This window comes from Theropithecus gelada, chromosome 12 (genome assembly GCF_003255815.1).
Source record: "Theropithecus gelada isolate Dixy chromosome 12, Tgel_1.0, whole genome shotgun sequence".
Classification (NCBI taxonomy): Eukaryota; Metazoa; Chordata; class Mammalia; order Primates; family Cercopithecidae; genus Theropithecus; species Theropithecus gelada.
This window is the reverse complement of record NC_037680.1, coordinates 63,209,687-63,353,865: the sequence shown is the minus strand read 5'-3', so window position 1 is coordinate 63,353,865 and position 144,179 is coordinate 63,209,687. Positions and strand designations below refer to the sequence as shown.

Sequence of the window (144,179 nt, the reverse complement as noted above, 5' to 3'; positions counted from 1 at the left end):
GGCAGTTGCCATCCATTTTCAGATTGCACCCACATACCCAGATGACCCATCCAGAAACCAAGCCCAAGTCTTTTCCTTCTGTGTAAGCTTGTTGTAGATATGAGCCAAAGAAGGGGCAGTGTCCAACACTGGTGGATTACATGGGAGTCTGGGCTCTCTGCTCAAGCATCTGAACTTCTGATATTGTTCATGCTCACATCTGGACTTACCAATTCTGTGTTATGATGGATTGCTGCCAGCTCTGTGAGGCAATGGATCTATGACAGACCCCAGTTGCTGACGGGCATTTGTAGAACATCAATCAATTGATATCCCACGGTCAGGTGCCCCATCTCCACCAGGGCATGCCATGAGTTGTTTTTCAAAGGTATATTGCATGGCCTTGTTCCAAAACTTCAGGTACATACATGTGATTCCCCATATTGGGCTTTCCAGAAGCTCCAAAGGTCATCTTTACCTACCACCAATGCCTCTAATACCATAGAGTCTACCAGGTTGCATGGCCCAGACAGTAGAACTGCTTATACCACTGTCTAGACTTGCAGCCCAGCCAAGGTTTTCCTGTTCTGGGTCCCCCCAAATCTGACAGCCATTGGTATTATCCAGCATATGGGCCACAGCAGTAATCCCATGTGTAGAATAATGCAATATGCCACCCATATAACTCGGAGATGTTGAACTTTTTTTTTTTTTTTTTGTGGTGAGAAGTAAAAGATATGATCAGTTGTCTTTTATTTGAGAATGAATATCTTGGCATGTCCCCGTTCATAGGAACCCTATAATTTTAATAATGTGAAGGCCCCTGAATCTTTGTAGGGTTTATCTTCCATTCTGTAGAGCACTTGTGTCTTAAGGAGGATTATGATAACAACTTCTTGCCCATCTGGCCCAATTAACATAACAGCATTGATGCAGTAAATCAATGTACTCTTCTGCAAGATGTTCAAATAATTTGGAGGACAGGAGAGTTGACATAGTCCTAGGTCAAAACTGCAAATATATAATATCGCCTATTCTATGTGAACAGGAGCCCTTTCTGACCTTAGCAGAATAGAATACATTCACCATATTAATGGATTTACATCATGTACCTGAGAACATAATGATCTCCTGTAGCAAAATACCACATCCAGCATGGCTGCTGCAATTGGGATTACAATTTCATTGAGTTTGCAGTAGTCTGCTTTCACCTTCCAGAATCCTTCCAGTTTTTGCAAGGGCCATATGGGTGAATTGATGGAGATTTAATACGGACCAACAACTCTGCATCTTCTAGATTCTTAAGAGAGTGGCACTAATTTTCACCATCCACTTAGGGATGTGATATTGGTTTTGATTTATTATATTTGCTGAATTTGTGTAACAATTTTAAAGACTTATACTTCCCCCTCTTCTATGATTATCTTTATGCCGCAGGCCAGGAACCCAATGTGAGGCTTGTAGCAATTATTTAGTATGTTATTCTCAATTATACTTTCAGGCACCAGGGAAATAACCACTTAAGAGATCTGAAGAAACAGTGGGCCCAAAAAAGCCAGATGTTTCCCAGGATTCCATTTACTATCTGGTCTCTATATGGCCCCACTCTAGAGGGGGCATAATGATGCTTCAAGTCTTGAGTATGACTGTCATTTCTGACTGTGTCCAACAAACCTTAAATGTTTGGCTGTCCCCCTTTTAATGCATGGCAGTAGGGTGACTAACTCAACTCAGTTTGCTTGGGAGATTTCTAATTTTAAAACAAGAGTCTCATGTTCCGAGATACCCCTCAGTTCTAGGCAAATCTGGATGGCCAATTATTAAAAAAATTATCCAAGTAAATGACTTTTGTGGAAGAAGTGGGAAATGCATTTTTAAGTATATTGCTATAGTATTTCAATTTCCTTCCTGCTGGAGTCTTAGCCTCCTCAGTCAGTGGGTTCTGGGTCTGAAAATTACCTCAGGTCCAACAACTTGGCAGTAGATTATGACTCTTAACCAGTGCAGCTGCCTTTGGTCTCATGGTCATTCATCCTTGATTTCTTCTGACAGCACAAGCTAGAGTACCTTTGTTGTAGTCCCATCTGTTTTGCCCCTAGTGACAATTTGTTTAATAAACTATTTCCATCTCTGTGGGTCAGGCCTCCTGGCTGCTACTCTGACCCTGCCACTTATTACAATACTTGCATTCACTTAGATTTGCAGTTAAGTGGTACCACCTGGCCTTTATTAGGTGTTCAACCCACTGCTATCAGTGAACTTAGTAGTAAGAGCCTCTCCTACCATCAAACCTGGGTTATAGGAGAGAGCCACCGCCGAACTTTTACTGATGTCAAAGCCCCATACCAGCACATTGTTTATGACCTTGGTAATTGGTGTCTTTTATAGGCCTTCCCATAGAACATTACCATCAGATGGGGCTCCTGGCTTTATAAAGTGTGTTTACTCCGGCATGCCCACTTCCATGTGCTTTTTAATCCTTTTATCTACTGTCTGCAAATATTGTCTATATTTCAACTTCACATAGCATTGGTCGTTACTTTTTCGTGCTTCCAGAAGCCATCTTGTATGTACCATCACCTGAAGTCCTTACCAAACCATTAAATCCTGCTTCACAAGAATGCTCCCATATCAATAAACTCTTCCCTGCCCAATTTTATTTTCGGTTCTGCTTGATTAAGTACTCTCAGGAGTCAAACCCACAGGTTCTCCTCCAGTACCTGGCAATACACAATGGCTAGGTCTTGCAGCTTCTTTAAGGTACTAAGCCCTATTAGAACTAGCACATTTTTTGGCTGGGTTATGCTATGAGTTAACCCTAGTGTTAATGCCTAGTGGCCATAACAGGAGGCACCTGTTGTTTTGTGAGGGCGAGGGCTCTTCATTACCTTCAAGGTGGGTGAGCAGCCCTTATGAAGAAGGGATGGCCCACTTCTGCATTTTTGAAGCTCAGAAGACTCTGGGGTTCAAAATTTCTAGGGACATTCACAACTAGATGTTCTCTTCTCAAGTGTCAGGATCCCATTTTTCCCAGCCATGCCTTGATATTGTCATAACTGACCTGCCTCAGTGGGGCATTTAACCTTATCTGGAGCTCTACTACACCATTCACTCCTGGTCCTCAGCTTCTCTGCCTTCTTGCAGCACAAGAGGTTTTTGTAAGCTATCATAAAGGTGCATTGGATTTCATGCTTGCTGTTCAATTGCTCATCATTTTTCATTATTTTTTTCTTAGGTTGTAATGAGCTTAGCAATAGCCATCTGTTCTTGTTATCATTTTGGTAACTATTTCCCCGTTGCTTCTTGAAGATCTGATACTTCACACCAGCTAGTGTGTACCCTCCCCACCCCCAATAGCATACCTTCATGACTCAGTAATCTAGAGAGTTTTAATAACAGAGCATCCACCCACCTTATGCCCAGAGATGTCTATATTCCACTTACCAGAGACGGGGTCCCCATCTCAGTGTGCTGAAAGTGGTCTGGCTCCTAAACCCTATCTTATCAGCCACTTTCTCAGACCCTTCTTGTTATCAACTTGCATAGGTTGTTTCTTCCAAAAACAGATGCTTAAATAGAATTTGTTATGCAGGCTCTGTATTAAACATTAACACATGTGCAAAGAAGGGGCCTGATCTTATCTGTATTTAAAATGTGGGGTTTTTTTTCATTTCTCTTCACCCTAATGCCTTCCCTGAAGAAAGAAAACAAGATTTGACAGAGGGGGGAGAGTTGGAAAGCACCAGTCATACTCTGCCACAAATAAATCGTGGGGTGTAGGCCATCTCAAGAAGGGTGTGCACTTCAGCTAGCTAGTGCCCAAGCTGAGGCCATGCAGCTGAGGCAGACCCTCAAAAAGCAGACAGCTGCAGGCTGTCTGCTGAAAGCATTCTCAGCAGCTGAGGCAAAAAGCCCTTTCTTGAAGGCTTTCTGAAGATCTGGGCAGTGCATCTCTCATCTGCCACAGGTAGAGACAGAGAAAATTAGACATACTAAAGAAACATTTAGGAAGTGATGGTTACAGGAAAAGGGAGAGAAAGAAGTCATATGCAATAATTTTTGTGGTAGATACTACTTGTGCTCACCAATACTATCTGGTTCCTTTCTGGGTGTCTGGGAAACTATACTTCCCAGCACTATTGGAGTTACGCAGAGCCCTGGGACTCGCTCTGACCACGTTACTTCCCGTCAGAGATGGTGAGAAGCTGCTGCACAATCCAGCCACTCTTCCCCAGCCACCGTAACTGGGGAGCTACATATCACAGATGGAACATCAAAAAAATAATGGAGCCTGTATCCTTGAGGTAAGCAATTATAAGTTGGGACTCCAAAAGAGAGATTTAGGTGCAAATATAAATTTATGGGTCACGAGCATGTAGACGAAAGCTATGTTAATTGCTGATACCTACCAAGGAGTGCATACTGAGTAAATACAGGACATTAGACAGAGCTCTGAAGACTCCAACATTTAAAACTTAGGAGAAGACGCTAGCAAAGGAGAAAGAGAAATGTTCTAATTTGGGAGTGAAGAATGCAGCTTCACTTTAGTAATAGGAAGGCATTAGTGATTGTAACAAGGAGAGTTTAAGTGGCAAAGGCCAGATTGGATTGGGTTGAAGAGAGAATGGCAGGTGAGGCAGGGTGTATACAGGTACCTAGAAGGGGATTATGAATGACAGGAGAGAGAAAACAATAGCTGGAAGTGGGAATGTCTCTTTTAGAGACTTTTTAAATGTCATTAAGACACAGCTGATGTGTGTGATGACTGATATGGTAACATTCCTGACAGGGGAAGAATCTAGGCAGGGGTACTAAGATACGTTTCTGGTGTTCCCTGAATTTCTCTTAGCCCTTCTTCAGAATCACGGGGTTTAACAGCTGAAAGCAATTTTGGAAATCTGTTATCTTTATGATGAAAATGAGGTTTAAAGTGTTTTAGTGTCTCATCTATGGTCACACAAAAAGTGAGGAGTCAAAACTATAGAAAAATTCATATTTCATTGCTCCTAATCTGAATTTCAGCTTTTTAATTGACGGAATATTGTACTACCCCATTTTAAACTAATCTTTTTTGATAATTTTGCTAGAGAATGTTTTCTGAAGTTCATAAAGGCAAAACGCTGTCCTTAGTATAAGGTATAGTCAACTTATAATTAATAATATACTTAGCAAATACTCCATGACTAATGCGATTAATTACAACATAATGTTTGTTGCATACACATATGATAAATTTTATTCAAAGAAACTATTAAATGAAATATTTGGAGGTACATATTTGCAGGAACATTTTCAAAAGCAATCAGAGGATTTAAAGCTGATGCAATTCCTTTTTTTTTTTTTAAAAAAAGTGACTACTGTGAAACAAGTTCTACTTTTATGTGTTCTTTGAAGAAGTTGACCAATTTCTCTAAAATTAAAATGTCATTATTGGTGTCTTTCTTAAATGGAGAGAGCATTTTTCAAGCTAAAAATAGGAAACATTGATTCATATAAAAGACAATTTGGCATGACACGGGTTTAAATCACTAAAGAGGCTCAATGTTTTGAAGTTTAATCTCAGTTTGTAAATAAACTTTTCTGTTTTATGGTCATCTATTTTATAATTAAAACACGTTTCCAAGATGTATGGTTCAAACCCTTAAAATACTGAGAAAGCATAGTAAGATATAACACTAAAGATCAACTTGAGCCTTGGATGCTCCAATAGTAGCTTTATGCTAGTGCATTCTTCTTATAGTATAAAGGAGCAAAAGGACAAAGAAAATTTAAATGTTTTGAATAGTTCCTTTTATTTGAAAATTGTCAGTAATAGACTAGAGTTATGTTTCAATGATAATTTAATATCTGGGCCTGACACTGTGGCTCATGCCTGTAATCCCAACATTTTGGGAGGCTGGGATGGGAGGATTGCTTACCACCAGGAGTTTAAGACCAGCCTGGGCAACATAGCAAGACCCTGTCTCTACAAATAAATACTAATATTATCTGGGCATGGTGGCACATGCCTGTAGTCCTAGGGGCTGGGGTAGCTGAGGTGAGAGGATCCTTGAGCCCAGGAATTCAAGGCTGCAGTGAACTCTGATCACACCACTGGACTCCAGCTTGGGTAACAGGGCAAGATCCTGTCTCTAAAATATATATGACCAAGATAATCAAGGTACAATGACAAAAATTCCTTCCTTACAATGAGTTATAACTTTAGGAGAAACAGGTGCAAGGGAGGAATAATAGGTTCCTTTTACACATTAAAAAGCCACTAAAATATAATGTCCCCAAAATTTTACATACCCATAACAATAATTCTTTAAAATAATGACTGGATTCTTTATTATTACAATTATTATTATTGTACTTTAAGTTCTGGGGTACATGTGCAGAGCATACAGGTTTGTTACATAGATATACGCATGCATGGTGGTTTGCTGCACCCATCAACTCATCATCTACATTAGGTATTTCTCCTAATGCTATCCCTCCCCTAGCCCCTCACCCCCTGACAGGCCCCAGCATGTGATGTTCCCCTCCCTGTGTCCATGTGTTCTCATTGTTCAACTCCCACTTATGAGTGAGAACAGGCAGTTCTTTCTGTTCTTGTGTTAGTTTGCTGAGAATGATGGTTCCCAGCTTCGTCCATGTCCCTGCAAAGGACATGAACTCATCCTTTTTTATGGCTGCATAGTATTCCATGATGTATATGTGCCATATTTTCTTTATCCAGTCTATCATTAATGGACATTTGGATTGGTTCCAAGTCTTTGCTATTGTGAATACTGCTGCAATAAACATACATATGCATGTGTCTTTATAGTAGAATGATTTATAATCCTTTGGCTATATACCCAGTAATGGGATTGCTGGGTCAAATGATATTTCTAATTCTAGATCCCTGAGGAATCACCACACTGTCTTCCACAATGGTTGAACTAGTTTACAGTCCCACCAACAATGTAAAAGCATTCCTATTTCTCCACATCCTCTCCAGCATCTGTTGTTTCCTGACTTTTTAATGATCACCATTCTAACTGGTGTGAGATGGTATCTCGTTGTGGTTTTGATTTGCATTTTTCTTTTTTTTTTTTGAGACGGAGTCTTGCTGTGTGGCCCAGGCTGGAGTGCAGTGGCACGATCTCGGCTCACTGCAAGCTCCGCCTCCCGAGTTCACGCTATTCTCGCCTCAGCCTCCGAGTAGCTGAGACTTCAGGTGCCCGCCACCACGCCCGGCTAGTTTTTTATATTTTTAGTAGAGACGGGGTTTCACCATGTTAGCCAGGATGGTCTCGATCTCCTGACCTTGTGATCCACCCGCCTGGGCCTCCCAAAGTGCTGGGATTACAGGCTTTAGCCACCACGCCCGGCCTGATTTGCATTTTTCTTTTTTTTTTTTTTTTTTTTTTTTTTTTTTTTTTTTTTTTTTTTTTTTGAGACGGAGTCTCGCTCTGCCGCCCAGGCTGGAGTGCAATGGCCGGATCTCAGCTCACTGCAAGCTCCGCCTCCCGGGTTCACGCCATTCTCCTGCCTCAGCCTCCCGAGTAGCTGGGACTACAGGCGCCCGCCACCGCACCCGGCTAGTTTTTTGTATTTTTTAGTAGAGACGGGGTTTCACCGGGTTAGCCGGGATGGTTTCGATCTCCTGACCTCGTGATCCGCCCGCCTCGGCCTCCCAAAGTGCTGGGATTACAGGCTTGAGCCACCGCGCCCGGCCCCTGATTTGCATTTTTCTAATGACCATTGATGATGACCTTTTTTTCACATGTTTGTTGGCTGCATAAATATATATATATATGTATGTGTATATATATGTATATATATGTATGTGTGTGTGTGTATATATGTGTGTGTGTGTGTGTGTGTGTGTGTGTATATATATATATATTTTTTTTTTTTTTTCCTGGAGACTGAGTCTTGCTCTGTAACCCAGGCTGGAGCGCAGTGGTGTGATCTCAGCTCACTGCAGCCTCTGCCTCCTGAGTTCAAACAATTCTCCTGCCTCAGCCTCCAGAGCAGCTGGGACTACAGGCATGCACCACCACGCCCAGCTAATTTTGGTATTTTTAGTAGAAATGGGATTTCATCATATTGGCCACGCTGGTCTCGAACTCCTGACCTCATGATCCACCTGCCTCAGCCTCCCAAAGTGCTGGGATTACAGGTGTTGGCCACCATGCCTGGCCCATAAATGTATTCTTTTGAGAAGTGCCTGGTCATATCCTTTGCCCAGTTTTTGATGGGGTTGTTTTTCTCTTGTCAATTTGTTTAAGTTCTTTGTAGATTCTGCATATTAGCCCCTTGTCACATGGATAGATTGCAAAAATTTTCTCCCATTCTGTTCACTCTGATGATAGTATCTTTTGCTGTGCAGAAGTTCTTTAGTTTAGTTAGATCCCATTAGTCAATTTTGGCTTTTGTTGCCAGTGGTTTTCGTGTTTTAGTCATGAAGTCTTTGCCCATCCCTATGTCCTGAATGGTATTGCCTAGGATTTCTTCTAGGGTTGTTATGGTTTTATGTCTTATGTTTAAGTCTTTAATCCATATCGAGTTAATTTTTGTGTAAGATGTAAGGAAGGGTCCAGTTTCAGTTTTCTGCATATGGCTAGCCAGTTTTCCCAACACCATTTATTAAATAGGGAATCCTTTCCCCATTGCTTGTTTTTGTCAGGTTTGTCAAAGATCAGATGGCTGTAGATGTGTGGTGTTATTTCTGAGGCCTCTGTTCTGTTACATTGGTCTATACATCTGTTTTGGTACCAGTACCATGCTGTTTTGGTTACTGTAGCCTTGTAGTATAGTTTGAAGTCAGTGTGATGCCACCTAGATTTGTTCTTTTTTCTTAGGATTGTCTTGGCTATGTGAGCTCTTTTTTGTTTCCATATGAAATTTAAAGTAGTGTTTTCCAATTCTGTGAAGAAAGTCAATGGTAGCTTGATGGGGATAGCATTGATTCTTCCTGTCCATGAGCATGGAATGTTTTTCCATTTATTTCTGTCTTCTCTTATTTCCTTGAACAGTGGTTTGTAGTTCTCCTTGAAGAGGTCCTTCACATCCCTTGTAAGCTGTCTTCCTAGGTATTTTATTCTTTGTAGCAATTGTGAATGGGAGTTCACTCATGATGTGGAGCTCTGTTTATCTGTTATTGGTGTATAGGAATGCTTGTGATTTTTGTACATTGATTTTGTGTCTTGAGACTTTGTTGAAGTTGCTTATCAGCTTAAGGAGATTTTGGGCTGAGATGATGGGGTTTTCTAAATAAACAATCATATCATCTGCAAAAAGAGACAATTTGACTTCCTCTCTTCCTATTTGAATAGTTTTATTTCTTTTTCTTGCCTGATTGCCCTGGCCAGAACTTCCAATACTAAGCATAATAGGAGTGGTGAGAGAGGGCATCCTTGTCTTGTGCGTGTTTTCAAAGGGAATGCTTCCAGTTTTTGCCCATTCAGTATGATATTGGCTGTGGGTTTGTCATAAATAGCTCTTATTATTTTGAGATACATTCCATCAGTACCTAGTTTATTGAGAGTTTTTAGCATGAAAGGCTGTTTAATTTTGTTGGAGGCCTTTTCTGCATCTATTGAGATAAGCATATGGTTTTTGTCATTGGTTCTGTTTATGAGATGGATTATGTTTACTGATTTGCGTATATTGCACCAGCCTTGCATCCCAGGGATGAAGCCATCTTGATCGTGGTAGATAAGCTTTTTGAAGTGCTGCTAGATTCAATTTGCCAGTATTTTATTGAGCATTTTTGCATCAGTGTTCATCAGGGATATTGACCTGAAATTTTCTTTTTTTGTTGTGCCTCTGCCAGGTTTTGTTATCCAGATGATGTTGGCCTCAAAAAATGATTTAGGGGGGATTCCCTTTTTTTCTATTGTTTGGAATAGTTTCAGGAGGAATGGTACCAGCTCCTCTTTGTACCTCTAGTAGAATTCAGCTGTGAATGCGCCTGATCCTGGACTTTTTTTTGGTTGGTAGGCTATTACTGCCTCAATTTCAGAACTTGTTATTGGTCTTTTCAGGGATTCAAATTCTTCCTAGTTTAGACTTGGGAGGGTGTATGTGTTCCAGAATTTATCCATTTCTTCTAGATTTTCTAGTTTATTTGCATAGAGGTGTTTATAGTATTCTCTGATGGTAATCTTTATTTCTGTGGGGTCAGTGGTAATATCCCCTTTATCATTTTTTATTGCGTCTATTTGGTTCTTTTCTCTTTTCTTCTTTATTAGTCTGGCTAGTGGCCTATGTATTTTTGTTGATCTTTTCAAAAAAAAAAAAAACAGTTCCTGGATTCACTGATTTTTATAAGCATTTTTCATGTCTCTGTCTCCTTCAGTTCAGCTCTGATCTTAGTTATTTCTTGTCTCTCTGCTAGCTTTTGAATTTGTTTGCTCTTGCTTCTCTAGTTCTTCTAATTGTGATGTTAGGGTGCTAATTTTAGATCTTTTCTACTTTTACCTGTGGGCATTTAGTGATATAAATTTCCTTCTAAACACGGCTTTAGCTGTGCCCCAGAGATTCTAGTATGTTGTGTCTTTGTTCTCATTGGTTTCAAAGAACTTATTTATTTCTGCCTTATTTTCATTATTTACCTAGTAAATAATGGAGCAGATACAGGTTATTCAGTTTTCATGTAGTTGTGTGGTTTTGGGTGAGTTTCTTAATTCTGAGTTCTAATTTGATTGCACTGTGGTCTGAGAGGCTGTTATGATTTCCGTTCTTTTGCATTTGCTCAGGAGTGTTTTACTTCCAATAATGTCAATTTTAGAATGAATGAGGTGTGGTTCTGAGAAGAATGTACATTCTGTTGATTTGGGGTGGAGTGTTCTGTAGACGTCTGTTAGGACTGCTTGGTCCAGAGCTGAGTTCAATTCTTGAATATCCTTGTTAATTTTCTGTCTCATTAATTTAATATTGACAGTTGGATGTTAAAGTCTCCCACTATTATTGTGTGGGAGTCTAAGTCTCTTTATAGGTCTCTAATAACTTGCATTATGAATTTCAGTGCTCCTGTATTGGGTGCATATATATTTAGGATAGTTAGCCCCTCTTGTTGCATTGATCCCTTTACCATTAGGTAATGTCATTCTTTGTCTCTTTTTTTTAATCTTTATTGGTTTAAATTCTGTTTTAGCAGAGACTAGGATTGCAACCCCTGCTGCTTTTTTTTTTTTTTTTCTCTCCATTTGCTTGGTAAATATTTCTGCATCCCTTTATTTTGAGCCTATGTGTGTCTTTGCATGGGAGATGGGTCTTTTTAATACAATACACCAATGGGTCTTGGCTCTTTATCCAATTTGCCCATCCGTGTCTTTTAATTGGGGCATTTAGCCCATTTACATTTAAGGTTAATATTGTTATGTGTGAATTTCATCCTGACATTATGATGCTGGCTGATTATTTTGTCTGTTAACTGATGCAGTTTCTTCATAGTGTCAATGATCTTCACAATTTGCTATGTTCCTGCAGTGGCTGTTACCAGTTCCTTTCCATGTTTAGTGCTTCCTTCAGGAGCTCTTGTAGGGCAGGCCTGGTGGTAACAAAATCTCTTAACATTTTCTTGTCTCTAAAGGATTTTATTTCTCCTTAACTTATGAAGCTTAGTTTGGCTGGATATAAAACTCTGGGTTGAAAATTCTTTAAGAATGTTGAATATTGGCCCCATTCTCTTCTGGCTTGTAGGGTTTCTACAGAGGGTTCTGCTGTTAGTCTGATGGGCTTCCCTTTGTGTGTAACCCAACCTTTCTCTTTGGCTGCCCTTAACATTTTTTCCTTCATTTCAACCTTGGTGAATCTTACAATGATGTGTCTTGGGGTTGCTCTTCTCGAGGAGTATCTTTGTTGTGTTTTCTGTATTTCCTGAATTTGAATGTTCCCTGTCTTACTAGGTTGGGGAAGTTCTCCTGGATAATATCCTGAAGAGTGCTTTCCAACTTGGTTCCATTCTCCCCATCACTTTCAGGTACACCAATAAAATGTAGGTTTGGTCTTTCCACATGGTCCTATATTTCTTGGAGTCTTTGTTCATTCCTTTTCATTCTTTTTTCTCTTATCTTGTCTTCACACCTTATTTCTTTAAGTTGATCTTTAATCTCTGATATCCTTTCTTCCGCTTGATCGATTCAGCTATTGATACTCGTGTATGCTTCATGAAGTTCTCATGCTTCACGAAGTTTTTCAGCTCCATCAGGTCATATATGTTTTCCTCTAAACTTGTTATTCTAGTTAGCAATTTGTTTAATCTTTTTTCAAGGTTCTTAGCTTCCTTCCCTTGGGTTAGAACACGCTCCCTAGCTCAGAGGAGTTTGTTATTACCCATCTGAAGCCTACTTCTGTGAATTCGTCTAACTCATTCTCTGTCTAGTTTTGTTCCCTTGCTGGTGAGGAGTTGTGGTACTTTGGAGGAGAAGAGGCATTCTGGTTTTTGGAATTTTCAGTCTTTTTGCGCTGGTTTCTCCCCATATTTGTGGATTTATCTACCTTTGGTCTTTGATGCTGGTGACCTTCAGATGGGGTTCTGTGTGGATGTCCTTTTTGTTGATGTTCATGCTATGGCTTTCTGTTTGTTTGAGTTCTCCTTCTAATAGCCAGGTCCCTCTGCTGCAGGTCTGCTGGAGTTTGCTGTGGGTCCACTCCAGGCCCTGTTTGCCTAGGTATCACCTAGGCAACAGCAAAGACAGAACAGCAAAGATTGCTGCCTCTCCTTTCCTCTGGATGTTTCATCCCATCCAGGGGCACCCACCAGATGCCACCCAGAGCTCTCCTGTATGAGGTGTCTGTCAGCCCCTGCTGGGAGGTGTCTCCCAGACAGGAGACACAGGTGTCAGGGACCCACTTGAGGAAGCAGACTGTCCCTTAGTGGAGCTCAAATGCTGTGCTGGGAGATCCACCACACAGAGCCGGCAGGCAAGGACGTTTAAGTCTGCTGAAGCTACGCCCACATCTGCCCCTTCTTGCAGGTGCTCTGTCCCAAGGAGATGGGAGTTTTATCTATAAGCCCCTGACTGGTGCTGGTGCCTTTTCTTTTCAGAGATTCCCTGCCCAGAGAGGAGGAATCTAGAGAGGCAATCTGGCTACAGTGGCTTTGCTGAGTTGTGGAGGGCTCTGCCCAGTTGAATGACTTCGTTTTCACTGTGAGGGTAAAACTGCTTACTCAAGCCTCAGTAATGGCAGATGCCCCTCCCCCAACCAAGCTCCAGCATCCCAGGTCAACTTCAGACTGCTGTGCTGGTAGCAAGAATTTCAAGCCAGTGGATATTAACTTGCTGGGCTCTGTGGGTGTGGGATCTGCTGAGCTAGACCACTTGGCTCCCTGGCTTGGTAGCCCCCTTTCCAGCGGAGTGAATGGTTCTGTCTGGCGTTCCAGACACCACTGGGATATGAAAAAAAACTCCTGCAGCTAGCTCAGTGTTTGCCCAAATGGCTGCCCAGTTTTGTGCTTGAAACCCAGGGCCCTGGTGGTGTAGGCACCCTAGGGAATCTCCTAGTCTGTGGATGGTAAAGACCTTGGGAAAAGCATAGTATCTGGGCTTGGATGCACCATTCCTCACAGCACAGTCCCTCACAGCTTCCCTTGCCTAGGGGAGGGAGTTTCCTGACCCCTTGTGCTTCCCAGGTGAGGCGATGCCCCACCCTGCTTCAGCTTGCCCTCTGTGGGTTGCACCCACTGTCTAACCAGTCCCAATGAGATGAATCAGGTACCTCAGTTGGAAATGCAGAAATCACCTGCCTCCTGAGTTGATCTTGCTGGGAGCTGCAGACTGGAGCTGTTCCTATTCGGCCATCTTCACAGCTTGATTTTTATGAGTTTTTTCTCATTATATGGATAACAAAACTAATGATTTAGAAGATGCTAAAATTTTGAAGGTCCATTACAGAAGAAATAGAATAAGAATCTAACGGTCATGGTTCTGAAATGCGAAATTTCATAAAGCATGTTTTTTTTAAAATGTAAATTAAAATAGTACTCAAAATTTATTGAAATAATCTGGATCAAAGTAATTATGTAGTTACTTTCAAATAAAATAATAAAACCATTGTAAATGTGGCATCAATTTTGAAAATATGATACCAACATTGATTTATAATTTTTTGCAAGAAAACTCCTTTCAAAATCATAATTTAAAAAATTATACTTCCTGATTTTACTGTAGAGTGCTAAGGAATTGTGAGCAAAATATATAAGGTGAATATGATAGTGATAATTCTCAACTGTAATATTTTTTACCTTCAATTGATTATTTTGACAATAGGAAAATTTAAATTATATTTATGTTATAAACAGTGTAAAAATTCACCCAAATTTCTTCTGGATAAGTGGTCTTTTATCTGATGTTTAACATGATGTTTAACATGTTTTAATTTAAAATTAAATCTGGGCCAGGTATGGTAACTCATGCCTGTAATCCCAACACTTTGGGAAGCTGAAGCAGGTAGATCCTTTGAGGCCATGAGTTTGAGACCATCCTAGGAAATGCAGCAAGATCACATCTCTACAGATTAAAATGTGTGTGTGTGTGTGTGTGTGTGTATACATAGGTGTATATATGAATATGTGTGTATATATGTATGTGTGTACATAAAATCTGAAATTCATCATATCTACATTTATTCTCTAGCTATCCAAATGTCTTCATCATTTTATAGGATAACATAAAACTGACAGTACCTGATTAACTACGAGTTGTGGATGGAGGCCTATTATAAATTTCCAGAAAGTTGACATAGTAGTTCATTTATATGAATATTATTCCATTGAAGACATGTCCTCTTTTTCTTCTTGGAAAGGTATCTCATATAATAAGAACTATTTCTTGGCCGGGCGCGGTGGCTCAAGCCTGTAATCCCAGCACTTTGGGAGGCCGAAACGGGTGGATCACGAGGTCAGGAGATCGAGACCATCCTGGCTAACACGGTGAAACCCCCTCTCTACTAAAAAATACAAAAAACTAGCCGGGCGAGGTGGCGAGCGCCTGTAGTCCCAGCTACTCGGGAGGCTGAGGCAGGAGAATGGCGTGAACCCGGGAGGCGGAGCTTGCAGTGAGCTGAGATCCGGCCACTGCACTCCAGCCTGGGCGACAGAGCGAGACTCCGTCTCAAAAAAAAAAAAAAAAAAAAAAAAAAAAAAAAAAAAAAAAAAAACTATTTCTTTTCTGAAATAATTTTCATTGAGTATATTACATTGAGGTTCCATGCTTCTGACACTTTTAACTCAAGAGACTGTGTGAGTATACACATATATTTTGAAATTTTTCCTTGGGCTCTCAGAAAAGTATTAAAGAAGTAAATAAGTAACTACAGGAATAATAAGATACAAATGTTCATGAAACAAATTTGCTATCCACCATAGGACTGAACCTGTATTCCAAGGGACAGAAAGTATCCTTTTCCTCAAGGACCTTACCACTGAGGGAAGGTGATAAATAGACAAGCTAATTTCAGATAGTGAAAGAAAACCGAAAAAAAATAAGGACATAAGATGTTAGGAAGTACCTAAGGATCGAGGATCAGAAGCCAATTTAGATGGGATGAGAGAAAGTCTCAGGAACTCAACAAAGATCTAAATAACAAAGACCAGAAACAGGAGCAAGGCAAGAAAGGGAAGTACAAAAAAAAGCAACATCTCAAGGCTAGAAAAGTCTTCGAAGTTTCAAGGAACAGAAAAAAACAGTGAGCCTAGAATAATGTTCCAGTGAAGGAAACAGTGGTAGAAAGAAAGGTTTTCTTATGGGCCAAGGAGAGAAAGGACCATGGAGCTCACGTGGAAAGGCAATCCCTTTTCTAGATAATTAATCGAGTTCCCATAGCATGTAGTGGAGATCCTACAAGATATTACTTAGCAGAGATGGACTTTAGAGTTGTTCTTCGCAAACAGTACTGTGCTTACAAATCACCTAGGGGAGCTTGTTAAAATGCAAACATGAATTAAATATGTCTGGCTCAGCAGTTAAGAGTCTATAATTGTAACAAGTTCCTAGGTGATACCAATAAAGCACTTTCTTCACTTACCACCTGGGAAGTGAGGGGAGGTGATAGCTTTCCTCCATCAACACCCCCTCTCCAGAGGGCACATCATCTGTTTCCCAGTCCTGCTCTTACATTAATGGGGTTGGGGTGCTGTGAGTGATTAGCACCAATTCTGCTGAAAAGGCACCTCTCCGCAAACTTTTTGAGAAAGTGGCTGTCCTAATAATTGAAGGTTCTGTAGACCTCTCTTCAATGGACTTGAGTCTCCAAGATAACAGGAAAGCTCCTACTCATGTTTTGGTCCATTCTCTTACAAGTTTTTGATTACATCCAAAGTATCAGTGAAGAAATTAAGAAAAGTTTTCTGGACACATATTTTTTCCTGAATAAAATTGTATAATTTTAAAACTTTAGATTTTAAAAATTTAGAGCAAAACTGCTACGGGGCATGATTTAAGGACAACTCTGGTTCCTTTGATTTATGAACCACTGATAATAGGGTGTAAGAACCCTCTTCTTTATGCCTCTTATACAGTTGCTACTAAATCATTAGAAAACCATGCAGTTGTTATATGACACGTAATGTGAGGGTGGGAGACAAACTATGCATGAGTGCAGCTAAGCAACACATCTCAATCCTAATAAATCCTCTAAATATTTTTAATAGTTCTCATTTCTGATTAAAAAGCATAACATAAGAGGCTGTGATGAGTGATCTGGCATCTGAAGCCTACACTCTGATAACTATCACTGATATAGATATTTGATAGCAATAACGATAATTAGATCTTCATTGAAGATTTACCCATTGGGTAATAATGTTGAATCATATAAGTGACTCCTTGTAATTTAATAAAGTTTAGTATTATAGAACAATCACTAATATTTATGTAGCCTATGCTTTTTTTTTTTGGTGCCATCTTATATATGACATCAGCCATGTAAGGGAGGCGTTACTATCATGACCAATGTCAAACCCATATAGCAGAGGAGGAAACTGAGGTTTACTAGAGAGATGAACTACCACAACTTAGACTCAGATCTCCTAACTTACTCCCCTGTTTGTCAAATATTTATTGAAGCTCTACACTGTGCTAAAGCTGTGAAAATGCAATACAGAAAAAAAAATCAAAATTGAGTAATGAATAATGAGGGGAGACATTAACATAAAAATTATTTACCACTTATTTTTAGATAAGATTCTACTTACAGAAATTGAACTTAAGATCTAAAGTGAAATGGTCATATTTATGAAATTTAAAAGGAGACAGTGAAGTCACTGGTTTTTTTCTTCAGCTCTAATACATACCAGTTTGTAAAAATTAAATAGAATTGCTATTTTAGTGATATTTTAAGTTATTAACAAATAATGACATCAACAGAAATATTGTATCACTTTACATACTCTTTACCTGTAACTTCAAGAACTGCCTGGAATTTCCCAAATTTCTATTGCCTGCATCACAATAACATCTAAACCCAAGATTGATTCAGAGAAAATTTCCTAGGATCCTCACCACTACTTGTGGTGACTTGACTTGAAATATCCAAAAGAAGGCCGGGCGCGGTGGCTCAAGCCTGTAATCCCAGCACTTTGGGAGGCCAAGACGGGCGGATCACGAGGTCAGGAGATCGAGACCATCCTGGCTAACACGGTGAAACCCCGTCTCTATTAAGAAATACAAAAAACTAGCCGGGCGAGGTGGCGGGCGCCTGTAGTCCCAGCTACTCGGGAGGCTGAGGCCGGAGAATGGCGTGAACCCGGGAGGCGGAGCTTGCAGTGAGCTGAGATCCGGCCACTGCAGTCCAGCCTGGGTGACAGAGCGAGACTCCGTCTCAAAAAAAAAAAAAAAAAGAAATATCCAAAAGAAAGTGAAAGCTCTCCCCCACAGTCAATCAACTCCTTCCCCATTCACCCAGTTACCCCAAAGACAAAATGGAAGTCATCTGTTACTCCTGTCTCTACTAACTTCATAAAATACATCCAGTCCTGAAAGTTGGAGCTCCCTGAGGAGATTTTAATTGATATACCTTTGCCATTGTCACTGCCATTCCTTTAGGAACCTAGCATCACTTCTTAGGTTATTTCAGGAGATTCCTAAATGGTCTTGACTTGCCTCCCTGATCCCTTCCCTCCTCAGGGGTGTTTGCTGTGAAGCAAATGATGTATAGGTTCAGGGCCCTCCATTTGCAGAAACCCCTTCCAAGGTTGTGGAGGGCACTGTTCTGTTCACATAGTAATAGATTTTAGAAAATTTGCAAAAATATTTTGAGTGTGATAAGACTACTATATCCACTCTGACTTTCACTCATAATAATTAACTTATCAAAGGCACTGAAGTGGCTGGAGGTACTTTCGGGATCCAGGTAAGTGGAGATTGAGTTGTATTGCCAGCCACCCCAGCACTGACTCACCTAAATTTGTGACATCAAATTTCATAGCCAGAGGTGATAGCATGGTCTGAATCTGTTGTTCTATGCCTCATCTCAGAAGGGCGTGTTTAGAGGAAGAAACAAAAGAATTTAAACATACTAAGCCAAGAAGTTATTCTGCAGAAAATTCCCCCAATTTTGAGCCATATATAATTGTAAGCAGAGGATTCTGTCCTAAACAATGGCTAGTCAGAAGGTGTTCTCTCAGGAATATATTCACAAATACGTCACATACATTTATAAACACATTACTTTTGGGGGAGAGTGGATTAGCAGGCAGCAATAATGTTTAATAGAATGCACGTGTTGATAGAATATAAACCAGTATCAGTACTACAAAGTGTGAGAACATGTGTTTGAAATCATGCTTTATGAATCAAAATTACCACTAATAAACTTTGAGCAGTCATACTAGAAGAAACACTGGATTATCTTCCTATGCTATCTGTAGAATGTATTACAAAATTTTCATATGAAAAGAACAGCTAAACGTTGAGGGAAAAAAATATAGAGTAGATTTCCTGGCCAAGATGGCTCCCTAGAAGCAGTTAGTGTGTGCTGCTCTCATGGAGAGGAGAAGGAGGGATGAGTAAACACTAGCCCTTGAACTAGATTGTCCAGGTGAACACGTTGGAATTCATCAAGAAAGCAATACAATCCACAGAGATCAGAGACAAGCAAGACAGGACAGCTGCCCACCTGGGACTGGCGTGGAGCCAGTGGAGGTTCCCCAGCATGGAGAAATGATGAATGAGAGCCCCCAGGGCCCTACAGTTCTACCGTGGACCTTTGCAACCCTGAGCTCAGGAGATCTTGTGTGAACTCCCCTCCAACCAGGACCTCCAGACTGACGTGGAGAGCTATGCGGAGTCTGGGCATAACCACCACTCAGGTACACATGAAATCCCAGGGGCCTTTGACCCCTAGGCACCAGCAACTGCAGCTCCAGCAACAGGGGAGGCCAGACTCCCTCACACATCCCCAGGATAAGGGCTGAAATGACAGGACTGAGGAGTGGACGGACTGCAGTCTTCACCTCCATTGCACTTCAGTGTATGAGGCCAGCTGGCCTGGGACCCTAGCATGGCCACCCCAGTCTCATTTGAGCTCTCTAGCTGGTAGCAGTTCTGCACTTCCCTGAGATGGAGCTCCCAGTGGTAGCAGACAGGTCCACCATTTTGCTGCCCTGCAGCTCCTGCCCCTGCTGCCCTCAGACTCAGAAGGGAGAAAAGTGGTTAAGGACTAATACAGGCCCCCAGCACAGTGCAGCTAGCTGCCTTACAGAAAAGCAGCCAGACTTTTCCACACAGTTACCTGCCCCTGTTAGTCCTCACAGGGCAGGGCCTCTTGACTTGGGCCCCCAGCACAACCATTCTGCCCTTGCCTGAACACTTGGGTCCAGAGGCAGCTCTGCATTTCCCTAGGGAGGATATCTCAGAGATAACCCACAATACTTCTCCCAGTGCAGCTGCAGTGGTAGCACTGTTACTGCCTTTCAACTAGGGAAGGAAAAAAGGGCCTGGTTGCATTTCTGGCACCTCTAGCACACTGCAACCACCATACAGAGAGGAGTCCAGTCTCGTTTTCCTGTGAGCACCCACCCCCTACTCTTCACCAGGTAGGGCCCCTGGCTGGAGACTGCATGGCAGTTGTCCCACCTCCCACTGACCATAGCCACTGGTAGTGGCTTTGTGTTCCCCTAGGGTGGAGCTCCCAGAGGTAACTGACAGCCCCTCTTCCATTGTAGTGGTTCTCTCCTTGCTGCCCTTAGACTGACGAAGGAACAAAGACCCTGAGTGCTTTATTCAAACCTCTAGCATACTGCAGCTACCCCAAGGAGAAGAGACCAGTCTGTCTTCCCTCAAACCCCCTACAGCCCCCCTGCTCATCACCAGGCAGGGCCCTCCAGCCTGGGTCCACAACACAACCCCACCCTAGGCGGGTCACTCCAATTGGTAGCAGCTCAGTATTTCTCTAGGGTGGAGCCCCAAGAGACAGGTGAAAGGCCTTCTGCCATCACCACTGCTAAGGTCCCTGCCTCTGCTGCCTCCAAGCAGGAAGTAACAACCCTGAGCTCACCCCAGGGATGCAGTGTGCAGTCCAAGAGTGCAACCAGCACTGAAGTGGGAGAGGAGCCCACAGTCTCAGAGCACTGAGAAGGAGCACAATTGCAAATTCTAGGAAATAGAATCGTATCTGAGCAAGAGTCTACCTACCAGTGATTACACTTCAGTGCCACATAGTGGATCACAGCCCAAACTTCAATACCAAAAATACTTTGCTAATACACAACCCCTTGAAACCAATGACAAGAATTCAGCTACAAATAAAGACCTGGCACAAAGCCTTGGCTCTCTGAAAACATCCAGAAATGAGCCCAACTGACTTTACTCAAATGACACGACAGTTCAAGGAACATCGGCCCATACAAATGAGAAATAAATAGTGCAAGAATTCTGGCAACTCAAAAAGCAAGAGTGTCATTTTTCCTCTGGCCCTACTAGTTCCCCAGGAATGGTTCTTAACCAGGTTTAAATGACACTGAATTCAGAATACAAACAGGAACAAAAATCATTGAGATTCAAGGAAAGTGAAAACCCAATCCAAAGAATCTAAGTATTGCAATAAACAGTACAGGTACTGAAACACAAAATGGCCATTTTAAGAAGGAACCAAACTGATAGAGCTGAAAAACATACTACAAGAATTTCATAGTACAATCGGAATAGACTCTGAGCAGAATGGATTCTGAGGAAAGAAACTCAGAGCTCAAAAACTGGTTCTCTGAACTATCTCAGACAAAAATAAACAGAAATCAGTAAAACGGAATGAACAAAATCTCTGAGAAACATGGGATTATGTAAAGAGACCGTATCTATGACTCATTAGCATCCCTGAAAGAGGAGAGAAAACAAGCAATTTGGAAAACATATTTGAGGATATCATTCACAAAAATTTTCCCAACCTCTCTAGAAGGGTCAACATTCAAATTTAGGAAATACGGAGAACCCCAGTGAGACACTATACAAGATGACCATGCCCAAGACACATATTCCTCAGATTCTCCAAGGTCAATATGAAAGAAAAAAATATTAAAGGCAGTTGTAGAGAAGGGACAGATCACCTACAAAGGGAACCCCATTAGGCTAACACTGAAACTTTCAGCAGAAATCCTACAAACCAGAAGAGATTGGAGGTCTATATTCAGTATTCTTAAAGAAAAGAAACTCCAAGAATCTCATATCAGGCCAAACTAAGTTTCAAAAGCAAAAGAGAAATAAGATTCTTTTCAGATAAGCAAATGCTAAGGGAATTCATTACCAACAGACCTGCCTTACAAGAGGTCCTTAAGGGAGTGCTAATTATGGAAAGGAAAAACCTTACCAGTCACTACAAAAACACACTTAAATATATAGACCATTGACACCGTAAAGCAACTACACAACCAAGTCTTCACACTAACCAGCTAGCAACATGATGATAGGATCAAATCTGCACATATCAATATTAACCTTGAATGCAAACAGACTAGATGCCCCAATTAAAAGGCACAGAGTTCCAGGTTGGATAAAGAAGCAAGACCCAACTGTATGCTGTCCTCAAGAGACCCATCTCACATGCAGTGATACCAAAGAAAAATCTACTAAGCAAACAGAAGGAGAGGGGGAAAAAAAAAAGACATGGGAACAGGGATTGCTATTCTAATTTCAGACAAGACAGACTTTAAACCAAAAAGCTCAAATAAGAGTATTACATAACGGTAAAGGGTTCAATTCAGCAAGATAACCTAACTATGCTAAATATATATGCACCGAACACAGAAGCACCCACGTGCATAAAACAAGTTCTTAGATACCTATGAAGAGACTTAGATAACCATATGATAATAGTGGGAGATTTCCAATACCCCACTGACAATATTAGATCATTGAGGCAGAAAACAAAGATATTTGACATCTGAACTCCACATTTGCCCAAATAGACCTAACAGACATCTAAAGAACTCTCTACCTGTAAACAATAGAATATACACTCTTCTCATCTGCACATGGCACATACTCAGAAATTGACTATACAATCAGGCATAAAATGATTCTCAACAAATTGAAAAACATCATACCAATCACACTCTTGGACCACAGTATTGGGGGAACCAGCCCCCAATATTTCAATGTAAGTTCTTTTCTAGTTTCCCTAAGTGTCGGCCAGTCCAAGAAATAAAGGGGAAGAGTACAAAAGAGAGAAATTTTAAAGCTGGATGTCCAGGGGAGACATCACATGTCAGCAGGTTCCGTGATGCTCCCTGAGCTGTAAAACCATCAAGTTTTTATTAGCAATTTTCAAAGGGGCAGGAGTGTAAAAATAGGTTGTGGGTCACAGAGATCACATGCTTCAGGGGCAATAAAATATCACAAGGCAAATGGGTAGGGCAAGGTCACAAGGCCAGGGCGAAACTAGAATTGCTGATGAAGTTTCATGTCCCTCTGTGTACACATTGTCATTGATAAATATCTTAACAGGGTTCAAGAGCAGAGAACCTGTCTGATTAGAATTTGCCAGGCTGGAATTTCCTAATCCTAGCAAGCCTGGGGGCGCTGTAGGAGACCAGGGCGTGTTTCATCCCTATCTACAACTGCATAAGGCAGACATTCCCAGAACAGCCATTTTAGAGGCCCCCTGAGAATGCATTCTTTTCCCAGGGCTGTTAATTATTAATATTCCTTACTGGGGAAAGAATTCAGCGATATTTCTCTTACCCATTTTCGGCAGTAAGAGAAATATAGCTTTGTCCTGCCCAGCTCCCAGGCAGTCAGAGCTAATGGTTATCTCCCTTGTTCCCTGAACATCACTGTTATCCTGTTCTTTTTTCAAGGTGCCCAGATTTCATATTGTTCAAATACACATGCTTTACGAACAATTTGTGCAGTTAATCATCACAGGGTCCTGAGGCAACATACATCCTCAGCTTACGAAGATGATGGGATTAAGAGATTAAAGACAGGCATAGGAAATTATAAGAGTATTGACTGGGGAAGTGATAAATGTCCATGAAATCTTCACAGTTTATGTTCAGAGATTGCAGTAAAGACAAGCGTAAGAAATTATAAAAGTATTAATTTAGAGAACTAACAAATGTCCATGAAATCTTCACATTTATGTTCTTCTGTCATGGCTTCAGCAGTTCCCTCCGTTTGGGGTCCCTGACTTCCTGCAACACCTCAGTGCAATAAAATTAGAAATCAATGACAAGAAGATCACTCAAAACCATACAACTACAAGGAAATTAAACAACCTGCTCCTGAATGGCTTTTGGGTAAATAATGAAATTAAGGTAGAAATTAAAAAAAAAAAATAGAACTAATATGAACAAAGATACAACATACTAGAATTTCTGGGACACAGCTAAAACAATGTTGAGAGAAAAGTTTATAGTCCTAAGTGTTCATATAAAAAATTTAGATCTCAAATTAACAGCCTACCATCACACCTTGAGGAACTAGAACAAAACAAGAGAAAACCCCAAAGCTAGTAGAAGACAAGAAATAACTGGCTGGGTGTGGTGGCTCACACCTGTAATCCTAGCACTTTGGGAGGCCAAGGCAGACAGATCATGAGGTCAGGAGATTGAGACCATCCTGGCTAACACAGTGAAACCCTGTCTCTACTAAAAATACAAAAAAATTTAGCTGGGCGTGGTGGTGGGTACCTGTAGTCCCAGCTACTCAGGAGGCTGAGGCAGGAGAATGGCATGAACCTGGGAGGCGGAGCTTGCAGTGAGCCAAGATTGCACCACTGCACTCCAGCCTGGGCAATAGAGTGAGACTCCATCTAAAAAATAATACTAATAACCAAAATCAAAGCCAAAATGAAAAAACTAAGACATGAAAACCATAAAAAGATGAATAAAACCAGAAATTGTTTTTTAAAAAGAATAAGATACCACTAGCTAGAATAATAAAAAACAAGAGAAGATCCAAGTAAACATCAGAAATAAAAAAGGCTACATTACTACCAATGCACATAAATACAAAAAAACCCTCAGAGACTATGATCAACACCTCTTTGCACACAAACTAGAAAACCTACAAGAAATGGATAAATTTCTGGAAACATACAACTTCCCAAGACTGAACCAGGAAGAAACTTATACCCCAAACATACCAGTAATGAGTTCTGAAATTGAATCAGTAATAAAAAACCTGCCAACCAGAAAAAAAGCCCAGGAGCAGACAGATTCACAAATTTTTCCAGGCATATAAAGAAGAGCTGGTACAATTCCTACTGAAACTATTCCAAAACATGAAGAAGGAGGGATTCCTTGTTGTTTCATTTTATGAGGCCAGCATCATTCTGATACCAAAACTGGGCAAAGACACACACAGCAAAAACAAAAAAAAAGAAAACTTTAAGCCAATATCCTTGAGAAATATAGATACAACAATCCTCAAAAAAATACAAGCAAACTGAATGCAATAGCACATCAAAAAGCTAATCCACCACAATCAAGCAGGCTTTATTTCTGGAATGCAATGTTGGTTCAACATATGTAAATAAATAAATGTGATTCATCTTATAAACAAAACTAAAAACAAAAAACACATGATTATCTCAATAGATGCAGAAAAAGCTTTCAATAAAATTCAGCATCCCTTCATGCTAAAAACCCTTAACAAACTGGAAATTGAAGGAACATACCTCGAAATAATAGCCATCTGTGACAAACCCATAACCAATATCATACTTAATGGATGAAAGCTGGAAGCATTCCTCTTGAAAACTGGAACAAAACAAGAAAGCCCACTCTCACCATTCCTGTTTAACATAGTACTGGAAGTCCTAGTCAAGGCAATCAGGAAAGAGAAAGAAACAAAAGGAATCCAAATAAGAAGAGAGGAAGTCAAATTATGTGTTTGCAGATGATGTGATTTCATACTTAGAAAAACCCATAATCTGACCCCAAATGCTCCTAGATCTGATAACTTCAGCAAAGTTTCTGAATACAACATCAGTGTATGAAAATCAATAGCATTTCTATATACCAATGACACCCAAGCAGAGTGCCAAATAAAGAATACAAAAAAATCCAAAATAGCCAAACACAAAAAATAAAAAACCTCGAAATACAACCAGAGAAGTGAAAGATCTCCACAACAGGAATTACAAAACACTGATGAAAGAAATCAGATACGATACAAATGGAAAAACATTTCATGTTCATGGATAGGAATAATTGACATCATTAAAACAGCCATGCTGCCCAAAGCAACATACAGACCCAATGCTATTTCTATCAAACTGCCAACAACATTCTTTACAGAATTAGGAAAACACTATTCTAAAATTTCATATGAAACCAATAAAAGAGCCCAAACAGCCAAAGTAATCCTGAGCAAAAAGAACGAAGCTGGAGGCCTTACAGTACCTGACTTAACACTATACTATAAGGATACAGTAACCAAACGGCATGGTACTGGCACAAAAATAGTCACATAGACAAATGGAACAGAATGGAGAGCCCAGAAACAAATCTACACATCTACAACTATGTGATCTTTGACAAAGTAGACAGAAACAGGCAATTGGGAAAGGACTCCCTATTTAACAAATGGTGCTGGGATAACTGACTAGCCATATGCACAAGATTAAAACTGGACCCATTCCTTATATCATATCCAAAAATCAACTTAAGATGAATTAAAGACTTAAATGTAAAACCTAAAACTATAAAAATCCTTGAAGAAAGCCTAGGAAATATTATTCCAGACATAGGCCTTGGCAAAGGTTTTGTCATAAAAACTCCAAAAGCAATTGCTACCAAAAAAAAAAAAAGTTGGCAAATGGAAACTAATTAAGCTAAGGAGCTTCAGCACAGCAAAAGAAACTATCAACAGACTAATTAGACAATCCACAGAATTAGAGAAAATATTTGCAAATCATGCATCTGACAAAAGTCAAATATCCAGAATCTATAAGGAACTGAAGCAAAAAAAAAAATTATTAAAAAGGGGGCAAAGTGTATGAACAGACACTTTTCAAAGAAGATATACATGTGACCTAAAAGCATATGAAAAAAATATTTATCATCACTAATCATTAGAGAAATGCAAATCAAAACCACAATGAGATATCGTCTCACACCAATCAAAATGGCCATTATTAAAAGTCATAAACAACAGATACTGGCAAGTCTACAGATAAAAGGGAATCCTTATACATTGTTGGTGGAAATGTAAATTCGTTCAGCCACTATAGAACACAGTTTGGTGATTTATCAAAAAACTTAAAACAGGCCTAACATTAGACTCAGCAGTCCCGTCATTGGGTATATACTCAAAGGAACCTTAATTGTTCCACTATGAAGACACACGCATACATATGTTTATTGCACACTACTGACATAATAAAGACATGGAATCAACCTAAATGCCCATCAACAGTAGAATGGAGAAAGAAAATGTGGTACATATACACTGTGAAATACTATGCATCCATAAAAAGAAATGAGATCATGTTTTTCGCAGCAACATGGATGGCGCTAGAGACCACTATCCTAAGAAAACTAAGGCAGTAACAGAAGAACAAACACCACATGTTCACTTATAAGTGAGAGGTAAACGTTCAGTACACATACACACAAAGAAGGAACCAATGGACACCAGGGCCTACTTGAGGGTGGAGGATGGGAGAAGGGTGAAGATTGAAAAACTACCTATTGAATACTATGTTATTACCTGAGTGATGAAGTAATATGTACACCAAACCCCTATGACATGCAATTTATTGTAGAACAAACTTGTGCATGGACCCTGAAACTTAAAGTTAATTTAATAAATAAAATAAATTTAATTAGCTCTTCCTCCACTTGTCTGTCCCAGTGCGAGGGATCTATGTGGCTGCTGGTATATGAAAATACTAACTGGCTTGTCCTTCCTCACTTACCAGAACTTCTAACCAGCAGTAAATTAATACATTGCTCTTGTTAACCTGGAGCATACACAGAGAGTTGAACTGGTTAGTAGGTTAGTCATAAAATCCTTACTAAAGCATTTGTGAAGACTGCCATTATCATCAAGGCCCACCTCTGCCCCACTGTACTGAATTCAAGTTTGGTGAGAATCAAGCTAACTCTATTTATTTGTTTTTGTCTGTCTGTTTGCTTGTCTTTTGTTTTTTGTTTTTGTTTTTTCCTGCCCAGCTCAGGGCCCAGGTTCTCACTGGCGGTGGTACTTGCTCCCAGACTGTCCTACCTCATTTTGTGTGTGTGTGTGTGTGTGTGTGTATGTGTATATATATATACATAATATATATTATAAAAAAAATGTTTATCATCTGGGCAGAATGTGCAGGTTTGTTACATGGGTATACATGTGGCTTGCTGCAACTATCAACCCATCATTTACATTACGTATTTCTCCTAATGCTATCCTTCCCCTAGCCCCCCGCCCCCTGAAAGTTCCCAGTGTGTGATGTTCCCCTCCCTGTGTCCACGTGTTCTCACTGTCCAATTCCCATCCATGAGTGAGAACATGCAGTGTTTGGTTTTCTGTTCTTGTGTTAGTTTGCTGAGAATGATGGTTTCCAGCCCCATCCACATCCCTGAAAAGGAGATGAACTCATCTTTTTTATGGCTGCGTAGTATTCCATGGTTTTCTCCCCATTTTGTGGATTTTTCTTGGATCTACCTTGGGTGTTTGATGTTGGTGAACTTCAGATAAGATCTCTGAGTGGATATCCTTTTTATTGATGTTGATGCTATTCCTTTCTGTTTGTTGATTTTCCTTCTAACAGTCAGGCCCCTCTGCTGCAGATCTGCTGGGGTTTGCTGGAGGTCAACACCAGACCCTGTTTCCCTGGGTATTACCAGCAGAGGCTGTAGAACAGCAAAAATTGTTGCCTGTTGCTTCCTCTGGAAGCTTCATCCCAGAGGGCCGCCTGCCAGATGTCAGCCAAAGCTCTCCTGTATGAGGTGTCTGTCAGCCCCTACTGGGAGGTGTCTCCCAGTTAGGAGACATGGGGGTCAGGGACCCACTTGAGGTAGTCTGACCCTTAGCAGAGCTCAAATGCTATCCTGAGAGATCTGCTGCTCTCTTCATAGCTGTTAGACAGGGACATTTAAGTCTGGTGAAGCTGTGCCCACAGCCACCCGTTCCCCCAGATGTTCTTTCTCAGGGAGATGGGGGTTTTAGCTATAAGCTCCTGACTGGGGCTGCTGCCTTTTTTTCAGAGATGCCCTGCCCAGAGAGGAGGAATCTAGAGAGGCAATCTGGCCACAGTGGCCTTGCTGAGCTGTGGTGGGCTTCACCCAGTTCAAACTCCCAGAGGCTTTGTGTACACCATGAGGGTAAAACTGCCTACTCAAGCCTCAGCAATGGTGGATGCCCCTCCCCCCACCAAGTCCGAGCATCCCAGGTCGACTTCAGACTGCTGTGCTGGCAGCAAGAATTTCAAACCAGTGGATCTTAGCTTGTTGGGCTCCACGGGGGTGAGACCTACCAAGCCAGACCACTTGGTTTCCTGGCTTCAGCCCCCTTTCCAGGGGAGTGAACAGTTCTGTCTCACTGGTGTTCTAGGTGCCACTGAGGTATGAAAAACTCCTGCAGCTATCTCGGTGTCTACCCAAATGGCTGCCCAGTTTTGTAGTTGAAACCCAGGACTCTGGTGGCATAGGCATCGTAGGGAGTCTTATAGTCTGCAGGTTGTGAAGACCATGGGGACAGTGCACTAAATGGGCTGGAGTGCACCATTCACAGTCCCTCACAGTTTCCTTTGGCTAGGGCAGGGAATTCCCTGACCCCTTGCACTTCCCAAGAGAGGTGACATCCCACCCTGCTTTGGCTCGCCCTCCATGGGCTGTACCCACTGTCCAGCTAGTCCCAGTGAGATGAACTGGGTTCCTGAGTTGGAAATGCAGAAATCATCTGCCTTGTGTGTTGATCTCGCTGAGAGCTGCAGGCCAGAGCTGTTCCTATTTGGCCATCTTGCCAGCAATGCATCTTTATTTGTTTCTTATTTGGTTGTCTGCTTTTTTCTTTCAGTGAGGGCAGTAGAGTTGTTTTTGTGGTTATTGTTGTTCAGCAGTACAGCTTTTAAAACATAAAACACTTGACTATATTTATAGGGAGACCAGCTGGCCCAGTAGGCCATGCTCTGGAGCAGCAATGTGCACTATAGAAGTCACTTGCCACCAATGGTTGTTGATCATTTGAAATGTGACCAGGTCAAATTGAGACGAGCTGTAAATGTAAAATTCACATCAAGTGTTGAAAACATAGTACACAAGAAAAAAGAATATAAAATAACTTGTAATTGTTATATTGATTTTATGCTGAAATGGTAATATTTTGAGTTTGTTGGCATAAATAAAACATTACTAAATTTTCTTTTTTTTTTTTAGATGGAGTCTCACTCTGTCACCCAGGCTGGAGTGCAGTGGTGGAATCTCAGCTCACTCTAACTTCCGCCTCCTGGGTTCAAGCAGTTCTCCTGCCTCAGCCTTCCGAGTAGCTGGGATTGCAGGCAGACACTACCATGCCTAATTTTTGTATTTTTAGTAGAGATAGGATTTCACCATGTTGGTCAGGCTGGTCTCGAACTCCTGACCTCATGATCTGCCTGACTCAGCCTCCCAAAGTGCTGGGGTTACAGGCATGAGCCACCGCGTGTGGCTTCAATATTTTTTCTTTTCTTTTCTTATTTTTCTTTTCTTTTTTTCTTTTTTTTTTTTTTTTTTTTTTTTTTGAGATGGAGTCTTGCTCTGTCACCAGGCTGAAGTGCAGTGGTGCGATCTCGGCTCACTGTAATCTCTGCCTCCTGAGTTCAAGTGATCCTCCTGCCTCAGCCTCCCAAGTAGCTGGGATTACAAGCACGTGACAGCATACCCAGCTAATTTTTGTATTTTTAGTAGAGACGGGGTTTCACCGTGTTAGCCAGGATGGTCTCAATCTCCTGACCTTGTGATCCGCCCACCTCGGCCTCCCAAAGTTTTATAGACATGAAAAAGATGCTTGAAAAATAAAACAAAACAAACACAAAAACCCAACACTTGTGTGGTGTGGCCAAGGGAAAAAATATGGAGGGAGAGGCAGTGTATGTGACCAGGAATTTAATATTGTTCCTCTGGAACTTGTGATGTTTGTGTTTTGTGTTAGATTTTAAATTTTATAATATATTGTGATTTCCTTTCTCTTTCTTTTTTTTTTTTCTTCAACATTTGTGTTCCAGGATGCACGTGCAGGATGTGCAGGTTTGTTACACAGGTAAAATTGTGCCATGGTGATTTGCTGCACAGATCAACCCATCACTTTGATAGTAAGCCCAGCATCCATTAGTTATTCTGGAGGCTCTCCATCCCCACATCCCACCCGCTGACAGGTCCCAGCATGTGTTGTTCCCCAACAGGCATTCATGTGTTATCATTAAGCTCCCACTTATAAGTGAGAACATGCAGTGTTTGGTTTTCTGTTCCTGCGTTAGTTTGCTGAGGATAATGCCTTCCAGCTCCATCCATATCCCTGCAAAGGAACATAATTTTGTTCCTTTTTATGCCTGCATAATATTCCATGGCCATTGTGAACAGGGCAATAATGAAAATTTGCATGCATGAATATTTATAATATAATTTATTTTTTCATTGGATCTGTGAGTGTGTTTCTTTTTTGATTTTTTATTATACTTTAAGTTTTAGGGTACATGTGTACAACGTGCAGGTTTGTTATATATGTATACATGTGCCATGTTGGTGTGCTGCACCCATTAACTCATCATTTACATTAGGTATATCTCCTAATGCTATCCCTCCCCTCTTCCCATGACAGTCCCCAGTATGTGATGTTCCCCTTCTTGTGTCCAAGTGTTCTCATTGTTCAATTCCCACCTATGAGTGAGAACATGCAGTGTGTGGTTTTCTGTTCTTGCAATAGTTTGCTGAGTATGATGGTTTCCAGCTGCATCCATGTCCCTACAAAGGACATGAACTCATCCCTTTTTATGGTTGCATAGTATTCCATGGTGTGTATGTGCCACATTTTCTTTATCCAGACTATCATTGATGGGCATTTGGGTTGGTTCCAAGTCTTTGCTATTGTGAATAGTGCCGCAATAAACATATGTGTCCCTGTGTCTTTATAACGGCATGATTTATAATCCTTTGGTTATATACCCAGTAATGGGATGGCTGGGTCAAATGGTTTTTCTAGTTCTAGATCCTTGAGGAATAGCCACACTGTCTTCCACAATGGTTGAACTAATTTACAGTCCCACGAACAGTGTAAAAGTGTTCCTATTTCTCCACATCCTCTCCAGCACGCCTGTTGTTTCCCGACCTTTTAGTGATCGCCATTCTAACTGGTGTGAGATGGTATCTCATTGTGGTTTTGATTTGCATTTCTCTGATGGTTAGTGATGATGAGCATTTTTGCATGTGTCTGTTGGCTGCATAAATGTCTTCTTTTGAGAAGTATCTGTTCATATCCATTGCCTACTTTTTGATGGGATTGTGTGATTTTTTCTTGTAAATTTGTTTGAGTTCTTTGTAGGTTCTGGACATAAGCCCATTGTCAGATGAGTAGATTGCAAAAAAATTCTCCCATTCTGTATGTTGCCTGTTCACTCTGATGGTAGTTTATTTTGCTGTGCAGAACCTCTTTAGTTTAATTAGACCTCATTTGTCAATTTTGGCTTTTGTTGTCATTGCTTTTGGTGTTTTAGACATGAAGTCGTTGCCCATGCCTATGTCCTGAATGGTATTGCCTAGATTTTCTTCTAGGGTTTTTATGGTATCAGGTCTAACATTTAAGTCTCTAATCCATCTTGAATTAATTTTCGTATAAGGTGTAAGGAAAGGATCCTGTTTCAGCTTTCTACTTATGGCTAGCCAATTTTCCCAGCACCATTTATTAAATAGGGAATCCTTTCCCCATTTCTTGTTTTTGTCAGGTTTGTCAAAGATCGGATGGCTGTAGATGTGTGGTATTATTTCTGAGGGCTCTGTTCTGTTCCATTGGTCTATATCTCTGTTTTGGTACAAGTACCATGCTGTTTTGGTTACTGTAGCATTGTAGTATAGTTTGAAGTCAGGTAACGTGATGCCTCCAGCTTTGTTCTTTTGGTGTAGGATTGTCTTGGCAATGCAGGCTCTTTTTTTGTTGCATATGAACTTTAAAGCAGTTTTTTCCAATTCTGTGAAGAAAGTCATTAGTAGCTTAATGGGGATGGCATTGAATCTATAAATTACCTTGGGCAGTATGGCCATTTTCACAATATTGATTCTTCCTATCCATAAGCATGGAATAATCTTCCATTTGTTTGTGTCCTCTTTTATTTCATTGAGCAGTGGTTTGTAGTTCTCCTTGAAGAGGTCGTTCACATCCCTTGTAAGTTTGATTCCTAGGTATTTTATTCTCTTTGTAGCAATTGTGAATGGGAATTCTCTCATGATTTGGCTCTCTGTTTGTCTGTTATTGGTGTATAAGAATGCTTGTGATTTTTGTACATTGATTTTGTATTCTGAGACTTTGCTGAAGTTGCTTATCAGCTTAAGGAGATTTTGGGCTGAGATGATGGGGTTTTCGAAATATACAATCATGTCATCTGCAAACAGAGACAATTTGACTTCCTCTTTTCCTAATTGAATACCTTTATTTCTTTCTCCTGCCTGATTGCCCTGGCCAGAACTTCCAACACTATGTTGAATAGGAGTGGTGAAAGAGGGCATCCCTGTCTTGTGCCAGTTTTCAAAGGGAATGCTTCCAGTTTTTGCCCATTCAGTATGATATTGGCTTGAGTTTGTCATAAATAGCTCTTACTATTTTGAGATACGTTCTATCAATACCAAATTTATTGAGAGTTTTTAGCATGAAGGGGTGTTGAATTTTGTTAGAGGCCTTTTCTGCATCTATTGAGATAATCATGTGGTTTATGTCTTTGGTTCTGTTTATATGCTGGATTACATTTATTGATTTGCGTATGTTGAACCCACCTTGCATCCCAAGGATGAAGCCCACTTGATCATGGTGGATAAGCTTTTTGATGTGCTGCTGGATTTGGTTTACCCATATTTTATTGAGGATTTTTGCATTGATGTTCATCAGGGATATTGATCTAAACTTCTCTTTTTCTGCTGCGTCTCTGCCAGGCTTTGGTATCAGGATGATGTTGGCCTCATAAAATGAATGAGGGAGGATTCCCTCTTTTTCTATTGATTGGAATGGTTTCAGAAGGAATGGTACCAGCTGCTCCTTGTACCTCTGGTAGAATTCGGCTGTGAATCCGTCTGGTCCTGCACTTTTTTTGGTTGGCAGGCTATTAATTATTGCCTCAATTTCAGAGCCTGCTATTGGTCTATTCAGGGATTCAACTTCTTCCTGGTTTAGTCTTGGGAGAGTGTAAGTGTCCAGGAAATTATCCATTTCTTCTACGTTTTCTAGTTTATTTGTGTAGAGGTGTTTACAGTATTATCTGATGGTAGTTTGTATTTCTGTGGGGTCGGTGGTGATATCCTCTTTATCATTTTTTATTGCATCTATGTGATTCTTCTCTCCTTTCTTCTTTATTAGTCTTGCTAGCGGTCTATCAATTTTGTTGATCTTTTCAAAAAAAAAACAAGCTCCTGGATTCATTGATTTTTTGGAGGGTTTTTTGTGTCTCTGTCTCCTTCAGTTCTGCTCTGATCTTAGTTATTTCTTGCCTGCTGCTAGCTTTTGAATGTTTGCTCTTGCTTCTCTAGTTCTTCTAATTGTGATGCTAGGGTGTCAATTTTAGATCTTTCCTGCTTTCTCTCGTGGGTATTTAGTGCTATAAATTTCCCTCTACACACTGCTTTGAATGTGTCCCAGAGATTCTAGTATAGTTGTATCTTTGGTCTCATTGGTTTCAAAGAACATCTTTATTTCTGCCTTCATTTCATTATATACCCAGTAGTCATTCAGGAGCAGGTTGTTCAGGTTCCATGTGGTTGAGCGGTTTTGATTGAGATTCTTAGTCCTGAGTTCTAGTTTGATTGCAATGTGGTCTGAGAGACAGTTTGTTATAATTTCTGTTCTTTTACATTTGCTGAGGAGTGCTTTACTTCCAACTATGTGGTCAATTTTGTAATAAGTGCAATGTGGTGCTGAGAAGAATGTATATTCCATTGATTTGGGGTGGAGAGTTCTGTAGATGTCTATTAGGTCTGCTTGGTGCAGAGCTGAGTTCAATTCCTGTATATCCTTATTAACTTCTGTCTTGTTGATCTGTCTAATGTTGACAGGGGGGTGTTGAAGTCTCCCATTATTATTGTATGGGAGTCTTAGTCTCTTTGTAAGTTTCTAAGGACTTTCTTTATGAATCTGGGTGCTCCTGTATTGGGTGCATTTATATTTAGGATAGTTAACTCTTCCTGTTGAATTGATCCCTTTACCATTATGTAATAGCCTTCTTTGTCTCTTTTGATCTTTGATGGTTTAAAGTCTGTTTTATCAGAGACTAGGACTGCAACCCCTACTATTTTTTGTTCTCCATTTGCTTGGTAGATCTTCCTCCATCCCTTTATTTTGAGTCTATGTGTGTCTCTGTATGTGAGATGGGTCTCCTGAATACAGCACACTGATGGGTCTTGACTCTTTATCCAATTTGCCAGTCTGTGTCTTTTAATTGGACCATTTAGTCCATTTACATTTAAGGTTAATATTGTTATGTGTGAACTTAATCCTGTCATTATGATATTAGCTGGTTATTTTGCTCGTTAGTTGATGCAGTTTCTTCCTAGCATCGATGATCTTCATGTTTTGGCATGTTTTTTCAATGGCTAGTACCAGTTGTTCCTTTCCATGTTTAGTGCTTCCTTCAGGGTCTCTTGTAGGGCAGGCCTAGTGGTGACAAAATCTCTAAGCATTTGCTTATCTGTAAAGGATTTTATTTCTCTTTCACTTATGAAACTTAGTTTGACTGGATATGAAATTCTGGGTTGAAAGTTCTTTTCTTGAAGAATATTACTATTGGCCTCCACTCTCTTCTGGCTTATAGGGTTTCTGCTGAGAGATCCACTGTTAGTCTGATGGGCTTCCCTTTGTGGGTAACCCGACCTTTCTCTCTGGCTGCTCTTAAGATTTTTTCCTTCATTTCAACTTTGGTGAATCTGACAATTATGTGTCTTGGAGTTGCTCTTCTTGAGGAGTATCTTTGTGGAGTTCTCTGTATATCCTGATTTTGAATGTTGGCCTTCCTTCCTAGATTGGGGAAGTTCTCCTGGATGATATCCTGAAGAATGTTTTCCAACTTGTTTCCAATTTCCCCCTCACTTTCAGGCACACCAATCAGACTTAGATTTGGTCTTTTCAAATAATCCCGTATTTCTTGGAGGCTTTGTTCATTGCTTTTTCCTCTTTTTTCTCTGGACTTCTCTTATTGCTTCATTTCATTCATTTGATCTTCAATCATTGGTACTCTTTCTTCCAGTTTATCAAGTCGGTTACTGCAGCTAGTGCATTTGTCACGTAATTCTCATGTCATGGTTTTCATCTCTATCAGTTTGTGTATGGCCTTCTCTGCATTGATTATTCTAGTTATCCATTCTTCCATTCTTTTTTCAAGATTTTTAGCTTCTTTGCGCTGGGTACGTAGTTCCTCCTTTAGCTCTGAGAAGTTTGATCGACCGAAGCGGCCTTCTCTCAACTCGTCAAAGTCATTCTCCGTCCAGCTTTGATTCGTTGCTGGTAATGAGCTGCATTCCTTTGGAGAGGGAGATGCACTCTGATTTTTTTGAATTTCCAGCTTTTCTGCCCTGCTTTTTCCCCATCTTTGTGGTTTTATCTGCCTTTGGTCTTGGATGATGGTGATGTACTGATGGGGTTTTGGTGTGGGTGTCCCTTCTGTTTGTTAGTTTTCCTTCTAACAGTCAGGACCTTCAGCTGCAGGTCTGTTGGAGTTTGCTTGAGGTCCACTCCAGACCCTATTTGCCTGGGTATCAGCAGCGAAGGCTGCAGAAGATAGAATATTGCTGAATAGCGAGTGTTGCTGTCGGATTCTTGCTCTGGAAACTTCGTCTCAAGGTGTGCCCAGCCATTTGAGGTATGAGGTGTTGGTCTGCACCTAGTGGGGGATGTCTCCCAGTTAGGTTACTCAAGGGTCAGGGACCCACTTGAGCATGCAGTCTGTCCGTTCTCAGATCTCAACCTCCGTGCTGGGAGAACCACTGCTCTCTTCAAAGCTGTCAGACATGGTCATTTACATCTGCAGAGGTTTCTGCTGCTTTTTGTTTAGCTATGCCCTGTCCCCAGAGGTGGAGTCTACAGAGGCAGGCAGGTCTCCTTGAACTGTGGTGGGCTCCACCCAGTTGGAGCTTCCAGGCCGCTTTGTTTACTTTACTTAAGCCTCAGCAATGGTGGGCGCCCCTCCCCCAGCCTTTCTGCTGCCTTGCAGTTAGATCTCAGACTGCTGTGCTAGCAATGAGGGAGGCTCCATGGGCATGGGACCCTCCAGGCCAGGTGTGGGATATAATCTCCTGTTGTGCCGTTTGCTAAGACCCTTGGTAAATGCAGTATTAGGGTGGGAGTTACCCGATTTTCCAGGTGTTGTGTGTCTCAGTTTCCCTAGGAAAGAGGATTCCCTTCCCCCTTGTGCTTCCCAGGTGAGGCGATACCTCGCCCTGCTTCAGCTCTTGCTGGTTGGGCTGCACCAGCTGACCAGCACTGATTGTCCAGCACTCTCCAGTGAGATGAACCCAGTACCTCAGTTGAAAATGCAGAAATCACCCATTTTCAGTGTCATTCGCACTGGGAGCTGGAGGCTGGAGCTGTTCCTATTTGGCCATCTTGCTCCGGGAACCAGGAATATATTGAAGAGACATCTGCACCCTCAGATTTATTGCAGCACTATTTACATTAGCCAAAATATGAAATAAGCCTAGGTGCTCAATAACAGATGAATGGATGAAGAATATGTGGTTTATGTAGCCATAAAAAAGAATGAAATCGTGTCATTTATGGCAACATGGATTGAACTGGAGGATATTAAGTGAAATACACCAGGAACAGAAAGTTAAACACTGCATGTTCTCATGCACATATGGAAGCTAAAACGTTGTTCTCATAGAAGTAAAAATAGAACAAAGGATCCTAGAGGCTGGGAAGCATGGGGCGAAGGAGGGAATAGGGAGAGAATTGTTAAAAGACACAAAATTACAGCTGGATAGAAGGAATAAGTTCTAGTGTTCTATAGAACTGTAAGATGACTATAGTTAATAACATGTATATAACATATGTAGTTAACATAGTAACATATATATAACAAATAGTTTCAAATGGCTAGAAGGATATTGAATGTCCTCAACACAAAGACATAATAAATGTTTGAGATAAAAATGTTAATTACCCTAACCTGATTACTATACACTATATGTCTCAAAACATCACTATGTATCCCATAAATATGTATATTATGTGTCAATTAAAAATGTGAAAAATTAAAAAGGGTAAGAAGTTTCAGTTAACAGAAGAAATAAATTCCTGAGATGAATTGACTAGCATGGTGACTATAATATTGTATATTTTAAAATTGCTAAGAGAGTAACTTTAAATGTTCTCACCACAAAAAAACTGATAAATATATGAGATGATATGTTCAAATATTATACAATGTGGTACATACATCAAGCACTTTTTATACAATATATACAATTTTTATTTGTCAATTAAAAGAAGAAATATGCTGGACATGGTGGCTCACATTTGTAATCCCAGCACTTTGGGAGACCAAGGCAGGTGGATCACGAGGTCAGGAGATCGAGACCATCCTGATTAACACAGTGAAACCCCATCTCTACTAAAATTGCCAAAAAAAAAAAAAAAAAAAAAAATTAGCTAGCCATGGTGTCAGACACCTGTTAGTCCCAGTTACTCAGGAGGCCAAGACAGGAGAATGGTGTGAACCTGGGAGGTGGAGCTTGCAGTAAGCCCAGATTGTGCCACTGCACTCCAGCCTGGGGTGACAGAGCAAAACTCCATCTCAAAAAAAAAAAAAAAAAAAAAAAAGAAGAAGAAGAAAATAATTAAGGTGATAAAATGAATGTGCTTAGATCACTCTGAAAGTAGTCTCAAGAATGCATGGGAGGGAAGGAAAGATCCAGATTTTGTCCAGCGGAGAACCAAATTATACAATTTTAGGGGTTCTTTTTAAAAAAGCAACATTCCACATGTAGATATAAAACATAGGATGACAGAAGATGGCCAACTAGCTACAGTCTGCAGCTCTCATGAGGAAAAATGAAAACAGTGAGTGAATTCTGCACCTTAAGCTGAAATTTCCAGGTTCTCACATTGGGACTGACTAGGCAGATGACTCAACCCACGGAGACTGGCAAGAAGCAAGGTGGAGTGATGGCCCACCTGGGAGCAGCAAGGAGCCAAAGGAATCTCCATCACCAGCCAAGAAAAGTGGTGAGTAATTGTGTGACCCCACCTGGAAAACCACGCTTATCCCATGGATCTTTTCAATCCATGGATCAGGAGATTCCTTTGTGAGCCCACACCACCAGGGCCTTGGGTGTGATACACAGAGTTGTATAGAGTCTTAGCAGAACAACCTCAGGAGTTTTATACACTCAGGAGTTTTATACACTCTGGCACCAAGAATCCTGGCAAGGTGGGAGATCTACTCATATACTTCCCGAGGAAGGGGGCTTAATCCAGAAGCCAAGCAGCAATGTTCTGTGGGCCCCATTTCCATGGCACCTCATCAGTTAAGACCCACTGGCCTGGAATTCCAGACAGACAGTGCAACAGGATGGAAACTGCCTGAGATGGATGAGTTCTCAAGGGGAAGGATTGCCACCATTTCTAAGGTTAGGTCAACTCAGTCGTTCTAGCTTGCTGGGTCTTGGGAGTCCAGGCAGTCTGGATGAGAAGGAATCCCCCATAGTGCAGCACAGCTGGTGTGCCAGATTGTGGCCAGACTGCTTTTTTAAGTGGGACCCCACTTGATTTCTCTTCACTGGCCAGGGCCTCCCTGTGGAAATTTTAGCAACTCCAGTTAGGGTTATATAAACAGAACTCTGATTTCTCCCTTAGATGAAGACTGCAGGGGGAGGGCCAGCTGACATCTCTATGGTTTTGTCAACTCAGCCTTTCCAGTTTGCTGGCTCTGAAGATTCAGGTGGTACAGATGAGGAAGGGTTCTCCCAGTGCAGGACACTTGCTCTACCAAAAAGCAGCCAGACTGCTTCTTTAAGCAGGTCCTTGATCCCATCCTTCCTGACTGGGTGAGAATTCCTAACAGAGGTCTCCAGACAACTCCTACAGGAGCATCTGGGCCAGCAACAGGTCAATACTCCACCTGGGATGGAGCTCCCAGAGAAAGGAGCAGACTGCCATCTTTGCTGTTTTGCAGCCTTCTCTGGTGATACCTCCAAGCAAGGGAAAAACCAAGGCAAGTAGGGTTTGGAGTCACCACTCAGCAAATCACAGAAGCCCTACAGAAATGGGGCCTGACTGTTAAACAGAAAGCAACAACAACAGTAACATCAACAAAAAAAGAGCCCGCAAAACCCTCAAAGTTTAGCAACCTCAAAAATAGAAGGTAAATAAGCCCACAAATATGAGAAAGAATCCACGCAAAAAAGCTGAAAACTCAAAAAGCCAGAGAGCTGCTTTTCCTCCAAATGACCACAACACTTCTCCAGCAAGGGCACAGAACTGGTCTGAGGCTGAGATGGCTGAATTGACAGAAGTAGGCTTCAGAAGGTGGGTAATAATGAACTTCACTGAGCTAAAGGAGCATGTTCTAAGCCAATGCAAAGAAGCTAAGAATCATGATAAAACATTACAGGAGCTGATAACTAGAATAGCCATTTTAAAGAAGAATATAAATAACCTGATAGAGCTGTAAAACACTATACGAGAACTTCACAAAGCAATCACAAGTATCAATAGCAAAGTAGACTAACAAGAGGGAAGAATCTCAGAGCTTGAAGACTATCTTTCTGAAATAAGACCAACAAAAATAGAGAAAAAAGAATGAAAAGAAATGAACAAAGTCTCTGAGAAATATGAGACTGTGTATAAAGTCTGAACCTACAACTGATTGGGGTACCTAAAATAGACAGGGAGAATGGAACCAAGTTGGAAAATATACTTCAGGATATCATCAAGAAGAATTTCCCCAACCTAGCAAGACAGGCCAACATTCAAATTCAGGAAATCCAGAGAACCTCAGTAAGATACTCCATATGAAATTCAACCCCAAGACACATAATCATCAGATTCTCTTAAGTTTGAAATGAAAGAAAAAATGTTAAGGGCAGCTGGAGAGAAAGACCAGGTTACCTACAAAGGGAAACCCATAAGACTAACAGTGGATCTCTCAGTGGAAATCCTACAAGCTAGAAGAGACTGAGGGTCAATATTCAAGATCTTTAAAGAAAATAATTTCCAACTCAGAATTTCATAGCAGCCAAACTAAGCTTCATAAGTGAAGGAGAAAAAAGAACTTTTTCAGACAAGCAAATGCTGAGAGAATTCATCACTACCAGGCCTGCTTTGCAAGAGGTCCTGAACGAAGCACTAAATATGAAAAGAAACCTAATGAGCCACTACAAAACACACTGAAGTACACAGACCAGTGCCACCATGAAGCAAGCACATAAACAAGTCTGCAAAATAACCAGTTAGTATCATGAAGACAGGATCAAATCCACACATATCAATACTAACCTTAAATGTAAATGGGCTAAATGGCCCAATTAAAAGACAAAGAATGGCAAGCTGGATAGCGTATAGACTCATCAGTACACTGTCTTCAAGAGACCCATCTCATGTGCAAAGACACACAGGCTCAAAATTAAGGGATGCAGGAAAATTTACCAAGCAAATGGAAAACAAAAAGAAGAGGGGTTACAACCCTAGTTTCTGACAAAACAGACTTTAAACCAACAAAGATTAAAAAAGACAAAGAAAAGTATACATAATAATAGTTTAATTCAACAAGAAGACCTAACTATACTAAATATATATGCACCCAATACAGAAGCACCCAGATTTATAAAGCAAGTTCTTAGAGAACTGCAAAGAGACTTAGACTCCCACACAATAATAATGGGAGACTTTAGCAACCCACTGACAATATTAGATCATTGAGACAGAAAATTAACAAAGATATTCAGGACCTGAACTCAACTCTGGATCCAGTGGATCTGATAGGTATCTACAGAACTCCCCACACCAAAGCAACAGAATATACATTTTTATCACCACATGGCACTTAATCTAAATTGATCACATAACTGGAAGTAAAACACACCTCAGCAAATTCAAAGGAAATGAAATCATAACAGTCTGTCAGACCACAATGCAATCAAACTAAAAAGAGTATGAAATTCACTGAAAACCACACAACTACGTGGAAATTGAACAACCTTCTCCTAAATGACTTCTGGGTAAATAATGAAATTAAGGCAGAAATCCAGAGGTTCTTTGAAACTAATAAGAATAAAGGAACAATGAATCAGAATCTCTGAGATATGGCTAAAGTAGTGTTAAGAGGGAAATTTATAGCAGTAAATTCCCACATCAAAAAGCTGGAAAGATTTCAAATTAACAAGCTAACATCACCACTAAAAGAACTAGAGAACCAAGATCAAACAAACACCAAAGCTAGAAAGCAATAAATAACCAAGATCAGAGCAAAACTGAAGGAGATAGAAACACAAAAATGCTTCAAAAAATCAATGAATCCAGGAGCTGAGTTTTAAAAAAATCAATTAATAGAATACTAGCTACATTAACAAAGAAAAGAGAGAAAAATCAAATAGATACAATCAGAAATGGTAAGGGGGATTATCACCACTGACCTCAGAAATACAAGCAATCATCAAAGAATACTAAAAACACCTCTATGCACATAAACTAAAACTAAAAAATCTGAAGAAAGGGATAAATTCCTGGACACATACAGCCTTCCATGACTGAACCAGGAAAAAACTGAACTCCTGAATAGACCAATAATGAGTTCTGAAATTAAGGCAGCAACAAATAGCCTACCAACCAAAAAAAGCCCAGGAGCAGATGGATTTACAGCTGAATTCCACCACAGGTACAAAGAAGAGGTGGTACCATTTCTTTCTTTTACTTTCTTTTTTTTTTTTTAATTTTACTTTAAGTTCTGGGATACAAGGGCAGAATGTGATAGTACCATTTTTGCTGAAATTACTCTAAACAATTGGAAAGGAAGGACTCCTTCCTAACTCATTTCATGAGACTAGCATCATCCTAAGATGAAAACCTGGCACAGTTACAACAGAAAAAGATAACTTCAGGCCAATATTCCTGATGAGCATTATGCAAAAATCCTTAATAATATACTGGCAAATTAAATCCAGCAGCACATCAAAAAGTTTATCCACTATGATCAAGTTAGCTTCATCCCCAGGATGCAAGGTTGGTTCAACATATGCAAATCAATAAATGTGATTCATCACATAAACAGCATTAAAGACAAAAGCCACATGATTATCTCAATAGATGCTGAAAAGGCCTTCATGTTAAAAACTCCCAATAACTAGGTATTGAAGGAACATACCTCAAAATAATAAAAGTCATATATGGCAAAACCATAGCCAATATTACACTAAAGGCAAAATCTGGAAGTCTTTCCCTTGAAAACCAGCACAAGACAAAGATGTCCTCTCTCACCACTCCCATTTAGCATGGTATTGTAGTTTCTGGCCAGGGCAATCAGGCAAGAGAAAGAATTAAAGGGTATTTAAATAGGGAGAAAGGAATTCATATTATCTTTGTTTGCAGATGGCATGGTTCTATATCTAGAAAAAAATCCCATCATCTCAGCCCCAAAACCTGTTAAGCTGATGAGCAACTTCAGCAAAGTCTCAGGATAAAAAAATTAAATGTGCAATAATCACTAGCATTCCATACGCCAACAACAGGCAAGCAGAGAGCCAAATCATGAATGACCTCCCATTTACAATTTCTATAAAAAGAATAAAATATCTAGGAATACAGCTAATAAGGGAAGTGAAGAACCTCTTCAAAGAGAACTACAAATCACTGCTCAAGGAAATCGGAGAGGACACAAATGAAAAAACATTCTATGCTCATGGATAGAAAGAATCAATTTTGTAAAAATGGCCATATTGCCCAAAGTAATTTATGGATTCTATGCTATTCCTATTAAACTACCATTGAAATTCTTCACATAATTAGAAAAAACTATTTTAAAATTCATATGGAACAAAAAGAACCCAAATAGCTAAGGTAATCCTAAGCAAAAAGAACAAAGCTGAAGGCATTACACCACCTGACTTCAATCTATACTACAAGGCTACAGTTATCAAAACAGCATGGTACTGGTACAGAAACAGACACACAGATATTGGAACAGAATAGAAAACTCAGAAATAAGATCACACACCTACAACTACCTGATCTTCAATAATCCTGATAAAAAAACAAAAAAGCAATGGGAAAAGGATTCTCTGTTTAATAAATGGTGCTGGGAGAACTGGCTAGCCAAATGCAGCAAATTGAAACTGGACCCCTTCCTTATGCCTTATAAAGAATTAACTAACAAGGAATTAAACACTTAAATGTAAAACCCCAAACTGTAAAAACCCTAGAAAAAAATCTAGCAATACCATTCAGGACATAGGCATGGGAAAAGATTTCATGATGAAAATGCCAAAAGCAATTGCGACAAAAATCAAAATTGACAAATGAGTTATAGTTAAACTAAAGAGCTTCTGCATAGCAAAAGAAACTATCATTAGAGTGAACAAAAAAAAATCTACAGAATGGGAGAAAAATTTCTTTGTCCACTGACAAAGGTCTAATATACAGGTTGTACAAGAAATTTAAATTTATAAGAAAAAAACAACCCCATTAAAAAGTAGGCAAAGGAATGAACAGACGCTTCTCAAAGAAGACATTTGTGTGGCCAAACATATGAAAAAAAGCTAAACATCACTGATCATTAGTAAAATGCGAATCAAAACCACAATGAGATACCATCACATGGCTGTCAGAATGGTGATTATTAAAAAGTCTAGAAATGATAGATGCTGGTGAGGTTGTGGAGAAAAATTGACACTTTTACACTGTTGGTGGGAATGTAAATTACTTCAACCATTAGGGAAGACAGTGTGGTGGTTCTTCAGAGATCTAGAGGCAGAAATACCATTTGACTTAGCAATTCCATTACTGGGTATATATGCAAAGGAATATAAATTATTCTATTGTAGAAGGGGGAAGGCAAGATGGCTGAATAGGAAGAGCTCCAGGCTACAGCTCCCAGTGTGAGTGACACAGAAGACAGGTGATTTCTGCATTTCCAACTGAGATACCAGGTTCATCTCACTGGGGCGTGTCAGACAGTGGGTACAGGACAGTGGGGGCAGCCCACCAAGCTAGAGCCGAAGGAGGGAGAGGCATCGCCTCCCCTGGGAAGTGCAAGGGGTAATGGAATTCCCTTTCCTAGCCAAGGGAAACCGTGACACATGGCACCTGGAAAATGGGGTCACTCTTACCCTAATACTGCGCTTGTCCAAGGGTCTTAGCAAACAGCACACCAGAAGATTATATCCCGTGCTTGGCTTGGAGGGTCTGACGCCCACGGGGCCTCCCTCATTGCTAACACAGCAGTCTGAGATCTAATTGCAAGGTGGCAGTGAGGCTGTGAGAGGGGCGCCTGCCATTGCTGAGGCTTGAGTAGGTAAACAAAGTGGCTGGGAAGCTCGAACTGGGTGGAGCCCACCGCAGCTCAAGGAGGCCTGCCTGCGTCTGTAGACTCCACCTCTGGGGACAGGGCACAGCCAAACAAAAGGCAACAGAAACCTCTGCAGATTTAAGTGTCCCTGTCTGACAGCTTTGAAGAGAGTAGTGGTTCTCCCAGCACAGAGTTTGAGATCTGAGAACAGACAGACTGCCTCCTCAAGTGGGTCCCTGACCCCCAAGCAGCCTAACCAGGAGGCACCCCCCACTAGGGGCAGACTGACACCTCACATGGCGGGGTACCCCTCTGAGACGAAGCTTCCAGAGGAACGATCAGGCAGCAACATTTGCCGTTCAGCAATATTCACTCTTCTGCAGCCTCTGCTGCTGATACCCAGGCAAACAGCATCTGGAGTGGAACTCAAGAAAACTCCAAAAGACCAGCAGCTGAGGGTCCTGACTGTTAGAAGAAAAACTAACAAATAGAAAGGACATCCACACCAAAACCCCATCTGTACATTACCATCATCAAAGACCAAAGCTAGACAAAACCACAAAGATGGGAAAAAACAGAACAGAAAAGCTGAAAATTCTAAAAATCAGAGCGCCTCTCCCCCTCCAAAGGAATGCAGCTCCTTGCCAGCAATGGAACAAAGCTGGACAGAGAATGACTTTGATGAGTTGAGAGAAGAAGGCTTCAGATGATCAAACTTCTCTGAGCTAAAGAAGGAATTTTGAACCCATTGCAAAGAAGCTAAAAACCTTGAAAAAAGGTTAGACTAATAGCTAACTAGAATAACCAATGTAGAGAAGTCTTTAAATGACCTAATAGAGCTGAAAACCATGGCATGAGAACTACATGACAAACACACAAGCCTCAGTAATTGATTCGATCAACTGGAAGAAAGGGTATCAGTGATTGAAGATCAAATGAATGAAATGAAGTGAGAAGAGAAGTTTAAAGAAAAAAGAGTAAAAAGAAATGAACGAAGCCTCCAAGAAATACAGGACTATATGAAAAGACTAAATCTATGTCTGATTGGTGTACCTGAAAGTGATGGGGAGAATGGAACCAAGTTGGAAAACACTCTGCAGGATATTATCCAGGAGAACTTCCCCAACCTAGCAAGGTAGGCCAACATTCAAATTCAGGAAATACAGAGAAGGCCACAAAGTTAATCCTCGAGAAGAGCAACTCCAAGACACATAATTGTCAGATTCACCAAAGTTGGAATGAAGGAAAAAATCTTAAGAGCAGCCAGAGAGAAAGATCAGGTTACCCACAAAGGGAAACCCATCAGATTAACAGTGGATCTCTCAGCAGAAACTCTACAAGCCAGAAGAGAGTGGGGACCAATATTCAAATTCTTAAAGAAAAGAATTTTCAACCCAGAATTTCATATCCAGCCAAACTAAGTTTCATAAGTGAAGGAGAAATAAAATCCTTTACAGACAAGCAAATGCTTAGAGATTTTGTCACCACCAGGCCTGCCCTACAAGAGCTCCTGAAGGAAGCACTAAATATGGAAAGGAACAACCGGTTCCAGCCACTGCAAAAACATACCAAAATATAAAGTCCATCGATGCTAGGAAGAAACTGCATCAACTAATGAGCAAAATAACCAACTAACATCATAATGACAGGATCAAATTCACACATAACAATATTAACTTTAAATGTAAATGGACTAAATGCTCCAATCAAAAGACACAGACTAGCAAATAGGATAAAGAGTCAAGACCCATCAGTGTGCTGTATTCAGGCGACTCATCTCATGTGCAGAGACACACATAGGCTCAAAATAAAGGGATGGAGGAAGATCTACCAAGCAAATGGAAAACAAAAAAAGGCAGAGGTTGCAATCCTAGTCTCTGATAAAACAGACTTTAAACCATCAAAGATCAAAAGAGACAAAGAAGGCTATTACATAACGGTAAAGGGATCAATTCAACAGGAAGAGTTAACTATCCTAAATATATATGCACCCAATACAGGAGCACCCAGATTCATAAAGAAAGTCCTTAGAAACTTACAAAGAGACTAAGACTCCCATACAATAATAATGGGAGACTTCAACACCCCCCTGTCAACATTAGACAGATCAACGAGACAGAAGTTAATAAGGATATGCAGGAATTGAACTCAGCTCTGCACCAAGCAGACCTAATAGACATCTACAGAACTCTCCACCCCAAATCAACAGAATATACATTTTTCTCAGCACCACATTGCACTTATTACAAAATTGACCACATAGTTGGAAGTAAAGCACTCCTCAGCAAATGTAACAGAACAGAAATTATAACAAACTGTCTCTCAGACCACATTGCAATCAAACTAGAACTCAGGACTAAGAATCTCAATCAAAACCGCTCAACCACATGGAACCTGAACAACCTGCTCCTGAATGACTACTGGGTATATAATGAAATGAAGGCAGAAATAAAGATGTTCTTTGAAACCAATGAGACCAAAGATACAACTATACCAGAATCTCTGGGACACATTCAAAGCAGTGTGTAGAGGGAAATTTATAGCACTAAATACCCACGAGAGAAAGCAGGAAAGATCTAAAATTGACACCCTAGCATCACAATTAGAAGAACTAGAGAAGCAAGAGCAAACATTCAAAAGCTAGCAGCAGGCAAGAAATAACTAAGATCAGAGCAGAACTGAAGGAGACAGAGACACAAAAAACCCTCCAAAAAATCAATGAATCCAGGAGCTTGTTTTTTTTTTTTGAAAAGATCAACAAAATTGATAGACCGCTAGCAAGACTAATAAAGAAGAAAGGAGAGAAGAATCACATAGACGCAATAAAAAATGATAAAGGGGATATCACCACCGACCCCACAGAAGTACAAACTACCATCAGAGAATACTATAAACACCTCTACACAAATAAACTAGAAAACGTAGAAGAAATGGATAATTTCCTGGACACTTACACTCTCCCAAGACTAAACCAGGAAGAAGTTGAATCCCTGAATAGACCAATAGCAGGCTCTGAAATTGAGGCAATAATTAATAGCCTGCCAACCAAAAAAAGTGCAGGACCAGACGGATTCACAGCCGAATTCTACCAGAGGTACAAGGAGCAGCTGGTACCATTCCTTCTGAAACCATTCCAATCAATAGAAAAAGAGGGAATCCTCCCTCACTCATTTTATGAGGCCAACATCATCCTGATACCAAAGCCTGGCAGAGACACAGCAAAAAACGAATTTTAGACCAATATTCCTGATGAACGTCGATGCAAAAATCCTCAATAAAATACTGGCAAACTGAATCCAGAAGCACATCAAAAAACTTATCCACCATGATTAAGTGGACTTCATCCCTGGGGTGCAAGACTGGTTCAACATACGCAAATCAATAAACGTAATCCAGCATATAAACAGAACCAAAGACATAAACCACATGATTGTCTCAATAGATGCAGAAAAGGCCTCTGACAAAATTAAACAGCCCTTCATGCTAAAAACGCTCAATAAATTCGGTATTGATGGAACATATCTCAAAATAATAAGAGCTATTTATGACAAACCCACAGGCAATATCATACTGAATAGGCAAATCTGGAAGCATTCTCTCTGAAAACATGCACAAGACAAGGATGCCCTCTCTCACCACTCCTATTATGCTTAGTATTGGAAGTTCTGGCCAGGGCAATCAGGCAAGAGAAAGAAATAAAAGCTATTCAAATAGGAAGAGAGGAAGTCAAATTGTCTCTGTTTGCAGATGACATGATTGTATTTTTCGAAAACCCCATCATCTCAGCCCAAAATCTCCTTAAGCTGGTAAGCAACTTCAGCAAAGTCTTAGGATACAAAATCAATGTGCAAAAATCACAAGCATTCTTATACACCAATAACAGACAAACAGAGAGCCAAATCATGAATGAACTCCCATTCACAATACCTTCAAAGAGAATAAAATACCTAGGAATGCAACTTACAAGGGATGTAAAGGACCTCTTCAAAGAGAACTACAAACCACTGCTCAGTGAAATAAAAGAGGACACAAACAAATGGAAGAACATATCATGCTCATGGATAGGAAGAATCAATATCGTGAAAATGGCCATACTGCCCAAGGTAATTTATAGATTCAATGCCATCCCCATCAAGCTATCAATGACTTTCTTCACAGAATTGGAAAAAACTGCTTTAAAGTTCATATGCAACAAAAAAAGAGCCCGTATTGCCAAGATAATCCTAAGTCAAAAAGAACAAAGTCACTACCTGACTTCAAACTATACTACAAGGCTACAGTAACCAAAACAGTATGGTACTGGTACCCAAACAGAGATATAGACCAATGGAACAGAACAGAGCCCTCAGAAATAATACCACACATCTACAGCCATCCGATCTTTGACAAACCTGACAAAAACAAGAAGTGGGGAAAGGATTCCCTATTTAATAAATGGTGCTGGGAAAATTGGCTAGCCATAAGTAGAAAGCTGAAACAGGATCCTTTCCTTACACCTTATACGAAAATTAATTCAAGATGGATTAGAGACTTAAATGTTAGACCTAATACCATAAAAACCCTAGAAGAAAACCTAGGTAATATCATTCAGGACATAGGCATGGGCAAGGGCTTCATGTCTGAAACACAAAAAGCAAAGGCAACAAAAGCCAAAATTGACAAATGGGATCTCATTAAACTAAAGAGGTTCTGCACAGCAAAAGAAACTACCATCAGAGTGAACAGGCAACCTACACAATGGAAGAAAATTTTTGCAATCTACTCATCAGACAAAGGACTAGTATCCAGAACCTACAAAGAACTCAAACAAATCTACAAGAAAAAAACAATCCCATCAAAAAGTGGGCAAAGGATATGAACAGATATTCTCAAAAGAAGACATTCATACTGCCAACAGACACATGAAAAAATGCTCATCATTACTGGCCATCAGAGAAATGCAAATCAAAACCACAATGAGATACCATCTCACACCAGTTAGAAGGTCAATCATTAAAAAATCAGGAAACAACAGGTGCTGGAGATGATGTGGAGAAATAGGAACACTTTTACACTGTTGGTGGGATTGTAAACTCATTCAACCATTGTGGAAAACAGTATGGCGATTCCTCAAGGATCTAGAACTAGAAATACCATATGACCCAGCCATCCCATTACTGGTTATATATACCCAAAGGATTATAAATCATGCTGCTATAAAGACACATGCACACGTATGTTTATTGCGGCACTATTCACAATAGCAAAGACTTGGAACCAACCCAAATGTCCATCAGTGACAGACTGGATTAAGAAAATGTGGCACATATACACCATGGAATACTATGCAGCCATAAAAAAGGATGAGTTCGTGTCCTTTGTACGGACATAGATGCAGCCAGAAACCATCATTCTCAGCAAACTATTGCAAGTACAGAAAACCAAACACCGCATGTTCTCACTCATAGGTGTGAATTGAACAATGAGATCACTTGGACACGGGAAGGGGAACATCACACACCGGGGCCCATTGTGGGGAGGGGGGATCGGGGCGGGATGGCATTGGGAGTTGTACCTGATGTAAATGACGAGTTGATGGGTGCTGACAAGTTGATGGGTGCAGCACACCAACATGGCACATGTATACATATGTAGCAAATCTGCACATTGTGCACATGTACCCTAGAACTTAAAGTATAATAAAAAAATAAAATATATATATATGTGTGTGTGTGTGTGTGTGTCTATGTATGTGTGTATATATATATATATATATATTCCTTTGGATAAATGTGCAGGAATAAGATTGCTGGATTATATGGTTTTTCTTTTGGTAGTTTTTGGAGGAACTTCCATGATCTTCTCCATAATGCCTGTACTAATTTACATTCCAACAGTGTATAAGAATACCCCTTTCCCTGAATACTCACCAGCATTTGTTATTGTTTGTCTTTCTAATAGCTATCCTAACTGGGGTGAGATGATACCTCATTGTGCTTTTGATTTGCATTTTGTGATGATTAGTGATGAACATTTTTTCATATACTTGTTGGCCATATATGTCATTGTGTGAGAAATGTCTGCTCAGATTATTTGCACATTTTATTTGAAATTTTGGTTGTTGAGATGTTTGAGTTACTTCTATATTCTAAATATTCTGTTGGATGAATAGTTTGCATATATTTTCTCCCATCATATAGGTTTCATCTTCACTCTGTTGATTGTTTTTGTTGTTGTTCTATAGAAGCTATTTAGTGTGATATAGTCCCATTTGTTTATTTTTGCTTTTGTTGCCTGTGCTTTTGAAGATTTTACACAAAAAATCTTTGCCCAGACCAATGTCCTGAATCATTTCTGCTATGTTTTCTTCTAGAAGTTTTAAAATTTATAGTCTGAATTCAATCTGTTTTGAGTTGATTTTTGTATAGCATGAGAGATGGGGCTCTAATTTCATTATTTGGATTTAAATACCATGTTCGCATTATCATTTATTGAAGAGACTGTCTTTAATGGGTGTCATTAGCACTGTTGTCAAAAATCAGTTGGCTCTAAATATGTGTATTAATTTCTGGGTTCTCTGTTCTGTTACATTGGTCTGTGTGTCTGTTTTATGCCAGTGCCATGCTGTTTTGGTTACTGCAGCTTTGCAGTATATTTTGAAATCAGGTAGTGTGATGTTTCCAGCTTTGTTATTTTTGCTCTTTGGAGTCTTCTGTGGTTCCACACAAACTTTAAGATTATTTTTCTATTTCTGTGAATAACATCTTGGTATTTGATAGGGATTACATTGAATCTGTAGATTGCTTTGAGTAGTATAGTCATCTTAACAATATTCTTATCCATGAGTGTGAGATATCTTTTCATTTGCTTATGTCTTCTTCAATTACTTTTATCAGTGTTATGTAGTTTTCATTGTATAGGTCTTTCACCTATTTGGTTAAATTTATTTCTAGGTATTTTAGGTTTCTGGGTTTTTTTTTTTATTTTTTATTTTTTGTAATTATTGTAAATGGAATTACCTTTTTTCTTTGTTTTTCAACTAGTTCATTATTCGTATATTGAAACACTACCAACTTTTGTAAGTTAATTTTGTAGCCTGTAACTTCACTGTATTTATTAATTAATTTGAAGACTTTTTTGATAGAGCCTTTAGGTTTTTCTATATATAAGACCATACAATCTTCAAACAGAAACAATCTGAGTTCTGTCTTTCCAGTTTAGATATATTTAGGTTTCTTTCTCCTGCCTAGTTGCTCTGACTAGGACTTCCAGTACTATATTAAATAAGAGTGGTATGAGTGGACACCCTTGTGTTCTAGTTTCTAGAGAAAGAGCTTTCAGATTTCCCCAATTCAGTATGATGTTAGCTGTAGGGTTTTCATATATGGCCTTTATTATATATCTAATTTATTGACATTGTGTATCTAATTTCCTTGTATATCTAATTTATTTACAGTTTATATCATGAATGATATTTGGGTTTTATAAAATGCTTATTCTATTGAGATGATCATATGATTTTTATTCTTCATTCTGCTTATGTAATGAGGACGTTCATTGATTTTTGTATGTTGAACCATCCTTGCATTCCTGAGATAAATCCCATTTTATCATGGTGTATCTTTTTGATATGTTGGTGGATTTAGTTTGTTACATTGTATTAGGGTTTTTGTGTCTATGTTCATCAGGAATATCAACCTGTAGCTTTCTTTTTTGTTATGTCCTTATTTGTTTTGGTATCAGAGTTACGCTGTTCTCATAGAATGAGTTAGACTTCAATTTTTGGAATAGTTTGAGAAGAATTGGTATTAATTCTTCTTTAAAAGTTTGGTAGAATTCAGTGGTGAAGCCATCTGGTCATGAACTTTTTATTGTTGGAAGACTTTTAATTACTGATTCAACCTCATTGCTTGCTATTGATCTATTCAACTTTTCTATTTCTTCTTGGTTTAATCTTGGTAGGTTGACTGTGTCAAAGATTTATTCATTTCCTCTAGGCTTTCAAACTTATCAGCGTATAGTTTATAATAATCTCTAATGGTCCTTTGTATTTCTGTGGTACCAATTGTGAAATCTGCTTATCCAAATAAATAACTTTATTTGGATCTTCTCTCTCTCTCTCTCTCTTTTTTTTTTTTTGACGGAGTCTTGCTCTGTTGCCCAGGTTGGAGTCCAGTGGCACAATCTTGGCTCACTGTAAGCTCTGACTCCCAGGTTCATGCCATTCTCCTTCCTCAGCCTCCCAAGTAGCTGGGACTACAGGTGCCATCCACCATGCCAGGCTAATTTTTTCTATTTTTAGTAGAGACAGGATTTCACCATGTTAGCCAGGATGGTCTTGATCTCTTGATCTCGTGATCCACCCGCCTCGGCCTCCCAAAGTGCTGGGATTACAGGAGTGAGCCACTGTGCCTGGCCTAGACTTACCTCTCAATACTGCTTTTGCTGTATTCCATAGGATTTGGTATGTTGTGTCCTATTTTCATTTCTTTCAAGGAATTTTAAAATTTATTTCTTAATTTCTTCTTACCCATGGATTGTTTAGGAGCATGTTGTTTAATTTCCATGTATTTGTATGATTTGAAATGTCCCTTTTTTAAAATTGATTTCTAGTTTTATTCCATTGTGGTCAGATAAGATTTTTTATATGATTTCAGTGTTTTAAAATTTTTGAGACTTCTTTTATGTTCTCACATGTGGTCAATTCTCTCCTGCCAGGGAATTCAAGATGATGGGGAAGCTGGTTGTCTGCCTCAATCTCACTTTTCCAGTTTAGAAACCAAAAGTTGGGGATAATTTTTCTGCATACTTGGCTAGAGTGAGAATTAGGTGGATAACCAGCAAAATTGGTGAAAGGGCATGATGGATGTGGAAATCTAGTTCTCTTATGAGTTGCTCCATTTTTTTCACTTTGCTGTGGTTCCAGAAACTGTCTCATCTTCATATCAGTACATCATACATTTATCTTTGCCTTTTTTATTTTTATTTTGAGATGGAGTCTTGCTCTGTCACCAGGCTGGAGTGCAGTGGCACAATATCGGCTCACTAAAATCTCCACCTCCTGGGTTAAAGCAATTTTCCTGCCTCAGCGTCCCGAGTAGCTGGGACTATAGGTGCATGTCACCACGCGCAGCTAATTTTTGTATTTTTAGTGGAGATGGGGTTTCACCATGTTGTCCAGGATGGTCTCAATCTCTTGACCTTGTGATCTGCCCATCTCAGCCTCCCACAGTGCTGGGATTGCAGGCGTGAACTACCACCCTTGGCTTATCTTTGACTTTTGACCAGGGGTATTCAGTCTTTTGGCTTCCCTGGCCACATTGGAAGAATTGTCTTGGGCCACACATAAAATACACAAACACTAACGATAGCTGATGAACTTTAAAAACAAAAATTGCAAAAAACAAACTTACCTTGTTAGGGTCAGTTACTGGTTCCTTACTTTGTTAATTTGGAATGATCATGATTCCCTGTTTGCTGTTGTTTCTTATGTTTGTATATCTATGTCTTTGCATTGAATGATTCATTATTTATTCCAGTCATCTCTAGCTTGTTTTGGTTTTTATTCGATATATTTACTTAGACGTACTTTACCACTAGGTCCCTGACTCCATTTTGGCTCTAGATGGCATCTTAGGCTAAGGTTTGCCTCAGCTGGAGCTCTGCCCCTCCTGAATGAGGGAGGTCTGTGATATCCTAGCAGTATGGGAAGGTTGGCTAGGGGGTTTGTGCCCAGGGAACCTGTGGGATGAACTTTCACAGTGCTAGTGAACAGTCACTCTGATCTGACAGCTCCTTAGGCTGAGTTATAGGGCAGAGTTTCCAAGGCTGGGGATGATATTCCTGCCTACCCCCTTTGTTTCTGTCCTCAGGGGTATTTCTCCCTTGATGCTTCGTGTGAGTTAAGACAGGGTAGATCTCCTGCCCAGGAAACCCAAGATGATGGGGAAGCTGGTTGTCTCCCTCAATCTCACTTTTTCCAATTTAGAAACCACAGTTGGGAAAAAATTTTCTGCATACTTGGAAAAAGTGAGAATCAGGAGACAACCAGCAAAATTTGGGGAGGGGCATGATAGATGTGGAAATCCAATTCTCTTAATGAGTTGCCCAGTTTTTTCACTTTATTGTGGTTCCAGAAACTGTCTCATCTTCATATTTGAGTTCTGGGATATTTCTGGTAATAATCTTGGTGCTGTATATATGTATTTTTGGTATTCTGTTGGTTGCGAGAGACAGAGGCTAGGCAGTGCTTCAGCTAGCTTCTACACAGCAATTTGGAACTCAAATTCTCTCTCGTTTATTATTTTATTAAAAGTGTTTTCTTTACCTTTTCCCTTTTCTTCTTCTGGAATGCTCACAATGTGAATATTTGTTCGTTTAATGGTGTCCTATACATAAATTTGTAGGCTTTCATCATTCTTTTTTCTTTATCTCTTTTTCTTTGATCTGTTATTTCACAATAACTGTCTTCTAGTTCAGAGACTTCTTTCTTCTGCCTAATCTAGTCTGTTTTTGAAGCTCTCAATTACATTTTTATCTCATTAGTTGAGTTATTCAGCTGTGGAATTCATATTTGTATCTTTTTATTTTCCAGTATCTACTTTGTTGTTGAATTTCTCATTAAATTCCTTAATTGTTTTTCTGATTTTATTGAATTGTCTATCTATATTATTTTGTATCTTCACTAAATTTCCTTAAGATTATTATTCTGAATTTTTTTTGTGACATTTTGCTTATTTCCTTATGATTGGGGTCTGTTACTGGAGAATTATTGTGGTCCCTCAAAGGTGTCATGTTTCCTTACTTTTTCATGTTTGATGTGTCCTTCCATTGATTTCTATGCATCTGGCAGAAGGGTCACCCTCTCCAGTTTTATGAAGTAGATGTTGTAGAAAAGATTTATTCATTTAGATGGGTATTGGGCTGTTGGTTTGATGAGGTGTGTTGGCTTTGGTTCTAGGTGGACACAGTAGTGTAGGCTGTATATAGTTTCTTCAGCTATAATCTATATTAGTAATGTTTGTAAGTGTGTCTGTGGCTTAAGCTGAGAAACATAGTGGTGGCAGTGCAGCTTTGCCAGAAATAGGCTTGCTGGGCTGTTTCTCAGGTCAGAGCACATAATGGGTCAGCCAAGGAGTCTGGCTTATTGGAGTTGAGGGTCTGTTACTCCAGCTGGGGCACAAGCATGTAGTTGCTTAGCCAGCCTGGGGACATGCCTGTCAGGTGTAGCCTCTTTTTGTTTCTCAAGCCTGGGACATGACCACCCAACTACTTAACTGGCCTGGGTGTGTGTTTTAGTGGTGGCCCTCAGGGCTGTTTCTCAGGCCCAGGAGGTCAGTGCACAGCTACTCAACTGGCTTGAATGCATGTCTGTCAGGGGTGGCGTGTGGAGTTGTTTTTCAGTCCCAGAACACAGGTGCACAGCTCACTGGTCAACTTGAGGACATTTCTGCCAGGGGCTGTTTCTCGGGTGTGAATTGCAGGCAGAGTTTTTGGGCAATCCGGGGCAGGGGCATTTCTCTGTGGGTCAGGCATGCCACAGGGCTGTTTCTCAGGCATTGGACATGAACATGTGGCCACTCTGCCAGCCTAGGGGTATGGCACCTGCTCAGTGGGGGACCTTTAGGGGGATGGGGAGTGAGGCACACAGCAGTCTGCTGGCTCAAGAGTAAGTTCACCCTGGGTGGGTTTGCAAGACTTTTTTCCAACTGGAAGTGTAGGTAGTGGTGGCTGGTTTGTTTCCCTGCTTTGTAGGACCAGAGTCACAGCTGATCCTGGGCCCAAGCTCTACACAGCTGGGTTTGTGGTGGTCAGCCCCCCGCTCCCCACCACCCGGTGTGGGCTTGATGCAATAAAAATGGAGCCCCAGTGCTTCAGAAGTGCAGTGGCTACTTGCCCCCAGAGGAAGACACACTCCAGAGAAGGCCCTGATCTCAACATGGCACTGTGCTGCAGCAGCTTGACTGGGTGTAGGGTGGGAGTATACATCTCATGCTCCTAATCTGGAGCAGTGCACCTATGTGAAGCCCTAACAGCTCTTTCAATTGGGCACAGGGCTTTGAGAGAACTGTATGATACTCCTGTACTAAGGATTTTAGGTATTTACGGTGGCAGTGGGGGCTGATGGGATTTTTCTGCTTACCTTCCTCCCTCACCTCCTCCGCCTCTGCAAGTGGAAGTCCCTCTTGTCTGCACCAATCTGATCTGGGTGGGGAAGATAGGACTTCAGAGGCCAGGTGCCTCCACATTGCCTTCCTGAGTTTCAATCACCATAGATACATCTCCACTCCCCTGCCGCACTCCAGTGTTTTCCCTTCAACACCCGAGTCAATTCTTAGCTGTATTTTCATTGTCTTGGTCTTTTCTTGCAGGGGGAATGAGCACCAAGCATCTGCAGTCAGCCATCTTGCTGATGATGTCACTCCCATTTTGTACCTTGACCAATATGTCCCAATCCCCACTCCCACTCTCCAGCCCTTAGTAACCACCATCTACTCTCTATTTCTATGAGTTTCATTTTAGAGTCCATGTATAAGTGAGGTCTCACAGTATTTGTCTTTCTGTGCCAGACCTTTTTCACTTAGCAAAATGTCCTCCAGATTCATCTATGTTGTCACAAATGGCAAGATTTCCTTTTTTTAAAGGATGAATAGTGTTTATTTTGTAAATATACCATAGTTTTTAATCCATTCATCCACTGATGAACACTTAGGATGACTTTATAATTTGGCCACTGTGAATAATGCTGCAATGAACATGGGAGTGCAGATATCTCTTCAGTGTACTCATTTCTTTTGACTGTATACTCAGAAGAATACTTGGTGGATTATATGATAGTTCCATTATTAATTTGAGGAATCTCCATACTGGTTTACGTAATAGCTTACCAATTTACATTCCTTCCAACAATGTGCTATTGTAATTGGGATTGTTTTCTTGATTTCTTTTTCAGATAATTCATTGTTAGTGTTTACAAAGGCAACTGATTTTTGTACATTGATTTTGTATTCTGAAACTTGATTGAATTCATTTATTAGTTATAAAAGTTCTTTGAAGCCTTTAAAGCTTTTAATGCATAGGATTATGTCATCTGCAGAGACAGTTTACTTCCTTTGTGATTTTAATACTTTTTTTTTCTCTTGTTTAATTGCTCTAGCTAGGACTTTGAGTACTACTTGAATAGAAGTTGTGAGAGTGAATATTGTTCCAGATCTTAGAGGAAACGCTTTCAGCTTTTCATCATTGAGTATGATGTAAGCTGTGGGCTTGTCACATGGTTTTTATGATGTTGAGGTGCATTCCTTCTGTAACTAATTTATTGGTAGTTTTTATCATGAAAGGATGTTGAATTTCATTAGATAATTTTTCTTGATGCATTCATAATATATTTGTCCTATATTCTGTTAATGTGGTATATCAATTTATTGATTTGCATATATTGAACCATTCTTACATCCCATTAATAAATCCCACCTTACCACAGTGAATAATCATTTTAATGTGCTGTTAAGTTTGGTTCACTAGTGTTTTGATGAGGATTTTTGCATCTATGTTCATCAGAGATACTGGATTGTAATTTTCTTATAATGGTATTGTCTGGCTTTGGTATCAGGGCCTCATATAATTCACTTGAAAGTTATTTCTTTTTCTTTGATTTTTGGAAGACTTTCAGAAGGATTGGTATTAGTTCTTCTTTAAATGTTTAATAGAATTCAGCAGTGAAGCCATCAGGTCCTGGGCTTTTTTTGGTGAGTGATTTTTTAAAAAAATTATTAATTCAGTCTCCTTGCTTGTTATTGATATGCTCAGATTTTCTACTTCATAATTCAGTCTTAGATTGTATGTATCTAGAAATGTATCCATTCCTTCTAGGTTATCCAATTAGTTGGTGTATAATTGTTAATAGTCTTCTTATTAACCTCTTTATTTCTGTGTCTTTAGTTGTAATAGCTCCTTGTTTATTTCTGATTTTGAGTCTTCTGGCTTTTTCTTAGTGAAAGGTATATCAACTTATCTTTTAAAATATAACAACTCTTAGGTTTATTAATCTCATCCATTATTTTCCTAGCTTCTATTTTTTCCTGGCCTGATCTTTATTATCTTCCTTATACAAACTTTTTCTTGGTTTGTTCTTCTTTTTTCAGACCCTTTTGGCGTAATGTTAGTTTGCGTATTTGGATTTTTTCCTTTATAATGTAGGCATTTACTGTTTTTGCTGCATTCCACAAGCTTTCATATGTTTTGTTTCCATTTTCTTTTGTATTAATATAATTTTTAATTTCTATTTTAATTTCCTCTTTTTTTTTTTTTTTTTTTTTTTTTTTTTTGAGACAGAGTCTTTGCTCTTTTGCCCAGGCTGGAGTGCAGTGGCGTGATCTCGGCTCACTGCAAGCTCTGCCTTCTGGATTAACACCATTCTCCCACCTCGGCCTCCCGAGTAGCTGGGACTACAGGTGCCCGCCACCACGCCCAGTTAATTTTTTGTATTTTTAGTAGAGACGGGATTTCACCATGTTAACCAGGATGGTCTCGATCTCCTGATCTTGTGATCCACCCGCCTTGGCCTTCCAAAGTGCTGGGATTACAGGTGTAAGCCACCATGCCCGGCCTTAATTTCTTTTTTGATCCATTAGTTGATCAGAAACCTATTGCTTAATTTCCACATATTTATGAATTTTCCTATCTTCCTATCATTGCTTTTTAGTTTCATATTATTGTAGTTGAAAGAGATATTTGAGATGATTTCAATCTTCTTAAATTTGTTTTGTTTTATGACACAACATATGATAAATCCTGGAGAATGTTTCATGTGTATTTGAGAAGGATATGTATTCTGCTGCTGTGAGATGGAATGATCTTTCTATATGTCTGCTAGGTTCCTTTGGTTTATCATTCAAGTCCACTTCATCCTTATTGATATTTTTTCTTTTTGGTATGGATAATATATCCGTTGTTGAAAGTAGACTATTAAAGTCCCCCACTGTTATATTGCTGTGTATTTCTCCTTTGTGTTAATATCTGCCTATTATATTCAGATGATCTGATGGTAGGTGCCTATATATTTATAATTGTTATAACCTCTTGATAAATTGACATCTTTATTATATATGAACACTTTTGTCTAATGCAGGCATTTACTACTACATTCGAATTGTATAGTTTTACAGTTTTTGACTTAGTCTGTTTTTTTCTTTTGTAAGTATAGGCACCCCTGCTCTCTTTGGTTATAATTTGCATAGAATATCTTTTTTCATTCATTTACTTTCTATGTGTCCTCAAGCCTAAAGCGAGTATTTTGTACACAGAATGTTATTGGATCATATTTTTCAACTTATTAATTTTTTTTATTTCAATAGGTTTTTGGAGAACAGGGGGTGTTTGGTTACATGAATAACTTCTTTAGTGATGATCTCTGAGATTTTGGTACACCAAACATTCAGGCAATGTACACTGTACCAGTGTGTAGTCTTTTAATCCTCTCCCTGCTCCCATCCTTACCTTAGGTCCCAAAAGTCCATTGCATTATTTCCACACCTTTGCATCCTCATAGCTTAGTTCCCACTTATGATTGAGAACATAAAATGTTTGGTTTTCCATTCCTGAGTTACTTCATTTAGAACAATGGTCTCCAGTTCCATCTAGATTTCTGCAAATGCCACTATTTCATTCCTTTTTATGGCTGAGTAGCATTCCATGGTATATATTGATATGATTTGGCTGTGTCTCCACCCAAATCTCATCTGGAATACCCACATGTTGTGGGAAAGACCTGGTGGGAGGTAACTGAATCATGGAGTAGGTCTTTCCCATGCCATTCTTGGGATAGTGAAAACGTTTCACAAGATCTGATGATTTTAAAAAATGAGAGGTTTCCCACACAAGCTCTCTTTCTTTGCCTGCCACCATCCATGTAAGATATGACTTGCTCCTCTTTGCCTTCCACCATGATTTTGAGGCCTCACTAGTCACGTGGAACTGTAAGTCCATTAAATCTCTCTCTTTTTTTTTTTGTAAATCGTCCAGTCTCGATGTGTCTTTATCAGCAGTGTGAAAAGGAACTAATACGTATATACACCACAATTTATCCATTCATTGATGAGCATTTAGGCTGGTTTCATATATTTGCAATTGTGAATTGTGCTGCTATAAACATGCATTTGCAAGTATATGTTTTGTATAATACCTTCTTTTCCTCTGGGTAGACATCCAGGAATGGGATTGCTGGATCAAATGGTAGTTCTACTTTTAGTTCTTTAAGCAATCTCCACACTGTTTTCCATAGTAGAATGATTATTCCTTCAAATATGTTGACCAAACTTTTAGATTTCTCCTCAGGAGCAGCGATTATTCTTAGGTTTGTTCTTTTAACATAATCTCAAACTTCCTGAAGGTTTTGCTCATGTTTTAATTTTTATCTTTGTCCTTATTGGGTTGGGTTAATTCAAAAGCCTTGTCTTCAAGCTCTGATGTTCTTTTTTCTGCTTGTTCAATTCTATTGCTGAGACTTTCCAGTGGATTTTGCATTTCTCTAAGTATGTCCTTCATTTCCAGAAGTGATTGTTTTTATTTATGCTGTTTATCTATTTTTCTATTCATATCCTGTGACATTAAAGTTTCTTTAAGTTTGTATTCACCTTTCTCTGGTGCCTTCTTGAGTAGCTTAAAAATCAACCTTCTGAATTATTCTGGCAATTCAGAGATTTCTTTTCAGTTTGGATCCATTGCTGGTGAGTTATTGTAATCTTTTGGGGGTGGTAAATAACCTTGTTTTTCCATCAATTCATAAACCAGAATTGTTTTTCTGGTTTCTTCTCATTTGGGTAGACTATGTCAGAGGGAAGAGATGGTGCTCAAGAGCTGCTGTTCAGATTCTTTTGTCTTATGGGGATGTGGTGCTCTCCGCATTCCCCTAGGGATGGGGCTTTCTGAGAGCTCAACTAGAGTGATTGTTGTTCCTCTTCTGGATCCAGCCACACAGCAGAGCTACTAGGCTCTGGGCTGGTTCTGTGGAGTGTCTGCAAAGAGTCCTGTGATGTGATCCATCTTCAGGTCTCTCGGTCATGGATACCAGAACCTGTTCCAATGCGTGTAGCAGGGGCATGAAGTGGACTCTGTGAGAGTCCTTGGTTGTATTTTTGCTTAGTGTGCTGGTTTTGTGTTGGTTGGCCTCTGGCCAGGAGGTGGTGCTTTCAAGGGAGTATCAGCTGCAGTATTACAGGGAGTATATAAGCTTGCCCTAAGGTCACCTGGATAAGTATTTGGGTGTCTCAGGTGGTGGGTGGGCCACAGAGCTTCCAAGAAATTATGTCCTTTGTCTTTAGCTACCAGAGCAGGTAGAGAAAGACCATCAAGTAGGGGTGGGGTCTGGTGTGTCTGAGCTCAGACTCTCCTTGGGCAGGGCATGCTTCAGCTGTTGTGGGGGGTGGGGGCATGGTTCTCAGGCTGATGAAGTTACATTACCAGGGAGATTATGGCTGCCTCTGCCACATCATACAGGTCACCAGAGAAGTGGGGGAAAGCCAGCAGTGACAGGCCTTACCCAGCTCCCATACAGCTGGAAAAGCTGGTCTCGCTCCCACTGTGTCCCCCTAACCACACTGAGTTTATTTCCAGGCAGCCAGTGAGCAGGGCTGAGAACTTGCCCCAGGCTACAAGCCTGCCTTCTGAGAAAGTAAACAGGGCTTTCAGGTTTCAGGCCTCCCCACCTTCTGCAGCTTCTATGTTCATATCTGTACTCCAGGTCACTCCCTCCCCCAGTTTCTGTCCAGGAAACTTCACCTTCAGTTGAAATTGTTACAAAGTTCAGCTGAATGTTTCCTTTCCCCTCATCTTTCCCCATTTCCACTGCCAGCAAGGACCCCTATGAGATAAAGTCAGAAATGGCTTCCCTGGGGACTGAGAGGGCCCACAGGACCCCTCCCTGTGCTTCCTCTACCCCCATATTTTGCTCAGCTCTCTAAATTTGTCTCAGCTCCGGGTAACGTCAGATCCTTCTCCTGTGATCTGGACCTTCAGGTTTCCCAGGGAGGATGTGTGTTTGGGGATGGATGTTCCCTCTTTTACACTTTGAATACTCACATTCTTTTGGCTGTCTCACAGAACCTGCAACAGCAAGCCGCTTCCTTCAAAGGGCCTGTGGAGTCTCTGATTTTCTTGGTATGTTACTGCACTAATTCTTGGAGCGAAAGTTCACAGTGTGAGCCTCCACACGCTGCTCTGAGTGGGAACTGGAAGTTAGTCCTGTCTCCTATCTGCCATTTCTTTCCAACTGAGATCGTATTTTTTAATCCATTTAAACACTGTGTCTTTTGATTGGAAAATACATTCATTTGCATGTAAAGTAATAATCGATATGTAAGAACTTTTGCCATTTTGTTTACTGTTTCATCATTCCTTTTTTCCATTATACCATTCTTTTCTTCCTCCTTTGTAATTTGTTAAATTTTTAGAGTGCATGCTTTGACTTTTTTTTTTAATCTTTGTGTATTCACTAGAGGTTTATTTTTTCTTTGTGTTCACCACGGGACTTATATGAAACATCTTATTGTTATAACATTCTATTTTGAACTGAAAACTTAAGTTCAATAGCATACAAAACCCACACTTCTACTTCTCTCCTCACCGCCTTTTAGGCTATTGATGTTACATTGTATATCTTTCTACTTTATTTATCAGCAAATTGTAGCTATAGTTATTTTTAATACTTTGGTCTTTTAACTTTTGTATAGAGTCAAAAGTCATTTACACACCATTATTACAGTATTAGAGTATACTGGATTTGACTAAATATTTACCTTTACCAGTGAATTTTGTACAGATGGTCCCCAACTTACATTGGTTTGACCTTTAATTTTGTGACCTTATGATGGGTTTATTAGGATGTTTCCCCATTATAAGTTGAGAAACATTTGTACTTTCATACGTTTTCATGTTGCTATTTAGCATCCTTTTGTTTCAACTCTAAGAACTTCATTATTTCTGGTAAGGCAGGTCTACTGGTGATGACTTCTCTCAGGTTTTCTTTGTCAGGGAACGTCTCTCTGTCCTTCATATGTGAAGGACAGCTTTGCCATGTATAGTATTACTTGTTGATAGTTTGTTTTTTCTTTTTGCACTTTGAATATGTTCTCTCACTTCCCCCTGGCTTACAAGGGTTTCGTTGAAAACTCTGCTGATAGTCTTATGAAGGTTCCTTGTGTGTAATAAGACACTTTTCTCTTGGTGCTGTCAAGATGCTGTCTTTGATTTTTGAACATTTGATCATAATATGTCTCAGAATATTTTTCATTGGGTCTGATAGAGTTTGCATATTTGTCCCTCCCTAAATCTCATGTCGAGTTGTAATTCTTAGACTAGTGGGAGGTGTTTGGATCATGGAGGTGAATCCCTTGTGGCTTGGTGCTGTTTTCATGATAGTGAGTGAGTTCTCACAAGGTCTGGTCACTTAAAAGTATGTGGCACGCCACCCCTGCTCCATTTTCTTTCTTTCTCTCTCTCTCTCTCTCTCTCTCTTTCTCCTACTTTCATCATGTGACAGGCCTGTTCCCCCTTCACCTTCTGGCATGATTGAAAGTTCCTTGAGGAGCTTCACCAGAAGCTGAGCAGATGCCAGCCCCATGCTTCCTGTAAAACGTGCAGAACCATTAGCCAATTAAGTCTATTTTCTTTATAAGTTACACAGTCTCAAGTATTTCTTTATAGCAATGTATGAATGGCCTAATACAGGGTCAATCTTGCTTAGGGGTTTTTGAGCTCCATGAATCTGGTTGTCTATAATCCTCTCAATATTTGGGAAGTTTTCAGCTACTATTTATTTAAATAAGTGTTCTTTAACTTTCTCTCTTCTTTCAGAAACTCCCATAATTAATAATATATTTGTATTTGATGGTGTCCCATAAGTCTCTTATGCTTCCTTCATTCTTTTTCTTCCTACAATTGGGTAATTTCAACTTTTCTGTCTTCAAGTTCACTCAGACAACTAGCCCATCACCAGGTGCACAGACTGGTGTGGCTTCCTGTGGGTTTCTGGGAAGGCTCCCCCTGGGTCACTGGGTAGTTCTCTGGACAGGCAGTGTTGGCCCCAGCCCATAGATGAGAGGGACTTAAAACAGTTGCAGGGCTGCTTCAGGTTCCATAGCTGAGACTAAGTTTGACAGGTCTGCCTCCAGGAACTCAGACAAGCATGTCTCCCCCTGGGGACCTCATGGGGCAGGACTGCTTGCAGTCTGCAGCTGACAGAGCTGAAGACAAGTCTCTTAGCCATTTCAGGGTCCACAGGAAGAAACAAAGTCAGCAGGCCAGTCATTCAAGGCATAAATGGCATGACTTTACCTGGGTTCCTTGGTGGGTGATTGTGGTAGCAGGATCAAGGCCAAACATGGCTGCAACTGAGTTCTGAGGATGACAGGGCCATTTCCAGGTCTGGAACTGGGACCATAGCCTGTGAGATTTCTACATGGGCACAGTTCTACCCTCTAGAATGGCCTCACTAGGTCTTGAGCTCCAGTAGGGTTTCACAAACTCCTATCTGAATTCCAGAGCTCCCACAAAGTCACTTTTGCCTTTGTTGCTTGAGAGGATACAAGCAGGGGAGCTCCTATTTTACCATCTTGCTGATGTCACTCTCTCCCCTTCTCAAAACACTTCCAATTATTCCACTGAAAAAAAAAATCCATTATCATTCATCTAATTCATTACTCCATTAATCACTATTTTTTGAGTACATACTATAACAAAGGTACTGTTAAGAATTGGAGGAATTATAAAGCATGGTTTGTGTCCATAAGGATCTTGCGGTCTAAGAAGACAAACATAAGCAAGATATCAACATAGCAATTTAGTACACACAATCAGGCAGTATTTGCTTTAGAAATGAAATGAGCTCATCTTGGGGCAGATGGAATTTTTGAAATTTCCTGATTCAGATTAGTTTCTTACTAAGGCTAATTTTAATAGTATCAAATCTCACCCTGACTTAAAAAAAGAAAAAGGCAGGAAAGGTCCCAATTTCAAGAAGAGTAAATATAGTTCTCTTATCACTAATTCATGACAGCTTGCTCTTATGTCTCATTATGAAAAAAGAAAATGATAGAACAGTAGCAAGGATTACTTTTTGAGAAACCAGAATTTCAGAAAACAGGTATGTGTTAAAGATTGTTATCATGAAATTCACTTTCAATATTCTTTTCTTGTCATTTAAACATTAAGAAAAAAAACTTATTCAGAGAAATAATTTTTCCCTTCCTTTTATAAGTATAAGCACTCCCTAGAAATAATTGGTAAAATCCTTAATTATAGATCTCGTCTACTTATTAACATCTTCTTCAATGGTCAATATTCACATCAATAGTGTTTTGTTAAATAATCCATGGAATAATGACAAGCAACTCTTTTAAAACTAAGAAATACTAAATTTTTAAAAGTAACAATGAGAAAATATTTGCAAAAGTATGTTTTTTTGTATTTTATGGACACAAACCTTTCAGAAATTACCTAAATCAGAAATCAGGGTTTTGAAATAGTCTTTATTATAAAATTTTGGATACTGAGTAGCTAATATTTTAAGTTAATTTTTTAAAGTATTTTTCTATGAAAAAATAATCTACATTATTGGACTGAAATATGGAGATATGTAAAATAAAAATTCTGAGATATTTACTCTACATTGCTTAGTAGCCACTATTACCCTTTCAGTATAGTATTTAGAAAAGGTTTCTAACTAAGCTGTTCAAGTGTAGTAAGTCCAGAGACTCTTGGGAATGTAATTATCTTATTTGTTTTGAATCAGACTGTCTGCAGTTAGTCTAGTGTTTTAATAAGGTCTACAAGGATTAGAACTAGTCAACATATGAATTATGAAACCCCTAATCAACCTGAAGAACAGAAAAAAATCAACTCATAGGAAAAATGTGGTACTCTTGCAAGACTGTGGAATACCATTCAGAACCATAGCAGGGGTAGACTTGAAAACCAGGAAATATAGTTTCAACGAAGAAAGGTTTTGTTACCTAGGGGGATAAAATAGCATATGCTTCTAAAGATGTGAACTTTCTTTTTAAAAAATAATCTGTGAGTTTACATCATCCTGTAAACATTCCCAAAAGAAATAGGAAGCTATTCATCTACTATAGCTAACAAAGTGCAGAAATGTATTATTGCAATATTTTAACAAACATCACAGGTAGTTTTAAAACGTAATCTTTAAGCTTACCTTTTTTGGAAAGAAAATAGTTATTTTTTTCTAAGACATGTACCATTATATACTTGATGAAAATGTTTTTCCATAATTTGTCATTGAGATTATTAGCTTTTCAGCATTTAATATGGCAAATTGTGGTTAACTTCTAGCCTATTTTCTTCTAGTCAAAATCTGAAGATGTTATGTTTTAAAAATCTTAATAGGCAGAAATCTACAGTCCTCAAACTGAGGCTCAAAATGAAAAGATAAAGACAAGTCAAAGAAAGAATATTTATTTTGATGGAGCAAACAAATTCAAAACTAAGAAAACAGGGCAGTTTTCTCAGAAGAAATTAGCCCTCCAGTTGATTTAGAGAGAACTTACTAAGTAAGCTGTCTCACTGTGTATCCATCTATTAAGAAATCCACCTGTAAAAAGAGGTCCACAAGGTGATTTCATGGGGCCTAGATAAAGAAACACTGTGGTGTAGTTTAAATATTTCTCCAACATTTACTTCAAGGAAAGGATCCCTGATTATCTGCCAGTTATTAAGTACCAAAAGGTGAATCGCTTTTGATAAACTTGTTAAAATGTCTCTTAATTCCATCCAACTACTTTTCTTACAGTTCTTACATCTCAGTCTTCCCATATTAGTTTCTCTTCTGAGATGAGAATGTGACGATCAGTTTGTGAACATCGTCTGTTTGGCAGCTGTTTCTGATTTATGTTTTGTTACAAACCAGTACCATGTGAGTTAGGGTCCCCTATGGCTCCTCCAGGGGCTGTATCATTTCTGATAAGACTAAGACTCTCTTAGATGGAGACCAGGCTCCCTAACAAAGGTAGCCATAGCTTGGCTAGCACATGCAGGGATCCGAGTGAAACTATCATAAAGACAGTGCTGGAAATTACAATCTCTATTGGTGAGTGGATTCAGAGTCCAATTCCCATTAGGACTGACCCAAGCTATTTTTAGTACCATATTCATTTATAAAAGTTACAGGAAATGTCTAAAAACATGGCAGTCAAGATAATTCTACAAAGTATTCTAAAGTCCCCAAATACAAACTGCCTGAACTTAAATATTGTTCAACTGATTAAGCAGATAGGTTCTTGGAGAGCTAACTCTTTAAATATAAACAGCCTTTATGTTATCATTTAGATTCAGGTTTAGAGTTCAAAGAATATTTTTAAAAGGGGTTGAGGGTTTACTGTATCATTTTCTCCCTTAGGTGTTTTGGGATTTGTAATTTATTTTAAGTTCGATCAGATTGTCTTAAGTCTCCTCAGTGGATGGAAAACAATTTGTCTACACTCAGCTCTAACAGTAAAAATGGGAACTTTGGAGACATGAAGTATAAAGAAATATCAAGTTCATTATATAAACAAAAGGGGTTATTTTACTGTAGGAGATGTAATAAGTAATAATTGAATATTTATTAGATTAAATGGCAATGTAGGAGGAATGTTTTCTAGTTTACCAAAAATTAAACAATGCATCAAGCACATTTTAGATTTATTTTATTATTTTTAATGAACTATGTTTAACATTTTACAAATCTTCAGGTTGTTACAATTTTCAGCAGTAAATATAGTAGTAACAGCAATAAATACACCGAAATATGAGATTTCTCTGAAAGAATACAAAAAATAGAAACACCTGGAAATAAGAAGGCAAAATGTCAATTCTAGATCTTAAATAGAAATTAATACAGCTGAATTCCTTTACAATGCTGGTACATGGGAAAATGAGAAACTCATGCGCCTTATAAATGAATGTGTGACTTTGAGCTTCACCTTTCTGGGAAGTTTTGAGGGACATCATTTGACCCACAGATCTCTAAAACCCTATAATACATATCAATACCAGAGGATTCAAACACATAGTGGCCTGAAAATGATTGCCAAAGCAAAGAAGTGCTTTCATTCCTCAACATTTGTGATCTTTGTGGTATACTATGTATTATAAAAGGGCATAATCCCTATACAACTGCATAAAGTCATAAAAATTGATTTATAAAGTCTCAAGATCATATGTATTCAAAAATACATATAGCTGTGCTTTAGTAAATGAATCCATCAGTTAGTCGAGAGATAGTTTTGCCTTTAATATATATCCAAAGTATATACAATGGATCGACAAATGTTAATAATTTGTGATCAAAATCATCTGTTTATATTTGAAAAAACCTTAGTTTTCAATTTAAAAATTTAAGAAAGTTGTGAATATTGTTTATTATCACTTGGGTTAAGAAAAGGTAGATGGCTTCAGCTTTTTAACAGGAAATTTGTGAACTACTCACAAATTAGAAGTCACACTCTTTTGATCATTAGAAAAGATAAATTGCCTATAATTACCAATTGCGAACAGCATGTGCAGTGTAAAAATAATAAGGTTTTATTCTGAAACCAAACAAGTAGTTCTAGAAAAGCCCTTGGGATACATCATCTCATTTCCCTTACACAAAAATGAATAAAATAAGTGGCATACCTGAATGGTATACCCTTACACCAATATGTGTATTTCATTACCAAGCTGAGATGAAACATTTTTATTTAAAGGTGGGAAAAATAAACACTTAAAATATAAAGTTTTGCTATATAGTTTCTGACTTCATTCCAACATAATTTATCATCAATATATACTGTATTCAAAAAACAAGAAATACTACTCACATGCAAAATTTATTGTTCCAACATGAAACACTAGGTCTATATTTTTAATAAAACTGCACATCTGTTTAATTTGGTTAACTGAAAGAAAATGCACACTTAAAAAAGATGTTATATCCTTCTAATAATGCAAGTCTATATCAAAGGCACTTCAGCAGAGCACTAACTTTAACCTTTTCCAAATCATTTTCATTTGTGCTGCTTTTGATGTATCTTTCTGTGTAAAACCAATAAGAAGCCTTCTCTAATTGTTATAAGCCTTATCACTTAAAAAAAAAAAAAAAAAAAAGAAAAGGAAGCCTATGTATTACCCAAAACATTTATTTCTTCTATGGATTGGAGTAATATATAGCAAATATTTACCTAGGGTCTTTATGTTCTTTGGGTTAACACAGAATGGTAGGAAGGTTATTTGACAGGTTAGATGTTGCAGAAGTTGCAGGAAAAAATTGCACATCTAGCTATAATTTTACTGAAGTAAATGTGGCTATTTTGGTTCACTGAACTTGTTGACGGTCTCTATGTTGCTCCCATGTTGAATAGCAGGGAATGAAAAACAAAGCAATTTAGGATTTTTACCCCCACAAGGGAAAGGTGCTTCAGACATTTGCCTTCAGGGAAATTTTAAGAAAAATGGGATCAGTTGATTTTAATGAATAATGAGCTTTTTATTTTTAGGATGTATGAATGGTAATTGAGTTAATTAAAAAGTTGTTCACATTGAATGCTTGCTATGATGAAAAGAATATAGATATATTACTTACAAAACTGAAAAAAGAAGTTGCAAAGGCTATAAGTAACTTAGGGAAAAGCTTTTACTTTCCCCCTGAAATTGAAACTGTTTTTCTTAAACATTTTTTAAGCAAATCAATATCTGGATATACAACTACTATACTGAAGGTATTTTTGAGCCTCAGAAAAAATGGCATTTCTTTTTCTTCTCATCAACATTTAAGAAAAATAAATCAATGTTTATTTTTATCTCCACATATTTTATTTTAGTGTTCAAAAGAAACTTTCACATCATTTTTTTAAATTTCATAGCCTTTAAGTGACTGAGTTCAGGTTTTTAGAGTAGAAGAAATATATTAAAACCAATTTAGCCTAAAAGTATCAGTGAGCCTTAAATCAAAGTCATAGATTATTTTTTCAGATTTGTAAAAAGTTTTCCTTGACAGCTAAGCTTGCTTCATTGTTGAGGGGAAGAAAAAATAATTAATTTTTAAATAAAAACTCAGCATTAGAACATTAATTGCCAAATTTGCCAAATTTCTAAATTACAATTTAACACCTTACTTATTTTGTGAAGTTATATCCAAAAACAACCAAAGAGCTGGTGTCTCCCTCTCTAATGACCAAGTAGCTTCTTGCTCATATTATATAAACGTAGGATTTACGTTTGAGATGATACAATACACATGCTGTTTAAAGACCAAACAACATTTTCTTTGAGATAACTCCAGAGTAACATCAGTCCAAGTCATTTATCAAGTTATTTTTAAGTATAGGCAGAAGAGGACGTAATAGTAACATTTAAAAGAATATGATGCCTGAAGTCAGTTTTGTTTCTAAATGTTCCATGGGGTAGTCACCATGGCAGAGGCAACATTTTTGGAGGCAACTTGAGGAGTATATATTTCACTGTTTATTCTTAAGAGAGTCAAGGCCAAACTGGCTGGCCGAGCAACATTTTCAGAAAACTAACATCTTGATGCTATTTTACATTTTAAAAACTTGGATACTGTAATTCATTACCCAAAAATAAATGAATAGGCCAGAAAAAGCATTCCTTGGTATCTTTCTCTCTGATTACTGAATTACCATTTACTCTGCTTGAGACATGTCCAAGAACCATGAGATTGCTCAGTCTCAACTTCTTAAGTTCATACTGCAATTTACAACAAGAAGCAAGAATAAACGGCACGAGACAGCAGACACACAATCCCTGTTGGAGTTAATTTATGGGAATCAGTGGGCGTTCCTCTCGCTTCTTCCAGATGTTAGTCTTGCTATCTCTTTTGGCTAGTGGTGGTCTGCCCCTTCTTTTAGTGGGGGATGTATTAGCTTCAAAATCTTCAACCGTGCTTTTCCTTCCTAGGGACTCTTCCCCAGGGTGCTCCATAATCACTCCACTCCCTCCATCTAGGATGTGCCTTAAAGTTGGGTCCTCAGGGGAACAGACGGTGGTTCCACTCTCACTGCTGCTTAGGTCTAAATCTTCTAAGTAAAGGATCTTGGGCTGATGCATGCTTTTGATGAATGTTTTCTCCCTCTCGAGCTTTCTACTTGAGTGAAGCTCATTCAAGTCCACCCCAGAGTCCAGACTGGTGTCATTGCTCTGGGTTCTCTTGCCCTTTTTCAGGTCTATAAAGGAGTGCCTCACTTGCGCAACTGGCTTTCCATCAAGAGACACAAACCAGGCTCTGGGATGCGGGGAGGGCTTTCCTTTGGACAGCTCCAGGAGGGTCTGTTCTGAAATTCCTTGAAGTTCTGATGAAAATGGAGTCATTACAACAGCCTCATTTAGTGTTCCAGGAACAGAGACGGATTCCAGTAAACTGCTTGAATATCGGCTCCAATCTGAAGCTTGGGATGGCAAGCTCTGTTGACCTTCAAGTATGATATCCTCTTCCCTGGCATCTGGGGGCTGTGCATGAGAATGAATTGGCATTTTGGGCAAGGTCTGCGTAAAGTTCTCTCGATTTACTGGTTCCATCAGTTGGCCATAGACTAACTGTCCCTTTCTTGGCAAAGTAGCTGACTTAGCAGTATGTAGCTGTTCCGGCGTGGAGAAAAGGTCAGATGTTTGAAGAATGGCAATGGGCTGGCTGTAAATATGCATAAGCTGTTCAGGAATATGGGAACGCCCATAAGCCTCCTCATTACCTGTGAGATACCTCTTTTCATCTTGAGCATCACCTAGAGATGAAGATAGATTGTTGTTAATATGTTTAGGTTGTTTGGACCCTACACTGGGCTCCAAAGACTGTGTTGGGTTTCTTGAGTAATTATTTTGATTGACTGATAGAAATGCAACATCTTCATTGTAGATTTTAAAATCGTCCCGAGTTTTTACCATGGAAACTCTTTCTTCTGTTTCTGCCTTTGATGGTTCCTTTTTCTGAGGACTATATGAGGAGTTTTTGGCATTGAATAACTGTGACTTGTCCTCAGCTTTTAATGCAACTTTAACTGTACTGATATGATTTATGTGTGTTGTTGAAGTTGTCTGGTCTCTCTTGAGGACCTCAAGTTTAGTGATATTTCTTTCTCTTTTCTGTGGAGTACCACACTTATCCCTAGAGTAGAAGAGAAGGCAAAAAATATTTAAAAGTTATGACACAAATGGTTCATTTTTTAAAAATCACTCCACAATCTACACATCATATATGTGCAATGCTATTGTGAGATATGCAGATTAAAAATAAAGATATATTGTAAAATTAAATTTATTTCTACAAATAAACTTTTTAATGTACAGAATACACTGAAATGATACCATACCTTGATAATTTCTGTTTATAGCCATTAATATTTTCTTACCTGCAATAACAAAGTAGTACAGCAAAAAATCCAATGACAATGACTATTGTTCCTCCTAATATGGCTGTAAGAAATACTGTATGGTAGGCAGTTATGTCCTTGGAATCTTCATTTATACCTGAACCTACATGGTTCAATATAAACAAAGAGAAAATGTTATTTTAGATCAAATTCTCAACTATGTCACATGCTGGGTGAGGCACATTGAATAGGTTACACACTTTTATTTGTTTGCTCCCCTCCTATGACAGATTTCCCTATGGGTGAAGTAAACCTTCCCTATCCGTTGGCTTCATTGACTGACTCGCTTTAACCAATGAAATGTGAGCATATTAAATAAGTTTGCATGGTATGGCTCTGCCCTCTTGCTCAAGCCTTCTAATATGCGAATAGCATATCCCAGAGAGTTTTCATTCCTTCAACCTGGCATCTAGAATGAGAGTATCTGTTGAACTGAATGAAGCCAAGTCCAACAGTGTAGCAGACAACCTGAAACACTCATGAAATGTAAGTAGCAAATAAGTGTTTGATATCGTTAGCCACCGAGACAGCAGGGTTGTTTGTTACTGCAGCAATGGCTATGACAGAAGATGCTGAGATGCTGCTAGAGAAAGCTTAAAACATATGACATTGGCTTCCAGGCCAGGCAGTGAGAAAACTGTTTCAACAGGCAGTAAAACTGGTGATCCAAGTAACAAAAAAATTGGTAAAATAAACTGGGAGAAAATATTTTTAACTAATTTGAGCTTTGTACAAAGAGATTTTAAGATAGAATGTTGATTATCAGCTGTATTTACTATTTTGTTTAATCTTTAAAAATTTTAAAGACAAATTCAAAAAAAGGATTTACCAAAGCAAGCAGGGGTATAAAGAAATAGAATCCAAAAATTCTGAGACTTGAAGGATTAAGAGTTGCATCTCCTTCTACTTGGGCTCTAGAGTAAATGGAGCACAACTGACCCACTATCCTCCTGCTATGAGAACATACGTATAGGAATGGCATTGTGATAAGCTTTACTGCAGTAAAAGCTGACTAGGATGATTTCAACATAAAAATGAATGCTAGTGGTAAAAACACACATATTAAGACCAATGGAACAGAACAGAGAACCTATAAATAAATCCATACATCTATAGTAAACTCATTTTCAACAAAGATGCCAAGAACACATACTGGGGAAAGGACAGTCTCTTCAATACACAGTACTGGGAAAACTGGATATCCTTATGCAGAAGAACGAAACTAGACTCTTATCTCTTACCATATACAAAAATCAAATCAAAATAGATTAAAGACTTAAATCTAAAACCTCAAATTACGAAATCACCAAAAGAAAACACTGAGGAAACTCTCCAATAAATCTGGGCAAAGATTTATTGAGTAATATCCTGCAAGTACAGGCGACCAAAGCAAAAATGGGATAACATCAAAAGCTTCTGTAGAGCAAAACAAACAATCAACAAAGAGAAGAGACAACCCACAGAATGGGAGAAAATAATAACCAGAATATATAAGGAACTCAATTCAACAGGAAAAATTCTAATAATCCCATTAAAAAATGACCAGAAGACTTGAATAGAACACTTCTCAAAAAAAGACAAACAAATGGCAAACAGGTATATGAAAAGAAGCTCGACATATTTGATCAGAGAACTGCAAATCAAAACTACCATAAGATCATCTTATCCCACCCAGTTCACATGACTTTTATCCAAAAGACAGGCAATAATGAATGCTGGTGAGGATGTAGAGAAAAGGGAACCCTCCTACACTGTTGGTGAGAATGTAAATTAATATAGTCACTATGGAGAACAATTAGGATGTTCCTCAAAAAAAATAGAGCTACCATATGACTCATCAACCCCACTGCTATATACCCAAAAGAAAGGAACTCAGTATATCAAAGAGATATCAGCACTCCCATATTCATTGCAGCACTGTTCACAGTAGCCAAGATTTGAAAATGACCTAAGTGTCTATCAACAGATGAATGGATAAAGGAAATGTGGCATATATACACAATGGAGTACTATTCAACCATAAAAAAGGATGTGATCCTGTCATCTGCAACAACATGAAAGGGAGTTTAGGACATTGTGTTAAGTGAAATAAGCCAGGCACAGAAAAATAGACTTTGCATGTTCTCATTCATCTGTGGGAGCTAAACACTAAAACAACTGGAAATTGAGGGTAGAATGATGGTTTACCAGAGGCTAGGAAGGGTAGTGTGGGGTTAGGGGAGAGTAGGGATGGTTAGTTAATTAGAATGAGTAAGATCTAGTATTTTGATAGTACAACAGAGTGAATACAGACAATAATTGTACATTTAAAAATAAAGAGTATAATTAAAACATTTATAACAAATAAGTTCTTGAGGTGATAAATACCCCATTTATGTTGATGTGATTATTATGCATGATTATTATGCATTGTATGCCTGTATTAAAATAGCTCATGTACCTGAGAAATATAAATACCTATTATGTACCCACAAAGATAAAACATTTAAAAACATGATAAAGATGAATGCTATTGGGCAGCTAATCTTGAGGTAATCTGCTTCAATATCACAAAGACTTCAATATCACAAAGCTCAAAAAGGTATATAATAAGTCTACTTATCAGTACCAATTATATTCTAATATGTATTCAGGGAGATAGGGTAAGAAGAGTGAGTGGTGGGGCAACTGGTTTCTGGTCATCTTTACCATGAGAAAACATCCAGAATGAGGCTCCCACCTGCACTGAGGACACTGAAGAATTTGAGGGACCACCACCTCTTTAATTTTATCTTTCAAATTTTGCACTAAAGATTTGGAGAAACAGTATTGCAGTTATGCATGTAGACTTTAGAGCCAAAGTGTCTGAATTGGAACTCTCACCTCACCATTTATTTTTATTCAGTCTTGGGAAAGTTTCATTTCTTTTGTATCTACTTCCCCTATCTGTAGAGCAGTAACAGATATTTAATCCTCAGCAGTTCACATGGGTTAGATATGAGTAAATACTTGTGAAACACTTAGACCAGTGCCTGGCTCATGATAAGCGCTCAGTTTTAGCTATACCACACTATTCTTGAATGAAGCTTTAAGGTTATATTAAAACGGGCACTCTACTATTGGCCATGATTTCACAGATGGTGACTGATCTATCTTATTTAATAGACAAACAAACACAACACTGTACGATATGAAATTTTGTCAAACAAGAAATGAGAGTAACTTTCTGCTATCTGTAGATTTGTATGGAGGTTTGGTTTGATTATAACTGGGCATAAATGAGTTTGTTTCCAGAATGGAATAATGCTAACAACTCCACAGGAATCCAACAAAACTCATATTTGGAAACAGGATGTTGACATATTGAGTTTGCCCCAAATCCTATACGTATGGCAGTAGCAAGAGAATGCATCTGTCTGTGTGCATGCATGTCTAAAAGGAGTTAGGTAGAAAAGCGTTTTTTTTCATTCAAGTATATTTAAAATGCACATTTAAAACACTTGCTTATTAAACTGAACTCAACCACCTACTCTCCTACACCAATCTGAAAAATTAATCTCTTGCACTTAATATTTTTCCAAGGAATTCTAGAATTCTATTTAAACTTTAAAAAACAAATTAACCACATTTATAACTAAAGAAGCTCTGCAAACACTAGCTCATCATAGGCACAACTTTGAGATTTTATATATCTTAAAATGTTTAGGGACATTAGGAATTGTGTCATAATCAACATATATATATTTGGTCTCTGTCCCTAGTTTCTGGCACAGAGCTTCTAAAACACTTGGAATTTCCTGAGCAACAGGGGTTCTAGGAGTGTCTTTTGTTCTAGTATGTGGTCTTTGACCCTGTTTCCTAACATAGAGCTCCTAAATCCCTTGGAATTTTCTGGGTGTTGGGAGTATCTTTTGTTCTAACTTGACTCTGGGCGGGCTCATGCCTGGGGGCTGGTGACCAACAAGCCATGCTTAGAAGCTTGTAGCTTTCAGCACCACCCCTCATACTCCGAGAAGGAGAATGGCTGGAGATTAAGTTAATAATTGATCATGCCTGCACGAGGAAGCCTCCATCAACATCCCTCAAGTGTAGGGTGTGTAAAGCCTCTAGGTTGATAAACACATCCACGGGCCAGAAGGGTGATATACCCCAACTCTATGGGGGAAAAAGCTCCTGTACACAGGACCATTGCCCTATGTACCTTTTCATCTGCTCTTGATCCGTATCCTTTATCGTTTCCTTTATTACAAGCTGTTAAGTGTAAGTAAGTGTTCCCCTGATTTCTGTGAGCTATCACAGCAAATAATCAAACCTGAGGAGAGAATTGTGCAAACCCTCCATTTGAAGCCAAATCTGAGAACCTGCTGCTTGCAATGGGCACCTGAAATGGGGGCAGTCCTATGGGATTAAACCTTTAACCTGAGGGGTCTGATGCTAACTGTAAGTAGACAATGTCAGGACTGAATTGAATTATAGGATATAATCAACGTCCACTGAAAATTGGAGAATTGGTTGGTGTGTGGAAAGACCATGTGAAGACACCTTGAGAAAATGGCCATCTAGAAGCCAGGAAGAGACCTCACCAACCCTGACAGCACCTTGACCTTGGACAGTAGCCTCCAGACTGTGAGAACATAAATTTCTGTTAATAGCCAGTTACTACTCTGCAGTTATTTTGTTATGGCAGCCTGAGCAGACTAACACAATATCCAACTCTCCCAATTTAGAAACAAGAAAACTAATGCTCAGTTGGGTAAGTACCTATTTCAAGCTCACTCAGTTAATTACAGACAAAGTAAGGGCTATCATCAAGTTATCCATATTTCTAATGTAGTATTCCTTTGATTGATATGCTTGCAGAATAAATTCTTCAAAAGCATCACTAGAAGGTCTCTAATTCAAACTAAACAAGAAGCCCCTACTTTTATTTTCGTACTCATCCAAACAACATCTTTTCCAATAAATAATCTGGAACAGAACTTCCATGTGGTTTTAGAAAATAATTTTGGCTTTTGTAATTCATAAAGCTATCTTACGTAATTCAGTTATTTTAGATATATTTTTAGTGTAAGTACATTTCTCTATAAAACTGAAATGCTCCATAGGTTATTTTTATTAAAAATGAAATGAGTTGTATGAAATTAGTTTTTCATCGATATTTCATTATAGTTGCAAATATAGAATGGGATAAGGCCAGACAGCTGGCAGGATTGTATGATATTTTGCATCATGAAAAGCAAAAGTAACCACCCTCTGGTTTCTGAATAAATAATCTCGTAAGCACTAAGTTCAAATAGAAATAAAAAGAACATTTCTCGTGATTATATATGGCTACCCAGTCCCAGCTTCTCAAGAGGCTGAAGTGGGAAGATCCAGAGTTTGAGCCCAGCCTGAGCAGGCAACATAGCAAGACCCAATCAAAAAAGAAAATTCAAACTTGCCAACACAGAATGAAAATAAAAATCAAACTTGATTTTAAAAATTAGAGAAAACCGATAGCCTTCAAAATAATAGATAGTCATAATAATGTTAGATGACAAAATGCTGCAGATAAACATATGTAAAATGCCATCCATGTTCTGGATCAGGGTAAGTACTAGGACTATTCCTAATCAGTATGAAATACCCAGGTAGCAACTACCCCTCAGCTGTGAGCCAAAACACTTGATAAACCAAAAGAATTATCTCTAATGCATGTATATCATAATCTTCAATCATGTATTCAACTTTCACTCTAAAATCTTCACTAAAATAACACTAAATTTTGCTTTGTTTTTAATCTGTAAAAACACAAACCTACAAGAATAAAGGAATATAAGCTATCATAATTGACTCATGAAAGCTGGTGGCAGGGAAAGCCAAGAAGCAATTTAATTTATGCCAACACATACCCAAAAGGCCCAGGAAGTGGTAGCAGGCTGACAGTGCAACCAGTCTAGACTACTGCAGGTTAGAGAATTTTTCTTTTTTTCAAAATTTAATGGCTAAAATATGCAATGTTTGAATATTTTGAGGAATGTACACAACTTGAGATCAATGTAGGGTTTCCTGAGGTACAAATTACCTAGATAATTTGACAACATGTTAAATATAAGGAAATAAAATTCTCATTCTTCCTAGAATATGAACAGATCTTCCCTAGGGGACAATTCATGGTTTTGCTCCCCAGCCTCCATCTTCCTTCTGTTCAAAATGTCAGACCAATTTTCATTTAGTACGGGGGTGTCCAATCTTTTAGCTGCCTTGGGCCACACATAAAATACATTAATGATAGCTCATGAGCTCAAAAAAAAAAAAAAATCACAAAAAAACTCAATGTTTTTAGGAAGTTTACAAATTTGTATTGGGTCTCATTCAAAGCTGTCCTAGGTTGCATACAGCCTGTGGGCTGGGGGTTGAACAAGCTTGATTTAATACATCCTCAGTCTTTTCTTGAATGATGGTGTCTGCAGACTTCCAAGAGCCCTTCCTCTCCTCCTCAATCCCCACCAAGTAACATGTGTGCTCATGACCCAAAAGTGGGCCAATGGGATGATCATTCTTCAGCCCTAGAATGACCAGGAATAGTATAAGGAAAATACTGGAAAGGGCTGGAAAGGGTTGGAGCCAGCCACCACACAGCAGCAACCTGGCAAAGGTTGTCAAGCAGGCTGCTAACTAGGCCATCTGGCACGGCAAGGAGTCCTGCCTTTCAGCATGTGGTTCTTCAGCCTTCCCTGGGTTCCTGTGAACTCCCTACATCCTTCTAATATAGCATATTTTTAAATTACTCAAAGTATTTTTCTGTTGCTTGCAACCAAAAGCTCTGATTTGGACAGAATTTATTCATAAAAAAAAAGTAGACTAAGAAAATACTTGATTTGAACAAACTTCACTCTTCACAGATTCATCAGATATAACTATAAGAGACCTTATACACATGAAAAAAAAAATGCTGAGATCAAGTTCCTATCCCATTGTCATACAGCTTGTAAGTGGCAGTGCTTAGAATAAAACTGAGGTCTGCTGCTATCAATTCCAGCAAGACTATTTGGATTATATGTTTTAATTACTTTCATTTTTTACAATACCTCTAGTTCCTGGAAGTGGAGCTGCTATCCAGTAGCCCAAATGTGGTGCATCATATGTCCAGATTAAATGACTGTTATGTTCCTTGACCATTCCCCGACCATGATTTACCCAAGCACCTAAAAAGGAAGGTATGTAAAAAATACCAGTTAGTTACAGTTATATATCTTAAGAACTGATGGTCATGCATAGAATACGTTATGGGACTTTTTCAAAGATTATGAAAACTGTGGCACTATATTATCATAGGCTAATATCACATCATATTATAATATGGTATATACTGTAATAGAATAATTTGGATGATTTGTCATGACCAAAAAACACTGTAAATAAACTAAGGATGGCCAGGTGCAGTGGCTCAAGCCGGTAATCCCAGAACTTTGGGAGGCCAAGGCATGTGGATCACAAGGTCAGGTGTTCAAGACCAGTCTGGCCAACATGGTGAAACCCCGTCTCCATTAAAAACACAAAAATTATCAATTACGACACCTATTATTGTAATAGGTACTGAAATAAACTCACCTTAGAATCAGACCTTCAAATAACTGGATCACAAAGCCTTAATCACGGAATTCGTGAAAAACTCATCTATTAATTTGGTGAGTTTTAAAATTAAAAAGTACTAAATTTTCACATTTCTTGATATTAATACATGTTTTTGGCATACAAATTAAGAATTGTCATTCCAAAAAAATTGTCATTTTATATTAAAACAAAATAGTTATTTAAAAAAAACACAAAAATTAGCCAGGCGTGGTGGTGCATGCCTGTAATCCCACATACTCAGGAGGCTGAGGCAGGAGAATCGCTTGAGCCTGGGAGGTGGAGGCTGCAGTGAGCTGAGAGTGTGCTACTGCACTCCAGCCTGGGTGACAGAGCAAGACTCTGTCTCAAAGAAAATAATAATAATAAAATAAACTAAGGACACAGACATACTTAGAAAAATCATGACTCTCCAGATTCTATTTAAACTGTGCATATTAAGATACCTTGTATCACCTGTTCTGATATTCTGATTAAATATACTATTTTATAAATATAAATAACTATTTTATAAATATAAATATAAATATACTATTTTATGGCCTTAATTTTTTACTAAGTATTGTTTTCGTCTAGTACTGTTGGTATTGTTCTTATAGAACTAGATCTTCTAAACTTTCAATAAATGTTACCTCATCCAGTAAAATTTGCTGTCAAAAGAAAAAAGAATTCAGTAAAACCTATACCTCTTATGAAGTTTTATTTATAAATAGCATAACAAAGCTATTTGAGTTTGGTGTATATTTGTATTATGGTTTATTGATTTATTATAGGGAATTATCTACAACATGTAAAAAAGTATTTTAATAAGGTAGAGAAACTTGAAAATGATGAGAATAATTTAATCTATTGCTTTTAAACAGTCCACAAGTGTTACATCAGTGATAAATCAATTCAAAAAATGTTGCCACTGAAAAGTACATTAGAGATAAATGCCTTGGCCAGAAAGAACAATCAGCAACCAGGACTCAAACAGCAGATATTCTTTTTTTAAGTGCCTTAACACAGCTTCCTCATTCAACAAATCAGGAAACTGAGGCCCAAATAAGTTAAATGACTTATTCCAAATAGTCCTCCTGGTAAACAGACTAGACTCCAAATCTTAGAGTTTTTAATCTAATGATTTCAGTAGCATACTATCATGGTTATATAGTTTCCACTCTTTCTTTAAAACATAGATACATTACTGCTTATATTCTATAGTGAAAACATATGTGTTTTGGGGGTCTTATTACCCACATGAAATCCCATTTCAAGTCTCCTTTGAGGATCTATTGTGCCCTATTCTCCGTCAACATGATCCAGTATAGGGTTCCACCCCAGCTTCAACACGTGACTTGAAGTCTAAATAAATCTGTGCATTCAATTTGCAGGTCACAAAGACAGGTTCTAAGATGGGCATGCAAACTCCACTCTACAACTACAGTGAGTCCAAGGGCTTCTGCTATACATAGCTCCTAAGAAAATCTCTGCACTGGCCTTCAACCTGGCAAAGTATAACATTAGAGCACCTACAGCCTTCTTGTCACTCTGAAGGGAAATCCTATCCTAGAAAGGTGCTAATACAGAGCAAACAGATGGGAGTCGGGGAGGAGAGAAACCAAGCCCAAGCCCTGTGAAACTAACTAGACTGTACATGACTCACCCAAGGAAGTCCTACTTCTAAACTTTTCAGCTGTGGGCTGATCATTTTCCTTTTTCTTTTCTTTCTTTTTTTGGTAACTTATACTCCTACCTTATTTACATGGGAACCCATGAACAAAACAAAGGGAAGCTGAGGATGAAAATATACATATATTTCCAGCTGCTATTTAGGAGGCAAAACCCAGAGAACAAAACTAGTATCTAAGGGGTTTCTTTGGAAAAACAATTACTCTTTCTATCTCTTAATAACATAATGTTTTTTTTTTTCATGAAACTAGCATACATTTCCCAATTGCCTTAAACCATGCTCTTAGATAGGTATTATGAGCTTATCAAAACAAAAGCAAACTTCTAAGAACAGAGATAATTTTTAAAAATTATTTCTACCTCAGAATGGTGGTGCTACAAAAAGGTAATGGAATGAATAAATAATGCTATTTTTTGACATGTGTATTCCCATCATTTCCCCAATAGTTGTATTATATTAAAGTGAGGTCAATTTTGGTCACTAACAAATACATTTGTGATGTTACTGAAAAACTAGAGCTGTATCAAGTTCTAAGATAAAACAGTCAGCTAGTCAATTGACAAATATTCAGAATATTTTAAGCTAGCTCACATACCTGTGTTCATATCAAATGTCCAAGCAGGTATGCGATCCCCTGCACTTACATCATTCAGACGTAGAAGAGGAAGAGAAATCTGAATAGAGCCATTGACTTTTAGTTCTTTTCCTCCAGAATATATTTTCACACATATTGCAGCAAGAGGGGTCAATTCAATGTTTTCAAAACCTATAAAAGAGGACAGTTTATTAAAATCATACATAAATAGAAGTGGTAGTTACCTAATTATTATGGGTCTAAAATAAGTAGTTCCTCTATTTCACCAAGGGTTATCTATTTTAATATCAAATAGATACTGAATACACATTAAGGATTTTTAAAATGTAATTTTAAAATATTGTGTAAATATAGGCTATGCAATGTAACATAAATCAATATGAACCTAAGTTATCTAAGTCATCTGATATAAGGGCACTAGAATCCAATTCAATATTTTTATAAATCTAAAAAGCAACAACCAAAAAAACCCCATCTCATACAGAACCACACTCAAATAAAGGCTCCATCATACACCATCAATGCAGATGTGGATCTGAAATATCTGGCCTTCTCTTTTCCAAGACCATCTGTTTCAAGGAGTGCTAGAACCCACAGATCCAGCTGCACTTCTTACATAAAAAGCATTCAGATTAAAAGTATAATTTTTAATGGATAGGTTTAGGCAATTAAACATGAAACAAAATCACTGTAATATTACTTGATAAAAATTATGTCTTAATATACTTGATTAGTCATACAATTGAAAGAATATAAACTTAGATTTTAAAACTAATACTAGACTTCCAAGCTTGAAAAGTAGGAGAAAGGGAGATAACAGAATTGGTTATATTGTTTTGCCTAAGGTTTTAAAGATTTAATTATACAATTTATAGTAAGGCTTCTTAAATATCAGGAACTATCTACAGATGTCTGTTACACTCTGGGCAGAGAGAGGGAGCAGAAAGTGCCTTTCTTTTGCTTTTGAAATATTAGCAATGCCAAACAAAGTTATAATATATACCAGAATATTTATGAAGAATAAAATTATAGATTTTTAAATTACAGTATTTCTACAAATAGATGGTGAAAGTATACTTTTTATCTATTTGCTTTTGGTCTACACTTTTGAATCTTTGGCTTCAAAACTAGAATTTTGTTCATTCATTTAACAAATATTTACAGAGTCCCTACCAGCACCATGCACTCATATGGGCCCCAAAGACACAGTAAATACATAATTTCTGATATTGTCTGCAATACTTTTTTCATAATTCCTATCAAATATCCTTTTTCCCCCCATGTATTTACTCCTCATCAGTTTTTTCCCCCATCCAAATGTAAGTGCATGATAATCTAGAAAAGGAACATAATTAGGTGGTCAAAAAAGGCCTCCTGTCTGAGGAGGGCACATCTGGGCTGCAGCCAAATGGGAAGGACCTCCAAGAACTTTCCAGGCAGAATAAACAAGTCCAAAGCCTCCAAATTAGAAGTGATCTTGGCAGGTGCAGGAAAGAAAGGTGGCCACAGGGCTAGAGGGCAGCACGGGAGACAGGCAAGAGTGGAGGGCCTTGGCAGCCACAGAAAGAGTACTCATTATCATGACTACTTATCTGGAATGGCTTCAACCATCAGACAGGGCAAGTAGCGGCTTATTGAAAATTTTCAATTAAATATAAGAATTAACTGTAGTAAATTACCTGAAGGACTAATATTAAATAAGCAAAGCAGTGCCATATATATTTTATAGGCTGGTATTGCTAGTAAGTCATCCACTGCAAGCACAAATCAAATGTTGTATAAATTGTTAAGTAACTACATCAAACTATTCAGTAAAACCAGTTGGCTGGCTTTCTGAAGTACCTGCTTCAACCCCACCCTTCAGCTCTGTGCAGTCAGTAGCTTTACAAACTGTTGACACCGACACACCAGCATTTGAGATAAAGCCAACTCGGAGGAGAAAAGAATGGTGCAAGGGGAAAAAGACTGATAAAAAGAATGAGAAGGAGAACAAAACTTTTATGAAAGAACATTTGTATCCTCACTGAACTCTAGAACTGTGTAATCTTCATAGAGTGACCACTAGCTGCATGTGGCTATTTAAATTAAGTTCCTCAGTGCACTGGTCATGTTTCAAGAGCACAACAGCCACATGTTGGACAGAGAAGAGTATTTCCATTTGGCAGCACTGCTCTAGAACTTTTTAAATGATAGCAGCATTCTCAGGATAATCCAAACTTTTAATGAATACTCTCAAAAGCAGGTAATACAGTGTTGGGGGACAGAGTTCATTGTGACCCTTTTCCACTGGACCTAATGAGTCTTGGCCATGAACACACTTCAGAGCCATGAGCTTCATTTGTGATAGTGTGTACAGATACCATTCTAGTAAATGTTTTTATTTACAGCATGCTGTAGGTTACATCTGGAAAATCTTGGCAGATGTCTTAGTTTGGCTTCCTCAAGAAGCAGACCCTGAGATAATAATTTGAGTGCAAATAGTTTATTTTGTAGGTAAGCCCAGGAAGCACCTATCACTAAGAGAAGCATAATTCAGAAGGAAGGAAGGGAGCCAACACAGGATATGTTAACAAGCAGGTTATCACTGTGGTAACTCCAGCTCAGTTCCACTGGGGACATACACTGGCTCAGAGTTGTCCTAGCCACACCAGCTCTTATGTGTCATCGGTTGACAGCTTGCCCCATGTGACGGTCAAGTGTGCTTCCTGGAACCAAGGAATGCCCTCAGGCAGTCACAGATGTGTGCAGTAGGAAAAGCAGGTTTGTAACAGAAGAATGAGTGTCATCTGGCTGGGGCACTGATAGCATCAACTACAGCAAGCAAAACAAAACAAAACAAAACTATCTAACCAAAATACTTATTTCCTGTTATCACTCATCGCTGGCTGTTCCTCAAATGAAACAAAATATCTGGAAAAAAAGATGAAACTATCAGAATTATAGACTGTTTGAGGTTATTTTAAACAGTGGATTTTCAGTTAGGTTACAATGAGTGGTAAAAATGGTAGAACGGGCCTGTAATCCCAGCACGTTGGGAGGCTGAGGTGGGTGGATTGTTGAGCAGAGGAGTTAAAGACCAGCTGAGGCAACATGGCGAAACTCCATCTCTACAAAAAATAAAAAAATTGGCTGGGTGTGGTGGTGCACGCCTGTAGTCCTAGCTACTTGGGAGGCTTAGGTAGGAAGATCACTTGAACCTGGGTGGTTAAGGCTGCAGTGAACCAAAATCACGCCACTGCACTCCAGCTTGGGAAACAGAGCAAGACCCTATCTCAAAAGAAAAAAATGGCGGAACAAGTATGGATATACAGAGGGAAATGATGTTTTTAAGGGGTTTATTTATGAATGTATTTTTAAATGTAAAATTCCATTGTTCCCCTAACTTTTATATTATGACAGCCTTATAGAAATATGAGTGCTGTTGACTCTGAAATACATGTATTTTCAGTATTTATATTTTATACAGAGAATAGCAAATATTTACAATAGCTTACTCCAATCTATAAACTTTTTTATATCTCAATTATTGACACTTCTCATCAGTTGGTTAAAAATGAATAGGTAGAATTATGAAAAAAATACAAACTGAATTTTAATTTTTAAATGTATTAAATTTTCAAAGCTATACAATAATCATAACTATTTTCTGTACCTTACCTGCTTTGGATCAAATAAAATTTAATAAATTTAGAAGAAATCAAAATTTCCATGCATTTGAAATAATGTATGCAGAGTTTTTCTTTCATTGAATAATATATATTTCATTGGATAAAGGGAATTTTTATTATATACATTTTAATAACTAGATTTATGTCTCAAGTGATGTGTATTATCCATAGCTTAAATATTGAATATTTAATAGCTATCTAAATAGCTAAATATTTGATGAAAGATTTGTATACTAATGTTTCTTATAACTATATTATGCAAAAAGATAATACCTGGTTTATTGAGAGTAATTCCAGTTGTATGCAGAAAATTGTCCACTTTCAAAAACTGTTGTAGAACTGTAAGATAGCCGGTAACGTTGCTTATATGATGGTTGTCAGGAAGTTTAATTAAGGCTTTTGAAAACTGAACACTTGGTTGAGATTTGGCATCTGGAATAAAGGAAACCTTATTAACAAAGAGATAAAGGCATGTTGACCATAGCAGCATTGGTCAGGATGTTTTACTTTAAAAGAAGCAATTATAATTATTGCTAAATATCATTAGCATCTTCTCATGTAATTATTTTAAATGCAGAACTAAGAAATTTTCCTTTCTTTAGATGACACAACGCACCTTTGTAACTGATTGATTCTGCTGCCCAGAATTTCCTCACCCTTTTCTTTCCACTCTGGGGAACCCCACACTGACCATTTTTAGCCCATGTGTTTCATTTGGGGTCTCATTTCTATAACAGTAGCGGAGTTGATGGTGCATGCCAGAATGGGCTGAAACCAATTAAAAGCATCTCATTCTCTTGGCCACAGTGATTTGTTCAATGATGGGCCCTGTCCCAAGCACAGTTAATGAGATGTAATGTGTGTTTTGCTTGGACTGGATTTTATGTGAGCAGGTATACATCCAGGAGTTGTAACAGCCATCTTGCAATAAAAAATGAAAGCTTGTTTAAAAATCGAGGCAGCATTCAAAGAGTGGAGAGTTGAGAAACTGAGAACCAGTTTTCAGTTATTTCTACTGAAGTCCTGATCGAGCCATGTCTAAAGTTTGTCCTATTCCTACACTTACCATCTATAAGAGAAATAAATAAATGCTTCTTTTGGGCTTAAGCTAGATTAAACTGGGTTTTCAGTAACTTGCAACAGAAAAGTGTCTCTGATGATATTCAGCCACATACTTAAGTGGGTAAGCTTCTCTATCAGTTAACTAACCACGCATTAAAAGTCTTTCAAATGCCAGGTACTCAATTTATAAATATCTCAGTAACTGAATTTTTCCTAAGTATAAATATCTCAGTATCTTCTAACATTATTTATCAAGTGAGAATTCAGTGACAATATTGATATTTCTGTAATCAACAGATTTTGAATTTAATAATTCAAAGATCAACTCTTACACCTGAAAATTATCAGAAACATCAGCTTTTGCTTTGAACTTTAGTAAGGTCACCGATGAAGACAGAAGTAATCAATTAAATTATTAGAACAGAAAAGACATCAGTTTTTAAAGAGCTGCATGACAATAAATGATAAATGAAACAATGTAAGACTTCTCAGTTTGTAGTTTTTGTGTGTGTGAAGCTAGAAAAAGTAATACCTGGAAAATAGTTAAGAAAAGTAACATAATTATATGCTTTTGTTTGGTTGTTGACGATACAATCTAAAGCCTTCTGATCACTCACAGGTACTACCTACGACTTGCTCTTTTAATATGTGGCTTAATTATTTTGAAGACCACATTTCTTAACAACTGAATACATGCACACTAAGCAAAATGTCTAGCTGAGCTTCTGTCAGGTTTTTACATTCCTAAATGTTCTAATTTCTCCTTTGGCCATAAATACATAAACACACAGGCTTAATTTCCACTGTACAAACCTAATGAAACATTTTATGGAAGTTTAGCAGTAAGGATATGTATTTTTCACAGAAAGATTTAACATCACTATGAAACATTCATACTTTCCTGCCTGGCCTTATGAATGGGTCACCTTTTAGGAAAATGAGACAGTAAAAGGAAGGGATTTGAGAATTCAAGAGGACTCACAGTGTTCTCACAGAAACCTGCCAAGGCATGGCCAGTACTTTCCAGACAAATGAGTGCTTACCATTGCTTGGCACAGTGGCAAAGGATTGGTACAGGACATGGTCACACAGATCCGTTTCATGCATTCCAGCAGAAACTATGATTTTTAATGGGGTTTGAAGATGCCAGTAAGGGGTAGGGATGCATCAAAGCAAACACTGAAGAGGAACTGTGAAGAAGCTAATTTCATTAACGCCCCAACAGCATTAAACATAGCCTCTCTGTATACTTGTGGTTCTTATTTACTTTCCATTCTTTCACACAAGGCTCCACATCTACCATTCTGCCATACACAGCAAAAGTCACTAGCTCAAAATTCTGGCAAGGCCAGGCATGGCAGCTCCCAGCACTTTGGGAGGCTAAGATGGGCGGATCACTTGAGGTCAGGAGTTTGAGACCAGCCTGGCCAACATGGTGAAACCCCATCTCTATGAAAACCATAAAAATTAGCCAGGCATGGTGGTACATGCCTGTGGTGTCAGCTACTTGGGAGGCTGAGGTGGAAGGATCACTTGAGTCCAAGAGGTGGAGGTTGCAGCAAGTCAAGATTGCACCACTATACTCCAGCCTGGGTGACAGAGCCAGCTGTCTCAAAAACAAACAAACAAACAAAAGCTGGCCAGGCACAGTGGCTCATGACTGTAATCCTAGCATTTTGGGAGGCTGAGTCGAGTGGTTTACCAGAGGACAGGAGTTCAAGACCATCCTGACCAACATGGAGAAACCCCGTCTCTACTAAAAATACAAAATTAGCTGAGTGTGGTAGCACATGCCTGTAATACCAGCTACTTGGGAAGCTGAGGCAGGAGAATCACTTGAACCCGGGAGGCAAAGGTTATGGTGAGCCGAGATCACGTCATTGTACTCAAGCCTGGGCAACTCAAGCGAAACTCCATCCCAAAGGAAAAAAAAAATCTGGCAAATGTCTTGGTATTTCATAAGTAAGAGATTCTACAGCCCCACTCAGTAAATTGCTTCAAGATTCAGCAAGCCCTAGTTTATTTTCTTCCCAAATAATAAATTTTCTGGTTTCATAGTTTAGGAATAGATAAGACAGCATCTAAATACGAAAAGAACTTTCACAGAGAGTTCTTTTTACCATGACGCTCTTACTGGACTCTGAGGGCTTTCTCACTGTATCAGTCATTCCTATTACACTTTAGACCTAAACATAAATTTACCAATACAAAACAAACAGGTAAATTGTTGTCATTTATAGAGGTTTCCTAAAATATGCAATCAAAGAGTCACAGAATTCTGAGGTTTCTACGGGTTGCGGGGAGTTAGGATGAAATGATCATCTTCATGGCTAGTAAAGCAAAATTGGAGGACACAGTTTGAATCAGTACCCAAAATATGATTTCTGCATTCTTCCCCTTGGGATACACAAGTGAGGCAAATCACATCTACAGAGCAGATACTTTACTACCAAGTCTTAGGCACCTCCCACGAAAGCGACAAATTTAATGCGGGAGGCAGGAAGGAGGCAATCTGCAAATTAGCCCCAAAGGCCTGAGCAGTATGTCCTGCCCTTTCCTCAATTCCTCCCACCATGGAAGCCCCAGTAAGAAATGTGACTTGGAAAGAAGAACAGAAGTTCTCTACAATGTGCCTATTTGAGGTCCTAAAATAGTAACGGAAAAAATGATTCCTGTTACACAAAAAAGCCACACCATTCATTTGACAGTAAAATAAGTATCAATTCAGATCAACTTATAGTCAGTACCAATCATACTGAACAATTTAGATTTTCTCAAGTTATAATTCACACTGATTCTTGGTGAAGAAGTGCAGCTATACAACAATAACTTTAAGTGTTTACTTAGAAGTATGGTACTTACCAGCTAATTTTCCAGTAATTAAAACAGTGTCTTCAAATAGCCATATATTTGCTTGACTTTGCGGGAACAGTGAGAGTGTAACTGACGAATATACTGTGAAATATAGCACCGTTAGAATATTGTACTTAACGTGAGGGGGAAAAAACTAGGACAAATATAGTTTCGTAACAGCAAGTCTCAAAAAGTGTGTGTGTCGCGGGGAACAACTGCTTGATGGGAAGAGCAATTCAAAACAAAGGAAGAATGAATATAAAATATGATGGAGGAAAAAGGCCACAATAAAGTAAGAAGAAAACATTGGTTAACACTATTTATTTTACTAATCTGTTCCATGTGATAGTAGTAGTCTATACAAAGGTGATGAATGATGTTCTGTAACCCCAGATATAAATGATCAAGTTAAATGCTTGAATAACCCCCGATATATTTTCTCTAATTGTTACTTGTTATTAATATTAAAAAAATTTTTTTTGGCTCCATGATTCAAGCTTCTCTAGACTAAAACTATATCCACTTTTCATTTTACCTTCTCACATAAGAGCACAGTGCTCTTCTGCACACGGTGTGGTTTGCCAAAACGATCCTGAGCTGGCAGAGAAGGAAACAATTTAACGCACAAAATGATTTAAAGTCAACCTTTAGTAGTAATGCAGGATGGAGGTAAACCTGCCTACAAGTGTAGGCAGCTGAACTACCTGTTGGGATGAGTTAAGTGCAGATTACCTGAAAGATATTATTTCAAGATTGGAGCAAGAAGCTGGCACAAAAGACCATTTTACAAGCAAGATCAAATCAAACTTATCAATCCTTCAAAAGAAAAATCAGTTTTGAGGAGTTCCCAAAGCACAAGTTCTCGTTTGATATCTTTCCTCTATGCTGTGTATTTAAAATAGAAATAGGATGGCATCCTCAAATCTCTTAAGAGAAAACACAGTTGCATGGAAATACTTTTATTATTTTGAGATATTTCAAAGAATTTAAAGAAAATATGGAGAAAAGTAAAATACAAAAAGTATACAATGATGTATGGAGGTAAAATGAAATATACTTTTCTCCTTCCATAGGAAAAGAGAACTACCAAATAAAAATGTAATTTCAATTTCAGAATATATTAACATTTAGACTGATTAATGGATTAAATTGGAGAGGTGGGAGGGTCACAGTTTGAACGTCAAGGTGATTTTAAGTAAGACATTAACCCATATTTGGATACTTTCTCAGTCACACGTCTATTAAACATGAAGAGAATCTGAACCTCAAACACATTCAGATTTCTTTTCCCATGAAAATTGTTTCCTATTATAAACGGGATGTAATACCTACTGTGAAAAACTTGAGGAACACAGAAAATAAGATGAAAGTGATGATCATTGCAATACCACCACAGGAACAATCATTAATAATATTTTATTATAGCTCTTTGTTGGGTATTCCTGTGATTTTTTAAAATAGTGAATTATGATATTGTATACAGAATACTGTTACCCTGTCTTTTTCATTTAATAACGTATTTCTCTCAAAACGTACTTTTCGTAACATTTTTAACACACATATTTCATTTATTAAGGTATCAAGATTTACTTATTTACTGCCTTAATCCCATAGATTTAGAATGTTTCCATTTCACTATTACAAAAATATTGCATCAACTTCCTGGTGCATGAATGTCTGTCCACTGTATTTAATATTTTAACATGCGTTTATTTGTGCAGATTCATAAAGTGGAATACTGGGTCAAAGTTTATGAAGATTTTGAAGACTTTGACACAAACATTTCAAAAATTTTTACCGAGGTAATTTTGCCAGTTTGTACTTCTACCGAGAATGTTTGAGAATGCTGATCCTATCTTGTTTGACAATATTAAAGATAATCATTTAACAACTTTTTTAAGGTAAAAAAAATCTAAGAAGTGTGTATTTCTTTGGTGTACTGATCTTAGATTATTAAAGCATGTTGTCATATTTACTAACCATTTGTATTTCCTGTTTTGAAAATTGATAGGCCATGATTTTGTCCATTTACCTTATTTAGTCAGGGTCTTGGCATTTTCATATTGATTTGTATGAATTCTTTACATATTAAGGACATTATGCCTTATTGTTCCAAATATATTTCCAACCTTAGTTGCTTTTTATGTTTATGACATACAGGAGTTTATTAAAATAATATGTTCATATATAGCTTATGGCACCTTTTATTGATTTTAAATTTAAACAGACCATCCTAACTGAAAGGTCAGATAGTTTATTTTCTTATTTAATATAATTATTTTACACATTTGATCGATCTAAGCAATATATTTTCACATATGGATTCAATTAATTTATTCCAAATAGTTAACCAAAATATATCTATCATTTAATGACTATCCAACCTTTTCTCAATGATTTCTAATGGCATCTTATCATAGATAACATTTTTATAAATACTGTGTCCAATTTGCACCATAATACAACTTATAGCACAATATCACTCACTGTTAATTTTGTAGATATATAATATTTTAGTTGTCTGTAATGGCAAATCGCCCCTAGGAGATGTATTTTTACAAGATTCCCATGTATCTTTGCACATTTATTCTTTAAAGATTATTTTTGCCAATTTTAAAAAATGAATTAAATCTATAATATGTTAGGGAGGTTTCAGATAGTTTACCTGTTGGGACATAACACCCTGAACTAAAACAGGCCCAAGAGAACTTGTTTGCCCATTCTACTATGTGAGGACACCGAAGATATCATCTATAAACAAAAAAGCCCTCACCAGACACAGAATCTGCTGGCACCTTGATCTTAGACTTCCCAGACACCAGAACTACAAGAAATAAATTCCTCTTCTTTACAAGCTACCCAGCTTAGAGTATTTCATTATAGCAGCCTGAAAAGACCAAGACAATGTTTTCTTCAAAGTGGCACTCCCTTCTAACCTCTTTATACTGACTTAAGCTTTCTCATTTTCAGCTTACCAGAACAAGATATTCCCCAAACAGAGAAAAAAATTCATTTATATTTAGCAAAAACAAAACAAAACAAAAATAGTGTTTAAGTGCTTACTTGGCATTCTTCTGGTTTTCCAAGGCAGAGGGGTCAACACGTAGCCATCTTTGTAAGCAATAATAGTTAAACTAAGTCCTAATTTGTAGGGTACTTTTATCAGGACTGCTCCATTGCTTTTTGTTACTGTGGAATTTGTCTTCGTGTAGTTTACAAACACTTCTACAACTGCTTGGCTCAGGTACTGACGACTGATGATGTCATTCACCTGAACTTTCAGCATAAATACAGACACTGGAAAGAAAAAGGTAGAAATTGCAGCGTGTTGTATCCTATAATGCATATGTCAGTCTTTAAGTGTCATTCAACATATCTAAATAACAGTACAAAACTGTTGTTAAACTTAGGAACTACACATAAATACATATAATAATGAAGAATTCATTATTCTTCCTAAAATGAAATAAATTTTAATACAGTAAAGTGCTCTATAACAACATTTCAGTCAATGATGGACCACATATATAATCTTCCAGAAGATTATGATGGAGCTAAAAACTTCCCATTGCCTAGTGACATCATAGCCATCATAGTGTTGCAGTGCAATGCATTACTCATGTGTTAGTGGTGATGCTGGTGTAAACAAACCTGTGCTGCCAGTTGTATGAAAGTATAGCATATATAATTAGGTACAGCATATAAAACTTGATAATCGATGACTACATTACTGGTTTATGAATTTACTATACTGTTTAATCATTATTTTACAACGCAGTCCTTCTACACACAAAAATAAAAGTTAATTGTAAAAAAGATTCAGGAGGTATTCCAAAAAAATAAAGGCATCGTTATCTTAGGAGATAACAGTTCCATGCATGCTGCTGCCCCTGAAGACCTTCCAGTGGGACAAGATGTGGAGGTGGAAGACAATAATATTGATGATCCTGCCCTGTGTAAGCCTGGGCTAATGTTTATATTTGTGTCTTAGTTTTTAACAAAAAAAGCTTAAAAAGTAAAAAGTAAAAAATTTTAAAAATAGAAAAAAATCTTATCAAATAAGGATAGAAAAAACATTTGTACATCTGTACAATGTGCTTCTTTTAAGCTAAGTGTTATTACAAAAGAATCAAAAAGTTTAAATTTTTTTGTTTATGAAGTTATAGTAAGCTAAGGTTAACTTATTGAAGAAAAATATGTTTTTCTAAATTTAATATAGCCTAAGCATACCACTGTGGAGTGTTTGCATAGTTTACAGTAGTATACGGTAACGTCCTAGGGCTTCACATTCACACTCACTCATAGCAACCTCCAGTCCTGCAAGCTCCATCATGGTAAGTGCCCTTTACAAGTATACTATTTTTTTAAAAAATCTTTTGTATGGTCTTTTTGTTGTGCCTTTTCTATGCTAAGTTTAGATGCACTGACACTTAACATTGTGTTATAATTGCCTGCAGTATTCAGTAGAGTAACATGCTGTACAGGCTTATAGCTTAGGAGCAATAGGCTATACCATATAACCTAGGTGTGCAGTAGGCTATACCATCTAGGTTTGTATAAGTACATTATGACGTTCACAAAACAAAATCACCTAACAATGCATTTCTCATAGTGTATTGCCATTGTTAAGTTATACATGGCTGTATTTGTTATTAAGGCACAATATTACTCCATTTTTTTCCTATCAATTAAAAAAGGAGAAGAAAGGACAGCAGTTAATAATGGGAAGATTGAGGTTCTCTCTTAAGGAAAATACATTTTTATTGTGTTTCACTAACTCTAATGCTATCAATAGCAACAAGAGACAGACAAATTCCTAGACAGTCAGAAATGGGTCCCCTTTCAGTGCCAACCTTCAAGCCAAAGAAAGCCTGAAACTGGAAAATTGAACTGCCAGTTCTGGACAGTGTCCACGACCAGAGTGAGAACTACTATCTTTGTCTTACCCTCTCTCTCTTGATTGGTTCCTTTTGGATGATGGCTTTTCACCAACTGAATGGTGCTTTTTCCAAGATGACCCAGGGACTAGCATGTACTTCCCCATTCTAAGCCCACAAAAACTCCAGACTCAGACTCACAGATGGCTACCCTGCTTTCAGGGTCCCCTCTTCACTGACAACTTTCCTTTTGTTGCTCAATACAATTCTTCTCTGCCCTACTTATTCTCCAGTGTCTGTGTACTTTATTCTTCTTGGGCATGGGACAAGAACCCAGAACTCACCAGACTGTGGGCAGCAGAAACAAACAAGCTGTAACCTTGACGTCTGCCCAATGGGCTGTGGATAGTGGGAATAAAGTAGCTGTAACATGCTCCCGCTCACCAAGCTATGGAAGTGGAGAGCTGCAACATTTCTGGAAGCTCAGACCTTGGGAACCCCCAAGCCACAGTTGTAACATCCTTTGGGGCCCCATGATCACTGGCATCTCTGAATTCATGGCATCTCATGTTCCCCTAGTCTAGACACCAGCACCCAACACAGAAGCCACTTGTGGCATGCCCAGTCCAGCCACAGGCTGAGTGTGGAGCCAGTGCAGGATCTGAGCAGGCGTGAGCTGAGCACAGCCTGCTGGGCTGAGCAACATGCAGACAGAGTCAGCTGCAGAGATTTCTGGTTGTCAAAGCAGCACCGTAGGAATCTTGTAACACTATCAAGTTATATAGATTTAACACATTCCAAATGTAGTCAAAGTTCTCAGAATAAAATGCCACTACTGCATGGCTAGCTCTTTTATTTATTTCCGCTGTCTGGAAAGCAGAAGATGTTTTTCAGTGCCAAATATACAAAATATCAAAAATCCTTCTCCAAAATATCAAAAAGCATTATCCATTAGGTTTACAATAAAACAAGGCTGAGCATGATGGCTCATGCCTGTAATCCCCACATTTTAGGAGGCTGAGGCAGGAGGATTGCTTGAGGCCACGAGTTCGAGACCAGCCTAGGCAACATAGGGAGATGCTATCTCTACAAAAAAATCAAAATTAGCTGGGTGTACTGGCATGTGCCAGCTACTTGGGAGGGTGAGATGGGAGGATCATTTAGCCAGGAGGTCAAGGCGGCAGTGAGCCATGATCTCACCACTGCACTGCAGCCTGGGCAACACAGCATGACCCCATATCCTAAAAAAAGAGAAAGAAAAGAAACCAACATATCTTAAGGAAAATGAAAACTAAAGTCTGTTTTTTACTTAAACCTCTGGTCTTACTCCTTAAGTACAGATCTTGATAACGTCTGCCCAAGAAAGTTTGTACCACCATGAAAGTGCTTTTGTAAGCATGTATCACATCTCTGTGAAAGATGCTTTCTCTTCCCTGTAAAATGGGTTCTGGAGTCAGTCACTATCCACCTCTGCCATTCCCTAGACATGTGACGTTGGGTAAGTTAGCTCCCAAAGTCCACTTGCTCATATGTAAAATCAGGAAAATAGCTACTTTGAGATAATAAAATGAAATAATGTGTCCAGTACAAAGCTTGTGTATCACTTAATGTGATTGGTAATAAAAATTATTATTCCACGATTAGAGAGCACTTCACAAACATTAGAGTACACTGATAAGAAATACAAAGATTGATTATGCTGCAATGCATTTGCATAAACCTATTTTTACTCAAAATTTGTATCAAGAACAGCACATCAGATAAAAAATTCTAGTCAATGTTGACAGAGCCTCAATATTGCTATCAAAATAGTTATACCTTGTCCGTTCTTTGTTAAACTGGACCTTAAATTGCTTCTGGATCATAACGACATTTCAAATACAAATATAAATTTTGCAATAATCACCCAGTCCTAGGGAAGGTTCAATCCACCAAACTAAAAAACAAACAAACAAACAAAAAGCTCTGATCCCTTCCAGAGTCTAAAAGGTTAAATGTTATCCAAACACTATTCTCTCTCTCTCTCTCTCTCCCTCTCTCTCTCTCTCTCTCCCCCCCCTCTCTCTCTCTCTCTCTCTCACACACACACACACACACACACACACACACACACACACAGATATAAACATATTTCGGTATATGTTTATGAAATATATTATGAAAATTTTAACCATAATAAGAACTAAAATGTGCTGGGGGTAATGAGCCATGCATTGTGTTAGTTTCTAAGTACATTATTCTACTTACTCTTCAAAAAAACCTCATTGAAGAGATATTGTTTTATTTTATACATATTGGTAACTGAGAGTTGCAAGTTTGAAAATGAACCATGGCTAACCCTCAGTAAATGGAGGAAACAGGACATAAACTCAGGACACCTCTCATCAAAGCTTATCTTCTAAACCATTGCCCTACATCTGCCTGGTTACTCTCTTAAAAGCAATTATCATCTCAGTTTAGAGTGTGGAGACGGGAAGAATTGATTGAGAATAGCAAAGAGAAGATTATATCAAGTCATACCTTAAAATGAGGTCCATTAGTCTGTCTGAAACAATTTCCTGAACAACAATCTCATATATATTCAAATATAAATATGAGGAAGAGATTCCAAGGTGATATAGAGATAAGTAAAGTTTATCCACACATCTGCTTTGCATTATTAATAATAATAGAAAACCTTGTGAGGGGTCAAATTACTTTGAGTAGTCATTAGTATCATTACTTTTAAGAGATAAATTGAAGAACATTCAGTAATAAAAGACCAAATAAGCTTTGGGTCTTAAGCTGTTCCTCAAACTATTTTTCCATTGTATCATAAATTCAGCCCATTAATAGTATTTTGTTATAAAAACAAATATGTTTGTAACAACTTAAAATCAAAAAATGAAGGTAAAGAATAAATATATGTGCCTCAGATTACCTTTATAAAAATTATAACAGACAATTATAACAGTTGGGGAGATCTGATCTAACCAAACCCTTCCTCTTGCCTGTAGCCTTCAAGCTACCTTAATTATTCCTGGGCTAAGGCGGGCTAGCACTGTGAGACATTTAGTTTATACTTTAAATAATAATCGCCCTTACTCAAAAATGTAACTGCCTTTGTAAAGCTAGTGAGATAATCGGGTTAGGAGGATGTGAGGAGCCTGAATTCTAAGGTGTAGAATGCCAGCCATTCTTCTGGAGGTCACAAGGTATGCAACTTCCCCAATTACTCCTGCAAATAACATCACTATTTGTAGAACCTAAGGACTGGCCATTTGAGATATCTTTTCAGGTTTTTTAATGTCTGAATTGATGGCTCCACCACTCCTGTGGCAGCATCCAGAAGCAACTCAGCTCAAGAGGACAGCTTTGACTCCCTATGATTTCATCTCTGACCCAACCAATCAGCAGAAAGCACCCACTGCCTAGCCACTGCCACCCCGCCCCCTGCTTCCCCCAAACTGATAGCAGTGACAGCCCATGTGGAGCAGCCACTGTGAGGATGCCAGCTGCAGCAGGGGAGGCACAGCTGGGGCTGCACAATCCACAGGGCCAGAGGGAGCCCTGCCCCTACCGAGTTGGTGGGGCAGGACCCACACTCCTGGGCACAGCTGCAGCTGCAGACCCTAGCATCTCTCTGCTCTCAGGGTCCCAGGAAGCTCCCTTCCCTCACAGGCTTGAAAGTGTCTGCTTCCACTGTCTGGCTTCTCCCTGCTCCCAGTGCCAGCTCTGGGGCAAAGCAAAGTTGTGGCCAAGCACAGGCACTTTTGCAACCCAGCTGAATGTGCACACACTTGGGGCAGCACTGATAGGCCAGCCCCCTGCCACCTAGGCCTCCTCCAGACTTTGGGCACTGAAGGCTACAGGAGGGAAACAGCAGAGGCTGAGGGTGGCTCCACGTGGGATTGTGGGTACCCCTCAGCACAAACAACCTGTACACCATGGACAACATGAGTGATGGTGGCAGGAGTCAGGTTCCTGGGCAGGAATGGGTGGGTCCATGGTGAAGCCCCACCTTCAGGCCAGGGATGGTCTGAAGCATGGAGGCCAGGCTGCCAGTTCCACAGACCAGAATGAGAACTTACGGTGCATTTCCCGGCCCACTCATGGACCAATCAGCATATACTTCCTCCACTCTGAAGCCCATAAAAACCCTGGACTCAGCCAGACTCAGGAAGAGGACAGGATGATGTGCCTGCAGATAGGAGCTACTCACTCTGGATCGTCTCTGACTTGAGGGCCACAGAGATGTTAGGGTGACCTGCTTATGGATAGGAGCTACCCACTCCAGGTATCCTCTCTCTGCTGAGGGCTGCACAATCATTAAGATGACCTAACTGAAGACAGAAGCTACCCACTCCAGGTCTCCCCTCCACTGAGAGCTGTATTCATCGGGATAACCTGCCTGTGGATAAGAGCTACCTACCCGCTCTGGGTCTCCTCTCTGCTGAGGGTTACAGACATTGGGACAACCTGCCTCTGGATAGGAGCTACCCACTCTGGGTCTCCTCTCTGCTGAGGGCTGTCCTCATCGAGATGTCCTGCCTGTGGAAAGGAGCTACCCACATCAGGGTATCATTTATACCTATACTGATAACACCCATCCTACAGTCTCCTGAGAGCTGTACTTTTGCTCAATAAAGCACCTCTTCACCTTGCTCACCCTCCAGTTGTCTGTGCACTTCATTTTTCCTGGATGTGGGATAAGAACTCAGGCCCCACTGAATAGTTGGGACTGAAAGAGCTGTAACACATACAGGGTTGACATATGCCCCTCCACTCACCACATTGCAGGTAACAAGAAGGAAAGAGAATAGCTGCGGTCCTTCAGGAAGCCCAGACCTAGGAGCTCCCTGAGTCAAGTCTGAGACACCCTCTTTGAGGCTCTGTGGTTCCTGTAGTCTCCAAGCTTCCAGATGCCACTGCGTTCCCTGGTGCCTGTAGTGGAAGCCATTTGAGGTACACCTGGTCCAGCCACAGCCTTGCAGGGAGCCAGCACCCATGCCAGCACCTGGAGCTGCCTGCCCTGTCACAGTTGGTATGTCTGACTGTGTGCAGTGGCTGTTCACTCACTCACGCACCCCTCACTGCTCTGTGCCTGGCTCACCCTTGGCAGGCATGAGATCCAGGCTAGTAGTGTGAGCTGAGTGCAGCCTGCTGGGCCAAGTGGGAAGGATGACCCCAGTGGGTCTGAGCAAAACTTGGGCAAGGAAACCACCAGCCACAAAGGTTTGTGGCTGGCAAAGTGATACCCCAAGGATCCTGTGACAAAACAACCTTTGGAAAACCTCCAAATTCTTCGGGGAGACTGATTTGAGTAATAAATAAACTGGTCTTCTGTTCAGCTGGCTCTGTGTGAACTAAACTCTTTCTTTATTGCAATTCCCCTGCCTTGATAAATCGGCTGTATCTGGGAAGTAGGCAAGAAGAACCCATTGGTCAGTTATATCCCAAGTCTTATATGTACAGACCGCAAAAATCTCAATATACCTTTGTAAAATACATAACATCAAATCCATTTTATTCATTTTAAAAAATGAAGATTCAGATAGGTCATGGAAATTGACCAAAGTCTCACAGATGGTAAGAGGCCACGCCAGTCTTCAAATACACCCACTGTTACAGTCGGTAGTCAGACATGAGCAAGGCAGGAGAGGACCCACCCTCACCAGGAATGTCAGGCAAACATCAGGAAATGGTCATGCAGTTGTTAAATTGTCTCTCCATAATAATAATTGGTCACAGCCAGCACCAGGGAAGGGCAGTCTCCCAGTAGATAGAAAATCTAAAGCTGGTGATCAGTAGCTTCCTGATGAGATCTCAGGAGTTGGGTGAGTGGGCCCAAGCAGGTGCACTAAGAGGTAAAATAGCAGAGTTTAACTGAAATATGACCTTCCTCTAGGAACACTTGACTGGTGAGGGAAAATGCCTCAAGTGAGCATGTGTACAAGTTCAGTAAACACACTGCACGTGCAGCCACTCCCAAGTGCTAGCAGGCCACTGCACATGCAGACAGCCCACTCCGCAGGAAGAATCAGAGAAGTAAAGCAACCTTGGAAGCTGCCAATATGTAAGACCCCAAGTCAAAAGTCAAACCGTGCACTTGAATCTCAAGTTGCCTGCTTGACCCTCTTCCAGGTGCACTTTACTTTTGTTCTTGCTCTAAAACCTTTTAATAAACTTTCATGCCTGCTCTAAAACCTCCCTTGGTCTCTCTCTGCCTTACACCCCTCGGTTGAATTCTTTCTTCCGAGAAGGCAAGAACTGAGGTGGCTGCAGACCCATGTGGATTCACCACTGCCAACACCACGAAGGACTCCAAAGCCATCTTTGAACTATGGAACAGTGGGGCTTGGGGTGACACTACTAAATTAACTCAAGTAATATATGATTGCAATCATCATTGAGAATTTAAATTCTTATTTAACATCAATTAAAAAGAAAAAGCAACCCCTGGCCATATACACACATACTCATGCCAAACCATGTCCTCAAACTCAAATGGAAAATATAACACTTGGGTTTAAAAAAAAAAAAAAAAAAGGTTATAATAGTAAGATATATCAGTGGCTCCCAACCTTTTTGGTACCAGGCTCTGGTTTCAGAGAAGACAATTTTTCCATGGACCAGGTTAGGGGGATAGTTTCAGGATGATTCAAACGTATTACATTTATTGTGTACTTTATTATTACATTGTAATATATGATGAAATAATTATACAGCTCCCCTCAGTGGGAGCCCTGAGCTTGTTTTCTTGTATCTAGATGGTCCCATCTCGAGGTGATGGGAGAGAGTGACAGATCATCAGGAATTAGATTTTCATAAGGAGCATGCAACCTAGATCCCTCACATGCTCAGTTCAAAATAGAGTTCATGCTCCTATGAGAAAGTAATGCTGCCACTGATCTGACAAGAGGCGGAGCCCAGGCGGTAATGTGAGTGATGGGGAGTGGCAGTAAACACAGATGAAGCTTCACTGACTCACCTGCTGCTCACTTTCTGCTGTGAGGCCCAGTTCCTGATAGGTCTCAGTATCTTTATCTGTCCGTGTCCAAGGGGTTTCAGACCCTGGATATATATGACATGATGGGCTTCTAAACCAAATGTACTTGGATAGGTACTTGGATAGTATTAAAACACTGTATGTGTAGAGAAAAAGTAGCTGCTGCTCAATTTGAAATAATTCCCCCAGCCACCCAGTCCCTAATCCTTCAGTCAAAATTTACTGAGCCACCAGCATAAAGCACCCAACTAGTATAGGCCAGACAGATTCTACCTGGACCTCAAAATATGAATACAGTTACAGAGATGCTAATGGTTGCTGGAACTGAATTACCTTGGAAAGTCTATGAGGCCTTACCATTGTGCTTTCTAGTGCTTCCCTAGTCCCTCTCCTTCCAGAAGCTGGGTTGTGCAGCCCTTCCAGCTGATCTGTGAACTACATAATAATCTTTCCTAGAAAGTCCTTTCATTTCTTGTAGCCAGAGTTTGTTTCTGTTGCTTGCTCCTTAAGTAAGCACATTAAATATGTACAACTGTAAATAAAGGATAATATTTACCAGGCCACTATTTTATAGACATAGATACCTGTTATAGAATGTGAAGGAATTAAGGATACTGTTGAGTACCAAAAGCATGATAAACCATATGAGAGACAAACTGAACATAACTAACTCATAAGGGAATTAGGATTCTCTATTCAAATTCAATAAGAGATCTTGTTCAAACCAAATGTACCTACAGTGGCTCCTTCAACAGCATATTCAATAGGGAATTTTTATTAATTCATTTGTTTAAAAGATCAATTTCAGAGAGTCTGAGAGCCTTTGGATTTACAGACAAATCCCAATGTGTGGTAGGATCTTAAGTTAAATTCGCAAAAGAAAAAAACTGCATATTCCATCTGTTTCATCCTTGTAAAAGTACAGTTGCCAAATTAAGACACACTAAAACCCTCCTGACATTCTGAAGCTGGATTTGATTTATAAAATGTTTTCTAAAACGTGTTCTAATCCAGAATGGATGATTTTATTTTTTCACATGCAATAATGTTAATATAAATCTGATGAGAAAATATCATATTTAGAAAAAAACAGATTTGCAAAGGTCAAGTCTTGATGATCCAAATCACAATCCCCTCTCTGATGAGATCGCCTATATCTATATCTTAAAGTGCTTAGTGTTGGGAGGCCGAGACGGGCGGATCACGAGGTCAGGAGATCGAGACCATCCTGGCTAACACGGTGAAACCCCGTCTCTACTAAAAAAAAATACAAAAAAACAGCCGGGCGAGGTGGCGGGCGCCTGTAGTCCCAGCTACTCGGGAGGCTGAGGCAAGAGAATGGCGTAAACCCGGGAGGCGGAGCTTGCAGTGAGCTGAGATCCGGCCACTGCACTCCAGCCTGGGCAAGAGAGTGAGACTCTGCCTCAAAAAAAAAAAAAAAAAAAAAAAAAAAAAAAAAAAAGTGCTTAGTGGACTCAGTGCATAATACAGGCCTGACCAACGGGGTCCTCTCTAGCTCAAAATGGAAACAACCGACTTGCAGTTGTTTCCTCCTTAATCCCACTTAGTTAGAGCTGACATCATAAATTACAGGTTTTATACATACATACATGTTTAGTTGTGTGACACACACACATATCCAGCCCAGTGCTGGAAACTTTACACATATTGTCCAATTTCATCCTAACACACACCTGTAGGACATTTCCCAACTTTAAAGCAAGGAAATTGCGGTGGCTCACGCCTGTAATCCCAGCACCCTGGGAGGCCGAGGCAGGTGGATCACGAGGTCAAGAGATTGAGACCATCCTGGCCAACATGGTGAAACTCTATCTCTATTAAAAATACAAAAATTAGCTAGGTGTGGTGGCACGTGCCTATAGTCCCAGCTACTCAGGGGACTGAGACAGGAGAATTGCTTGAACCCGGGAGGCAGAGGTTGCAGTGAACTGAGATCGCGCCGCTGCACTCCAGCCTGGCTACAGAGAGAGATTCTGTCTCAAAACAAACAAACAAACAAGCAAACAAAAAACCGAAAAGCTGCACAGCTCATAAGGTTATAGCCAGGATTCACAGGCAAGTCCCTCTGACTCCAAGTCCCACGTTCCATATTAACTCTTACTGAAAAGCATTAGGGATTTGGTTTTCATCATATTTACTAACTTACTTTCTCACAACCAATGCTCAGAAGGAAATTATCATTGACTGACTCTCTGAGACTCTTTTCCCCATCCTCAGACTTGGTTTGTCTCTCACCTCAGCACAAGCCACAGCAAAAGCAGCATTTAAAAACAAACGAACAACAAAAAAAAAACCCTCAGCTGAAAGCCTGGCCAAAGTAATTAATGAGGCATGAACAACTCTTTTTTACTTCAAGTAAAAGGAAAAGTTACAAAGAATTAGCTGCTTATGACTTCTGATAACAGGATGCTTCTGATTTCTATGATGTCAACAGCTTGATCAAGCAAGCAGCATAGTCAGCCAGAAGCAATATATATCCCTAGTAATCCTCTACCAGTTCTCTCCTCCAAAAAAATAAAAATAAATAAATAAAATACTTTGGCATTTAGACAGGGCAGAGTCCATGAATAAATATATGATTTTCAGCTGGAGGTGCTTTTGTCTACCTACCCTTCTCCAGTGTAATTGTTTAGCTTTCAATGAGTATATTTATTTTCTCTGTCACTTAATTATAATCATTATGTCTCGCCCACATAATCATCTTTTCCACATATCACTATTTGTTTTAAAATGGTTCAATATTAAATGATTCAACTGCACCCTTAGAAAACATAATCTAAATGTTGAGAGAAACAAGTAAAAATAAAATACATATCAGTGAGTTAGGTCCTGAGGTTGCTGGAGAAGATTTAACTATTTAGCAGATGGTTTCAAGCATCATTACGTAGTGAGAATCACTAAAATTCAAATAATAATAAATAGGTATAAAGGAATATTCTAGAAAAAAATATTAGAACCAATATATTACGGTCTTCCTATAGAATACAAATAGGTAACTAAAAGTCCAAAAGGGCTTAGAAAATACTGCTAACTATATATATTTGGGTGACGTTTACATCTTTATGTAGGTGGGCTGAAAATACCACAATTCCACTTCTTTTCAAGAGACTCTGACATCATCCTATTATGTTGTCACCATTATGTAGGTTACAACTATACACATGGAGAAGCTACCTCATTTTCAGATTTATCCAGTACAAAAACTCACCTACTTCATTTCCATTATGTTTCAAAAGCAAGTATCTATAATAATTTCATTTCATATGCTACAACTTTATCTCCTATAGGAATACATTGCTAAAATAAAAAGATTTTATAAACTGACTATAGGTCAAATTTTTAAAACAATATTTTAATGAGATAAATTCAAAAAACTTTATTGAGGTTTATGTATCCTGAGAACTAGGAAAAATGGAGAACACAAAAATATAGTGGAATACAATGGTTGGAAACAATAGAAATGTTCATTTACATGAATTCATTCAACAAATGTTTACTGATTACCTATTTTTGCTCAGATATGCACAAGATGGGGACTGGGGATACAGAAAGCAATAGAAAACAGACTTTCCTTGATGTATAATTCTGAGGGGAAACAACATGTGAGGAAAAACACAGAATTTCTGATATTACAATAAAGGAGGTAGAAAAGGAGTACTGAAACAGACAAAAGAACTTCCTATAGTATCAAACACAATCTTCTAGAAATTATGTAGAAATTAATTTAGAATATGTATAAAAATTCCTGTATCAAAAAATAATGACACTAATATCTACTTTGATATCAGTTTACACTATCTTTTTTTTTTTTTAACAGGAAGAATGTCAACATTTTGAGTCCAGATCATCTGAGGACTTGCCCATGAATTCTCACCTATTTTTCATGATCTGACTTTTTGATCTACTTCTGTGGAGATGCTGTGGTAGGGACCCAAAAGATACCAGGTTTCTGCTTACCTCCCAAATCAGGCTTCTTGGGGTCATTCAGAGGCCTAGTTTGCTCTCTACCCACCATTTTCACACAAAATATTCAGCTACCAAGAACTCTTAGTTTTGAGGTAGGTATACAAATACCTGAAGAAATCTGGTTCCAAATTTAATTTAATTCCAAATTTAAATGTCTAGGTATTTAAATCATTAGTAGAAACATAACCATCATGGTTTCACTAAACATAATATCAATTGTTTTCTAACTCTTTAGGCAAGCATTCAAAATTCTCTGAGATCTGACCACCACCTCCCTTTCTAGTCTTTTTTCCCCACTCATCATACTCATATCAGATATGGGCAAATTACAGCCTGCCTGCCAACTCTGACCCACTCTGATTTTGTAAATAAAGTTTTACTGGAACACAGTCATGCTATTTCATTTGTACATTACCTGTGGCTACACTTGCTACGATGGCAAAGTTTGCTACAATGCTATTTGGCACTCTACAGAAAAAGTTTGCAGAACCCGGTACTATACTGTCTCATAAACAGTCATTGGTCACTAACCAAGACAACCCACTTTCCCGCTACAGTGTAATTATTCATCTCTTTCTTCCATCTGAAATACCCTTTTAAAAATCTCTACCTGTTAAAATCCTAACCTATCCTTCAAAGTATGGTCAAATGTCCCCTTTTCAAATAAATGTCCCCTCAGCCCAACCAGATGGGATCTCCTCTTCTGTACTGACCAGATTAATGACACATGATATATTCTGGCATGTTTGCCTTTTCTGTGCATCTTCTCTCTGCAAAAGTCAGGTTCTTGACAGCCCCTATTGTTTCCAACTCAGTCATGAGTCATACTAAAGCTTGAGCTAAATAAGAGTTAGTGTGTGGATACTTACTAAATGAAAGAGGAGTGCGGGGGAAGAGACAGAAGAAGAGGAGTTGCAGAGAGAAAAGGAATGAAGGGAGAGAGGTAGAAAAAGGAGAAAGAGATCAGAAGTGGCCAGGCACCTGAAAAAAGGAATGATAATTGCAGGATTTCGGCAGGGGCCACCAGAAATTATAGCCAGCTCTCCAGCCCCAGTATTGGGTACAAAATTTTAAGCTTAATCCCACACTTGACAGTGAAAAATATTTTACATTACTATAATAATTACAGCAAGAACTAAATAACAAGATTCCTCTTCCTTTCAGAAAATAATACTATTTTTTTTTCATAAGAATCTTTAACCTGGAATTTTTGACTAGAAAAAAACAATTTTGACTGAAGAATGATACTAGGGAGTAGCAAAACTTCCTAAATAATATAAGGGAACTAAACTATATCCTGGCAAAGAGTAAATTAAACATTTTATTTTTACTACTATAAAACAATATCAACAAAATAGTTTTACGAGTCTTTCTCCCAGGGTACTAGCACAATTTCCCTATTTAATTGGAATAAGGGCTGAAAGTTCAGAAAAGAGTTGAGGAAAACGAAGGAGCTTATAAAGAAAAAGGACCATATTATTAGGCATTCTGAAAAGTGGGATAGAAAGGGTTTAATCAGTTTACTCTCTGCAGCATTTCAAATATGGACACACAAGCCTCCTTCTTTTAAAGAAACAACAGGGTGCTGAATTTAAAAAAAAAATCAGTAAAATAGAAAAGCCTCCTTTCCGTTGCTTAAGCCCCAGATTGGATCCAAACTCTTATTTGGCTTTGAGGTTTAAAAGAAAAAGAAAAAAATATGTGCGTGTTTGAATCAAAAACAAATTTACTTGCAGTAAACTAATATTTATTACAAGAAAATGTCAATTCTAAGAAGAAATTAATGAGATAGAATAAAGACATGATCTCCAAAGGTGTAAAATGTTATGGAGCAAATAAAATACATTTTTTATCCATTAGGACTGAAGGCTTAAATAAGTGTGATTTGCCAGAGCTAATGAAATGGATAACATAAAAAGGACCTTTACAACTTAAGAACTAACACACAATAGACAACTCAACAGAGAACAAATGAGAGAGCTGAGTCATTACTATTCAGACTCCGGTCCTTCTTGCCTACCTAAAGGACCCTTTTTCCTCAATGGAAATCAATCAATCTGACCCAAGCTCCTAAAACAGATTGTTCAAACTCACTCCACAGGCATTTATCATCCTGACTTGTTTTTTCTTCCCAATTTTTCATCCTTCCTTAGAATCACAAGCATTTATTCACTAACTCAGACATTTATTCAAGATTTATTAAGGATACTTTATGCGATGGCACTAGGTAGAGAGAGACAGAGAGGCTTCAGCCCAGTGAGGAAAGCTCGAGATAATTTTAAGTGTTTGAAAAAGCACTGGTCATGCCGGGCGCGGTGGCTCAAGCCTGTAATCCCAGCACTTTGGGAGGCCGAGACGGGCGGATCACGAGGTCAGGAGATCGAGACCATCCTGGCTAACACGGTGAAACCCCGTCTCTACTAAAAAATACAAAAAACTAGCCGGGCGAAGTGGCGGTTGTCTGTAGTCCCAGCTACTCGGGAGGCTGAGGCAGGAGAATGGCGTGAACCCGAGAGGAGGAGCTTGCAGTGAGCTGAGATCCGGCCACTGCACTCCAGCCTGGGTGACAGAGCGAGACTCCGTCTCAAAAAAAAAAAAAAAAAAAAAAAAAAAAAAAAAAGAAAAAGCACTGGTCACCACTGCCACGTAAGTACTGAGCACCTCACTCAGACTAACGTGAGAGCGCTCCTCTGTGAAGACAAAATCAGAATTGAGTTTTGAAAATGGGGTGTGAGGGGAAGGAGTGAATAGCACAGCTCCCTGAACCTGGGAATTCAATCACAGATACTTATCCTTAAGAACCTGCTCAGATATACCCTCTGCGCTGAGGCATGGTGTGACTGATTTCCCCTTCCTTTGAATCGATACAGCACAAACTGAGTTATCGCCTAAGATCAGGGTCATGTTTGGCATAATAGATGAAAAGAAGACAGAGAAAGTAAATTTTTTTCCTGAGGTTACTCAGCAAAATTTTTTTTTTTTTTTTTTTTTTTTTTTTGATGGAGTCTCTCTCGCCCAGGCTGGAGTGCAGTGGTGTGATCTCACCTCACTGCAAGCTCCGCCTCCCAGGTTCACACCATTCTCCTGCCTCAGCCTCCCAAGCAGCTGGGACTACAGGTGCCCACCACTATGCCCGGATGATTTTTTGTATTTTTAGTAGAGACAGGGTTTCACCGTGTTAGCCAGGATGGTCTCGATCTCCTGACCTCGTTATCCACCCGCCTTGCCCTCCCAAAGTTCTGGGATTACAGGCGTGAGCCACAGCGCCCGGCCTACTCACCATAAATTCTTAACGAGGAAAGAACAAAGAGGTTAAGAAGAATATGTAAAGGTTCTGCCAAAGATAGAAATACATGAGCTGATGAAACATAAGATATTCCTCCTTAGAGGAAAGATGGGAATTTAGCAATTCATTCGGCAAGCATGTGCTAAGTGACATCATCCTCTGCTCTCAATGTCCTTTTCTGAGCCCACTGCATCTCTCAGCTCATTTCCCCTTCTTTATCTTCATCCATTCTGATCCACAATGGCCTCCTGACACTTTCTTGAACACTCCAGGCATGCTGTCACCTCTGGGTCTTTGCATAGGTAATTCCTTCCTAGAATTGTCTTCTCCCTGAAATCCAAATGGCTTACTCCCTCACTTTCTAGAAATCTTTGTCAAAATGACACTTTTCATGACTCCTCTCCTCCCAATCTGACTTTCCTGTGTTTCGGTGGTCCCAAGACCACCTTAAGGTTGGTGATTCACGAAAAGGAATCAAATGTCCTTGCACTATGCTTTATTATAGAAAAGGATGAAGAGTAAAACAACATGAAAAATGTATTTCTTCTAGCTGTTAGCAGCAGGGACACAGGCAGTGTCTCTGCATAGGGAAGGCCAATAGAGTCTTAGGGTCCAAAGCTGTCAAGGCATTGGTCATGTGGACACATTCCTGTAACGTAACTAGCGAGGGCAGCAGAAACACAGGACCCCCAGCATAAATATCAAGTGTATATCATGATCTTGCTAAATGATCCTGAAGTCTTGGCAAGCTGGAACAGCATACCCCATTGCTCCAGGTATATAAAATATCATCATCAATCAGTAAAATAAAGAACACTCTGAGGGCCACATTCCCAGAAGCCGGCCAAGGACAATCATAGCTCCAGGCTTCATGACAAGCAAGGACAGAGCAACGAAACCTGCTGTACTAACCCACTTCTCAACTTTGATCTATTCTTTCCATAATATTTTTCCATACTACCTTCTTAACACATATATAACTTATTCACTAGGTTCATTTTCTGTTTCCCCAACTAGAATGTTAACTCTATAAGGTCATGGACATGCTTATTTTATTTACTATATCCTCAAATATCAATACTTATTTTTGAATGAATGAATACTTGAATTAATGAATGAACTCCTTACTCTTGTACCAGTGCATGGGACTACTGGCTCAAAACCACTTAATAATTGCAAGGAGAGATGCAAATATGTGAAATGAGGTAGAAGGCCTTGAAGTAGAGGGTGGGACAAGAAGATGGGTAAGCAATCATTTCTGGCACAGAACATTTATAAGTTTTGTACTTTAAACAAAGTACAAATTCTTTAATTCTTTACCGATTTTTCCTTCGGCAACTTCTTCAATAAATACACTAATTCTTTTGATGTTAAAAAAGGATTTAAACGCAAGATTAGGACCACCATTGTTGCTCTGCCTTAGAAAAACAAACATATGAAGATTAAATTCATCATTTATCTGTTACCCAACTTTAAGTAATTAATTGGAAAAATACTAGAACCAAAATTGAAGTTGGCAATAAAAATGAGAATAATACAGTTGAAAATAATTTTAAAAAAAGACATAAGGGGGAAAGTCTCACTTGAGAAAACAAATTTTTGAATGTAGAATTACAAAATCTATTTCACACAGACTATTTCTAATAAATTATTATTTAAAAGAGCCATTTGTTGGGACTCTTAACAGTATTGTTCATCCTCCAGGTGTTTCAAATTATTGATAAATCTATATGAGAGAGACAAAAGGACCTTTGGGGAATCAACAATTACTGAATGTTCCCTTTCATGAATGTAACAATGGAAATCTGGTTAGATCCATTTGCTAGGGTACAATACCCCCTTGGGGATGAATTAAGTGTGAATTACTTGAATTGGATACAGAGTACCCTAGCCTCCTTTGCAGCTTAATGCCCCTAAGTATTCCCAATTTAGTATAATTGATGAATGAAGTCTGGAGACGACTGCATCATCTCCAGGCCAAAAGGAGAATGAGGCTATTGCTATTTATATAATTAATACCCTGAAAAGGATTTATTGTCCAAAACTGAAAATGCCCACAAAAAATTATTCCCCCAAAGTTCCCCAAAAGGATGCAATATCCCCAAACACCAAATAATTGTAAAGCATGATTACCATTTTGAGCTGCACAACTCTGAGCCAGGGGAAATGGGGTAAGACGGAACTCATTATTGGAGTCTATGTTAACACTTTTCAATAGAACGAGCTTTAACATAGGGTTAACTGTCTGTACCAACTGGGATGGCCAGTGGCCTCCACTTCCTGCCAAGAGAACTGTCTAGCACAGCCCAAAGGCCATCATCTCTATCTATGCCCTGTGCAACCAGACAACCCAGTCCTCTCCATCCTGCAGCAAAGAAGTTTTCTTTACTGCACGGTAAACATTCATTCACTGTATGAATGCATGGCGTATCATGCATTCAAAACTTGATCACTGGTATATCATGCATTCAAGTTTTAAAAACATTAAAAATGTGAAACAGTTGATCACAGAATTTAAAAAAAATGGTACTGTAAAGCATATATGACCACAGTGCCTTGAATCTAGTTAAGTCCCTTTTTTTTAAGCACCTATTTTTAGTGGTTCCATATCTTTAATGCTGAAAAGAAACAGTGTGATCTATCTTTTGTTAGAATGTATACAGGCTTGTCAATTCACATCTAAAATGAACAACATAATGAACAAACACTTAGTAAATCAATTCTGTGTCATACCTAGAACAGAAAATCATCAAAAGCCTGAGATTTGGGGCAGGTCCCAAACTATGCTCAAAGCTACCAAAGGTGATACAACGAACTCATAGGGGTGCCAGAAGATATTTTAAATTTTCCATGCAAGCACAATGATACTAACATCTGTTAGATATCACAAACTCCAGGGAATTTACAATTTCAGTATTAGATCATACGATGTTCAATCAAATGACATGGTTCTTTGTAAAGCTGTGTTTTCAGTGACTGCTCTGATAGAAAGTAAATACTTCATGAAAATAAATTTGAGCAGGAAATGAAGGTGGAAATTTTCAGTCTTATTCCAATGTTGGCAAAGTTGTGCACACATATCCCATTAAGCAATTAGCAAATATGTTTTTTTTCAAATGACTACTAAGTTAGACATTACATAGTCTGGTTACCAAACAACTACTGAGACACTGAGGGGACTGTGAACCAAGAAAGTTTTGGAGGCTTTGTTTTGTGCAGTCTTAATGCTACGTACTTTTATTAAGCACCTACTATATGCAAGATCTGTACTCGGCACTGAGAGAGACACAAATAAATTAGCTGCCTTTAATACGTATACAAGTCAGTAGGAGAGAGTGACAGTACCAAGAAAATTACAGGTAAAGTGAGAGTTTAGAGAATTGTACAATTAAATTATTCTGGCTAACAATGTTAAGCAAGAAATCAGTCATTTATGAACTCTTAGTGTACATCTAAAAGGTGCTTGTTCACTTTATTGTCTTAGTAAGAACATTCTAGAAAACATGTTTTGTTTGAAAAAAAATTTAGTATTCTAAATACACTTTTATTTTCTGAAAGCATGACTGATTGATTGCTTGAGTCAATGAAATGTTGAATGAGAATCTTATAAAACCTCAAGATTATCAATTTTCATAATGTGTTACTATTGTTAACCTTCTCTAGAATGCTTAACTCTCTTGGCCCAGGGTTGAGCAGTTCTCAACCCTGGCTATACATTAGACTTACCTAGGAGACTAAACTTTTGCTACCTTCCCAGGCCCCACCCCAGTCCCAATTAAGTTAAAATAATTGCAGATGGAGTGCAGAGAAGCACATTTTTAAAAGGTTTCAGATGATTACTAGTGCACAGCCAAGATGTGACCTAAAATGATAAACAGGTAATATCCTGAAGGGATAGGGATATGAGGATATGACCTAAAGCCATCTTCTTTGGTTCATATTTAATTGTTCTGTTTCTCTTACTATAACAATAAGAATTGAAATTGCTTATCTTCAATATCATTGATATTTTATGACTTACTCCCGAATCCTGATGCATACCCCTAGAGGCACAAGCACCCCAGAATATCAGAGACGTAGGATACTGACAAAACTGAAAGCTGACTTTCAATGGCTACCAGATCTGATAGTTATTATTAATTTTTTTAAACAAATTACTGTTATCTGCCATTTTCTGCTCATTTATTTCTGCATCCTTCCCATATTAGAAATGTCTGGTTAACTCAGGGTTTGGGTACATTTAATGTGTTTAATTAGAGGGGTTTTGTTTGTTTGTTTGTTTTCTTTTCTTTTTTTTACATGATCTACATAGAAAATTTGGAAAATACAAAAAACTATAGAGAAAAATAAAAATATTTCCTAATCCCGTTTTTCAGAGGTCACTTGATTTCCATCCAGCACTTTTAAAAGCATACTGAAAAAAGCAGACGTATAAAATTCAGATCATATTGTGATTACTTATGTCTACATTTGTATAAGCACAGTAATGTATTAAAGAAACTCACCAAATTGTTAATATTGACTATATCAGTAGGAGTCATTCTGGAGAGGGGATACTATGTGACTCACCAAAATGCATGACATGACAACTACAGTGCACATGTATTAAGCAGGAGGGGAAAAAGAAAATTAGACAATAAAGAATATTATGGCCAGGCGTGGTGGCTCACGCCTGCAATCCCAGCACTTTGGGAGGCCGAGGTGGGCAGATCACCTGAAGTCAGGAGTTTGAGACCAGCCTGGCCAACATGGTGAAATCCCATCTCCACTAAAAATACAAAAATTAGCCAGGTATAGTGGCGTGTGTCTGTAATCCCAGCTACTCAGGAGGCTGAGTCAGGAGAATCGCTTGAACCCAGGAGGTAGAGGTTGCAGTGACCCGAGATTGCACCACTGCATTTCAGCCTGGGTGACAGAGCAAGACTCCATCTCAAAAAAAGAAAAGAATATTATATGCTGTGTTTTTCAGTTAAGATGATATTGCAAACATACAACCATGGTACTAAATATTTCTAAAATTATCTTGTTTCTTATTTAAGAAAATCCTATGGGTTATTATTAACTATTTTCTTATTACTATATGTTTAGACCTAATTTTTCACATTTGCAAACAATGCTTTAATCACAATCTATTTTCATATACCTTTGTCTGAATTTACAATTGCTTCCTGGGGAGGAGAAATAATAGGTCAAAGCTGTGAACTGTTCATAGCTTCTTGATGTGCATTGCTAAAATGCTTTCCAGAATGTGATGCCAATTTATACTGTAAACAGGAGAGTATTCCTACATTATTTTACTGTAGTCAATATATCAATGTGACTGCTCCTGTCTCCGCAGGGAGTTAACAGGGAAATGAATGCTCAGTATGCTTTGAAATCATTATATTTTCCTTTAACTTAGCTTTCATTCCCAAGATTGTTATGTTTTTTTCCTCACAACAGTCTCTTGATAGGTTAAGAGAGCTTCTTATAAAGAAAATTAAACACACAAACAATAGCCTGATAGCAACAACAGTCCAATATATATTATTTTGTTGTTTTGGGATTCCATTGGTGAACTCACATAATTTATTTACAGTGAAATAAAGTGGGAAAAAATGAAATATCCATTTTTCCCTTTTACAGAAACCTTTCTCTCCTTGTTCTATCAATGCGCAAAGTATGTTTAGATCAATGAAGAAAAAAATGGAACTCAGAAACTGCAAGATACATGCTTCAGCATGTCTTTCAGAAAGGGTTTGAAATCTTCTGTCAGCATTTCACTTAAGCAGATGAGACACACCATGCTGGGAGAGTGGGGAAAGTGGTTAGATTTAAACAGAATTAGATGGAGCATTTTCTCCAATGTTTCTCTGACACTTTAGTAAATTGTAGGGTTTTCCCTGTAATTTAACATCTGAAGGGAATACTGACCAGTAAATACAAATTCAGGTGCTATGAGAACACTGAGTGCCTTAAAGAATAGCACAGCATGAATAGCACAGCATGAATGAGATACAGTCTACAGTATTAGTAGATGGCAACTGTATTGCCAGGAAGGCTTGGAAATTTTAAGCAAAATAAAAAAAAATATTAAATTGAAATGTCTTAAAAGAAAAAGCAGACATGACACAACACATGTGCAATACACATTTCATACGAAAAACGTCTGTAGGTAGCATCTCAGTATTTTTAAAAAATTAAGATATTAATTAAATTTGCCTCAGTAAACATGAATACTGACCAGGAATTAAGTAAAATGCCAGGTCCAGTAGAAGTACATGGCATAACAGCTTCTATTTATTCAACACCTTCTTTGAGTTAGTAGCTAGCTGTGTTAGATGTTTATGTAAGTATATTTAATATTCCCCAATTTCAAGCCTGAATTAATTCAAAATCTAATGGGAAAGGCATACAAAATTATACAAAGAAAGTATTATAGGGATAGAGAAGAGGGAAATATGGATTCTAAATGAGGGTATATGGGATATTTTCAAGTAGGAAATAATTGAGACTGAATTTGAAAGAGTAGATTTGAAAACCTAGAATTGAGTCAAGGGCACATCAGAAAGAAGGAATAGTGTGAGAAAAGGAACAAAAGTTTTGTCTTTTTGTTTTGTTTTGTTTTGTTTTTAAGGCATGTTAAGGGAATGACAGTCAGCTGTAGCAAGAAAAAAGCCTGGGAACAATGGAGGCAACTGGATTTCATTCCGCTGCTGATGTAAGGAAGGTGGAGCTGTGTGTGATAAGACCTTTCTGGTATAGAAAGACCTCTCTAGGAGCAATTTGTAAAATGGCCTTAGACAGTCAGAAACTGGATATAGCTATTGAAATAGTTTAGGAGCAAGAAAAGAAAATCAAAATTAGAGCAGAGGCGGTGACAAAGGAGGGTCAGAAGCAAAAGCATTTCAGATTTGGCAAATGGCACAATATTGAGATGGGGAAAATTTTAAACGATACTGTGATTTTTGAGTTTCGATAACCAGATGAACAGAAATAATAGTCATTTATTTATAATAACATTTATTGAGCACCTAATAATTGTCAGTCAAGGTGATAGGCACTGACTATCAGCCAAACAGCAAAATAGCAATAGACCATACTCCATAGGACTAGAAAGTCTAGCAGGAGGCTGCAGACAAATCCATATGTCATGACAACTGAGCGTGAAGAAAGCATGCATTAATAAATCATGGGATTTGGAAACATAGCAGGACACAAAGCCCGGACTGGGTCCAGAAAGATTCCTGATAGAAGTGAAAGGTGACACCAGAAAGTCTCTCCTCACCTTAGCAAGCAGAAGCTATCCAGACAGAAGAGACTTCCAGGCAGAGAGAGAAAAATCACTGAGGCCTAAGATAGCAGCTGGCAGAAACTGCAGAGAGGAAAGCCTGACTACAGCATGGAATGCAAGAGAGAAGGAGACAGAGAAGCGGGAGGGGCATCTGATCAGAAGCATCCATTACAGTAGACTCATATACGGTCCTCTTGGAAAGAAACATAAATGAACCTTTTTTTTTTTTTTTTATCTTGGTGATTCAATGATGTAACTCCATGTAAAAGATCTCTCCTCTTAATAGCAGAACAGTAATTCTTTAATCCCTTTGAGAATCTTATGTATGTATGGATCTCTCCTTACTCCCATCTCAATTGCACCCCCAACAAAGAAAAGCATGCATCATAAATACATGAAAATTCTTCATACAATTTCTTGGGCTAGGAGATTACCATAAACTAAGGTTCTAAATATTTATTTTTATTGTATTTATTTTTACTCATGTTCTCGTCTTCACATTTTTTAAAAGAAGAGTAATTGTTTTAAGTACCACCGCTATTTTTCAAAAATGTGTTCTGCCTTCATGAGTAAGAATGGGCTCTTTTCCCAGAGAGGCTGTATAGTCTATTTTAAGAGCTAAACAGCCAGGGTTCTAACCCCAGCTCCATCTCTCACTACCCATGTCATCGTGCCAAGTTACACTGTCTGCCTGAATTTTGTTCTATGAAATGAGGACAACGACAGCACCTAACAGACATACCTCACAGGGTTATAAGAGGATTGCATAAAATAATATAGTCAATGTGCTTAGAACAGTAACTGGTCCTGAAGTATTACTACAGTAAGTACAACAACAACAACAAACTGTCAGAAAAGAAAAATAGAAGAGGAAGAACATGAAAAATATTGCATTATTAACCACAAAAATGCAAACTGTACAACTACTTTTGAGGGGAACTTAAACAGACCTAGAAATGTTGAAAGTGTACATACCATATAATTCAGCAATTCCATTTCTTTGTATGAACTCTATATAAATTGTTATTTGCCTCTAAAAGGAGATACCTACTAAACAGATCATTGCACCAGCATACTACAAAGCCAAAGATAAAGCCTACCTGTCCATCAGTGTGACTTATTTATACAATGGAATGTTATGCAGTAATTATAGTAAGTTAATGAGATGCAAATATATCAATAAGGAAAGTCCTTCAAACATGATGTTAAGTGAAGAAAACTGCAAAAGCATATGTATAATATGTGTATACATCTATTACAGTTTTTTAAACAGAAAATGATTGACACCAATTCAAGACAGTGATTAATTCTGGGTAAGGAAGGAAAAGGGATGAAAATGAGGATTGATTCTATCTTTGATTTTTATTTCTCAAAGGAGAGAGAGGCCAGGCAAGGTGGCTTACACCCGTAATCCCAGTGCTTTGGGAGGCTGAGGCAGGATGATCCCTTAAAACCAGGAGTTCAAGACCGGCCTGGGCAATATAGTGATACCCTCTCTCTACAAAAAAATTTAAAAATCAGCTGGGTGTGGTGGTGCACACCTGCAGTCCCAGCTACTGGGGATGCTGAGGTGGGAAGATCCCTTGACCCCAGGAGTTTGAGGCTGCAGTGAGCCCTCCAGCCTGAGAGACAGATCAAGATTATCTCCAAAAAAACAATTCAAATTTAAAGTTTTGATTTTAAAAAGAGGGAGAGACAAAATTTGAAGCAAACAGAGCAAAAAGCTAATATTTGATTAATCTCAGTGGTGAGCACATGGGGATCCATTACATACGGACTTTGCTTCTATGTTTGAAATCTTAAGGATTTAAAAATTTAAGAAAAACAAAAGTGGAAGAATTCATTACTATGCTGAACATGTGAATATAAAAATACAAACCGAAATCTTAGTTCCTATTTCCTGCTTAAGTTCTACTAGCTACACTTCTATCTAGAGACAAATAGCAAAGAAAACTCCTATTACTTTCCAGCCACCCTCTTTTATGTAGGCGATCAAAATATGCTGATCAAAAAGCAGGTAATTACATAGTAAATTGTTGGGAAATCAGTCCCTTTATAAATGAAAGTTTGTCTCTCCTTCCCTGAGTTCCCACAGCACTTTTAAATGTTAACAGAGCATATTATGACGGCCTACCTTATATTTTTATGTTTATGTCCTCTCTGCCTATAAACAGTACCTTGAAACCAAATCAGTCCCAGGTAGGTATGGTGACTCATGCTTGTAATCCTAGCATTCTGTAAGGGGGAGGCCTGAGGATTGCTTAAGCCCAGGAGTTCAAGACCAGCCTAGGCAACGTAATGAGTCCCTGTCTCCACAAAAATTTAAAAATTAGCCAGGCGTGGTGGCATGTGCCTGTAGTCCCAGCTACTTGGGAGGCTGAGGTAAGAGGAGGATGGCTTGGGTGCAGGAGGTCGAGGCTGCAGTGAGCTGTGATTGTGCCACTTACACTTCAGCCTGGTTGACAGAGCAAAACTCAAGTCTCAAACAACACACACACACACACACACACCACACACCCCTCAGTTCCTTTGAAAAGCAAGCCAAAGAGATTCTGGGCATAGTAAATGTTTACCTGCCCTTGTACTGAATGTGAGAGTTGTACTCTATGCCCATCTCGCTATTTGACTATTGAATAATTTTCCATTTTGCAGTTCAGCATATCATGTTGTTTTAATTACTGGATGTTACAGACTTTAAGGAATTACCACCTCTGAAGTAAATTTTTCTAATTCTTGCTCTTCTGACAAAGCCTGAGAGAATAACACAAACTGCTTTGGGTTAAGAACTGAGCAATCTTCAAATCTTTTATTTAGCTGGCTATCTAGACATGGTTGCCTTATTAGCCCTTGCCATACTTGTCAATCAGTTCCACCTAACCAATCGGCATAACTATTCAGGAAGCAATTACCGTGAACTCAATACAAGTCCAGGGGTGATGCCTTCCTGCCATTAGCTGGGCTCTGAAAGCACAGAGAAAAAAGATCATTTTAATGTGACTGAATCCTTTATTTTCAGTTACAACCAAAGTGGACTAAAAATAATTCCTAAATAACACTCTGATTTATTTTTGTCCCACCAATTCTAAATTTTCATTTGATGTATTACTTTAATTTGGACACAATTTATATCATGACTAGTAATTTTTAGTAAATTCCTGGTGGATCCTGTTTGGTCTTTATAATTCATGACTTTCTTCTGCTTCCTACTTGTAGACACAGAATAAATAGTAAAATTTCCAGACACTTTTCTCTTAACGTGTAGTTTCTTTCATCTCATCTTTTAACAAAAGTCACATAAAATGTTGTTTTACATTAGAACAACATTTCTAATGTAACATTTCTAATGTTTACATTGTTAACATTAGAAAAATTTTTAACTATTTAGATGGAAATGCCCTACCAATTTGAGAACTCAACCAGCCTCAAATTTCACAGAACACTATCTTCCAGATCTAATCAATGTATTAATCAGTCTGCTGCCTCCATTATGATGTTAATGCCCTTCTCTGTTGTGGAGTGGTAACTGCAATACTAGAGAGAAACACAATTTACTACTCCGTTGAGGTATTTTTAAAAAAAGATTTCATCTGCTCCGCAGAATTCTAAAAAGACTGTTCAAAGTCACACCATTTTAATGGACAAATGATACTGTCCAACACAATGCCACAATGCCAAGGCCAGCAAAGGAAAAAGAAAAATACTCTTGTTTTTCGCATAAAGAAGAACATTATCTTTTCAATAAAAGGTTTTCCACAGGACCACAGCCAGTATTTGTTGGCTTCTTAGTATGCTGGGAATATTCTAGCTCATGTTAAGATTTTCTGAACAGAAGAAGAATAAAAACTACTGTTTGAATTCAAAACAAAAGGCGTCAACAATAGTGAAAAGTCAAAGCTCAGATGAATACCTCACTGAATTTTGGCTTTCAAATATATTTTTCTTGCTTTCTTGCTTTAGGTAATGTTCCAAAGACAATATTGTTTCTAGGTTGTTTTAAAAGAAAAACAGTAATTTTATTCCACAATATGCTTTAATACTTCTTACTACAGAAACATATGTACTTTTAAAAGTGAATTTACAGGAAGCACAATTTGTTTTCATTAAAAAACAAACCTGGCCTCATTTATTAGAAAGTTATAAAATGGGTATATACCTTTTCTCTCTCCCTACCTATTCAACCCTTACTAATAGTATATAAATCAATGAAATAAAAGGTTTATACTTCTGATTTAATTTACTAAAAGTAATCTCTAATAATTATTGATAAGTATCTGTTGAATTAGGTATTTTACACATATTATCTCTAATACTTACAATAACTCTAAAGGATGTAATTCTATCCCAGAGGAAGTTTAATGAGTTTGCCCAAGATCATCCACCAGAAGGGGAAGAACAGATTTTAAACTACAGTTGCCATCACACTAAAGCCCATGCTCTAGTCACCAAACCATGCAGCCCTAGAATGAGTCCTGCTGGTTACATGAATGGCAGATGCCCGTGTGAGTGCACAGAACCCTGACCATCCCTGAGCCCCATTTCCCTTAACCACCCCTCAGACCACTACCCTCTCACTTCATGCTCTCCAGGGCAGCCGCACAGGCCTTCCTTCAAGACTCAAACTCACCAAGGTCTTTCTTGTCCAACATGAACTGAGGTTGAGCTGGTCAGTTTTTGTTTTTTTAGACGGAGTCTTGCTGTGTCGTCCAGGCTGGAGTGCAGTGGCGCGATCTCGGCTCATGGCAAGCTCCGCCTCCCGGGTTCCCCGGGTTCACGCCTTTGTCCTGCCTCAGCCTCCCGACTAGCTGGTGCTACAGGCGCCCGCCACCACGCCCAGTTAATTTTTTGTATTTTTAGCAGAGACCAGGTTTCACCTTGTTAGCCAGGATGGTCTTGATCTCCTGACCTCGTGATACGCCCGCCTCAGCCTCCCAAAGTGCTGGGATTACAGGCGTGAGCCACCGTGCCCGGCCACCCAGCTTTTTTAAGTGCCAAAAAGCAGTTGATTGATTGCCCTCATTTGTTATGCTATTTGTGAAAATAGAACTTTCATTTGATAATTATTGAAGACTGATTAATTAAATGTACTTGTTTGCAATATAGATTTAGAAACGTGTTTTTATAAGTCAGAGGCCCTTGGGCAGTATTTTGGGGAGAAAAAAAAGGATTCATGTTGGGAAGACAGAATCCAAGGACATTTAAATTAGTACTGTGAAGTGAACAAATAAATGAAAGTGAGAAAAAGGATGTGAGTGGGAGTGAGAAGGCATGAGGTTATCATCACGGACCAAAAAGTAACAAAACTCAGTGCTAATAGGAGACAAAAATAAAGGCAGAAATGGAAAGAAACAAAAGTACGGAACAGGGAAAGAAAGTGACTCTAAAAAATGCCCCAGGTTTAAGAATTGTACTTCAGTATATTAATATGATTGACAGTTCTCCAACTCAAAGCATTTTATGGTATTACTCAAGTCAACATATTCCCATTCATTTTAACACCATCAGCATTTACCCCAAACTCATACATCTTAAATACTTTCTAATAAAAAAGAATGTTGGAATACCTATTATGTGTCTAGCACTGTGAGAGGCATGAGGATACAGCGGAAGAACAAAGAGATACAGTCCATGGAGCTTACTCTCACAAGGAGAAAGACAACTATCCATTAGTCCCATTTAAACATACGTTGGGACATACTAGGGGCACAAAGAAAAAGGTAGAATGAGAGATTATGTTTCATAGCAATGCACTTAATTAAACATTACAAAACTCTAGGAAAATTAGCAAAAAAAGGAAGATAATAACAAGTCAAGTAAATATTAAATTATCCTGAGCATTTTAGAAGCAAATACATAAATAAAAAAAGATACTTAATTCCTTGGATACTTCCCTTAAAATATATATATATATATTCATAACATATTATGAACCAACATGCTTTTATAGAGCACTTACTGAGCACAAGGCATTCTGGGACATAAAATGAGTGAATACAGTACCAATGCCCTAAAGAAATTCATAAGCTCAAGAGAAAGACAAGATAAACACACCAGAAACAATTAGAAACTAATTTAAAAAGACATATTATCAAATATTGACTCACCAAATAGAGATTATAAGTGATACAGTTAGATAAAGATAATCATGGACCAGAAAAGCCTCATGGAGAAAGCACAGCAAGTTGGTTTCTGCTGGAGTTTGGAATATAAAAGAGGTAGGGCAGTGTCAATGAGAGAAAAGTGTCAACAGATTAAAAATTTGCTTGAAGTTAGGGCTTAGTGTAAGAAATAACATATAGTCAGTTAAGACTTTTGCTTTAAAGTTATGGAAATACAACCTGAATTTGCTGAGGCCAAAAAAAAAAAAAAAGAATTTATTAAGTCATGGAATACAAGGAAGGGTTATATAAGCAGGCCAGGGGAAGTTAACTATCCATCCAGATCTTAGGAATGACTGGAACCAGGAACTCCATTTCTGTGTACTGGCTTCATCTCCATTAACAGCCTGGCTGGCTTTCTCCACAGGGTGGGGACTGTGGCAGATGACAATTCCCAGTTTTTACATCTTACCATTTCCATCATCAAATATGGAAGGATGATGGTGGTATAATCAGAATAAAGTTGGGAAGAAGTACCAGACAGCCAATGCTATCTACATTCACCATAAAAGTTACAGCCAAAGAGTAGAGTTGACCAATGGGAAATGACCCCAGGTTGGTGGGAAATAAAGAACAAAATAAATGGAAAGCCTAGAAGAGAGTATGTAGCTAAATTATTACTTTCTTACAACACTTGGACTTACCACAATCTGGTGCACATATATTAGTATAAATAAAGTATGCTATTTGCACAAATAAAACAGGCCAAAGTAAACCTTCTTTTTGACACAGAACAGTCTATAAGATTCATTTATTCATTCATTACTTGAAATTCTATGCTTTTTCATTTTTACATCGCTTATTTAAAAGTTTTTAATAATTGTTTTACCATTACCATTTTTTTAAAAGTATGACTTGCACGCTGAAAATTATCTAGATCTTAAGAAAGGTATCCTGAAGCTTTTAGAGATGAAAACTCCCGGTGTATATAAGTAAGCTTCAATTGGTTCTGCAATTGTGTGTGTGTGTGTGTGTGTGTGTGTGTGTGTGTGTGCATGTGGAAAGATAGTAATAGAGCAAATATGAAATTTTAACAACTGTTGTATCTTGGTGGAGGGCATATGGATTTTCATTACCCAATTTCAATGTTTCAGTATATTTCAAAGTATTCATTATAAACAATTGGAGGCAGATAGAAGCCTCATGGAAACTTCAACTTTATATGACAATAAAATGAAAATTTAGGAAAGACAACAATGTTTCAGCAAGATGCATGCAGCAAGGGTATGGTTTGAGTTACAGGGAAGCAAAAATGAGGAACCCTAACAGATGCAATCATCCAGACAGACGGTGTTGGGGCCTAGACAGGGAAAGTGGCCATAAAAATCAAACAGCAGGGACAAATACTAAAAACACTGTCATTGGACACTCAAAAAGAGGGAAAAGACAGAATCAATGAAGATTCCATGCCCTCCAAGTTGGATGAGTAGAGAAATGGTGGAAATAAATAAGGTCTAAAGAGGAAGCAAATCTGTTGGGTTAAGACAGTATCTTTCGTTAAACAGATTTATACATTGCCTTTTCACAATTCACACTCTGAATGGTGGTGCAAGTGGTATAAACTCCCGCTTAGTCTCTAAAAGCCAAAAAAGACAACACACCACACAAGTACCCTGAGAACACTGGGCTAGAGCCCGAGGGAGAACAGCCATAGTCAGCCCATATGCTTCTCCTCTTAAGCCACCTGTCTCGGCGTCTCAGTTCCCTCAGCCTGGAACAGTTACAGAATTTCAGAGATTTTTAAAAATGCAAAAACTGCATGACAGGTGCTTTATGTGATAAGAACAAACTTCAATTGTATCCACAAAATACATCAATGCATATAGCTTAAAATAAATATATGCCCTTTCTTCTGCTTCGATAATTTCTAGCTAAGTGGCCTCTTGCTATGAGTGCATCTCTAGGCTAACCTGAAAAAAAGAAAATTTCATGAATATTAAAAATTCTTGATCTGTATTAGTTTTCATGAACTTTCCAATTTAACAGAAGCCCAGGCAACTGCTATGTGCAATTATATTTTTTTATAGTCTCAATTTAGATATTGCAACCACAATAATTAACAAAATATATTTTAAATCACTCACTGCCGTGGTGGGGTGTGGAAATGAAATTTGAAGTCACTGAAAGGGAAATAAAAGAAGTTGTTTCATGATGCATTGGGGGAAATGGCCAGCAGGCTGGCACAGGTGGGGAAGAGAGGTTATAGGAGATATCAACACACAACTGGTCTCTGTTGTTGTATTCATGTTGAGGATTGACATGTTCAGAAAACAGCACAATCTGGTCAAGATGGTGACACTCCCATTGTTTTTGTGGCAGGGGAAAGTATTTCTATTATATATCAATGTAAAGGCAAAAAGTACCAATTGCTAGTTCATAGTAGATCCCAATAAATTGACAGAAATGGGGTTTATGTTTGAATTCTGAATTCAGTTTCCTTATTTAAGAAAGGAAGATGCATTACCAGTCTGGTTTCTTCAAGAAATGTGGGTACTATGGAAGACGCTACATTTAGTTTTCTTTTCTAATCCAGAATAAGCCCTAAAAATAGGAAATAAAATGGAAAATTCTAGAGACTACTTGATGAAGTTTGGATGTGTGTCCCCGCCCAAATCTCATGTTGAAATGTAATCCTGTGTTGGAAGTGGGGCCTGGTGGGAGGTGACAGGATCATGGGGGCAGATTTCCCACGAATGGTTTACCACCATGCCCTTGGTGCTGTCCTTTCCATTGTCAGTACTGGCAAGATCTGGTCGCTTAAAAGTGGCACCTCCCACTTTCTCTCGGTCATTCTTCCTCTATGTGAAGCGCCTGCTCTCTCTTTGCCTTCTACCATGACTGGATGCTCCCAGAGGCTTCCTCAGAAGCAGATGCTTCTATGTTTCCTGTACAGCCTGTACAACCATAAGCCAATTAAACCTCCTTTCTTAAAAATTACTAAGTCTCAAGTAGTTATAGCCATGCAAGAATGGCTTAATATACATAGTGTACCTTTTTCCATCCTTTTGCTTTCAGCCTAAGTATATCATGATATTTGAAGTAGCTTCCTTTAGACAACATATTGTTGGGTTATATTTCTTTTGGTTGGTTGGTTTTTGTCCAGTCTTCCAATCTGTAATTTAAGTGCTATATTTGGATCATTGATACTTAATATAATTGTTAATATGTCAGAGCTTAAGTCTGCACTTTATTATTGTCACAGAAAGATAAAATAGATCTTAGACAAAAATTAATTTCCTTTTTCTTCCTTTCTACATAATTTTGAGACTCACTTTAAGTGTGCTTTCTTCTGGGAAACTCAGGCCAAATTACTTTCCCCCAAACCTGTTTCCACAGTAGCCTATACATACTTCAAATATACTCATCACACTATTATGATGTGTGGTCTTCTTATCTATGTCCCAACTGACTGTTCTCTGCAAGCAGTGACAATGTATTTTATTTCTATATATTTGGCACCATGCATGGTGCCTGGCAAATAGACATTCAATGAGTTTTGTTTAAAAAGAAAAAAAATAGTGAAATCAGTCTTGTAGGAATCTTGTATATTCTCACCAACCCCATAGATATACTGGCACATGATGTGTTGAATTTGCATAAATGCCAAATTTTGCTTTTCAAAGCAGGTATTGCTCTTCATCCAAAACCTGTATACTTTGACCACTTCAGTCCTAAGGTCCTACAGTCTTTTCCCCACATAAGATCCTTTTCTTTTCTTTTTTTTTTTTTTTTTGAGAAGGAGTCTGGCTCTGTGGCCCAGGCTGGAGTGCAGTGGCCGGATCTCAGCTCACTGCAAGCTCCGCCTTCCGGGTTTACGCCATTCTCCTGCCTCAGCCTCCCGAGTAGCTGGGAACACAGACGCCCGCCACCTCGCCCGGCTAGTTTTTTGTATTTTTTAGTAGAGACGGGGTTTCACCGTGTTAGCCAGGATGGTCTCGATCTCCTGACCTCGTGATCCGCCCGTCTCGGCCTCCCAAAGTGCTGGGATTACAGGCTTGAGCCACCGCGCCCGGCCGATCCTTTTCTTATATAATCTGGAGAAGCCAGCTCAAGCATGTGAATGAAAGAACATATTCAATTACCCAAATAATCATCTATATGGAGATCTTAATTTATTCATTCAATACATATTTATACAGGGATATAGCCCCAAGCAAAGCAATTATTGCACCTGGCCTGATCTGGCTTCCAAACTAAAGGAAAAGATAAATATGGAAATACGGAACAGATGCCTAGCCACCAATTAATTACAGACCTTTCACAAGTAGGAGGTGCCTCTGAGAGTGCATAACAGACGAACCTAGCTCAGACAGGAAAGTCAATGAAAAACCTTTTTTTAAAAAAAAAACAAAAAAAACAAAAAAAAAAACCAAAAAAGTGGTATTTAAGCTAATATCTGAAGTTTGAATGTAATTATCCAGGTAATTGGGGTGGGGGATGGGCAGTGCCTGTGTTGGATGTGGGTAGTGTTAAAAACCAGAGAAACAACCTGGGTTAAGGCACTGAGGCACAAAACCTGTCACTCCCGAGGTACAGAGAACTGGAGCAGTGATGAAGTGGGAAAGAAGCTGGAGTTGAGACTGCAGTAGTGAATCATGCAAAGCCTTACAGGTCACATTATGATTTTTGACTTGGTTCTCAATGTAACTAATGTGTACTTAAAAATAATCATTATAGTAATCAGCATAGGAGGGCAGGGTAGGGAACAATCCCCAAGGCTTTTCTGGGGAGTCTGGATTTCAGAGCATCAAGAATGGACATAAGGAGGCCGGTTGATGTGCTAATATGAGCTAGTGCTAAGAGTAACCTGAGCTAGAACAGAGGCAGTAAACATGGGGAAAAATTAACAGAGGAGGAATATATTTAGAAAGTAGACTCCTAAATGGATTTGCTGATAGATGAAGAGGAGTGTAGAGCTGGTAGCAAGCACAACACCAACTACTCTCACTGGCTGCTGGAGCACTTCATTGGTTTTTAGTAACCGTAAGGAAGGAAATATTTATTTTGGCTGGCATGGTAGGAAATCAAGAGTCTAGGTTTATTATTAAACTGTGATACCTGTGATATAGCCACATAAAGATATCAAAATAATTGGTAGATATATTCAGGAGTGAGCTCTGGGGAGTCTTAGCATATAGATGATATTTAAAGCAACTGGAGTGGATATGACCACCTGGGGGTGAGGTCGATGAGAAGAGAGTCAGAGAATGTTAAACAGAAAAATAAATTTTGTTCCTACTTTCATGTTTTAGAATGTAAGGATATTTTAATGACATGCATATTATAGTTTCAAATGTGTTATGATTATAATATTAATATATAATTTTCAATATAATATAATTATTAGAGAGCAAATTATTTGAGTTATAGACTTTCTACTATACTATTGATAAGGAGTATTGATAAAGAAGAAAGGGGAGTAAATTGGGCCAAGGTTGTTAGAGCCGTGATGGGCCCATGTACCATCCCTGCATAGCGTCCTGATCTTTAAGCCAGTCCTTATATACAGAAAGCACAATCACCACAACAGGGCTGCGATTTGTCAAGGGGTGTCTATATCTTTTTCACCTTCAGTTCTATGCCCTAGATTGTTCTCTAAAGCTGCAGCTTTCCAAGCTCAACACATGCTATTATTTATCTTTGGAACATCAGAATGTGCTGAGATACAAATTTCTCCTTTTGGATTTCAAAGTGAAAGATAAATTCTGTAAGATAGAGCTAGTCCTCAAAGTACAGAAATTCTCTCTGCCATTCACTCTTCATAGTCTCTTGCGTTTCCAATGTAATCAGTTATTAATGATACCATGAGAAGTGTAAATCAAAAAAAGAAAAATATGGGTTTCACTGAGTTTAGAGATGACATTAATTCCAAAAGCCTGGAACAGCATTGGTGATAAAAACAGCAAGTTAAATTACAGATTTAAATCACTGTAGACTGAAATTACCATTTTGACCCCAAAACAGCTTAGAGACCAAAGATTAATACTTATCTCAGGAGAGAGGAAAAGGTTTAGGTTTTTATAAATGCCTTCTTCGGGAATTACTAACAACCAGGGTAAGCCCTCATCTGCTAAAACTGATTGAGGTTTATAATCAGGCCTGGAGGGATTAGATGACTGGAAAATCATCAGAGCCCATATTAAGATTAACTCAATCTCAGTGACTATCTTTCAGTGGAAGAGCCATGAGCCAAATGCAGAGCTTCTGGATTGACTGCCAACAGATTCTGAACAAAGGGTTTTTTCAGGTATAAGGTATCCCACCTGTTTATTATATAACAAAACCTAGATATGAATCAATTCCAAGGCATGCGATTTATCAGAAGATATTTATTACATATTGGCAGCCATTGCACCAACAGAAGGGAGAAACTAAGGCTGAAAGAAGTGACCGAGATACGTGCATTCTAAGCAATCACGAATCTTTTAAGGGTTTAGAGCCTTCTGGTTGGATTGTTTATACGGCTGTCATGCTTGCTAATTTCACCCATCATATCTGCACAATAACAACAACAAAAAAATCTTCACATGTTAAGAAAACACAATGTTTTTTGAGTCTAAATGTTATTTGAGTTTGAATGTTACCTTTGTTCTCTTATTGAGTCCACTTACAAAGGCTTAATTAACCATGGTAGGTTTTCTGACCCCTTTCAGGGGTCAGAGATGCCTTTGAAAATCTCAAAGCACATTGAACACTCGATAATGGCAGATTGTCTAATTAATTTCAGGGTTCCCAGGAACCCCCTACGCCCTTCTATTGGCTCCCTAGAACCTCTGCGTTGCCATGAGGTAGAAGGCAGGACTTGGACACCCCAAACAGAGAACGAGCTAAAACAGGGACAGGGCAGAAGCAGCTTTCCATAAGACATGCTCACCAGTGTGCCATGGCAACAACCCGGAGTTACCACCCCTTTCCACAGCAATGACCCAATAACCCAAAAGCTACTACCCTTCCCTAGAAATCTCTGCATAAACCATCCTTTAACGTATATGTAGTTAAAAGTAAGTATAAATATGACTACAAAACTGCCCAGAGCTGCTACTCTCTGCCTATGGGGTAGCCCTGTGCTGCAGGAGCAGTCACGAAGTTGTAACACCATAGGAGCCGTAACACTGATGGTTTAATCAAGCTGCTGTCTTCTACTCTACCACTGACTCACCACTGAATTCTTTCCTGGGTGAGGCCAAGAACCTTTGCAGGCTAAGCCCCACTTTGGGGCTTGCCTGTCCTGCATCAATAAAGTATAAAGGAATGAGAGTCCTTTACATATACATGGGGGGAAAAGGATTCACTACTTGGGAGGCCCTTCCTGCTCCACGGACTGTTGACTTGCCTGACTCCCTCCCTCGTCTCTTGAGCCTCCAAAGTCTTCACTTCCAACATCTTTACATCCTACATTTGCCAAGCTTTATCGGTGCATAGACTTCTCTCCTATTTGAAATAGTATACTACGGTACAGAAGCAATTTTAAAATACACATTCTTTTGACTCCTCTGATTCACAAACTTGAAGCAGTTGGTAGTGAAAGTTTTAGGTTATGAACAAGCTCAACCCTTGTCATACTTGCTATGAAGGAAATTAGCAAATTATCCTTAACAGTTTTATCAGACTTTGTAACTGCCAGTGTTACCACAATTTCTTTTAAGGGTGTCTACCTTAAAAGAATGTCTTTTAAGGGTTTCTAGCTCGTGTCTTACACTTTTCAAACACTGCCAGAGCAAAGAACATAAAAGAAGGTCATTTCTACCTCATTCTAGTTCTAAGAGCATATGATTCCAAGAAAGTTTATTATAAAGCATAGATATGAGTAAAATCTGGGAAGGGAATACTTTTGTTTTTTTTAAAAAAAATTATTACATATTTTAATTAATATTAGGCATTGCTTTCTTTATTGTAAATAGCATTAGATCAGATTAGCTGTTTCATACAATACTATAAAAATAATGTTTATAGTCAAAATCTGATTAATATAAAGAAAGTGAAATTTTTAGAAGTATTAAGTCATAGCTTTTCTGCTAAACTTCCAGAATTAAACAGCACAAATATAGTGAAAAATATACTTCAAGAAGTACTTATTTTATGAAGAGAAGTTATTTGTCTTTAAATACAAATACTTTGAAAGTACCAGTTCATTTAAATATAAATAAGTAGATGGGTTTTTTAACTTCAGGTGTACAAACCAAATTAACCATAATCCCTTGCATGACACACCCTTATCACTGATCCATGAATGGTTCATTTTACTTAAATAAATAAAGTCTACTATGCCCATTATTTTGGTGATATTTTTCCCCTTACACAAAAGCATGTTCTTCATCTATTTCATTCTTACAGTAAACGGATATTTTTCTGGTAATCTTTTTTCAGTCACCCAGACATTTATAAACAAACCCTACTCATGCAAATGTCAAAGAACATTAGCAGCATGTTTCAAGTTTTAAAGAAACTTAATTCATTTAATTATACTGAGCCATAATTTGACATCTTAATTTTTACCCTTTCCCAAAACACAGGAAAGGAGGCAAGGGTGGAATGAGTCACAAACCCCAGGACATCTGCTGTCTCTAACTCCTGGTTATAGTTAATCCATTAAGAAAAACAAATCACCTGTCTATCCCTCCTGTTTCTGTTTGTGTCATGTTCCTATTATTAAAAAGCAGAGGAATAGGTCAGTGGGAATAAAAGCACGAACACTGGTTTTATTTTATTTCAGAAAGGACAAAGGATATGGAATTTTATAATGTCTTTGGTGCCCAGGGTCCTCACAGCATGAGCTATGAGTTGAAGCTGAACATTTCTACCAGTTGACTGGTCAACTGCTTACGTAAAGACCAGCTAGCATTTGGATCCCCACATACGAATTGCTGTTGGTTCAGCCAAGTAAATGTTCTACATCTCAGCAGAGCCAACAAGTGAATTAAAAATATGTAATTTGGCTGGGCACAGTGGCTCACGCCTGTAATCCCAGCTACTTGGGAGGCTGAGACACGATAATCGCTTGAACCCAGGAGGCGGAGGTTGCAGTGAGCTGAGACTGCACCACTGCACTCCAGCCTGGGGGACAGAGTGAGATCCTGTGTCTATATATATATAATTTATAAATGATATTTCTTTACTGAACAGGAACAAAACTGAACTAAGTACAAGAAGTGATTATACTGGCAAATGAAATATTAACTTAAATGTGATATTATTCCCTAAATTGTTATGATATAGAAATCTGCTTGAGGAAAAAAAAAAAGCATATTAAATAGAAATTGAAATGTCACATATAAATGAAATTAATTTTAAATCTTACTTTCTGTGTAAGATATAGAACCTTAATGTGGAGAACTTTGGCATTATCAGCTCAAGGTTTGAAGAGTAATACATGACTGAGGCATGCTATAATTCTGGTTCACTAGGTCCCTGAGGCATATTTGACACATTAATAATGATGGAAAGTGATTACCATTTCCCTGACACTCGCTGCCCTACATGAAATGGCACTCTCAATCACTCACTCATTTTAGGCCCAAATAAACTGGCCTTATATTCACAGGCATTATTAACAAGAATGTAAAAATACAGCCTAGTCATTGTGACACGAACAATCATAAAAGAAAAAAAAATTAAATGGCACAGAATCTGATATGTCTTGGACATGTGCATTGTGCTGATGCAAAAGGCCAATTAAAGAGGCATCTCCAAACAGAATCTTCAAAGCAAACAGAGCTATTTTCTTACGCTTACACAGTTATATAGCAATTAATATTTTGGTCAACAGACTACATATATGACAGTGGTGGTCCCATAAGAGTATAATACCATTTTTACTTTGCCTTTTCTATGTTTAGATACACAAGTACTTAAAATTGTGTTACAAGTGCCTACAGTATTCAGTAGAGTCACATGCTGTACAGATTTGTTGCCTAGGAGTGACAGGCTATAACATATAGTCTAGGTGTGTAGTCGGCTATACCATTTAGGTTTGTGTAAGTACACCCTATGATGTTCACAGAATGACAGTCACCTAATGACGCATATTTCAGAAAATGTCCTTGTTGTTCAATAATGCAGGACTGCATTTTACTACCACACATATCTTTCATGGTTTTAGACTCTTCCAGATAAGTATTTCAAAGCAAACTTTACCAACAGCAAATGGAAAATAGTGTATCCATTTCCTAGCTAAGGCAACTTGGACAAAAGGAAATGAAGAAACATTACACTAAGTAAATGAATGACAACAATACCAGAGCTAACCTAGTCAGACAGACATTGAAAGAGAATCAAGTTCAATATTTATATACTTGGGGGAAGAGCTTTATTACAGAAAAATAATTGGTACAGTTTCTACTTACTCACATTAAGAACACTATAAAGCTGCTACTAAAACAAACTGGACTCAAATTCAACACAATAACATATGTGTTATCAACACCAAGAAATAACTCCTTTTGGTATTAAAATCCTGGAAAGAAATCATAATTACCCCATCTGGGAATATGGCCTTTGAGGCATGATTACTTGGTTATTTTGAATTCCACTTTTCCTGTTGATTTTTCAAATTCCTTGAAAAGAAAAAAGTAAGTAAATAAGTGCTTTCATGGATGGGAGATTTAAGTGGCTACCAAGGGCAGGAGAAAATGGTGAGATGTAGGACAAAAAGTACAAAGTAGCAGATATGTAAGATGAGTAAGTCTAAAGACCTAAGGTACAGCATGAAGACTATAGTTAGAATACTGTACTGTATACTGGAAATTTGGTGAGAGTAGGTTTTGGTGTTGTTATCACACCAAAAAAGGTAACTATGTGAGAGGATGGATATGTTAATTTGCTTGACTATAGTAATTATTTCACTATGTATAAGCCTATTAAAATATCCTGTTGTTATAATATATACAATTAAAAAATAAAGTTAGCCAGGTACAGTAGCTCACATCTGTAATCCCAGCATTTTGGGAGGCTGAGGTGGGCAGATCACCTGAGGTCAGGAGTTCAAGAACAGCTTGGTCAACATGGCGAAACCCCGTCTCTACTAAAAAAAAATACAAAAATTAGCCGGGCATGGTGGCAGGCACCTGTAATCCCAGCTACTTAAGAGGTTAAGGCAGGAGAATCACTTGAACCTGGGAGGCGGAGGTTGCAGTGCATCTGAGATTGCACCACTACACTCCAGTCTGGGCAACAGAGCAAGAGTCTGTATTTAAAAAAAAAAAAAAAAAAAGTTAAAAAGAAGTTTAAATTATTTTAAGAAAAAGCATACAGTAATACTATACAATACATTTCATTATTTTTAAAGTAACCATCTTAAGAGAGGTAAGTTCCACCTACATAGAATATTGGGGAACAAAAACATTTTTCGCTTCAAAAGTATATCAGTTGGCCAAGCAATTCCACTCCTAGGCATTTATCCAACAGATATGAAAACATGTACACACAAAGATTTGTATAAGAATGTAGCAGCTTCATTCAGAATAGCTAAAACTGGAAACAACCCAAATACCCATCAACAGAAAAATCAATAAACTGATCTGTGGTAATTCATACAATGGAATACTATTCAGCAATAAAAAGGAATAAACTACTAAATGTGCTACAAAATGAATAAAATCTATGGAAATTATACTAAGCTAAAGAAGCTGGACACATGCTATTTGATTCCATTTTGTGAAGTTCTATAAAATGCAAAATGATGTGTATGATGAAATGCAAAATTGTGTATGATGAAAACAAAATCAACACAGCAGACATCGCCAGGTGAGGGACAGGAATTCCCTAGGAAGGGGCTATGAGGAAACTTTCTAAGGTGATATAAACATCTATATCTCAATAGGGTGATGTTTACATGGGTATATCTATTTGTCAAGAGTGTACAGTAAAATATGTACAATTCATATATGTACATTTTACCTCTAAAAGGACCTATTAAGAAAAAAAAATAAACCCAGTCCATACTACCCAACGCAGTTTACAGATTCAATGGAATCTCTATCAAAATACCAATGGCATACTTCACAGAAATAGAAAAAAAAAAAAAAAAAAAAAAACCCTAAAATTTATGTGGAACTACAAAAAGCTCCAAATAGCCAAAGCCATCCTGAGCTTTAAAAAAAAAAAAAAAACTGGAAAACTCACATTGCCGGACTTGAAATTATACTGCAGAGCCATAGTAACCAAAACAGCATTGTAACTGGCATAAAAACAGACACAGAGACCAATGGAACAGAATAGAGAACCCAAAAATAAATCTATTCATCCACGGTGAACTCATTTTCAACCAAGTTGCCAAGAACATACATTAGTGAAAGGACAGTCTATTCGATAAATAGTGGTGGGAAAACTGGATATCCTTATGCAGAAGAATAAAACTAGACCCCTATCCCTCACCATATACAAAAATCAAACCAAAATGGATTAAAGATTTAAATCTAAGACCCCAAACTACGAAGCTACCACAAAAAAACACTGGGGAAATTTTCCAGGACATTGGTCTGCACCAAGATTTATTGAGTAATACCCTACAAGCACAGGCAACCAAAGCAAAAATGGATAAATGAGATCACATCAAAAGCGTCTGCAGAGCAAAGGAAACAATTAACAAAGTGAAGAGATAACCCATAGAATGGGAGAAAATATCTGCCAACTATCCATCTGACAAAGGATTCATAACCAGAATATATAAGGAACTCAAACAATTCAATATGCAAAAAATCCAATAATCCTATTTAAAATTAGGCAAAAGATGTACATAGACATTTCCCAAAAGAAAACATACAAATGGCAAACAGGTATATGAAAAGGTGCTCAACACCACTGATCATCAGAGAAATGCAAATCAAAACTACAATGATAGCTCATCTCATCCCAGTTAAAATGGCTTTTATCCAAAGACAGGCAATAAGAAATGCCGATGAGGATGTGGAGAAAAAGAAACCCTTGTACACCACTGGTGGGAATGTAAATTAGTACAACCACTATAGAAAATAGTAGGAGGTTCCTCAAAAAATTAAAAATAGAGGTACCATATGATCCAGCAATACCGCTGTTAGGTATATACCCCAAAGACAGCAAATCAGTATATTGAAGAGATATCTGTACTGCCATGTTTATTGCAGCACTATTCACAATCGCTAAGATTTGGAAGCAACCTAAGTGTCCATTAACAGATAATGGGTAAAGAAAATGTGATACATATACACAATGGAGTACTATTCAACCATTAAAAAGGATCAGATCCTCTCATTTGCAGCAACATGAATGGAACAGGAGAACATTAAGTGAAATAAGCCAGGCACAGACCAACTTTGCATAGTCTTACTCATTTGTGGGAACTAAAATGTAAAACCATTAAACTCATGGAGATAGAGATTAGAATGATGGTTATCAGAGGCTGGGAAGGGTATTGGGAGGGGAGAAAAAGTGGGGATGGTTAATGAGTATAAAAATATAGTCAGAATGAATAAGATCTACTACTTGATAGCACAACAGGGTAACTGTAGTAAACAATAACTTATTGTATATTTTAACATAACTGAAAGTGTAATTGGAATGTTTACAACAAAAATGATAAATGTTTGAGGTGATAAACACCTCATTTACCCTGATGTCATAATTATTCATTTTATGCCTGTATCAAAATATCTCATGTAGCCCATAAGTATATACACCTACTATGTTCCCATAAAAATTAAAAATTAAAAACAAATCCCACATAGTGGAAACAGGTAGAAGTATGGGTGAAAAAACAATGGCAGAATTTTGACTACTGTTAAAGTTGGGTGACAGGTATAGGCTTTTATTACACTATCCTGTTTGCTTTCTATATATTTAACATCTTGCAAAATAAAAAATTTAAAAATAGATATCACTGAAATATGCAATCAAAAATTATCATACCATGAAAATATGCCTCTCAAGAAGCTTTCTCTGTACCGAAAAGACATTTCTATAATCCCTAGAGATCCCCTGTGTCTCTGCTTCACATGGAGAATTTTAAACGGAGCTCATTATTTTTCCCCAGCTCCTCTCGCCCTCAACCCCAGCATGCCTCCCATCTAATGGGCTATCAGAATGAGTATAATACGGTTGTACCAACTACCACTAGCCCCCAAATTAATTCTTCTCAGCACCCTCAAATATTTATTTCTAACAAATACGAGTACAGATGGAGAAATAAGAGCTGTTGTATACACTGGAGAAAACAATTGATTTGATGGATACCAACCTTAGTCTTTATTTTCACTGCTCTCTGAAGACGGTGTTTTTGTAAGTTAATGAGAAAATGGAAATGTACTTTTATTTGCTGATTTTAAAAAAATTTTTCACATTTAAGTTTTTTTGTTTCATCTTGCTTTCTTGTTTCTCAGAAATATAAAGAGGCATAAATTTTTAAAATAATAAAATCCAGAGAATACTAAGCAAGGGCAATGGTGAATTTCTCTACTATGGACAGATAAGGCTTAGTCATATATCAGTCATTTAATGTGTCATATTCATTTTCTAAATTTTGCCTGAGAAAAGTCCTACAGTTTTTCAAATGGTACGTCCAAAGAATCAGAAGCATCATACAGAGGTAAAGAATGAACTCAAGCTCAATCACAGCTATTTAAAGGTATATAATATGTTAAAATCCTCCTGGGTCATAAGAGGATTAAGTATACTCAGGTAAAGAATTATGGTTCATGCTTGTAAACCCAACATTTTGGGAGGCTGAGGTGGGAGGATTGCTTGAGCCCAGAGTTCCAGAGTGTGAGACTAGCCTGGGCAAAAAAGCAGGACCCTATCTCTACAAAAAATAAAAAAATTAAAAATTAGCTGGGCACAGTGGCATGAACCTGTAGTTCAGCTATTCAGGAGGCTGTGCCCAGGAGGTTGAGACTGAGTTGAGCCACGATCACGCCACTGCACTCAACCGTGTCTCAGAAAAAAACCCCGAAAATTCTTGATAGAACCTAATAAGTAGGCCCAAGTACTGGTATCAATCAGTTTTCTGTAGTCGGCATAAGATAAACACTGATATTAACTAAAATTAAAGATCCAAAATTTATATACTTTACAACTTCTACTTACAAATTTTACTACATAACATTTATTTTTATAAATCCCCTGCTAAACTCCAATGGAGAGTTTCTCCAATGAAGAAGAATACTGAGAAAGTGAATTCATTCATTCATTCATCCATTCAACAAATGGTTGAATGTCTATGGGTACAAACCAGGTGCTCTTCGAGATATTAGAAATAGAGCAGTGAACAAAACAAAGTCCACGCTTTCACAGAGCTTATGTTCTATCAAGGGAAAACAGGCTTATTAGAACAGCTGAGAAGAATGAGTACCATGGAGGAGAATGAATCCCGGTAAGAGCAAAAAGGATGCACAGATTACTATTTTAAACACCTGGTCAGGAAAAGGTCTCTCAGTTACTGAGACACTTGAGCAAATCTGAAAAATGTGAAGTTCCAGAATTCCAGGCAGAGAAAATGGCAAGCGCAAAGGCCAAACACTTGGGTCCACTTGCAAGCTAAAGAAAATAGAACTAGTGTGGCTACAGTGGAGTGAGTTAGGGTAAGGGCTAAAGGAGACGGGAGAAAAGGAGGATACAAAGGATCTAGACATTGGTAGGAGATGGGAGAAAAGGAGGATACAAAGGATCTAGACATTGGTAGGAGATGGGAGAAAGGGAGGATACAAAGGATCTAGACATTGGTAGGCCATTTTCACGATCTGGGCATCTAGTATGAGAGAGATGGGAAGCCATTGGAGGACTGTGAGCAGAAATTATCCTATTTAATTTTTTTTTTTTTTTAAGATCCCTAGCTGTGTGAGGAGAACAGACAGTAGGGAAACAAAGGTTGAAATAGGAAGACCAGTTCAATGGAGAGATCACAATGCATTCAAAGGAATATGTTAACTTCATTTGTCTATAAGCTGTGTTGCATTATAAGACTCAATATTCCAGTAACTAAAACAGCAGTCAATTGAATTGCTCCCTTGTTTGCCACTGGCTTGGGTAATTAGAGTTTTTGAGGAAGAAGAATCATTATAAGTTACTTTTCAGGTTCTAGTTTGATCTATTGAATAGTGTGGTTCCTTTATTCAATCTAATAAGTAAATAAAACAAAAACTGCTACTTTCCCAGACAATCATCTTTTTCAGAATATTCCCTCACAAATATCAGAAAGCAAACATTTTAATTTGCATGCTTGATTCAGGTTTCATATTATTGCAGTTATTCATAACCCTAATCACAACATGTATGTATTACAGTAGTCAAAACTCATTTAATATTCCTGAAAGGTACATTGAAATAAAAATATACTGCAAACCATAAAACCCACCAACACTCTCCCAGACTTCTGCTTCATAGTGAATTTATGAAATATCTCTATTAATGAGGCCAGTCAATCTGATATATCCAATTTCCTTAAGTTCAGCGAACGGCATGTCTAACAGTAGCCTCACCCAAACCACGTTATCACTTTCAGTTATTAAAAGCTGGGTAGGAAAACCACCATACACTATACCTTTCAAGACTTTTAGCCACACTTGAGTGTTACTAATTGGTTTCAGAGGGTGTCAGAAACACATGCTTTCCTGCACACTTTGGTGATTTCATCCTATGCTCAGAGCACTCTGATAAATTAAATCATCCTGGCTGTGTCATGAATCGCAGCTGGCATGCCTGTGTACTGCTTTTTGATGATGAGCAAGCAATACAAAACGTGATGCTGATTCCACTCTTTAAAATCTCATTTTCAGCACTCATATAGTGTTACCAGGCAGGATTTTAAAACAAAAACAAACGTCATAATAAAATTCACTTTGGTTTCACAAAATCTAAGCCCTCGTGCCAGAAAATTGGAGGCTTTTTTTCTTTCCAAATAGCAGACAGAATCTACAGCCAGGAAGCGAAGTGGGTTGGGGGGTAGGGAGATGCAATATACATGGATAATCCAGCTATTTGCTTACCGATGGAGCTGTAATGGGGGTAGAGGGAGAAACTGCAGAACTGTTACAGCCACCTATACCACAGCCGTATTTCTGCACTTTCATTGAACAGTGTCAAGAATCTGCCTCATTTAAGTTCTACTGACAAGTAAGGAGATTTCCCTCTCCAGGGATAGGCTTTTGCTGTACTAATACCACTCCAGACTTCACCATATGTATCCCCCTCTCCTTTTCCCTTTCCTTCAATTACAAACTCCTATTTTGTTTTGCTTCATCTTACTGTACTAAAAGCATTCTTTGCAATAAGATGAACCCTTAAACCCTTCCTGGGGTAAGGAGAAAGAGAAATAAATAATAAAAAAATCAAGATTTCTCTCTTCATGGCTAAATTTAAATATAGCAGGCATGGAGAAATGGTGAAAAGGGATGTGTGGGTGTCCATGGCAAGATTTCTCAGTCTCTAGGAGAGAAAAGGATAGAGAACAAAATGCTTAAGGGATTTAAGAACCGTGTGTGTGTGTGTGTGTGTGTGTGTGTGTGTGCAGTCATTCCCACGGCGGAGGGTAGAATTCAGGCAGAAGGGAGAGAAAAGAAAATCAATCCAGGCAGTCACCCACCCCCAGCCTTCCCGACCCCTCTCCAACCCACTGCAGTGCTCTGAGCTGCCCAGAAAGCTCATTACCCGAAGAGCAGATTCCCTACACCAGATCAAGGGACCAAAGGCTGTGTCGCCAGTCTGGGGCGAGAGATCGGGAGGGATGGTGACAGGAACGAGGATGGGAATGGCTAGGGAAGGGGCGAAGAAGCCGGCGAGGCCCTAAGAGATCTCCGGCCAAGACTGAAACGCCGGGCTGGGCAGCCAGGACCTACCTGGAACCGTCAAGGTGGACGTCGCCCCAGGCACCTCTGGCCTCTCCTCCTCAGCCTCCTCCAGCTGCTTTTGCTGTTGCTGCTGCTGCTGCTGCTGTTGAATGAGGCTGAGGTCGGAGCGGCTGAGTTCCGCTCGGGCGGCCGCGGGGACCAGCCGCGCCTTCAGCAGCACCGCTGCCAGGCCGAGAAGCAGGGTGCAAGGGACACGCCGGCAGAGCCTCGCCATGGCCGAGAGCCAGAGGGCCGCGGCGGCATATTGCGGGGCTCCGGGCAGCGGCGGGCGCCAGGGCTGCGGGCTCCCGGCAGCGCCCGCTCGCTCGCTCCCCCTCGCGCAGTCTGCCAAGCACTCCCTCACCGGGAGGAGGAAGAGGCCCGGGAGGCGGAGGGGGCGGAGGAGGAGGGAAGGGGAGTTTGCATCCTTGCGCATGTGACGCGCGGGGAGGGGCGAGCCCAGGCCCGCGGCCCCGCGCCCCGCAGCCACCTGGGGCCGGGCTGCTCCGAGAAGACGCGAAAGCTGGGGCTGCAGCCCGGGTGGAGGGCCCTAGGGGAAACAGAAAGGGGAGGCCTTCTGGGAGCTGGTAGACGCTCACAGTCTCCACTTCCCGCTGAGGCACGGGGAAGATTTGCAGAGAGTGGAATAAAATTCCCTCCACCTGAGCCCAAAGTAGCAGAGAAGGTGGTATATTGATTACTCCCATCCAGCACATAACGTGGCACCAACGGATCAAAAGGCCAGGATCTCAACCAAATAGGCTTTGCTGCATCACCGCCATCACTGGTTAGCTAGAAGTTAAACTGCAGCGCGCCAGATTTTGACTAAACTTCTTTTCTCTACCCTAGTGGGAATTTCTTTCCATATCATAAAATATTCTTAATTACATTTTGTCTAATTCTAGCCTACCCTTTTCATTTGTTCAAAAAAAAAAAAAATCTTACTAAATACTAGTTGCTTACCATGTGCCAGCATTTCCTCAGGTATTTGGAATAAGTAAAATACAATCCCTGCATTCCAGGAGCTCATCATCTATTAGGGGAGAGGAACACAGAAACAAATTAGAACCCAATGTGGTGCTACAAACAGAAAAGCATTACAAGTCCAGAGGTCTTAGAATTGGAAGAAAATGTCTCGTGTATGTAGGGGCTATGAAACACCAGGGGAGGTAGAATATAAAAAAGAGTAAGACTTCCACACGGGAGAAATCAGGAATGTGGAAGTGTGTGTGTGTGTGTGTGAAACCCAGAGGTGTGTAAGCACAGTGGGCTTGGAAAAGTGTGAACAATTATTCTAATGGAAGAATGACAGTGTTTTAGATTGAAGAGCAGAGTGGAGACCAGGTCATTAAAAAATAATAGTAATAACAAGGATTTCTGTAGTACTTACTGCGTGCTTAAGGACTTAACATTTGTTAACCTCTGGAATAAACTTAGATGCTGTATACAGAAATTGAAATTTACACTGTAGATGATAATGAAAGAAATTAATCAGGGAAGAAACTTGCTACCAGTTGTGCATTTTAGAAGAATCACTTTGCTCTCAGTATGGCAGATGGATTAAAGGGGGATAAATTGGAAGAGAAGATGCCAGTTTAGAGGTGTTTGCCAAAACCCATGAGGAGATGCCAAAGGTAATTGAAACTGAAAAGGAAAAGAGTAGGAGACACAGTATATAAGACTACAATAAACAGATATGGTTAATTGGGAAGAGGAGGAGATGTGCCTAGTGTGAACACCTAAATTGACAAATTGAGATCTTAAGTGGCTGCTTATGACCTTATCAACGTTAACTGGCCTAGAGTAATGAGCCCTGGCTTGTTCAGTTGTGGTCTCTTTGTATTTCGAGTACCTGTGGGACATCTCATAGTGCAATATAAATGTCATCTGCTGTGACATCACCCCATTTACCATGGTCGTTCATTGTCCTTTTCCACCCTCATCATTCTTACCTTGTCCCTCCCAGTGTTTTCAATATGCTGGAAAACAACAAACTTCTCAGTACTGGAAAAGTATTTTTTGGTTAAGCAGATGAAAATAGTGTATATATAACTAATGGTTTAGATATTTTGTCCCTTCCAAATTTCATATTGAAATGTGACCTCCAATGGTGGAGGTGGGGCCTAGTGGGAGGTCTTTGGTTCATAGGAGAGAATTCCTCATGAATGGCTTGTTGTGCTCCTCATGGTAATGACTGAGTTCCTGCTCTGAGCTCACAAGGGATCTGGTTGTTTAAAAGTGTGGCAACTCCCTTCTCTCTCTCGCTTGCTCCCTCTCCTATCATGTGACACTCTGGCTCCCTTTCACCATCCACCATGATTGTAAGCTTCCTAAGGTCTCACCAGAGCAGGTGCCGGCACCACAGTTCCATCGTACAGCCAGCAGAACTGACCCAAAGTAAACCGCTTTTCTTTATGTCACTGGGCTGACATAAAGAAAATGGACTGACACAATAACCATAAATAAAATAACAATAGGCATTTTGCATATATTATCTCATTATATCTTCAGATCATCTCTACAAATTAGCTCTCATTATCCTATTTAGCAAATGGAAACACCGGAGATCAGAGAGGCTCCGTGTCTTGCCAGAGGCTACATTTACAGTATGTGACTTTACCTTTCTGCACCGTTTGAGACTTCTGCTGTGAGTTTGTATTGCTTTTTTAGTGATTTTTAAACAAAAATATGGTATGTGGACCACATAATTTTGGGGAAAATAGACACTAAAGTGAGGCCACTAACACTAAGCATCATTTTCCATCAGGACTTTCTTTCCCTGGTCTGTGTGAGGCAGGAGCCCTTGGGGGAGGGGCTCCAGAGCTGAAGGCAGCAAGCTTCCATTAGTCTCATCAAGCTGTTTTTATTGCAATCTCTTCCAAGTTACCTCTGCTCCTGGAGAGAAGAAAGGAGAAAATGGAAAT

The 144,179-nt window shown here is 38.7% G+C and overlaps 1 protein-coding gene across 1 annotated transcript; it reads right to left on the bottom strand.

Annotated features, from left to right (window-relative positions):
- Positions 1 to 68,722: 68,722 nt before the first annotated feature.
- Positions 68,723 to 141,687, bottom strand: FAM171B (family with sequence similarity 171 member B). The gene is made up of 8 exons (XM_025404087.1): positions 141,265 to 141,687; positions 93,961 to 94,194; positions 90,907 to 90,999; positions 87,256 to 87,414; positions 83,315 to 83,485; positions 80,504 to 80,620; positions 73,434 to 73,557; positions 68,723 to 73,189 (listed from the first exon to the last, which is right to left on the bottom strand). Exons 1-8 carry the CDS (start codon positions 141,488 to 141,490, stop codon positions 71,845 to 71,847), a joined length of 2,469 nt encoding a protein of 822 aa, XP_025259872.1. The 5' UTR covers positions 141,491 to 141,687; the 3' UTR covers positions 68,723 to 71,844.
- Between the last annotated feature and the right edge of the window lie 2,492 nt (positions 141,688 to 144,179).

Coding starts and splice junctions, on each gene's coding strand:
- FAM171B (XM_025404087.1), bottom strand. CDS start 141,490: ATGGCGAGGCTCTGCCGGCGTGTCCCTTGCACCCTGCTTCTCGGCCTG. Junction 80,621..83,314: donor GACATTTGATATGAACACAG/GTATGTGAGCTA, acceptor CTTCCTTTTTAG/GTGCTTGGGTAAATCATGGT. Junction 73,190..73,433: donor GTACTACTTTGTTATTGCAG/GTAAGAAAATAT, acceptor CTTCTACTCTAG/GGATAAGTGTGGTACTCCAC.